The sequence below is a fragment of the Eulemur rufifrons genome, chromosome 6, assembly GCF_041146395.1.
Source record: "Eulemur rufifrons isolate Redbay chromosome 6, OSU_ERuf_1, whole genome shotgun sequence".
Taxonomy (NCBI): domain Eukaryota; kingdom Metazoa; phylum Chordata; class Mammalia; order Primates; family Lemuridae; genus Eulemur; species Eulemur rufifrons.
This window is the reverse complement of record NC_090988.1, coordinates 24399856-24544034: the sequence shown is the minus strand read 5'-3', so window position 1 is coordinate 24544034 and position 144179 is coordinate 24399856.

The window sequence follows — 144179 nt, the reverse complement described above, 5'->3', positions numbered from 1 at the left end:
GCTAAATCTCCCATTCCACATAGAAGGGAAGACCTAGTTAGTATCAGTTTCATCACTTCCACAAATATGGACAAGCATTGTTAATTTCAAAGTGTCTGGATGTCTCTTAGTCACCTCTCGAGCTTACTTCTTGCTTCCATTTAATTCTTCATCTCTAACATTTAAGAAGATGGCAGACTAGAAGCAGTCTGCACATGTTGCTCTTAAGGAGAGGATCAAAAGTTGCACGTAGACTCCCACCTGTGAATGGGCCTTCCTGGAGAAAGCATTGTAAATCATCAGAGAAGTAATGGGGGACACTCAGAGTGAAGGAGAGGGAGACAAGGTGATATACTTGGCAAGATTGGAAGGTACCTGGGGGAGGCATCCACATATTGGGAAGGACAGTAGGCCAGAAACGTGGAGCTCCATGTTTCCACTGCAAACACTGCTACCTGAGCTGCAAGGGGGCCCTCACCACTATTGCACACCTCAGAACTGATCAGGGAGCTGCTTGGAGACTATAGAGTGACATTTCACCAGGGAGCGGACATAGCAGGGATCCTGTGGCTTCCGTTTCTGCGTTGCTGCCACTGACACCATTCTGAACTCTTGAGTCCAGAGCACCTGGTCTACACGGGGCTCAGCTTTGCTGCAGCAGCCACCAAATCACCCCAGCTGGGCTGGGAAGAAGGCAGTGAGAGAGGGAGAGCAGACGTTTTCATGTGCCCCATGACTGGGAACCAAGAGCCGCTCTCCATCACAAGGAATTTGAACAGAAAAGGCACCACGGATGCTACCTGGGAAACTTCATGATATTACAAGCAGCATGTCCACCCCTCTCCTGCCAAGTCAGTCTTCTAGAGTAAGACACAAAAGCACTATCTAGGGACCTCTCCTTCTTGTCACTAAGTAGAAGAGTTCTCAACAAAGAAGAATAGCTGTGCTGCATACGTGTATACCATGAGCTGAGAAAAGAGGTTTCAGAAAAGAAATCAGCAAAAAAAAAAAAAAAAAAAAAAAAAAATTCTGGTAACATGAAAAATCAAGCTAGTTTAGTACCCTAAAGGGATCATAACAGAGCAGGAACAGAACCTTTTCAAAAGAAGATAGACAAATGGCCAAAAATCATGAAAAAATATTCCATATCACTAATCATCAGGGAAATGCAAATTAAAACCACAGTGACATACCACCTTATTCCTGTCAGAATGACCATTAATAAAAAGTCAAAAACAATAGATGCTGACGTGGATGCAGAGAAAGGAACATTTATACACTGCTGAGGGACTACAAATTAGTACAACCTCTATGGAAACAGTATGGAGATTCCTCAAAGAAATAAATGTAGACTTACCCAGCACTCCCACCACTGGGTATCTATCCAAAAGAAAAGAAGTCATTTTATCAAAAAGACAACTGCTTTCAAATGTTTATTGCAGCACAATTCACAATTGCAAAGATGTGTAATCAACCTAAGTGCCCAATGTGGTGTGTATATATACCATGGAGTACTACTCAGCCATAAAAAGGAATGAAATAATGTCTTTTGCAGCAACTTGGCTGGAGCTGGAGACCATTATCCCTAGTGAAGTATCTCAGGAATGGAAAAATAAACACTACGGGTTCTCACTAATAATTGGAAACCAAACTATGGGTGCACATTGGCACAAAGAAATGTAAGGGACGTTGGAAACTAAGGAGGAGGGATGATGGGAGGGGTGTGAGTGATAAAAACTTACCAATTGGGTACAATGAACACTATGCTGGTAATAGGAACACTAAAAGTCCTGACTCAAGCATTATATGAGCTATCCATGTAACAGAAACATTTGTACCCCCTTAACATTTTGAAATTAAAAAAAAACTCTTCATCTCCCTCACATATCACCTCCTTAAGGGGCTTCTCATCCTTGCCTACTATGACCAAAATGTGGATCCAACTCCTTTTCTTTGATTTCCCTAAATACCAAAGCACATATACATAGCAGAATCATTTTGGACTTTGGGAAAACTGGGATGATGATAAAACAGCACCATTAAATTTATTAGTCAAGAATGTTCTTCACAATCTAGAAGGCAGCCTTTCTCACTGGCCCATGCCTACTACCAGTGCAGCACTGAGCCCTACTGGAACCTGCAAGAAAAGGAAAAAGTCAGTAATATTCATCCAGTCTTATTTAAAATGTTGATATTTTGTTCATTATGAATTTTTTTGCATTAATCTTGATTTTTAAAGTATATTACATTAAAATATTATTTCTCTACATTAAAATATTATTTCTCTTGATTACTAAGTTTTTGACAACCCTTTAAAATCTGCACCCCAGGTAAGTGCTTCACTGGCTTCATCCTCGTCCTGCCCCTGCCCACCACCCTTCATCCCAGCCCCTCACTGTCTTCCTAGACCAGCATTCTTAAACTTTATAGTATAATAAAATCACATAGAAGACTGCATCAGAAATGGCAGGGGATCATTCAGTAGCTCCAAAATGGGCTTTAGGAATCTGAACTTTTAATAATCATTGCTGTAGGTTGCGTGGGTTGAAGTGCAAAAAATTATATTGAAATCTTAATCTCTGCTACCTGGGCGTGTCACCTTACTTGGAAATAGAGTTTTCGCAAATGTAAACTAAGATGAGTACTGGAGTAGGGTAGGCCCTTAATCCATATGACTGGTACCCTTAGAAGAAAAGAAGAGACGCAGAGGCAAATATAGAGAGAGAAGAACATCACAGACACACAGAGAAGAAGGCTGTGTCCTGATGGAGACAGAGATAAGACTTTGTGCAGCTGTGAGCCAAAGAAAGCTAAGAACTCTGGGCTATCACCAGCAGCTAGAAGAAAGAACGTGGCCTGACACCTTGATTTCAGATTTCTAGCCCCCAGACCTAGGAGAGAATACATTTCTGCTGTTTTAAGCCACCAGTCTGTGAAGCTTTGTTACAGCAGTCGTAGGAAACTAATATAATCACTTAGGCCCCTTAGTAATTCTGATGTGAATGGTCCACAGGCTAGAATTCAATCTTACTCCAATTTTTCATCCTGGTCTGTCTCTGGAAATGTATCATTCTCCTTGTTTTATTAATTACGCCAAACAATTTCCCTGTTTTGTTTTTTTATCTGTCAGAACCCAGGGCCTATTTTTCCCAATGAAATTACCTCAGGAAGATCTATTAATATACATTGGCTGTACGGAGATTTGAACGTTGGTCTTCCTGTCTCTGAGGTCTGTTTATTTGCCACTGCGCAAGGCTGTCTCTCGTTCCTGGTACGTACAAAGACCTCCCTGAAAGCATGCCAAATAAAAGTGTGTCCTTTTCAGAAAGAATTTTTGTAGCTTTTAATAATCTAGTCATACCTTTTCATAGTCTCTTTGTGTTGAACTGCCACAAGGTTAGAAAATTATTCTTTATCATAACTTTTTAAACACTTAATGTTGTGTTATGAATCTATTTTTTTGTCTGCTGATGACTTTATTGAACTAAAAAGGGCCAAAGAGTACGCTCTCTCAAAGCACATAAACATAATTTTATAGTCTCAGAGACTGACTGCTATAAAATTGTTCCACATAAACCACACAATTAAATCTTTCGTTTTCCAAACTTTCTAGGAAATGAAGTATCTGCAGAGGTTAATTGGTATTGTGTACGTAGGTGCCTTCCGCCTGCAAATCTATGTAAGTTGGGCTGCAGAGATTTGGACGAGGTGGCAGTTAAGACACATTGATAGAGGGGTGTGGGTTGAAGGTATAATTAGTGAGTACCATCAGCTCCACCTCCACATTCACCTGTCAGAGATCAAGGAAGAGTTACAGACAGCAATGAATTCAGGTCCCCTGAGCCCAGCACATCTTATGAACCCAGATTCATAGAGGTGTCAGAAAGATGGGCTTCTGCTTTTTCTCATTTTTCCATGGAGTACCATGACAGTGTTACACAACATTCTCTTTCCTCCTCTAGCGGAACGAAGAAGAAAAATAAAATTGAGGTCAGCGACCTTTGCATGCAATCCCAAACCATTCATTCATCCAAAAATCATTGCTATAATTCAGAAACTGTGACGAGAATATAAAGTCCCTTTTCTTGTGTTTCTAACATACGAGTGGGGGACATAGCCAAGTATACAACTCAAATAACAGAATTGATGTTGACTGTAACAGAAGTGTAAGAAAAATGCAATGGAGGTAGGTTATAGGGAGGTATCACAGAAGGCTTCACAAAGGGGTAACTTTGAACAGAAGCCTAAAAACAAGTAAGAATATGAAGGGCCAATAAGTTGAGGGTTAGGAGGAAATAGAGGCACTTTAAAGCAAGGATGTCCAATAGAACTTTTTGTGATGATGAAAATGTTCTGTATCTGAACTTTCATATACAGGTGGCTATTGAGCATTTGAAAAGTGGCTGATGTGACGGAGGAAACAAATGTTTCATTTTATATAGTTTAAAATTACATTTGTATCCTATTTAAGTAGCTAGTGGCTACCTTAGTAGATAGCATAGCTTTCCATAAAAGAAATAATACGTACAAAAGCACAGGAATCTGAAAGCAGAGCTCATTGTCACAGAGTAGCAGGTGTTGATGAGGTCCTGGACGCTGACAGAAACAGTGGAGAGTAGGATGTGACAGGGCTTAAAATGTTGGTTGGGGCCAGATTATAAATGGTCTTAAATATTAGTAACATACCAAAGAGGTTGGACTTTATCCTTCAAGCGTGTAGTGTTCAACTGACACAAGGTTAGAAAATTATTCTTTATCGTAACTATTTACAGGAAAAGTTGGTGTCCTGGAAACATTTTTGAACAAGAAAGTGATATGGTAAAGGGTCATGTTAGATAATTATGCTAGCTTTGGTTGGCATTTATAGTTATTTAATATTTGGAATCATGCTGACTCTATATTTAAGGTGAGGAGGCTGAGCTCACTTGGGTTGTGGGAGATTTTTCCTCCCTGACAACTCTGGATTTCCAGAAACGAGAATATATCAAAGTTTACAATAAGATTTTTGGTTCTTAATATTTCTTCCAATATTCTTTTAAGCTCTTAATTAAATTATGGAGCAAAAGCCCCATTTAAGTGTTTTCCTAGAACATAAACCCATCAAGAATATGGCACACATAGATTTCTTAATACGGGGAACTGAGGCACACTTGGTTTTATCTCTCACCCTTACATAGCACCTGGCACACAAGTGCTCCTCACATATTAATAGTGAATATTGTTCTATGAATTGTGAAAGGAAAACTTTGATTTAATAACTATTCTTCTCCTTTCCAAAATCAGTCTCTTACTTGCCTTCACTTGGACATATTTTCTAGCTCTGTTTTTAAAAGAACAAGTCATGGGTATGAAATGAGGTAACAACATGGTTTGGAATAAATTTGTCATTTATCAAAGCTTCATAACAGTGCTCAAGTAGAGACTGGAGCCAGACTGCTCCAGAATGATTCAGATCCCAGTCTGCCATTTCCTAGTGGTATGCACATTGGCAAGTTATATAACTATTCTCTGTCCCAGCTTTCTGAGATGCAGATAACTGTATTCATAAGATTGTTCCAAGAATTATACAAGCTAACATATGAAGAGTTAGCTCAGTTCCAAATTTGTGGTAAGTGCGCAATACGTGTTAACCATTGTTATAAATCCAAGCAGTCGTGGGTATCCTCTCTGATTATGGCTCCCAAGGCTCCTAAGAGACATGTTTATTAATAATAATACTTGCTAATATTTATTTAGACACAACTACATGCACGTGTTTTATCGGCATTACCTTATTTTCACATTGACTCTATAAGACAGATACTGTAATTCCCATTTCATAGATAAGGTAACTTTTTCTTAATCACTAAGGTAGTCAATGGCAGAATCATGATTCTAATCCTGCTGAGAAGCCATCAGTGCCCACGTGCTAAATGAAGCGATAGACATAGTAAAGATTGCCCAAGGGTAGCGTGTAGAATAAGAGAAGGGGGCAAGTATCTCAGAATGAATAATAGATTTCAAGGCGTGAGCAGGAGAAGAAGAGACTAAGCCAGCATTGAAGAAAGATTGCCTGTTTACTGGAATATGGCAGATAATTCACTATGTCCTCTATGCTTGCTACTTAACCATCCTAACTCAAGGTTCTAAAAGGCATTCTCTACATATCTAAATTGTACATATCCTTATTTGCAGCAAAAGTACAGTTTACCCATTGATTAAAATTTGGCCACACATCTTTGAAGGTGACAAGGTACACCTTTGCTTCAGAGAACCAACTGAGAACTACAGCTCCCCTCTGCCTGGTTTTCCACCTTGCAATTGGCATGTGGCTTCAGTTACTGCTGGCATGCTGCCAGGATGCAAACTCTAGGTGTGTATTTCCAGCCCATGACGACTTCACCACAGGCTGGGCACCCTGTCCCTTAGGCTCCCTAACAGTTCTATAGCACCAGTAAAGGGACTCGTGTTTTATAACTACTGTCTTTCTGCGCAGTTTTCCACAAGGAACAACTCAGTCATTCTTTCCAGTGATTTTCTTAGTCTATGCATTATTCTTCCTTGTAATTACAAAGGCATTGCTGTTATTTCGTATGATCTGTAAAGATATTCACTGCCAGATATAATCAGTCTTCGAAAAGCGCGTTATAAGCAGTTCTGTGCTGCTGTTGCCTCACCAGAGAACTGCAATGCGCCAAGTGAATATAAATAAGTTTCAGCTCTGATGGATTTCTTTGTGTAAGCAGGGATGCATACCAAGTGACAGCTCAAGAATTGCTGGAATGTTTCAGAATTCCAGTTTGGGCCTGCAAGAGCATGGTTGTAACAGGGGTGATTGATATTTTGACCTGAGAAGCAGCTTGGCACTGTCTCATGAAACATGCTCCAGAGACTGTCTAACAACGTTAAACCTTGTGACTTTGTGTTCTGTAGGAACGTGACCTGAAATGGCCTCATAAATCAGAAACGCTTTTTCCAATAGCTTCCAGAAAGAAAAAGATGTTTTGAGCATATTTATGTAAGGCTGTCCTATAAGTGTCTTAGAATAGTAGCAGTGTCTTTTTGAAACTTAAACATTCATATGCACAGACTACCAACACATAAAACTGAAGACTGGACCATTTTCTTTTCTTTTTTGCCTAATCCATATGAACTTTCTATTTCAGTGTGATCCGTCTCCTCTATTCCATTGTGATCGAGCACAGAAAAAGGTATCTTCTTCTTTAAGTTACTCCCACACGCTTAGTACTGTGACCTGCACGTAGTGAGTATTCAAGCCAGCGAGGAAATACCCTTGACAAAGATTCAGAAAGGCACAGGGTGTAGTCACCTTGGAGTGAGGCTGGGTCACAGCTGGTGATTCGGCTGAGGTTGCCATGCGTGTGAAATGGCAGGTGGCCATCATTTAAATGGGTTTGACTGATTGACATATTGAAAATATTTTAGGACAAAGTGGAGTTTATGACAAGATTGGTGTCTGATCGTGGTTTCACTTTATTGGTCCATCAAATTCAATACTACTAATGCAGATATATTTAACTTAGGAAAACTTTGAAGAGCCTCTCCCCTCTCTCTATTGATGTCAATTTAAACCTATTGCAGTGAGAAAGATGAAAAAATTGGATATGACTGAGTCTTCTACTCTAGACACCAGCTACCTGTTCTTCTCTGACCATTGATCACACCCAGGGACCCTTTGGGGATTCATTTTTGAACTTTCATATCTTAGTCCATCTGCTACCCATTCCTGAATACCAAACATCTTTAAGAAGTTTAAACTTTGTTTCCCTGTGGTTTGTTTCTACTTATATTGATGAACATAGTATTTTCAAGAGAAATCATATAGCAAATTGTGTTAATGGGCACATTTATGTATCTATAAAACACACATATATGTATATATAACACACACATATGCACTTACAGAGAAACATATTTAACTTAGACATTACAGCTTACTGACTGTTCTTTTTGCCACTGTAATTTTAGAATGATAACACTGTCTCACATTAGCTGGTTGGAAAGTGTTTGTGCTATGTCTATATGATATTAAAGTAGTCAATTCAGAGAGAAAAACATATAGCATATATATTTCAACTAGTTATTTTAAGCATATAAAATGAAAAACGTTTGATTACATTTCACATTTCAATTGATTGGGCAATATCATAAAGTAATTTAAAATACAAATCAGCTCATTTCTTTGGTCTATATTGTGGTTCAGAGCTCAGATAAACCTGTACAAGGAGAGCATGAGTTCTCAGAGGGCTGATGGTGCACCATGTACCCTTGCTTATTGTTAAGACATCTTTCTGAGAAGTTTGTTTCCCACAAAGACTATGAAAAGAGACAAAGTATGGATTTTCTTAGAATGGTCAGGACAAATAAAGGGGAAAAAACATAAAGGGGAAAAAACAGGTTGAACAATATTTTTTTAAATGCTAAATTATATTTATTTGTTTCATCCTTTATTTGATAACTATTTCTGGAGCTCCTACTATATGCTAGGTACTGCAGAATACAGAGATGAACAGGACATTGACTCTGCCTTCAAGAGCTACACTAGCAAACTATAGACATAACCAGCTGTGCACTAAATGGAAACATACAGGAGGACGCCAGCCCTCCAGGAACTCAAACTATGGTTGAGCAATATGACAAGGCCTGGAAAGAGCCAGTGTCAAAGGATGCTGGTGTGAACCATAGGGGTTACAGAAGGTCAGACAGCGTCTGGATTGATGAGGAATGGAACAACTGAGGAAGATCTACTGGGAAGATGAGGCTTGAGCTGGACTTTGAAGATGGGCATCATTGGAGCAAGAAAAGAGGGAAGACCATTTGAGACAAGGAGAAGGCAAGAGAAAGGACTCTGAGTCAGAAACAAACATTGCATGTTTGGAGGACAGGAAGGAGATTAATATGATTGCAATATGGGAGTGAAGTATGAGGTGAGGTTGAATGAAAAAGGCGTCACCAACAAAAGCCCTTCATGATGCACTCAGGAATTTGGACTTGATTTACAAGCAATGGAGAACTGCTCAGTTCTAATCTGAGTTGAGACTTTATGAGTGCTCTATAGTTTTCCATGCTTTGTGATGAGTGCATTGCTTTAAGTAATGGTTTCAGACTGAAGCAGAGAAAGCATTAAAAATTAAATCAACCATGTTTACTTTGTTATGAAAGATCTGAGAAGGAAAAAGTCTGACAACAATGGCTAAAGTGATGTAGATTTTAATGAACTTCTTTCTCCCTTGTGTTCATTTATATATAGGTGAGTACAATTTAACCAGAGAATGATTATGAGCTTCTGTAGAAATACTGTAGAGAACCATTTGATTAAATTCCACCCACCACAACTCCCCACTCTTCTAATAATGACTTTTGGACTCATCCATATTGGCATGTTGTTGCTTAGTTCAAAAAGAAAACAGAAATGAAACACCAGAGTTTGAACAAAAAAGATTTCAACTTCCTGAAATTAGACTGTTAGATGACTTTACCCCTTCTCCTTCTCCAGGCAAGTCCAAGGAAGTGAGTTTGAACATTCTATTGTAGCAATAAGATTGTCCTTGTTTTGGAGGCATTTGAGGGGGTGTAATTTCCTGATAGCTAGAAAAATATTTACTTTTTTACCAATTCACTGTAATGTTTTCTTACTTAATTCTGACATTTTGCACAAGCTATTTGGCTTAAGTAGTAAAAGTTTTATTATACTCAACCTGGTAGAATTATGCTATATTGCTTTTTTTAGTGGTTGATAATGATATTTATATTAATAATAGCTACTTTTTAAAGTTTACTGAGTTCCAGCTGCTCTAAGCACTTTATCTGCATTATCTAATTTAATTCTCACAGCCATCCTGTAAGTTATTATTAACTTCACAAATAGACAAACTAAAGCTTAGAAAAGTTAACAGGCAGTTCTTGCTTCGCAGGGTAATATGTGCTGTAAAAATGGCCATGCAAGCTAAAACACCAGGCAAAGCAATCATAATAATAAATAGGAAACATTACTATTATTCTGTGACCTTTAGAAATTGTTCTCAAAACATTAAAACTCAATAACTGTTATAAATGTATCGGGAAGTGAAAAATAGTAAAACTAATATTTATTGAGTATACTCTAAGAGAATTAAATTGCTTTATTTCTTTAAAAAACTTATCAAGAGTAGTTTGAACATTGCTTGCCTTCTTCTTGTCACATAACTTATGATATGAAGTGAGTGTCTTTTCTATGCTTTGCAAATTGTCATACTCTTTTCTATGTTTGGATGAACTTTAAACATTTTTTTTGTGTGTGTGAGAAAATCTGTTTGTATTTAATGTAGTTTTTAAATTAACCTTAATGAAAGCTTCTGAAAATTGTTATTCCAAGCATTTGAAATATGCAACAAGAACTGGTGGAAGACATAAACATGTTTTCCATATGTTATCAGATAGCCAAAAATTACTACAAAGAAGAATGTGGGACTATGTTAAATTAGAAAGATAAGCAAGCATTTAGTTAAAAGCAAAGGTCTTTAAGAGAGGAAAGCATCTAACACAGTTAACCCCAAACATCTTATAACAATCTTTAGTCAGAGGTATTTGAACATTTTTAAGTGGAAATAGTACTTACTGTACATGAAAACTAAGATTATTTGCACCAAACCCTAACATTTCAGGTCTTAATCTTAAACTTGCCAAATACTCACAGATAAACCCAAGATTCTCTGAGGTGCTGAGAAAGGTAGTTTTTTGTTGTTGTTTTAATTTTTTATTGATACATAATAATTGTACATATTCATGGAGTACATGTTATATTTTGATACAAGCATATAACATATAATGATCAAATATTTCACCCTTTGCTTTTTTAGTGCCGTGAAATATCATTAAGAGCTCCTTTAGGGTGAAGTTTATTGCTAGCATCACTTCCTCTGGGACATCATTTTTTTCATTGCAACCACTTTCCTCATTTATGTCCATGAGTTCACCTTTATGAAGTCCTTCAGACTACAGAACAGTAGTTTCTCTGAAACAGTAGCAGTGCCAACATTCCCACAATCAGCTATTCCTTCTATAACTTCATTTATGCTCAATTCACTTCCAGCAGCATCACTTTTGTTTCTTTGCTGCACTTTCATCTCTGTTGGCCAATTCCCTCTTTTGATTATCCATTTTTGTGAAAGGCATGCATGTGAGTTTTGCACTGGGAGACCAGGAAGTAACACAACTACACTGTCTTTGCCTGAACTGAATAACATACACACAGTGGCCAATCGCTAGTCGACTTGGAAAGAAGCAATGTGATTGGTCACTGATCATGATGCCCATCTCTTATTTACATAGTGATTTATGGACTGAGAAGCTAGCAATGAAGTTTGTACTTTACACAATTACTCGCAGTTAATATACGTGGTAACTGAAATTTGAACCATGCTGTTGGGAGGCAATATCATTTAACTAAATTGTAGTAACTGAAATTCCTGCAAACCAACATCTGAAAGTGAGGACTGCCTGGAATTGCAGATGTTGATATATCTATTTAATAATAATGATAAGGTCAAGATTTGCATTCAAGTCTGCTTAGCTGCTTTGATGAATGTCTTGGAATTGATTTAGAAATTCATGCCTTGAATTTCAGGCTTTGATGAATGTCTTGCAATTGGTTTAGAAATTCATGCCTTGCCAGAGGTAGGTAGTTTCTTTTTATTGGGGGTGGTATCTATGGAGAAGAGATGGGTGGGCAGGGAGTTGGACGAAGAAAGAAGCAGTGAAGAAAAGAGAAGACAGAAGAGTGAAAAGGGAGGAAAAGAAAGAAAAGTAGGAAAGAGAGAAAAGGAGAGGGGAGGAAGAGAAAGAGAAAACAAACCAAAAAGGCTGTAAGATCAGAACAAACAGAGCAGGCAAGAGCAAGTGAGAATGACAAAAAGAAAGGAGAAGGACACAGGAAAGGGAAGAGAACAGAGTTCAGTTTCACAGAATAGTGACTCAGAGGTTGGTGCCAAATGCTAAAATGTTGCCATTTACAAACTGTTCCCTGCCCTCCTTCCTTGCCTAAATTCTGAGCTCCTTAACTACTGAAATGGCACCATACTCATTTTTCATTTCCTTGTGCCTAGAACATTACCTGACTCAACAGTATGTATTATTGAATAAGCTTCAAAATCATAATATTGACGAGGAATTTAAAATGATCTTATGTTAGTAAATAATTGATGTAATGATAAAAGTACATATTGTAAAATATTCACTTCAATCCTTTAGTTAAATAAATTCCACATGATTAAAGAGGCAAATATAAAATTCTAATCAAAGAAAACCAACAGACCATAGGATTTTTAAAAATTACATCCATCTTGAGAAAAATGACAAAATTGTAAATCAGAAATAATCAACAGATTCAATTACATAAATATATAAAGCCCCAGCACAACACAGAGTAACATAACTAAAATACAGAAGAAAACAAAAAATGAAGAAAATACTTGCAGCAAACAGGAAGGCTCATAAAAATTGACAAGTATCTAGACCCAAAGACTAAACAATCAAAGAGTATGACAAGACAATTCACACAAAAATAAACACAACTATTCAGCAAACATTTGGGAAAATGGCCTCTAAAACTACCAAAAAACACAAACAAAAGTAGATTATTTTTCACACAAAACATTAACAAATATATTAAGTGAAAATCCCTAATCCTGGTCAAAATATTTTTAAACTGTCCTCTAATGTACTGATGGGGACAATTTAAATGTGTTCAACCCTCTAGAAAAGTAATTAATCAATGTATTTTATGAGATTAAAAAACGTTCCTACAATTTGACCAGGTAAAATTACTCATAGAAATAGTCTAAGGAAAAAATACGATATATGAAAAACACATGGATATTTCCATGTGGATATTTCCATTTTAGTATTATTTACAAAATAAAGTGACAATTATAGAACTGTATGAAATATTATGCATCCATTATAAAACTAATATAAAAACAAGAATATGTTTATGATAAAATTATAAAAGAATAAAACAAAATTTTGTGAATGCCATTCTAAATATGTATTCTAAGCACCTAAAACATTCTAAATATGTAGACATAAAAATGAAAATCAGAAGACAGTATGGCAAATTGAGAGCAGTTGGCTGGAGGTCATTAGAATTTAGATTTTTTTTCTTTTAAAAATTTCCATAATTTTTATAATTTTTTGTGTCAAGCACTAAAAAAATGGACTATTTTACATCATGCACTTGGTGAGATTAATCTTTCCAGAAGCTGACAATAACCTCTTATTGAGTAGGATGAACCAAGCAATAACTAAGCAAAAACTATCCCTCCAGGTAAATGTGTAGCCATAGAGTACAATCCTTAATAAAAAGTTCTCTTTCCCTATGTCTTATAGAAATAATCTAAATGTCAAAACACCAGAACCTAAATTAGACCACAGACAAAAACAAAGCAGGGTCTGTTTTGGAAACTTCCTAAGAGGACCTAATGTTAAAATACCCCCAAAGAATTTTATTTTTCACGACCACTTTTAAGCTATTTGAAGCCCCAGCTTCATGCCTTTTATCAGTGACTTAGTCATTTCAAACAGATTTTTTTTTTTCATTTTGCCTCAAATTAAACTCTGTTGGTAACAACCAATCAAACTATTTCCTCTGGATAATCATATAAGTACCAAATAAAAATGGTTATATAGCTTGATGATGCGATGCCCAAATCGCCTACTTGCTGGCTTAGTAATTAATGGAAATGAGATGCATGGAGCTACCACATAAAAATATTCCGAGACACGTTATGTTCGCAATCAATTGTTTTATTATCCCCAGTGCCTTAGAGAGTCGTGTTATTAATACCAATACATTTCCATCAGTTGAATCAATAAGGACGTGTTATAATGAATGTTTCATGCTCAGTCTTGAGGATAATAGAAAAACTGACAGACTAAAGAACGACTGGAGTTTCCTTCTGTTCTAATTCAAGTCATTATGGTAGCTGCGGGGTTGTTATCCAGGCAGCTCTTCCATCCTTTCACAGCACGCGGTGTGCTGCCCCCCACCACTTTGCAGGCTCGCAGGGTGGGTGCTGCAGGATGGCAGACAAAGCCGTGCTTTTCTGGGGATCAGAAGGCTGAGCCCTGTCAGGAAGTTCCTTTAAGGTGCTCTTCAGCTACAGCAGAAGGGTGCGGAGGCAGCTCTTCCTGCCCTACAGGAAGGGGAAGACAACATCTTCCAGCAGCAGAGATGGAGCTCTTCTCATCTCTTCCTGTGGGAATAGCTCGGAGATGAGCATAGCCAAGCACCAGAAACCTGGCTTATGGACTAGACAAACAGAAAATTGCTGTGCAATGTAGAAAGTGTCATAATAAGAATTGCAAAGGGTGTTTCATGAGTCCGTAGAAACAGTGCTTCACTTTGTCCTAGAGATTTCTCAAAGGAGGTGAGAAATAAACAGACATTAAGAATGAGAAGGAGTTAGCCAGAAGATTTGGAGGAAGGAAAGGTCCCAAGGAGAGATGACCCTGTGCAAATCCTTCCCGCAGTGGCGGATAAAGCCAACAAATTCTTACCCATGTGGATAATACCTAGGAGCATGTTGGGGAGACAAGTCATATATAGATATTTGATGAGGGTTGTGATAGAAAATAAAGCAGAGCAGTGGGAAAGAGAAGATGGGGACAGATATTTTGGATAAAACCTCTGAGGAGGTGACATTTAAAAAAAAAAAACATTTGAACGAAGTGAGGGGGTAAGATACGTGGATTGTCTTAGTAATTAATGGAAATGAAATGCAGGGAACTTCCATGTTAAAATATTCTGGGTGAAGAGTATTCCAGGATGAGGGAACAAAGCGTGCTGTTCTGAAGCAGCAGCATGCTTGCTGTGTTGAAGGAACGGCAGGAAGACCAAAGTGGCAGACGTGGAAGTAGAAAAGGTAGCCTGGATATGGATTATATGAGGTCTTGTAGACTTCAGTTAAAAACTTTTTTAAAAGATAGCTTTGGCTGCTGTGTGAAGAAAAGAATATGGGGTGTGGAGCATTCAGGAAAACAAGAAGACAGGCTTAGAAGTGATAGCAGCATCATGAAACAGAGGTGATGGTGGCTTGGATTAAGGTTGTAGCAGGGGAGGTCATATTCAGGACATATTTTCAAGGTGCAGATGACAGATTAGCTGAAAGCCCCTCTCTTTTTCTCTCGGGTTCTTTTTCCTGTCTTGGTCTGGTTTCATCTGCTTGCACGTGACCCCGTTTGGAGACACCTGACTCTACCTGATCTTTCACGAGTGTCTGCCATCATCCAACTGGCTCAATCTCAAACTGTCTCAGTTCCAAATTCCTCTGATAGAGAATCACATTGGCTCAGCCACCCTACCCAGGGATGCCCCTGAATAAGGTGGCAATGACCTTCACCCAGTTCGATTCTTCCTGGCCACAGGGCGGGGGGTCTCATGGCCTCAGACGTGGCTGGGAGGAGTGGGAGACAACTTCAAATCAAGGCCTGGGCAGAGACCTTAAAACAGGTTTCCTGCAGAAGAGAATCTCTACAGGGCCTTATGACAGAATTGCTAAAATATCCTAGAGGGTTAAGGGAGGAATTATGGATTACAGAGAGGAAAAGACAAAGTATAATTAGAAAGAAAAAGAATGTCAGGCCAGAAGAAGGAATTAATGCAGAAGAGAACCCCAAGTTGGAGCTGGATTCAAGAGGCAGGCCAACCAAATATCTGCAGAGGTGCCGCTCCACCATGGACATTAAAACATCATTGAAATATGTTGGAAATAAGGGGCCAGTTAATTCAGGTTTCCACACATGACATCTCACATAACCAGGGAAATGTAAATTGGTTCTACTGCCACTGATCTAGGCAGGGTTCTCAAATAAAATTTTAAAAATATTCTTCACCAGGGCATACATGTCTCTGTAGAACATTTCTGCAAGTTGCATAGAGCAGCTACAGCTCCACACCAGCCCACTGAGAGGAGCCTGTGGTTAACTCTCTGAGTCAGCAAAATTTGAAACTGGTATTATGCCTGACATAGAACTATTTAGCAAAAACAAAGGGTTTACTTTTACGTACATTTCAAATCCTTTAATATGGTTTCTCAAGGAAGACACTTCTGCTTCAGGAAATCACAAAGGAGGGCTGAAAAGAGAACAGAGCCATAGAAAAGTGTTTTTGTGGTATTGTTTTCACAGCATGGACTCTGCTTCTGCCAGTGGAAATGAGTTAGGAAGTGAATGTGTTTCAGGATAAAACATATGTTAATAGAAAATCAGTTTGTGGTCACCTGCATTAAGTGTTTTAGAGAATATCAATTTGAAGGGGTGCCAAATGATTAGCCTGTATGGGTAACCTTCCTGGTCCACCTGTGGTTGAGGCTGTACAAAACAGGAAATAATTCATGATCCAATCCTCAGCGATCACGCAGATAATGATGGGGAACCAAACTTACCCAGGAAAATGACAACAACAAAAAATGCTAGATTGTAATTGCTAAATTGCATGGTATAAAGTGTGAACCCCCAACTTACCCAGGAGACTCCTGAAAAAGAAAAGAAAGGGAACAGTATTATTGAAAGACTCTTTCTACACAGTTAACAACTTAATCCTGTAATCATACTTAATTTAGGCTTAAAGACAAATTTTATGAATGAGGAAAAAAATAACACCATTTCAAGAGACTGTGGCGTACTTTATATCTCTTAATCCTCACATGGTAAACACAGATCCAAAACCTTTTCCACACTACATGAACCAATAAACTTCCATAGACATTTAAGTGATGGTTTCATATTGATATGGTACATTAAAATGTGCTTGTTTTTTCTCTTCCTGTCTAGAATCTTCAACTCCCCATATCTGGTGTTATCTTGATACAGTGACTACCAGCTTCAATTCAATTTGCTGAGTATTTGTGAAATTAAATTGAACTATTTATGGAGAATCTTCTGTGTGCAAGACAGTATGCTAGATATTAAATACTATAGGGACCACAATGTCAAACAAGAGTTTAGCATCTAATACAGAAAATCACCTCTCAAGCACGGCTGGGAGGAGAACCATGACCTGAAACTAAACAAAGGCACAGAGTGGGAGACACAGATCTGTGGGCTCTGGGATGACGTCCAGTGACTCGGGAAGAAGATGGTACCCTAACGATAGACACCAGACCACTGATGCTGGCCAAGTCAGCCCCGAGATCAGGAAAGGCCAGCAGAATAACAAATATCCAGCTAGACAGGGGGAAGGGAGCACAAAGGAATTCCAGGGCAGGTGAAGGTCAGACATAGGGAAATTCAGGAGCAGGGGCTGGTAACTGGGGTCCTGACCCGCAGTGCAGAGGCCTAGGGAAGCCACAGGTAGCGTTTTCCAGGCTGTGGAAGCCAGAGAATGTGTCCAGAGAAGCCCCAGGATTCTGGGACAGAACCTTGGAGAATGTGCCATTAGGGGATGTGAGGACAAAGAAGTCATAATGAAGAGGCAATGAAGACCTCAGGATATTGCAGTGTCACAGAAACTAAACAGAGGACAGAATTTTAAGAAGGAGGCATTGTTCACCAGAAAGGACAGGGAGAACAGACAGAGAAAAAGCCACTGAGTACTGATTAGGAAGCTGTTAGAGACCTTCTGGAAAGTCCGGGTGAGGGACAGCTAAAACAATTGCCTAAGCAGTTCTCTGTTCCTTTGCTTGACAATTTTTTCAGGTTTGCAGGAAGGGCATCTTCATGGCAAATGCCACACTCATATACGATGAATCACGTTTTTGTTTTGAGAGTCAGCTCATGTGATTCCCAAGTGGTATGAATGTAAGTCATTTTTTAATTTCGACAGGTACTCAAATGTGTTTCCAAACAGAATGGGAATTTTTTTCTAACCTCACTATTGTGAGAACTCAAAGTCATTCAGTGAATTTAATTCTTTTTTGTAATCAATTATTTTATGACAGGGAGATGTCTAAATTTCCATTTGGATCGACTGCAGGAATAAGGCTTGCAAAACAATGACAGAGTAGCTGGGGACCTGCATGCAAAAAGAGACAGGGCAGTGTGGGCTGACGACCCTCGTGTGGGAGGGACACAGCCATGAGGTTATTCAGTCTCTGTGCATAATGCCAGTAGACACAGCTCCAAGGCAGCCTGTCTGGGTACAAAGTGGGGGGCGTAGAGCATACCAAAGTCCCAGGACACACCCACATGGTGGAGAGAGAACACTCCTCCTTCTTTTGTCTTTTGATGTGGGAGTTCTAAAGTATTTTCAAAAGGGCCAGTCCTTGTCAATCACACCGCATGTCATGCCTGTACTTTTTAAAGTTAGAGTTAGAAGCTCGGAGTTTGAAACCTTGCCCCATTACTTTCCAGCTGTGTGTTGAGGCATTGAGAGCTGGGTCCTCTCCAACAGGACTGTCCACAAACACCTGCTGCAGTGCCGCCAGTGCTGGGGTGTAGTGACCATGGAGTGGCTATTCCTGGCTTGTGTTAACCCTTCCCAGTAAATCTGGTGCTTTTCTTGGTTTCATCTAGCCCAAGTAAGTTTTTTCACTTGCAACCAAATCACAAGAACTAATGTCATTTATATTCTTTTTTTCTCTCTTCTCCAACATAGTTTGTTCTCAGATTTACCCTGAGATAATCTAATTTTTTTTTTTTTTGAGACAGAGTCTCACTCTGTTGCCAGGGCTAGAGTGCTATGGCGTCAGAGCTCACAGCAACCTCACACTCCTGGGCTCAAGTGATCCTCCTGCCTCAGCCTCCCGAGTAGCTGGGACTATAGGTGCATGTCACCGGGCTCAGCTAATGTTTTCTATTTTTAGCAGATATGGGGTCTCGCTCTTGCTCAGGTTGGTCTCGATCTCCTAAGCTCAAGCGATCCTCCTGCCTCGGCCTCCCAGAGTGCTAGGATTACAAGCCTGAGCCAGTGTGCCCAGCTATCCTGAGATAATCTGTTAACCTCTTCTTTGAGCCTCAGTTTCCTTATCTATACACAGAGATAAGAAAATCCCATCTTATGGGTAGGGCTTATGCTGTTGCATGTAAAATAATCTTATACAAGCAGATGCTCAATAAATGATAGTATTACCATTATTGTTGGCAGGCTGATCTTCACCCCTTCAGCCTTAATAAATACACCAGTTCAGTAAACGAGCTGGTAGAAATGGAGAATTTAATGCTAGGCTCTTTGACATATTTACCGCAAAAGAGCAGTTATATGAGTGGAGAAAGAGGCTGACCATGGAGCACAATACATCACTTACAGAAAATGCTGAGAGAGGATCAGAGCCCAGTGGTCCACAAGTTCAGTTCCCAAAGTGCCAAATCTGAGAGTTAGTCTTTGTTTTGATACATTCTTCCTAGGGATAAAAAAAAAATTTAAGGAAAGAAAGAACAAAAGCCTTAAACTACTAAACCATTAATGGGATACTGAGCAGGAGTTAGGGGAGATGAATCACACATCAGCTGAAGAAAGTTGAAATATAAGAAGCAGTTGAAGCATGAAATTCAGCCAACAGAAAAGAAAATGAAATCTCAAGAGACCTTTCAGGGTCGAACACATCCATTCACCTAAAGCATGAATTATGTTGGGTGTGCTCTACTTTTCTAGGTAAGATATGAACTTCAGAGGCATAACTTGCTGAAAAAGTAAGAGGAAAATTATGGTTTTTAAAAGCTGACCATGCACCCAGTCTGTTGACATTTGCTCCACGGTTTTGTATACCACTATCTGAGAACCAAGAGTATTTTTCATTATAAATGCCTGAGCGGATGTATTAATACTATGTCTGCTGGCTTTGGAAACCAGAGAGTCAACTTAAATTACCTAGGGCTTAGGTGGGAGCCAGTGTGGAGAACAGCAGTCAGCTGAATTTCAAAGTCTAGCTTCTAGTTTACAATCCCTTTCGCCTTAATGGATGCTAGCTGAAAGGTCCTGAGCAAACCTGGTAGATGCCTCAGAGGATAAATCTGAGAACAAAGTATGTCAGGGAAGAGAGAGAAAAAGATTACAGACAACATTAGCTCAGGTGATCTGGTTGCAAGTGAAAGAACCCAGTTGGGCTAGATGAAATCAAGAAAAGCACCAGATTTACTGGGAGGGGTTAACAAAAGCCAAGGAGTAGCCACTCCGGGGCTGCCTCACCCCCAGATGGGCAGCACTGCAGCAGGTGTCTGTGGATGTTCTGATGGACAGGACCCAACTCTCAATACCCAACATCTTCACACCTCTGTTTTGACAGAACAAAGTCAGGTCAAGTGTTGGTTTGGCTGGGGTGTAGGGAGGGTACCTTCTCTAAGAAGAACATGGTTTACCAGCGACCTCCCCTGAGGGTCTTTCCCAGAGAACAGGGGTCACACAATTACCTAATGCTTGTCTACCATGTGAAAGAATGGAGAAAGAGATGGGCCAGAGAGAGAGAAACCCTCCATTGACACAATGTCTCCAGAAACTTGTGGGTACTTACAGCATGGACTTTTACATAAAATGGTGTTTAAGAGACAAGGAAGTTGGAAGCAACCCAAATGTCCATTGATGGACGAATGGACGTACAAAATGTAGTATATACATACAATGGACTATTATTCAGCCTCAAAAAGGAAGGAAATTCTGACATATGCTACAACATGGAGGAACACTGAGGACATCATGCTAAGTGAAATAAATCAGTCACAAAAAGATAAATACTGTATGATTCCACTGTATGAGGTCGTTAGCATAGTCACATTCATAAACAGAGAAAGTAGAATGGTGTCTGCGGGAAGCTGAAGATAGGCAAGAACAGGAAGTTACTGTTTAATGGGTACAAATTTCAGTTTTGGAAGATGGGAAAGTTCTAGAAATGGATAAGTGTGATGGTTGCACAATTATGTGAATGTTCTTAATGTGTCTGAACTGTACCCCTAAAACTGGTTAAGATGGTAAATTTTATGTTATGTATATTTTACCACAATAAAAAAAGAGAGAGAGAGAAAGAGACCAGTATATATGTTATGAAGGAAGCAGGCAAATAAAGAGAAAGCAAATATTTTTTATATCTGAACTATTTCATAAGAACAGTTTCTGTAATGAGAGGGTGAATGCTCTCAGGTCTACTGTGACTGCACCCTGCAATCCAGGCACGAGTCATTTCAGCATTTGCATCTGCCATCCCTTTTTTTGTTTTCTTATGCTTTCTTTGGTCCCCCAAAAAGCCCACCAAAGCACCCCGCAAGAAAAAGCATCAGCACTCGGGTGTCAGTCACACAGAAAGCCCCAAAGCCAGATACCTACAGCACTAAGACCTTTCCCCTATTCCTTCTTTTGCCATCGCAATGCTAAAAATTTCAGAAGCCCAGAGCAATGCAGGAGAGGGCAGGACAGATTTTTAAAGAGTAGGTCAGCAAAGATCTGGAGGAAGGGCAAATTGTAGGAGAAATTGAAGTTTTGATGTAAGATGGACTGGACATCTTAAAATGAGACTGAATTTTACATGCCAGGATGTGGTAAGAATAGCTATAACATTTGCCTGAACTACTATTGAGGGGAGGGAAAGGGAATTTCAGCAGATTGGATTTGAAAGGCAATATTGAGAAATAATAAAGTTACTTACAACTTGCACCCCACTAAATTAACCTAGCACAATACCAGAATTAAGCTCACATTTAATCTTTACAACAATCCTAAAGAGAGAGAGATTATCCCCTTCCCATATAAGGAAACCAAGGTTCATAAAAGTAAATGAATATACCCAAGGTCCTGTTAGTAAGTTAAAGGACTAGTGTCTAAAGCTTGCACATTTCCCTTTATGCCATGATATCTATTTTAATATGTGTAATGTATACAAATGCTCTTAACGAGCCAGTAGATGAGTATGAAAGGACAGAAGGCCTCCACACTTCCTTTTGGGATGTTTGCTGGGAAGGAACCCTGGCAGTGACTGTGGGCAACACAGTGCTGCAAAGATCAGTTTGCCCTCCAAAATGAGGTTTTCTGGAATGCAAGCCCTGAGGATAAACCAGCATTCAGCCAGGGCTCCAAAGCAGTCCATTACAATTGCACTACAAGTATTTATAAGTTTTATCTTTGAATTCCATCCTCATTTAGTGGGTGAGATAAATAATGGCTGGTGCTTTGTGAGTATTTATGGCCGGAGTGATTGGAGTGATGGATGGCCTGAACAATCGGAGGCCTGCTCCATCCAGTCATTAACTCTGAACTACATATTTTCCAGGCTCAACTCTGGACTTAGGTATTTTAAATAGATGACAGATTCCCCTTGTTCTCCATGATACCGTATTTATAGTCCTTGCCTCCCAAATCCTCACTTTTCCCTCTTTAGATATCAATGATAGCTCCATCCTCTCCAGAAAACTGCTGTGGAGGAGGAAGAAAAAAATTGAGACCATTATGACAATTTTTTTTTTTTTTGTCCTTCAACTGCCTTCTCTGAATCATTCTGCCTGTGCACGGGGGTAGCATCCTATCCACCAATTCTCCTGTTAAATTCAGATTTCTTAAAGCCTAAGGTTTCAAACAGCCTGTAGGTGTTCCTTCTCCGACACATGTCACCTATCTCTTTCTTAGTAACTGTATTCAGTTCTATTTCTTTCCGTAAATGGCTAATAAAAGATCTAAGAAGCAAAAATTCTTTCAAAAGACATCTCCTCCACCTATGCCAGCTATACTTAGCTACTTAACTCTCAGTGCTTTCCCAAAGGTCGGCTTCAGGAATTCATGTCTGCTGGGCCTGATACAATTGATGCCAGTGGTTCTTAACCCTGACTGCACACTGGAATCACCTGGGAAAATGCTAAAACACACTGGACATCACCTTACACTCATTAAATCAAAATCCCTGGATAGGTCACTCAGGCATGGGTAGGTTGTAAAGCCCCCAGATGCTTCTAACATACAGCCAGCATTGCAAACCGGTTTCCAAGGCCATGGCTAATCAAAGTGCTACAGAAGACCAGTGCTGGTCAGTGAACTTTGAGACACTGATAAGAAGCTTGTGCGAGCATCAAGTATGTCACTTTTGTTCAGCTGACTTTTTTAATATAGCAAGAGTGTAGCAATGAAAGAAGCAGTGTATTGATTCACCCTCTGGCAAGAGCTTCTTAGCTTGTCACCGATATATAGCAAAGAATTTGAAGGCTACTTTCTTTGAGTAGCCTTTCTGTAAGCTTTTTTTGGCATGTCCCCAAATCTCCAGAATTCTTTGTTTTCTGTAGCCTTTTTTTGGGCCTGAGCATTTAATTCAAAGATTTATTGTCACAGTTCTGAGTATTATGTACCAAGGAGGTTATCAATGTCCAGTGAACTGCTCAGCATTCCTTTACTAGGGTTGAAATTCCTTTGCCATTGAATGCATATTGCTGTCAGATCATCACAATGTGCAGAAGACCAGATTACATAAACATTGGACCACAGGAGGAGTTGCAAGTGGGGAGGGGCTTTTAAGTGAAATATCAGGGATTCCAATGCAACGGCGATGGCATATTCTGCCTTCTCCTCCCCTCTCCCAATCTCTCCCTGTTCTCTCACCTCTATTCTCTTTTACTCATGGATGGTTTTAGGAGTAGACCAATATAGAAAAGTCATGAACAATACAGAAAATATAGGGAACCTCAGGACAGGCTCTTCCTCTACACTCCCAAACCAGAGCCATTGCTTTAAAAGATGTTTTCTTCTGGATCTTTAAAGTCTTGTTGGTGTGAAGGGGATGTGTGTTTCAAGTGTTACAGGTAGGGCCAAAAACATTCCTGGAATGTGCTAAACTTAATAATCCAACAATTTAAATAAAAGATAGATGGGAATAAAATACTGTAGGCATCAAAGTCAAGATAAGCATTTTGTGGGGAAAAGAAAGAGAATGCAAATAGACATTTAGGGGGTCTCTAGAAGGTGGCATGAGAAAAAAACTCTGTATTTGGAATAAGATCTCATTTTACACTGTAAATGTCTCTTTTTTACATTTCTAAATATTAAGGAGTACAAATGTTTTTCTTATGTGAATACCTTTTACAATGCTTAAGTCGGGGCTTTTAGTGTGCCCATCCTCAAATAATGTCCATTGTACACAATAGGTAAGTTTTTATCCTTCCCCTTCCCTTCCCCCTTTTTGATTTCCAATGATCTTTACATCTCTTTGTGCCCGAGTGACTATTGATTAGCTCCCAATTATTAGAAAGCACATGTAGTGTTTGTTTTTTCCGTTCCTGAGATACTTCACTTAGGATATTGGTTTCCAGTTCCATCCAAGTTGCTGCAAAAGACATTATTTCGTTTCTTTTTATGGAGGAGTAGTATTTCATGGTGTGTGTGTGTGGGTGTGTGTGTGTGTACTATATTTTCTTAATCCACTCATGAATTGATGGGCACTTAGGTTGATTCCACATCTTTGTGATTCCACATCTTTGTGATAAACATTTGAGTGCAGGTGTCAAAATGTAGGGGGCATAGTAGATGTGAGAAGACCAATTAGGCTCTTTCAAACTGAAGATGATGATAACTCAGACTAGGGCGGTAAAAACATAGATGTAAATATAGGGATAGATTAAAAATAGTTAAAATCATTAGTAAACATAAAAGAAGGTTAAATTAACAGTAGTTGAAGATGGACTGGACATCCAGAGAGTGGATGAGGGGAAAAAAGAACCAGTTTAGAGTGAAGAACATGAACATGATCTTGAACATGCTGAGGCTGGGTGCCTTGGAGATGCCCAAGTGGAAATGATGAATAGGGAGTTGGATACACATGTGTGGAGTTCATAGAAGCTATACAGGCTGGAGATGTAATTTTGGGAGATATTAGTCAATTGTTGGTCAAAGCCATGTGTGTAGATGAGATTGACTAGGAAAAAAGTGTAGAGTGAGAAGAGTTCTGTGATGGAGCTTAGAGGAAATGCAATGCAATAAATAAATGTTATTTACGTGGTTTTTGGATGTCAGACTGATCTTACTCATCTATTCAGATCCACATTTCTTCTTCTTAGTTGCACATCTTCCTTCTGTTCTATGCACTCACCCTACAGCATGCTTCCTAATTTGACCTGTCTAATGGGAATGTTTTCACAGATTATTTTAAATTGCTACATCAAATTATGAAGATTGAATATACAGGTAAAGAGTTTTTTGTTGTAATCCAACAAAGCTTGCAACAGAGTTAATCAGTTGCATATTTTAAGGCTATGCATAATTTTTATTATGCTGCATACAAATTATTCTCCAATGGTAAGCAGTTCACAAAAATGATTGTAATCAGTGTTACTGTTACACAGACAAACAAAATGAAATTTTCAGTTTTTCTTCTTTTACTAAATTTGTTCTCCAGTGTTGTTATTGTTGTTACTGTTGACTTATTTTTCCTGTGCATTATTTCATCTCACACATGCATGTGCTCACACATGTGCATGCACACTTGGATACCCTGAGTCTTATTCATCAATGGCTAGAACTACCTTGATCCTGGCACTTTCTCATAATAGAATAATAGGTTAAGCTAAGTTGAGGCAAGATAATAAATGACCCCCGAATCCTAATGGTTTATAACAACAGTAGTTGTTATAATATGATATGAATAATCTTCCTTTCTCTCTGCCTGATGTCTTTGCTCTGGGAGCCAGGCTGATGAAGTCGTCTCTGTTCTGGGTTATTATAGTCATTGTAGCAGACAGAATGAAGAAAGAACACGGATTGCCACATGCTCACTCTTAGAGCTTCTTCCCAGAAGTGACACCAACCACTTCCACTCATTTCATGGGCCAATGCAAGTTGTGTGACTAGGCAGCGGGGCAGGGAAGATAATGTTTCCCCAGGGAAAGCATCAAATATTCTGAAAATTATAATAGAATGTATTATTCTCACCCCTCTTCTGTAACTATTCCTTTGAGCCCAGGCTCTCAGGACTTTTTGCTCTTTCACTTACTGTCATCTTGTCAGTCCTCCCTAGTATCTTCGTACTAGCTGGGTTCTAAAACAACTACACCTACACCATGCTCCACAACTCTCTGTTGAGTGTCCTGGCTACCAGGTGGTCTGTGACAGCAAAAATCCTGGGCCATGAGGCTCTGGGCTGGCTGTCCAGTAATTGCCATACTATGGAGGTGATGGCAGTAATGAATCACAGAGAAAAATATAGAGAAGTGAGAACATAAATAATGGGAGAGGAAATATTGAGAGCAGGATCATGGCTAGTTTCTGGGGTCAGTGCAAAGTGAAAATAGGTAGACTATTCCTTTGGATAGCCTAAAATAACTAAAATATTTATTTTTAGAGCATCCCTAGATACAGATGAATGTAGGAATAAGTATAATATTTTCCATATTTTATAGAATGTGTGTGTGTGTGTGTGTCTGTATTCTAGCAAGTATTGGAACTAGTATTCAAACCCACATTAGTCTACACCTAGCTGTGGGCTTCCTTTCACTGTCCACTATGCACCTATTTAACCTCCCCACTCCTTACTATGCCTATTGGATTTAATGCCCTGCTTGACGAATTTCTATTTGCACTGCACCCCTTTTTCCTATGCCTGCCCTCCCCACAGAGAACATCCATTTATTCAGGTCTTGGCCTTCCCAGTTTGCTCTAATGGTCTGTAGATAACCATCCCATGGGATAAAAACATCCTTTGCAAAAAAAGGTGTGTTAGGTATGGGGAAGGTCATGGTTCTCATCTCTTCCCATAATAGTGAGTGAGTTTCTATCAAGGGGAATAGCGATAAAGATTGGTGTTTGCTTTTCTTGGGAGAACGCTCAGAAAGCAATGAGGTCTTGGGGGCCAAGAGTGGAAGAGAACACTCATAAAGATAAAAGGAGCCAGAAAGGGAGGTGAAGTAGGCAATTGTCTTGTTAACATGACCATTTTTTTGCCATTTTCTTGGTAGAGGTTATTCTTTCTCTCTCTCTCTCTCTCTCTTCCCTCCCCCCACCCCTTTGTGTGTGTGTGTGTGTGTGTGTGTGTGTGTGTGTGTAGGGGAATGAGGTGTGTATGAGTGGGGGGAAGCAGTGTAGCATATAATAGGTAAGGGCACAAGCAGGAGCTTTGAGCCTCATAGGGGGGATTAGCAGGACTTTGAACACTAGCTTGGCCATTTTCTCATAGGGTTGTCTGGTCAAGTTTCTGACTGGCCTTAACTCTAAAACCCCTCAGTAGTTTCTGTTCATGCCAGTGCAGCTTACTTGGGGTTCTTGCCTGACCCTTTTATGATTTTTTCCAGAGGTCTCTGCTCCCTGTAACCCTGATATGTTTGGCGGATACAGAATAATTATCGGAGGGCTTTCGACAGCCCAATGTGTGGCTGGTGTTGACAATTCTCAGACTTGTCTGACATTGCTGTCTGAAGCTGTTAGACCCCTGACCAATTAACTTTTTCATATACATAGTCAGAAGACCTGAATTTTCATGTCATTGAATCCCCGGGACAGTGACACCTTACAAATCAATTTTAGACATTTTAAACATCTGCTAAATATGTCTCCTCTAGGGATTAGCTTATAAAAAAATACAATTTAGTAAAAAAAAAAATGCAATTTAGCCACCTTCCAATTAGAAAACTTTGCAACTGCAGTGTCAAAATAGTCCTATCTGTTAAAGCAATTTCCATCAATATCAAGTCCTATTTCTCATCCTTTCTCTGATATTGTCTAATTAAGAATAATGTGAAGCAAGAAGTGCCCAGAGAGGCTGATTCTCATTTTCATTAGTAGCAAAGGTCAGTGCTCATTTCATCTAATTCCTCTTCTCTGGATCTGAATCCTGATGCTGCTGTGCAATTGAACAATCGAGTTATACAAATGTAGTTCCTTGCCCATAAAAATCTAAAATGATCGATGATGGATTTCCCATTAATTTTTAAAGTACTCTGGTTGTTGTACATTATTAGAACACTGTGTCAAGTCATCTTTCTTGAGACAGACATTACCCCTCTAATTTCCTAGTGATTCTTTAATTTGTTGGTCAGCTGATCTGTTGGTTCATTTTAGAAAATTACCAGGTAGAGCAGAGGCATTTTGTAATAAATTATCTGTCAATTTTATTTCATATTGTTATTCAAAAGGTCACACCTTTTTTTCCCCTCTGAATCTGACTGGATGAAAGTCTGTATTCAGAAGTGCTAGCAAAGTCCCCTGAATAACCAGAGGGGTGGAATGATGAGAAAAGCATACAAATACCCTCCTTAAAGAAAAAAAATTCACTCCAAAACAACCAGACTATGAAATTTTATATTAATAGTACCGTATTGCCAAAAAGTTAAGAACAAAACAGCAGGAATCTGGTCATTCTGTGTATAACTGTTTCTTATTTGGCCTATTACCTGGGCCAAACCAAGCAAATAATATGTTTGCCAAGGAAAATGCTCTTATCTTCCAGTAAATATGGTTGGACAATGGACCCATCCATGTGCTGGGTATAAGGGAATAAGGTGTCCATTTCCACTCTGTGGAATCAACTTTATCCCCAGCCCTTGACAAGCCTAGAAACTATACACCATTTCTGACACCCCTCATCACACCCATGCCTCAGCATTTTGTAGGACGTGGGGAGGGCTCCAAACTAGAGCTGATCCTTTTGGGATTGAGCAGATTGTTTTGTCCCATCCTGTCTGACTCGTGTCTCCCTTCCAGTGTACCTGGCACACCTGTGAAACAGACATAGGAACCTTGGGAAAAGCAGCCATGGATACCAGCCTTTGGCTCAGGGACTGTTGTCCATTTACCCACCTCCTTATTCCATATCCTGATGATCTGCATCCACATGTCATTCATGGACTTCTCTCTAGCTCCTGGACCCTCAGATTGGTTGTACTCTTTTCCATTGAATCCATTAAATTTGACAGCTGGCTTTGAGACTGCCTAACCAACTCATATTCTGGCCCTATCCAACTGCCTGCTGGAATGTCCTTGTTGGTTTCAGCACTAAAATGTTGACTTATTTCCCACTCCTATTTCCTTACCCGCAACATGAACAATAATTCAGCTAGGTCCTCTGAGCTCAGGCCAATGAGAGAAGTACACTAGACACAGCACCCCAAGACAAGCACCTGCCCAGCTCTGGGCTTTCCACTTGGATTCTCTTCTGCTTCCAAATATTCATATAGATTAATTTTTTTCAGATTCATATAGATTTACATACTTTATGCAATCATGACATCATCTGAAGTTTCTATGCAGATAGCACCTCCTCAGAAAGGCCGTCCCTGGCAGCCTTTTTAAAAACAGCACACCCTTTCTTCACACCCTGTTCCTTTACTCTGATTCATTTCCCTCAAATCACTTATCGTGACCTGGAAATATATAACATATGTCTGTGTTTCCTTGTTTCTTATCATAAGGACTAGAAAGTAAGTTCTTTGAGAACAGCTACTTTGTTCATTCTATTCATCATCTAGCTGGCACCTAGGACAGCTTGTCATACAATAGGCATCAAATAACCATTTGTTCAATAAATAAATGAAAAAACCTCAAGCCCATGTAGAAGTGATCCAGGAATATGCACTTGGAGAAGTCAGACAGTGAGTTCACTCACTTGATTTAATGAAGGCCAGAGTAGACTAGGTGATTGTACAACTTGAGGACAGATAATAAACCTCATCATAAATAAAGATACCGTAGGCTGTTTTTAATTATTCTTATAAACAAATATTAGAAAAATATTCTAGTATCCAATTTTTCCAATTTATGCTTCCTCAGTGGAGAAACCCTGGTGACAAAATTAATTAAATCAGCTTTTTTCCTACTACTTACTTAGCATAAATCATCATTTGCTACAGGCAAGTAGAAGCCTGACTACTTTCCAAGGTGTATTAAATGTTATTCTGACTCATCTGTTCAAATGAGTAATAATAAACATATACACTTGTTGCATAAAATATCAAGATTCATAGTTTCTGAGAGTCAATATTGATTTCTACTTTACTTGAATAAAATTTTGTGTCTTTAGTCAGTGTATTTGGAGAGTTGTGTTACCAGTCATTGACATCTGCTTTCACTGGGAGTCCAAATTAAGAGCTATGTTTCTGTCTTCCTACGGCTCCTGAACATCATAGTGGAATGCATCCCAACTGGTGCATGCTCCTACCCCGGAGAAAAGCATTGATCTGGCATGTGCACTTGGAAAGGCTCCTCAGGACCCATATACAGGTGTAAATCCTTCCCCTTCGTGGGCATTTACTTCTTTACACGAATGTTCTTAACCTGCTCGAAAAAAATATACAATTCGGCTAATCATTCAAATTGGAGAACAAATAACACATATAAATTGTAAGTGTCAGGGCTAAAGACACAACATGATAAAACAAGTAGTAAATCTATAAATCAGGACTCTTGATGTTAATCTTTTGGGAAAAAAAACCTGTGATTGATTTAAGTAAGATATATATAAATTAAAAGTGTCAGCATTCAAATGAAGGCTAAATCCAGTTCTCTGTTTGGGTAATTCAGTCTCATTTATTCCCTGTAATGACTTCTATTTAGATAACTTCCAAGTTGAAACAACTGATTAGTTATAGCCATCAGAAATGCAACATAAAATTAACTGGACACTGCTCCACGAAAAACAGAAGTTATTTAGTGAAATATGGCATTCCTAATAGTTATTGCATACATTAACAACAGAACCATCACAGCCAGGATTCTGGAAGATACATATGGCAAGGGAAAAATAGCAACAACCTTTCAGAAGGGAATCTGGCATTTTCTGGCAAAGACACAGGACAGGCTCAAGGACTTGGAAGAAAGCTCCCCTATCTTCTTTCTTTGGTCCACACTTCTCAGGCCTTGGTGGAAAAATGTCCTTTAAAGGGATCATTTGCTCTGGGGAAGAGTCTTTACAACATTTCAGCAGGCAATCGGTTTAGGGAGTCATTCTGGGAGGCTTGAGACTCATACAAATCATCTTGAAGTGAATATTTAAATCGTATATTGACAAGAATTAAATATTCATGTACAGAAAGGTTAATAAATTATGAGTTTCCTGTACTGTTGCATTTGCTGTTGGAAATGTGCAAAGGCAGGAAGAATCTATTTTATTGGTTATGAGAGGGAGTAATGTGTAAAATGTGTAAAAGTGGTTGCCTCTCTCTGTGGCCCATGTGAAGACTTTGTCCCTGAAGGATCGAGTGTCACTTATCCCACAGACTCCACACAAGAGCATATTTTGTCCTGAAGTGGGGAGAGGGAACCTTCAAAACAGCTTTGCATTCCAAGGATGGTCACTGAGAGGCACTTCTACTGGTAGGACCACCATCTCCTCACTTGAATGCGGAAAACACAGGATCTGGAGAGATCTCAACTGTGGGCACCGGAGTTCCCCATTCTCTACTTGCTGGGCTGCCATCATCAGGAAAGTAAAAACATGTTATGCGATGTGTTGTGCTAAAACACTCCACACCTGCCTTGAAGGTTTGGGACTTGGGACTGGTGGGAGTCCTCCCTCCACCATGTGAATCTGGTGTAGACATCCTATCCAGATCTCCTTTAGCTGCCATTGTACTCACCCCGGCTGTGACTTCTGGAGACTCCTGAAAGGTCAGCCCCCCTCAGGGTGAAGGAACCAATTTGGGAATATATAATCCTGGCCTCCTTGCCTTAGGGTGGGACAACTCTGCATGCGATTTATACTCCAGAACCCTCAGGGGTCAGGCTAGGGGGCTCAATTTGACCGGAGACCACACCCTTGCTGGGCTCCTACCTCTTTCTGATCCTGTTTGCTTGCCTCCCTCCCTTGGGTGTTCCCCAAAGAGCACTTTGTCCCAGGGCCTGTTTCCAGAGAACCTAATCTAAGACAGTGCCTGGACAAGCAAGAGCAGAAGGACAGGGTTCAACTGAGAGGATAAATGTGATAAATGTACCTGCATCATTCCCCTTGAAAGAATTCCTAAAAAGGTCCTGGAGTGAAGGAGCCCACCAAGTTGACTGCATGATTCTCTAGTCAAATTCACTGAGATTCAGCCTCCCTGGAACCCAAATAAGCAATGGCACCCAGATCTGCACCCCCACCCTCTGCCTCCAGCTCTTCTCAAAGGAGAAAGTCACAGTCAGGTGAAAAAGAATGGGAATCAGAATTTTAGCTGTTCCTCTGTCCTCTTGCCACATCTAAGAAGCTCCAAATGGCACAGAGGTCAAGTACATAAATCAATTTTAAAAAATAGGCTTTTTATCCTATAGGCAATTAAAGCAACAGAAGATAACATGCAGAGTGCTAATGTATTTCTTTTTTTAATGTCAGAATATTATGGGGGTACACAGGTTTTAGTTACATAATTTGCTTTTGTACAGTTTGAGTCAAAGTTATAAGTGTGCCCTTCACCCAGATGATGTGCATTGTACTCATTAGGTGTGAATTTACCCATCCCCTCCCACCTGCTTGATTTCCCTTGAGTTTTACTTCCACATGTGCACATAAGTGTTGATCAATTAGTTCTAATTTAGTAGTGAGTACACATTGTGTTTGGTTTGCCATTCTTGCGATACTTCACTGAGAATGTTCTCCAGTTCCATCCAAGTTGTTACAAAAGATACTAGATCACCATTTTTTATGGCTGAATAGTACTCCATGGTGTACATATACCACATTTTATTAATTCACTTATATATTGATGGGCACTTGGGTTTTTCCACATCTTTTCAATTGTGAATTGTGAATTTTGCTACTATAAAAATTCAAGTAAAGTGTCTGTCTTATAAAATGTCTTTTTTTTCCTTTGGGTAAATACAGAAAAATGGGATTGTTGGATCAAATGGTAGGTCTACTTTTAGTTCTTTGATGTTATCTCCACACTACTTTCCATAAAGGTTGTACTAGCTTGCAGTCCCACCAACAGTGTAAAAGTGTTGCTTTCTTTCCACATCCATGCCAGCATCTATTGTTTTGGGATTTTTTGATAAAACCCATTCTCACTACAGTAAGGTGATATATCATTGTGGTTTTGATTTGCATTTCCCTGATTATTAGCAATGTTGAGCATTTTTTCATGAGTTTTTTGGCCATTAGTCTATCTTCTTTCAAAAAGTTTCTGTTCATGTCTTTTGCCCATTTTTTTTTTTTTTTTTTTTTTTTTTTGAGGAGAAGGAATGAGAAGTTTCATTACTTTGCCGGCAAAGGAGGAGGATGGAGACTCCTGTCTGAAATACTACTGTGCTCATAATAGCGGAAATACAGAGCTTTTAAAGGAAGGCCACTCAGCTTCAGGCAATTGCTGTTCAACCACATTTGATGATTCTGATATGTCCCATCTTCTATAGCACAAGTAACAAAAGACTTACCCTGCCCCTCCCAACCACTAGCCTGAGGTAGGGATGCAGGTTTTAGTTCTCAAAAAGGAGCAGAGGATGTTTTAAAGAGACAGAAAATATTTTTGCCGTTTTTTAGACCATTCCCTCTGTTACATATTCCCCACTCTCCATTTTATGCTTCCATGTCTACGAGAGGAGGGAAAACGTAGTCATTGAGCTACTTCCTGCTGATTTGGGGGTGACATTTTAGATGGAAGGCTTATATTTATGTCATTGCAAAGCTTAGGTAGTATATTTACAACAACAGATTACCAGCTGAAAAAACAGTCATAAGCAACAACTACAACAGTGAGGACTGACAAGGCAAAATGGACTATCATCTTGTACACAGTGTCTGATACAGGGCTGGGCTACAAACAAGCATGGGACCTCTGAGTGCAGAGCTATTAGTTGCACTCTGTAGATGATGTGAGATACCAGCTTATGTAAATTCAGAAATCATATACAGCACTTAAAAAGGTTTAGGATGACAAAGACAGATCAACAGAAGAGACAATAACCTGGGAAAATCCTCACTAAGGAGTTGTTTCTCCATCCTGTAGACAGAACAAATAATCAAAGAAAGATTAGCAAAAAATATCAACATTTTCACGTTTCCCCTTCCTTAAACAATTACTTTACATCACCTAAATGCTGGCCCTTCCACTGGGGCTTAGCTCCTCTTCTTTCATGGGACACCTCTTTACTTTGGTATGATGGACCCAAGGTTTTCATCTCTGATAATTTCAATGAGGTGTGAGCTGTTAGAGACACTTTATAGGGTCTCTTTCCCTTCTTTGTTTCCAGCTGGGACAAAGAACTGAAAGAGGCAAACTTATACACAGTGGTTAGCACCTAACCCACTTATTTGGCATATTGTTTTACTCTGCTTTCTTACTCGTGATTATATTACCATATTTACCTAAGGTGTTGGGAAGGGTCTCTCATAAATTATTTCTTAGGGGCTTAACTTAAGCCTGCTTCTGAAATCTATCCTTATCCAGAGAAGGGCAAGTGGTAATACCCTATCTCATTTTCCTGCATTAATTCCAGGATGTATGTAATTTCTATTCTAGATGTAGGACTTTGCTTACTTGTTGGGTTACTTCTGATTCAAAAGTGTCTATTACCACTTTGTATGGAGGAGGGGAGCCTAGGAACATCTTGCCAACCTGTGGGATCATTGAGTTCATGGTGTAGAAAAGGCTCACTAGGTTCCCACTGAGGCTCCACTTGAAGAAGTTCATGGGTGACCCCAGGACACTGTGTAGTAGATCCAGATGTAGACCACGGGAAGCAATACATGCACAGGAACTCAGCAAAGGCTTTGTCCCAGGTCAGCAGCTTCTGGTAGGAGCCCATCTTGGAACTTTAGGCATCTTCATTCAGGTAGGACAAGTCTTTACCTAGCCTGAAAAGATATCTACTAATATCAAGTGAAACTGTCAATCATTGAAAGTGTTGGGTCCTCCATGTTGGGCTCCCTGTGTGGAGGTTGCCTTTCTGTCCTTGGATCACCTTGAGCACATAAACAGTTTTTTGATGGGGTTGTTTGATTTTTTTCTTGTTGATTTGCTTGAGTTCTTTGTAGATTCTGGTTATCAGCCCTTTATCGAATGTATAGCATGCAAATATTTTCTCCCATTCTATAGGTAGTCTGTCTATTTGCTCTACTGATTGTGTCCTTGGCTGTGCAGAAGCTTTTTAATTTGATCAGGTCCCCTTTATTTATTTTTGTTGTTGCTGTGATTGCTTTTGAGGTCTTCATCATAAATTCTTTGCCCAGGCCAATATCTACAATAGTTTTTCCAATGTTTTCTTCAAGAATTCTTAGTTTCATGCCTTAGGTTTAAGTCTATTATCCATTGTGAATTAATTTTTGTGAGTGATGAGAGGTGCGGATTCTGTTTTGGTCTTCTACAGTTTCTTCTTTTAGAACACACAATCAGTGTAAGCTCTAAAATCTGATTTGGGATGGGAGGTAAGAACCTGAATTTCCTGACTAATTATACTATGTGGGTGTGTGTAGGCTGGCCTTGACAGCTGTGGACAGAAGCAGAGCAATGTAGGAGACAGAGTATGGGTTTGGTCAGGGACAGAAAATGCCCCTGCATCCCCCTGCACTGCTGCTTCCCTGACCCACGTACTCCTGAAAACATCTAATTATTTGAAGTGCTTTGTGTCGTTCCTTTCCTGACTATAAGTTCCATGATTTCAAGAAACATGTGCTCTGCTCATTAAAACCTGTTTTACCTCCTCACCCCAAATAGTATGACTCATGATCAGTGGTTAACAGCTCCCATCATTGAACTCAGAAGACCAAGCTCTACTGCTAAGTGGCTGTGTGACCGTGAGTGAGTGAGTGAGTGAACCTTTCTGAGCCTCTGTTTCCAAATAAGTAAAATAAGGATTATGTGTCTATTTATTGTGACCATTAAATGAAATAAAGTCCATGAGGCCCTTAGCACAGTGCCTGCCACATCATCAGCGCCCAAAAAGTAGTCACTATTATTATAGTTTTAATTATCATAATATTACTGCATCAAGACTCTATTATTCACAGCACTGAACAAAGAAATATCGAGCTTGAGTTCCTACTTACAATCAAGTCCCATGTCTATGTGAATATTCTGCCCCACACTCCTCCCTCACTTCTTCCTTCCCCTTCAATAACGCTCATATTGCATCAGACCAGCAGATCCTTCCCACTTAGTTTGGATGATTAATTTTTCTTTCCAAATACAACACTTACTTCTCCAGGGCACGTACCTCTGAGTAGCAGGATTTGTAGAGGTCATCTGATTGGGCAGCTTTCAGTGCAATATATGAGAGCACTTTAGCAAACCCAGTGGCCCTGAAGCTATCCTGGCCTGAGATTTACAAGGTGCAGTGTGGAAGGCAGCGACTGAAGCTCCAGGCTGGACACAGGGCTTGGAGCAAAGCCTGGCTCTCCTAGCAGATCATACCACCTTGTGCCTCTGAATGGCATCTCCTCCCTCCTTCTGCCCACATTCATTCATCTGCCAACTAAGCCTCTGCAGCTCTGCCCAATGTTCAAGGTGCCTGCGACTACTGTGGAAATAGCAGATCCAAAAGCTGTTTGCTGACTTTAACACGTCTGAACACCTTTAACACTGGCAGCCTGAGAGTGAGCACGTTCCTCTTTAGATCCTGCTTGCCAAGGCTAGTTGCAATATTTTCACCTATGAGCTTGCTGCACTGAAGGCTCCATTGTCTTTTTCATTATTGGGGAAGATTTCCTGAGAAGATTTATTAAATATTGAGCTAGAAGCCTGCTATCAATTTGGTGCCACAAAAATACAAACAAAGCAGAAGAATTTCTAGGCTGACTTGGTTATTAGTGGCCTGAAAACATATGTAATTGAGTATATTTACCTAGCATACATGGTGAGAATTATATAGCCATTAATCCTACATTATTCAGGATATGCTTTCTGAGGCAGAACTTCTTTATCACATCTCTGATTGGAAATGTGCTATACTACCACTGTAAAAGATTACTGGAGAATGAATATATTAACTATGTCATTGCACAAAGCATAGGCACTATTTTTGTTTTTCTACAGAGTTTTTGAGAATGTCATGACCTTTGAAATTTAAGCCTCCTGAAACACAAAGTAGCATATAGTATGTCAATCATTAGATAGTTTTCATTTTCATTTAGTACCTTCTGTTTGGAAAACTCTTCCATGAATCAGCTTATATTTCATTATCATGACTTAAAGGACTACTTGGAAACATTAAGGAAGACAGGGTGACCTACAGCAATGTTGGCCACAGGCCTGGAGGTATTTTTTTAAATTTATGATTAACATGTAATAATTGTACATATTTGTGGGGTACAATGTGGTGCTTTGATACATGTATAAATTGTGTAATGACAAAATCAGGGAAATTAGCATATCTATCATCTTAAATATGTATCATTTCTTTGTGATAAGAACATTCATAAACCTCTCTTCTAGCTATTTAAATATACATTATTTTTAACTCTAGTCATCCTACTATGCATTAGACGACCAGAACTTATTCCTTCTATCTAGCTGTAGCTTTGTACCCCTTGACAAACCTCTCACCATCCCCACTTCTCCTCTGTCATCCCCAATCTCTGGTAACCACTATTCTATTCTCTTTTATGAGAACAACTCTTTGTTAGATTCCACATATGAGTGGTATCATGTAGTATTCCTCTTTCTGTGTCTGGCTTATTTCACTTAACATAATGTCCTCCAAGCTCATCCATGTTGATTTAAATGACAGAATTTCATTCTTTTTATAGCTGATTAGTATTCCATTGTGCATATATACCACATTTTCTTTATCCATTCATCCACTGATGGATGCTTCGGCTGGTTCTGTATCTTGGCTATTGTGAATAATACTGCAACAAACATAAGAGTGCAGATACCTCTTTGACATACTGATTTGATTGGGAAATGCAAATCAAAACTATAATGAGATAGCACCTCACTCAGTCAGAATGGCTACTATTAAAAAATCAAAAGTAATAAGTGTTGACAAGGATGTGGAGAAAAGGGAACCCTTACACACTGCTGGTAGGAATGTAAATTAGAGCAACCATTATAGAAAACAATATGGAGGTCCTTTGGAAAATTAAAAATAGAATTTCTGTATGATCTAGCAATCCCACTAGTGGGTATGTATCCAAAGAAAAGGCATGGAGGTTTTGATGAGGAAATTCAAACCTAGGGTATTTTGCACATAGAAAAAGTACAAGTGAAGAAGTTTTCATGATCTTAACACATTAACTGCCATGTGAGTTGTATTGAACTCACTCTAGCTTTGAGCCCGGAGCCTTGTGAAGTATATGTAACTTACACATCTCTTCACCTTGGGAGCCTGGAGACCTATTTTTCAAGTTGCATATAATTCATGCACAGAAAATAATGAAAAGTAACAAATTTTGACCAGGCGCGGTGGCTCACGCCTGTAATCCTAGCACTCTGGGAGGCCAAGGCGAGTGGACCATTTGAGCTCAGGAGTTCGAGACCAGCCTGAGCAAGAGCGAGACCCCGTCTCTACTAAAAAGAGAAAGAAATTATATGGACATCTAAAACTATACATAGAAAAAAATAAGTTAGGCATGGTGGCACATGCCTGTAGTCCCAGCTACTCAGGAGGCTGAGGCAGGAGGATCGCTTGAGCCCAGGAGTTTGCAGTTGCTGTGAGCTAGGCTGATGCCATGGCACTGTAGCCCAGGCAACAAAGTGAGGCTCTATCTCAAAAAAAAAAAAACACAAAAAACCAACAACAACAAATTTTTCATTAAATTAGAAAGGATCACTTTGTTTTCAAAGTTTTTATTCTATTTTCATAATAAAACACCATGACCCCAAAGAAAAAATTTTTTTCTAGTGTGGCAATGTGTTAAATAGAGCAGTTAAATCCCACTCATTTTTTTAAATGAAACGTCCCAACAATTTTTATAGTGCTAAATTGTTTGATTTTTGTCACTGGCTCTCCATCTAAATTATTCCTAAAGGGCTCCAGAGCAGCCTTTTCCAAAGAGAGTTCTGCAAAACATTAGTCTAAAATATACCTATGACTCCTTCAGCCAAATACTCCAGATAAGAAAAGCACTCCTTAGCCAAATAAGTTTTGGGAATACTATATTTTATATGTTGTATTTAGGTATTTGTAATTCATAACAAATTAAAAACTGTAAAGTCCTTTAATGAAGAAACCTATTTAATTCTGGATTGTCCAGATATATTTGATAAGGAATATTTTATTGAGTTATATTATACAACCAACTTTAGAGAAAATTCTATTAGAACATATACTCATCACTTACTTTAATGTGAAATAATAGCATCTCTCTTCTCAACATTCACGGAAAACACCTAAAGAGTCACTGAACTAAGATCAACAAGTGAGTACTTAATCTTTCTTCAACAAAGGAATAAAAAGAAAGTTGGTCTTTTTTTTTTTTTAATTCAGTCTTTTGTGATGAAGGTAAAGTATCCATATCCACATTGCCTGCACAGACCTCAGGAACCATATGCTGGGCTTACTGGTACCTCCTCCCATCCTCATGTTTACTTTCCTAAGCAATGTGTGGTCCAGGGTTTGACTTCTCAGAGCACATCTACAGTTACTATGGCTACTGTTGAGCAGGTACTGCCTGAATGCACCTGGTGCTGCTCGGTGGCTCCTCAGCCAGCCCCATAGATCACAGTGTCTCAGATGGCTCTCCCCTTCCAGTGATATAATTGGATCCATTGCTCATCTGTCACACCCAAAGTAGAAACAGACACCAGGCCATCTGTTCCACCTCTCTGAGTTCTTCTTTCTCTGCAGGAGGCCTCATCTCTGCTGTTCATTGTTACCATGGTAAGGGGCACCCATGGTAACAATGAACTGTGTGGCCTTGGAGCTGCCCACTTAACTGCCTGAGTGACACTGACTCAGCATCAATTCCTTCGTTCGTTAGAGGGGCTGCTCTTACTGGGATCTGAGAAGGCAGAGCTAATGCAAATGCTTTGCATTTCCTGGAGGTACTTTTCTGGGCTCATTTAATCCATTTTATGGCCCATGTGTCCTCTGCAAATGGCTGGGTCTGTTTTGACCAGCTGTGAAGAATAATTAAGATCATTCTAAGCCAAATGAAGTATTGAAACACATGGGAAAAGGACCTCAAACACTGTAAATGTCTCATTACCTCTGGCGTATAATAGGGTGTATTTTACCTCTGTTTAGTTCCACTGAAATGTCCGTGCTCAGGCTTTCCTTACCCACACCACCTCCCCCTATGTGTCTCTCAAGAACCACCCCCACTCCACCACCTGTGATCCAGGTATCATAAAACTCTACCAAACTGATGAGGAAGAGACTTATGCTTGGATGGTACTCAGCAAAATTTTGAAGTGCCTTCTGCCATCTCCTCCATGGGGCAATAGTGAAGTGTTGGCAGCTGTTGAGAGATGACTCACCTTCCACAGAAGCAAGACAAAAAGGAATTGTGTCTCCTCCATCCAGCCTAGGAAAAGTCAATCTTCAAATGGAAGCAGGTGGAATGCAGGTGTGGCTGAGCACTCTTCCTCCTTCTCCCCATATGCCTGGTTCCTAAGCTGTGCAAGGCCCCTCTTCACACAGCTGAAACTAATTGATTCTGATTTGAAAATAACCCCCCAGCAGCCCAAATATGTCTGAACTAACAGTTAACAAGCACGTACTCTTTGTCACGCATTGTGTTAATGCCTTACATATATTGTTGAAGTTCATCAAGTAGTTTCTATTATCCCATTTTTCATTTGAGAAAATTTAGCCTTAGAGAGAGACTCTTATTTACCCCAAACCATATACCCTTGATTGGTAAAGCTAGGATTCAAATCCATGGTGACCCCACCATCCATGTTCATAACCTCTTCACTATACTGCATGTTCCTATACTCCTGTTCCCATAGTCTACATATTTCCAGATACCCCAGATACTCAGTTGCTATTCCCAATTGCGGGTTCTATCCACAAAATATTTTCCTGTTAATCCCCTCACTTCTGTGGCTTCCCTACCCTCTTGGACACGTCTTTTTCCAGCTTCAGCCCTTCCAGTCTGCTCCAACCTGCTCTAGTCAACAAGACCATACCCAGTCAAACCCCAGGGTATGACACCTCCATTACCAAAAAGTACGCATGGAATGGAAAAATCTTGATGCACAAGAATAACATGCTCCACCGCCCATGAGAATAATTAATAATGCTTACCTTTATATAATACTTTATAGATAGCAAAGTAATTTAACATATTACCTTATATAATATGAGCAAATAGTTCAAAGTTCAAATAGCAAAATTACTCTCCGCAAGAGAGCCAGTCCATGTACAAACTGAGACTGAGACATTCTCCCATCAAAGATGGATATGTTTGAGTCAATAATAAAATGCATTTAAATAAATCTTTAAGAGTAATTAGGTTTTTTTCTTCTTTTAATTCAAAGTTTACCTTTGCACTTTCACAAGCATGACGTATTTGTATTTCACAAGACTCCTTCTGTTTTATAACCTGGAACAAGTCTCCTTGAACATGTTTTTATTGAACAAAATCATTAGAAAATGCAGTGATTTGTCAAATAAAGTAAATGATAACCTTGGGTTAAAAGTATTACTTTAGGCCCATATTTTGAAGATATGCTGTTATGTTTTCCTATAGACATGAACCTCCAAATAACCTTCGGCTACATTATTAGTAAACTATGTGTACTGTTTATCTATGCATAAATTAATGTTTATCCAATTGTCCTCTGTCACATCCCAGACCAGGATGGTCTGGCCTCTACAAGTTGTATCAGGTTGATGTTCATTCAATTGCCCTCACTCACATCATGTTTCCAGCATCTTTTTTGTTTTCCTTTTTTGGTTATCTCTTCTTACTGCTTGGACACTTTGTTTGGGGTTCCAAAACCACCTTCTTCAGGTTCAACGATTTGTTAGAAAGATTCATACAAGTCAGAAAAACTGTTATATTCATGTTTGTGGTTTATAATAGTGAAAGGGTATAGATTAAAATCAGCAGGCAGGCATGAGTTTCCAGGTGCTTCTCCCAGTGGAGTCATCGGATAGCACTTAATTGTCCCAGAAATGATGTGTGACAACACATGTGAAATATTGCCAGCCAGAAAACGCCACCCAAGCCTTTGTGCTCAGGGGTTTGATGTGGAGTCAGTCACATAGGCACATGGAGTTCCCATGTGCCTGACCTTAGCTACTCAGTCGCCAGAACCCTTAGAGATCAGACTGATACCTGAGCATTGCTTGGGAATCCAAGCAAACAAAAACAGGCATTTATCATGAATCACATTGTTAACATAAACTATCTGGTGTGGCCTAAGGTCTCAGGCAAAGACACTCTTCTCAAGCAGGATAGTCCAAGGTCTTAGAGGTTATCTTTCAGGAGCTGGCCAAGGGCCAGTCCATTCTTTGCAATGTACAGGGATTGAGTACCCCAAGCCTGCTGAGTTAACTCTTCACTGCATAGAAACCTATTGAACAATTTTTTTAAAAAATATTGATTTAAACTTCTTTAGTTAGGTTTATGCTGATTATCTTCATTACTTCAAAAATGCAGCGGGCCTACAGAAGCCCTAGAAGCTATGGGTACAAAGTAGATAAAAATATGGTAGATCTAGAACTTTTAAAATATCCCTAAATAGTGCTTTTAAGGAGAGGGTAGGAGGCACTAGAGAATTACTGTTAGACGGCTGTTAAATTATAGAACACACTGACACATTTATTACAGATAAATCTCACTATTTTACAACCACGAATGATTTTATGTGTTTCATGTACACTTTTGAGAACAGTGAGGCACTTTGTATAAGCAATGTGTTCCATACCGTTATGTTTGATTTGATGGAACTCTTGTGAAGGAGACAGCAGGACACAGCACAAAGAGCATCAAGGTTTCTGGATGTGCCACTTAAAAGCTGTCACTTGGCTGGGAAAATTCACATCTCTGGTTTCCTAATGCATAAAACAAATATCTGGGCTGTGTAGTCCTTAAGCTTCTGTACAGATGTCAGCGCTGTTCACCAAATGATCTTGGCTTTCTGCTCCTGGGCATCTGTAGGGACTGCTAGCACCTCCTTGAAGTCTTCCTTTGGTCAATGAAATGTCAGTGAAAGTGACACATGCCACTTTTAGGCAGGCACCTGAGGAGCTAGTATGTTATTTGCTATGTGTCATAGCCCCTGCTGTGGTGGCCACCGAAACATCTTTTGAAATGGAGAACCCATCATCCTGATGCCCTTACCAAGCCACATTGGACAGAAGGCCTGAACAAAAAAATAAACCTATGTTTTTATAAACCACTAAAAACTTAGTGGGCTGTTTGTTGCCACAACATAATATAAATTTTAATTTATCCTCATTGATATATCCCTTCAGTCCCCAATGCAATCTCAGCTGTTCATAATAGGCAAACAATCATCTGAAGTCAGGCCTATTATCCACTCTCACTCCAACCCTCCAAAACCCAGTAGAATCTTGCCAAAAAGTTTATGCCATAGATGGTTTTTATCCCTGCTATATAGTCTTGACTCTATTATCCTTAAGGGCTGAAGTCCTCAGGAGCTGCCTCATATGCATCAGCCCACCAGGTTTCCATCCTCACATTCTTTTCAGATATCTTGGCCTCCCCATCCCTTACTCCATGACACACTGATTCTTAGGATGAAAAATCTCAACTTGCACTCCATCCAGTTCATCCTCATTGCTGCATGCTCTACTGTGTTAGTTTTCTAGAGCTGCTGCAACAAAGTACCACAAGCTGAGTGGCTCCAACAACAGAAATTTCTTTTCTTACAGTTATGAAAACTGGAAGTCCAAGATCAAGGTGTCAGCAAGGGTGGTACCTCTTGAAGACTGTGAGAGGAAGAATCTGTTCCAGGCCTCTCTCCTTGCTTCTGTTTATGTGGTAAATCACATTTATTGATTTCCATATGTTGAACCATCCTTGCATCCCTGGATTGAAGCCCCCTTGGTCATGATGGATTATTTTTTTGATGTGCTGTTGAATTCAGTTTGCTAGTATTTTATTGAGGATTTTTGCATCTATATTCATAAAGGATATTGGTCTGTAGTTTTCTTTTTTGTTGTCTTTTTGTTGTTGTCATATCCTGGCTGTGGTATCAATGTGATACTGGCTTCATAGAATGATTTGGGGAGGATTTCCTCTTTCTTAATGTTATAGAATAATTTCTGCAATATGGGTACAAATTCTTCTATGAAGATCTGGTAAAATTCAGGTGTGAAACCATTTGGTCCGGGACTTTTTTGTATTGGAGGATTTTCTTATAGCTGCTTCAATTTTAATACTTGATATTGGTCTGTTCAGGAATTCTATGTCTTCCTGATTAAGCCTAGGGAGGCTGTGTGCTTCCATAAATTCATCCATTTCCTCCACGTTTTCAACCTTATGTGCATAGAGATTTTTGCAGTATTCTGAGATGATATTTTGTAATTCAGTGGTATCAACTGTGATTTCTCATTTTTAATTTCTGATTGAGCTTATTAGAGTCATTTCTTTTCTGCTTCTGGTTAATCTAGAAAAAGGTTTGTCAATTTTGTTTATCTTTACAAAGAACCAACTTTTGTTTTATTAATCTTCCATATAATTCTTTTATTACCAATTTTATTTATCTCTGCTCTGCTCTTGGTTATTTCTTTTCTTCTGCTGGGTTTGGCATTGGTTTGCTCATCCTTTTCTATTTCTTTGAGATGATTCATTTAATTGTTGACTTGAGATCTTTCTGTCTTTTGGATGTAGGCATTTAGGGCTATGGATTTTCCTCTCAGGACTGCTTTAGCTGTATCCCACAGATTTTGATAACTTGTGCTCCCTTTATCACTTGGTTCAAAGAATCTTTTGACTTCCATCTTAATTTCCTCCTTGACCCAGCTATTCTTCCGCAGTTGGTTATTTAGTTTCCATGACTTTGGGTGTAGATTGAGTGTTTCTGTTAGAGTTGATTTCTAATTTTATTCCACTGTGGTCTAAGAAGATACATGGTATAATTTCTATTTTTTAATTGTTGAGACATGTTTTGTGGACTAGGATGTGATTAGTCTCAGAGAATGTTCCATGGGCTGATAAGAGGAAAGTATATTAAGTAGCTTTCGAATATAATGTTCTGCAAATGTCTGCTAGGCCCATTTGTTCTAGAGTCCCATTTAAGTCCATTGTTTCTTTGTTTATGCTTGGGGGATCTGTCCTATTGTGTCAGTGGGGTGTTGAAGTCCCTGGCTATTACAGTGCTACTGTTTATTATTTTGTTCAGATCAAGTAGGATTTGCTTTATGAATCTGGACACTCTTCTGTTGGGCACATAAATATTTAGAATTGTTATATCTTCTCATTGAATGGTTCCTTTTACCATTATATAATGACCATCTTTGTCTTTCTTTACTTTTGTTGATTTGAAGTCCATGTTTTCTGATATGAGAATGGCTACAGCAGTTTCCTTTTGGTTTCTCTTTGCATGGAATATTGTTTTCCATCCCTTCACCTTGAGTCTGAATGAGTCCTTGAGGGTTAGATGTGTTTCTGGGAGTCAACAGATAGTTGGTTGTATTTTTTTAACCATTCAGCCAGCCCATGTGTCTTGAGTGCGGGGTTCAAGCCATTCACATGTATTGAGAGAAGTGATAAGTTGGATGCAGTTCTGTTCATCCTGTTGGGTAGAACCTTATTGCTTTGTTTAATTGAGCCCTTATGTATATGGTCTCTGGGCTTTAGTTTTTGGGTTATTTTACACTGGTGGGTGTCTATTATGCTGATCAATGTATAATGCAAATCTGAGTACTTCCTGCATGGCAGGTCTGGTCTTGACAAATTCTTCAGTGTTTGCTTGCCTGAGAAGGTCTTTATATCTCCCTCATATAAGAAACTTAGTTTTTCAGGATACAAATTTCTAGGTTGGCCATTATTCTGTTTGAGAAGACTGAGGGTGGGGCCCCAACCCTTTCTGGTTTTTAAGGTCTTACTTGCGATGTCTGATAGGTTTTCCTTTGTAAGTTACCTGCTATTTTCACCTTTGGGCTCACAGGAGTGCCTGTTTATGTTTACTTTGGCAAGTCTAATGACTGTGTGTTGTGATGATTGCCTCTTTGTGATGAATCTCCCAAGAGTCCTCTGAGCTTCTTGTATCTGGATATCCAAATTGCTAGCAAGGCCAGGGAAATTTTCTTCAATTATTCCTTCAAACAGACTTTCTAAACCTTGTGTATTTTTTTCTTCACCCTCAGGGATGCCTATGATTCTTGTGTTTCACCTCTTTACATAATCCCACATTTCTTGTAGGCTTCGTTCATTCCTCCTACTTCTCTGTTCTTTCTCTTTGAGTAACTTATTTAGGTCAAAGTTGTTATCTTCAAGCTCTAAGATTCTTTCTTCTACCTGATGTAGCCTATTCTTAAGGCTTTCCACTGTGTTTTTTAAATCCTTGAATGAATTTTTCATTTCCAGAAGTTCTGTTTGGTTTTTCTTTAATAATTTGATTTCTTTAGAGAATTTTTTCATTCATTTTCTGCATTGTTTTTGTGACTTCTTTGTGTTGGGTTTCTATTTTCCCTTGTAGTTCATTGAGCTTTCTTACAATGCATATTCAAAATTCTTCATTCGTCACCTTAATCTTTTCATTTAGGTTGGTATTCCTTGGTAAGGAGTTATTGTTTTCTTTTGGGGTGTCCTTTCACTTTGATTTTTCATATTTCTGGAGTTCTTTTACTGGTTCTTTCTCATCAGGCCTCTCAGTTGAGAGCTTAGTGTACTAGGGCTGGCTTATGGACCTGTTGTCCCCAAAGATCAGTTCTTGACCCTGCCAGGGAGAGGAGTGCTGGTCCTGAGTTGCCTTTGGGGTGCTTTAACAGATTTGATGAACCTCTTGGATTATGCCACTGAAGTGGCTCTGCTTTCAGTGGCAGGCTCGGCCAGGAATGCACCCTCATCACAGAGAAATAGGCTTCTTAGCACTGAGTACTCTTGCAGTTGCCATAGGCGGTGGGGGACCCTGGTCTCCCTGTACTTCTCTCGTGTCTGAGGGCCACTGGATCCTGCCCAACCATCCAAGCTGCTAGCAGGTAATTCCATGAAACACCACTGCAGCAGCTCCATTATCAGTGGTGGCCTTCACTGGGAATGTATCCCCATTGCACAGAAACAGGTTTCTCAACACAGAACACTCTTGCAGTTGCTGGGGTTAGGGAGTGGCCGTGGCTACAAGCTGGCTTGAGCCAAAATTACTTTTTGTGATGCCAGGAATGGAGGAGGTGCAGAGGAGGAGGTGTCTAGGTGTAAGAATATTGGTTCTCTGGTCTCTCTTGTGGCACTCTCCTGAGGGGTGAGAGTTTTGTGTACTATTGCTCACCGGAGTCACCTATGTTGGGGAGGGAAGCCTGCTTTATCCTTTCACTGGGCTCTGGGTCTCTCTGGATTTGGTCCATGCTGCTGTCATCTCTTCTCTCTCTTCCACATCCTCAGTTTCACAGCCCTTTTCAGTGTTGTCCCCAGACACCTCGGCTATCTCTCCCTGTGATCCACACCCAAGCCACAGTTGTTCTCCACTCTCCTCAGTCCAACTTTCTACCCTCCAGCTGGGACAGTCCAATAAGCTATCTCTCTAGTCAGCCATCTTGGCTCCTCCCTTAGCAGGAAATCTTGCTGCATGCAGCCACAGGAACAATCTGTGTCCCTGTAGACATCAACTGAGATGATCTTTTTCAGTATTTTCACATGAGAATCGACCATTATCAAATTTCAAAAAGGGAAAAATTGAGTTCTCATTTTTTAGGTTTTAATTCAGTTTCCATTCTAAACACTTTTTCCCCTGCTTTGGAATTATGTTACAGATATCACAGAGATATTGCTCATTTTAAGCAACAGGCCCCAATATTTAGCCTTTGTTCATGGGTGGGGAAGGGGGACTAATTGCTACTCAGACCATGTACGAAAACAGGAAATATTCATTGATGTGATGATGGCCACTTCTGGACCGTATTTATAGCCAAGCTTGGGCATCCATTTGCTGTGAGCCTGCCAACACCCAGAGTAACATAAACCACAAAAAACAACAAATGCCAAGTAGGGGTACAGCTTCAGAAGACCTATTGGAGAAGAGATGCTGGTAGAAACTGAGGTAGAGCTGCTGGGGCCTTATTTCTAGACCTTACAAGTTCTGGATGCCTTTGCCTACAGACTCTTTACTGGAAAAAATTTATCTACCAACCTGAGATGAAGGTGGCCTGGAGTCCAGGGAAGTTCCAGCCTTTGGAGAAATGACTTCCTCATTGTTCTCTAAGACTGTAATAACAACAGCTAAGAATTGAGTGTTTTGCTATGTGCCAGTTAAAAAAACAAACTTCTTAATACCCATTATCATATTTATTCCTCACAACAATCCCATGAGATAACTATTATTACCGTAACCATTTTAAAGAGTAAGTCTTGGAGAATTTGAGCATTTTCTCTAAAATGATATGCATAAGAAGGGACAGAGCCAAGAACTGAAACCAGATCTGTGTGACTCCAAAGCCCAAGCTTTTAACCCCTGAACTACCCTGCCCATACTCTCCTGTGACGCCCTTGGCTGTCCTCTACACTGCAGCTGGTTTTCTGCCGAAAGCCCAGCTCCAAATATGTCATTCATCAGCATATGATATTTTGATGGCCACCCACTGCCTACCAAGTGCCTGAGCTTGGCCTTCAAGGCACTCCAATTTGCCTTTCCAAAGTCACCTTCAAGGCACCTGGGCTCCAACCATACCACATTTGCTGCTCTCATTCATAATACACAATCCCTGCCTCTGCCTTTGTTCTCATTGCCCTTTCATCCTGGAATCTCTCCTCCATCATCCCCACTGTTGAACAACCATCACTACCACCAATGGCTATAACAATAACAATGGCTGCCATTTATTGAGTCCTTACTCTGCCAACTCTGCTACCATCCTTCTACCCTATGACGTAGATAGTATTACTATTTCAGTTTTATGAATGGGGAAGTATTTTGAGGCTCAGCAATTTGGGGCCAAGGTCCCACAGCTAGTAAGTGGACAGGGGAGGATTTGAATCCAATTGGCTAAAGCCAGAATTTGAGTTCCCAGCCAATATTAGATAAAGGTGGGCGGTGCCATGCCCAGCCTTTGAAGTCTCATGCACTGCATGTGCAAATCATTTTGCTCTGCCTTCCTGATCCCCTAGCAAAAATCAGCCATCAGCCACTGCTTCCCACAGGGTCCCACATAGTGTGCCTCTGTTGCAAAAATTGCTCCACTCTGTTTCATTTTAGCTGTGTCTCTCGCCCACGAGATGCACTCTGCTTGAGGCCATGCAATTCATCTTTGTGTCCTTCCTGAACCTATTGCCATATCTGAAGCTCAGCAGGAGCTTCCTTCATATGTGCTGGATTCATTCAATGACTGTTTATTGAACTCCTACAAAAATGATCTCACCCCTGCCTGTAAGCTCCCTGGTGTAACTGTTCTTATCCTTTTTTGGTTCACACCCCCTTTGAGAATATGATGAAAGTCATGCATCTTTACAACAGAAAAATGCAACAACCAATAAAATTTTACATTCTTCTTTAGAGTGTTCATGGATTCTGGGTTCAGAATCTAATTGATATGAATTCAATCATTAGTGAATTGAATGTTTCTTGTTATTTCTATTAATCAATTTTTTCAAGTTATAGAAATCCAACTCAGGCTAGCTAAGACAAAAGGAGTTTCTTTTGTTTGTTTTGTTTTGTAGCATAGAGATTCCGGGAAAGCATTAAGTAAAAATAACAACAAAAAAATTGATGTGTGAGCTTGGTCTCTGAAACAAATGGAACCAGAGGCTCAAATATAATAAGGATATGCTTCTCTCTGCAGCTCAAACTAGCTTCCTTGGGAGCTTGGAAGATAAGCTTGCTGACAATTAATGCGCTTCACACCTCACCACCAGAGAGGGTTGCCCCTCCTCCATTAGTCACAATTTTTTAAAATATCCCAAGGAAGGATTTTTTTTTTTTTTTTTTTTTTTGAGACAGAGTCTCACTCTGTTGCCTGGGCTAGAGTGCCGTGGCATCAGCCTCGCTCACAGCAACCTCAAACTCCTGGGCTCAAGACATCCTTCTGCCTCAGCCTCCCAAGTAGCTGGGACTTTAGGCATGCGCCACCATGCCCGGCTAATTTTTTCTGTATATATTTTTACTTGTCCATATAATTTCTTTCTCTTTTTAGTAGAGACGGGGTCTTGCTCTTGCTCAGGCTGGTCTTGAACTCCTGAGCTCAAACGATTCGCCCGCCTCGGCCTCCAAGAGCAAGGAAGGATTCTGATTGGCCAACTTGAATGACATGTCAACTCCCAGACAATTGGTTGTTAGAGGAAAAAAAGCACTATAGAAAGGGGATGTTCTTCCCAAAAGAAGTGAGGAGTGGAAGGTCACAACAATGTTTCTCCTCTTTGACCCTTGGACATTTATTTCTCAGATACTCACATACCTGTTGTCCCCTGCAGCCCTGCCAGGCACACGCAGAGCAGTCACACTTCTGTGTATTCCCCACCTTCATTTCAGCACCATCAAAACCCACCTGCACTATGTCACATTCTTTCAGGACATGGCTGTTTGCTTTTTAAGGGAATAGCCAACTAATCCAGGGGATTGATCTGGGCCAGGCTATTAAGGGAAAAACAAGCAAACAAACAAACAATAAGGAAAACAGTCACCCAGGTCCCCTCTTTCTGGGAAAGGAATAAACTGTTTGATCAGTGGCCATCTATAATAAATAATCACCATGAGAGAGCTACTTTTCGAGGTCACCCAGCAAACTAGTGTCAGGCCCCAAGCCAGAGTTTACACCCCCTAACTCCTGGTCCAGTTACCTTCTTGCTTCCTGATGCACTGAGGAAAAGGTTTGTCACAGGCCGAGGGAGCTCATCAGTCACTGCACCTGGCTTGTTTCTTCACTGGGACAAGACCTGATTTTAATGCTGTCCATAAAAAAATATAGAATTAGTCAATGTTGTGGGAGGCATGTGTTATAGGTGTCAGGAACATGGGCTTAAGAGTCAGGCTGCTCGTGTTCATACCTTAGCTTTACTACTTATGTGTTTGGATAAGTTAGTTAACATTTCTGTGCCTCAGTGTTCTTATCTGTGAAATGGGTCCTCCTAGAGGCCTTCTAAATCAATAGCCTCCTTAGCATTTGCTATTCTTTGTGGTTTATGTTACTCTGGGTGTTGGCAGGCACACATCAAATAGATGCCCAATAGTTGTACCCACACATTGGATTTTGGAGGAATAAATTAATTCGTGAAGGTCACTTAGAATGGTATCTGATGCAAAATAAGCATTTAATGAATGTAAGCAACTATAATTAAAGGGAAGTTACCAGGAAAAAAAATGGGAGTGTTTTAAGGGCAAAGGCAATAAAATTTAATTTTCTAGAAGTAATTCAAATCCTTAATTAGCTAGAATTTTCTTTCTGCCACGCCCTCTTATGAGAACAACACAAACTGTGTTACCGGGAATTTAGTTTAAAAGCAAGAAAACAAACAATCCAATATATAGGTACCTAAGATATTCCTAGATTCAGCCCCATCTATTAATATAAGCAGCCTGTCTTCACCTCCTGCCCTTTGCAATTGAAACTGACATTCAGAATAATGATTTGTGTCTCCTGAAATCCCAAGTTCTCAAAGACAAAATAATCATAATAATTGCTATCATTTGAGGACTGTTTGCCAAACAGGCATTGTGCTAAATACTTAGCATGCATTATATGCTATGCACATGCACACACACACACTTTCTCTCATCTATTTAATCAATCCTCTAACAACTTGGAGGGGGTGTATTTTTATTCCTATTTTACAGTTAGAAGTACATTTTATGGACAAGGAAGTTGAAGTCTGGAGAAGAGAAGTAACTTGCCAAGCTTATACAATTAATAAGTGTAGCTAGGACTTGAACACAGATCTTTCTAATTCCAAATTCAGCACTCTTAACAACTCTGTATATATTCTTAATGCTCCAGTTACCAAGCAAGGAGAATATAGTGATTCATTTTTTATTTTTAACCACAAAACAACAAACATTTCTCCTTTGCTCCTAACTAGAAACTGCAGTAAATTAGAGAACTTCATCTTAGGTCTAAGAATCCACTTACAAAGAGTCTATTTCCCAATGTTTTAAATTATTCCTCCCCCTGCCATCGGCAATGAAAAACCAAGAATTAACTGTAGACGTTGGGTTGTAACTTTATAAGCACAGAGATTTTGTATTATTCATTTCTATTTCCTCAACAGAACCAAAAACAGTGACAGTGTTGATGGAACAAATGTATACTGAATAAACAAAGGAGTAAATAAATGTGCATATCAGTCTCTCCATGGTGTGACTGTGTTTGAAAGAGGAAAAATGTTCTGTCTGGAAAGACAGATGACATAATGAAAAGAAACAGTAACTCTAGTGCTTACTAGCTGAGTGATCTTAAATAAGCTACTTAAACTCTCTGACCTTCGGTTTTCACATGTGGAAATTGAGGGATTGCGTATCATTTCATTCACATTGTTAGGAGAATAATATGTGCCAAAAAATTCTAAAATGACTGTTATATAGAGGTCACTCAAAAATCCACTTCATTTTTCCTACTTCCTTATATATTCATTTTCACCATAAACCTACTATTTCCTCACGCTTATACCATCAAACCTATCATTCACTGATAGTAAATTTCAGAACTTATACAATTGGCAAATGTGGCTAGGACACAGATCTTCTTGATTCCAAAATGTATTTATGTATCTATCAATACATAGAATTTATCATTCACAAAATCCTTTGCAATTTACATTGAATATCTCATATTATCTTTTTTGAACATTATGATAACCCTGAAATATAAGAATAGAATAGCTCATTTTATCTCAAGTCACAGATGACAAAACATATTCTGCTCTAGTTTATACAGTAAGTAAATCATAGTGCCAAAATTCGAAACTGGATCCACTGGAACAAATTCTAAGCTTTTGCAATACTCCAAATTGCTTTTAGAGAGAGTGAGAAAACCAAATCTTACTATCTTTCAGATTAACTAGCATATATATTCTAAATGCAGAATTACATATCATAATAGTTATAAAGACATATTGTATTCATCAAGTATAACCTATAATACCTCTCCTTGTAAATGTAACTTCAATTGGTTCAGGTAACCGATTATAGCAATTTTTGCCAGGGATCACTCTAATGTTAACATTTGACAATGACAGGACCACAGCTTATAATAAGAACTGTGAGTCAAATTCAGAGCTCATCAACTCTAGATATAGCCTCCAGCTTTTTTTCTGTAAACTGGTCAGATACATGTAATTAATTAGGACTCTTTAATAAAACTCTAGTTTTTACACATTGAACAAAAGATTTCTGCTTTTCTTTCTGACCTTTGAAAGTGCAAGAAAAAAATGGGAAAAATTGACTGTAAGATAAAGTGTAACTAAAAGGTTATTCCATTTTTTATGTGCCATGTTGTAGGGAAAATGCTTTTTGTACAGTTATTAAATTATTTGCCACTCCAGATCTTTCTGGGGTGCTATTATGTAGCCAAATACATGTCACTGTGCAATAATAAAAACAAGCCAACTCTGAGTCAGTTCTGGAAACTAACATTTTTACATAACAGCATATTACCATTATTTGACATCTATTAAATATCAAGAGATGTTTGAGAGTATCAATTACTTAGTGGGATTTTCAAAGAACCCTGAGTTATGTCAATCATATTTTAAAGATCACTCTGCATCTAAATTTGATGAAAAGAACAGAAATTAGAAAAAGAGGAGGAGGAAAGAAAGCAAAGATGACAGCCATCATCTTGGCTCTGGCACCCAGTGTGCCTTCATACTCATACAGTGCTTCTCTTTCAACTTTATTAATCTTAAGAGAAAATCCTCCTTTAGGATGAGAAAACCAAGGCACAGAATGACTAGGAATCTGATTTTGCTTCACTTGGTTGGGGGGACCATCTCAGGGGGAAATAGCCCCCCAAAGTAAATTCAACTTCCTTATATCCATCTTGCCCACCCCACCCTCAGAAGTAATTCATCTGGAGAAAGTCCTGTGACCTACCCATTCAGATCCAGATTTTCTTATGCCTTTGAAAAGTACATGTTCCCCCTGCTGTCTTCAGCTCAAAACAATTGTTATGTGCCTCCAAATGTTCAGGCACACATAAATAGAAGTAAAAGCTGATAGGGGACTTATCATTAATTTTTGCCATGGGCTCCTAGGGTGAGTAGAATTGCAGCAATTTCATGTATCAGAAAAGTTATTTTTCAAATAAATTGAGTCAGACTTCCCTCACTCGTCTCTCTGTAGGCCACAGAATCCTGTAGCTATTATGCTGAGGCTTTGATAGCAATATGTTGCCCAGTGCTCAGAGCTTACCTAAAGTGATTAAAACAGACTACAAAATCATCTGCAAAAGCTGATGAGCAGGAAAATGGAAGCCGATGGAGGAAGGTCACAAAGTCATATTTCCAGACAAATCATACCAGATCTCATTCATTAGGGGATGGATCTATGAAGTGTGCTTTATGGTCAACCACTAGCTGAGATTTATGACATCGGCCTAATTTAGCTTCCACCCCAGCTCATAAGAATAATAAAGTTAATAGACAAAATGCTATGTATCTAATGCAAGTTGCCTGAATTGTAAGTAGAGTAAGTAGTCACCCAAGTGATATGGCTAGAGACTTCTTCTGCCCTTAAGTATTTCTCTAGAAAAGGCAGGTGCTATTGTGCCCAAAATTCCATGATTTGAGACTCATTCCCACAGTTTAAGCGTTGTCCTCACAAACATTCTCTTTTCAAATGCAAGAGCTCCTGGAGGTGGGAAGCATGAAGTCAGTAAAACAGTAGTGTGAATCAATATAGGGCATTTGTTTTGTTTGTTGAGAGAGGGATTCCAACACCCTTATGGAGCACTGCCACCTTGGAGAGTAGAGCACCTGAAAAAAGTGAGACAGAAGAGAACAGAAGTGGGGTAATAATTTTTCACATAAACAGTGTGAAATCAGAGCTTATTGACAGGGTGCAAAAGATGAGGTTAACAATAAATAGCACAGGTGCTCATACACAAGTAACAAGACACTAATTTGCAAAAAAAAAAAAAAAGTCAAAAATATGGTAGTATTTATAATCTGTTACAACAATAAAAAAATTCTCTTTGCCATGGCATTTTATGACAAGAAATATTTATTTTTTTCAGGTAAATGGAGGTGCTTTTATGACATTCCTTTGTTTCATAAACCTATAGAGGAATTGCTGCAAAATTCTCATTTTTTTTTTTTGCCTTCTGTAAAACAGTTTCAATCTCATTTGTATAATTCCACTTAAAAGCACTGCAGAAAATATCTGACAGTGCCTCATAGCCCTCTCTGGAATCATCCATTTTCCTTTTTCTTGTTCTGTGAGCTTTTATTGTTAGTGCTTCAGAGCCTGCAGTCTTGTAGCTAAGTAAAGCTCTTGTCACTCCAATCCCCATCACTCACACTTCCCCACCTCAAATGCTGCTGCTGCTCGTGCCAACTTCAGAGATGGCTCCACGAGCGGTTCCAAGGCAGCCAGTCTGAGGGAAGCCCAGGCTGAGCCATTGTCAAGGTATTTGTGTCAGCCTCTTTGTTATCAGAGTTTATTTAGATGGAAGAGATCAAATCGTTCATCTGTTTTTTTTCAGCTTTGAATGCTGAGCATCTGGTGTTTGATTGTGTATTGCCATGTAAGAACACAATAATCCTCAAACATTTTGATCACAAGTAGATCTGTCTGTGAGGAAAAATGTCTTCCTGCTGGTAAATGCCTCCTTAGCTTTGATAAAAGGTGTGGAAGACATCACATGGCGCCTCAAATTGCTGAGGAAAGCGGAGGCTCACAGATTATTTGGAGTTTTGAGAAACCTGCAAGATAATCTAATTCAGTTCCCAATCTAATTCACTTCTTTCAATTGAAAAAAGCTTATACTCAAAGAAGTGAGTGTCCCTGGTCATTTCCTTAGTTGCAGGGGGTGAGTGGCACCAAGACCAGAATCAGAATTCTGACTCTAGTTGATGACTGGAAAACCAGGGTAACCTTGCCTCTGGCTGCTCAAGTGGACAGAAGAGCTTTGAACTCCCCCACAGGCCAGTATGGAGATGAGGGACAGGGCAGATTAAAGGGGAATGAGGATCAATTTTCTCTGAAAGCATTACCATTTGCTCTGACATCAACATTCTAGAGGACTAGTGAGTCAGCCTTTCAGATGGGTATCAAGTGTTACTCTTTATTGTTTACATCAGCATAGGCAGTCTGAAATAATAAGAAACAAAGTGAGATGTAAATCTGAAAACTATTCAAGTAGAAGAAGCAATACTAATTAAAACCTTAAAGTAAGAAAACTTATGAAGAATGACTTAGCCATTGCGTTGTTGAGTAGATTTTCCCTAGAGACCTAGCACCTAATTAAGAAGAGAATTTATCTCACGGTACAATATAAGGGGTGGAGCTGAAGGCTTTCCTGTTCAAGAATCTCTTCCCCACATGCCAGCCATGGAAATGCTAATCATCTGGGAACTCACACTCCTCCCCTTGAAAGAACTGTATCCCAGATTTGGTATGCTTGAAATGGATAATCCATTAATCCACAAGTACCTAATTTTCACCAACTAAACCTCTGAGGGAACTGAATGCAAGAAAAGAAAGTCATAAATATGCTGGGTGTGAGGAAATGAGGGGAAAGAAAAAAAAACAAACACTAACACTTTAATTACATATTATATGTCCATCGCCATGTGACGGGCTTCACACACATCATCTCATTTGATCCCCACAATAACCCTGTGAAGTAGGTATTAGCTCTATTTTCTAACTAAGGAAAGTGAGACTCAGGGAAGTTAAATAAGTTGCACAAGGTCACAGAGAGAATATACAGCAGAGTGGTGTTGCAGAGGTAGTTACCTATTTATCAAAAATTGTGCTCCCCCAATATAAAAAGTTATAGCCACCGTGGAAAACACAGTGACATGGAAAACACACTGATATGAGAAACAGTATGGTGGCTCCTCAAAAAATTAAAAATAGAATTGTATTTACTATATTGTCTAGCAATTCCCATTCTGGGCATATACCCGAAAGAATTGAGAGCAAGGACTCAAACAAATATTTGTACTCCCATATTCATAGTAGCATTATTCACAACAACCAAAAGGTAGAAGCAACCTGAGTGTCCATCAACAGATGAATGGATAAACAAAATATAGTACAGGTTGAACATCCCAATTCTAAAAATCCAAAACGTGAAAAGCTCCAAAATTCAATGCCACAAGTGCAAAATTCCATACCTGACCTCGTGACAGGCTGCAGTAAAGACATAGGAACACAATACATATTTTGAAGGAGAAGAAGGTCCTCCTAACCCCCTTCAGTTGCAGTAGACTTTTTCATAAATATCCAGATTTGCGCCCTATGCAAACACACTCACAAAGCACAATAAAATAGTAATAGCATATGTACAAGGGCAAGTTCCCCACAATGCCCCACATGGGGCCAAAACACCTACATGTATTATTCACTGTGGTTTTTTGCATTTTCTCTGCTCTACAGTATAATGATATCATTGAAAATGTCAACAAACCCTCCGATACCACTGAGTAACAGTGATAAGAAAAAGAGGAAGCATTTATGTTTATCTATAGCACAGAAATTCAAGCTGTTGGAGAAACTGGACAGTGGTGTAAAGGTGAAACATCTTACAGAAGAACATGGTGTTATAATGACCAGAAGTAAACACTGTTCAAGTTCTACGCTGGAAGTGATGAACAGAAGTTAATGAAAAACAGAAAAACACTATCAAAGCTAAAAAAAGAAAAGGAAGAAGAAGAAGAAGAAGAAGAAGATATTGATCATGTATCAAAAGAGTGGATCTGTCAGCATTGCAGTGAACACATGCCACTTAATGGTATGCTGATCATAAGACAAGCAAAGATATAAAACAATGAACTGAAAATTGAAAGTAACTGTGAATATTCAACAAGCCAGTTGTATAAATTTAAGAAAAGACATGGTATTAAATTTTTTTTAATTTGTGGTGATAAAGCATCTGCTGATCATGAAGCAACCATCCTCATATTGTTATCTGATCTTTGATAAAGCAGACAAAAACATATACTGGGGAAAAGAATTCCTATTCAACAAATGGTGCTGGGAAAATTGGATAGGCACATGTACAAGACTGAAACAGGATCCACACTTCTCACCTCTCACAAAAATCAGCTCATGATGGATAACAGACTTAAATCTAAGGCATGAAATCATAAGAAGTTTAGAAGAAAATGTTGGAAAACCTCTTATAGACATTGGCCTAGGCAAAGAATTTATGAAGAAGACCCCAAAAGCAATCACAGCAATAAAAAATAAATAAATAAATGCCACCTGATCAAATTAAAAAGTTTCTAAACAGCCAATGAAACTATCATCGGAGTGAACAGAGTACCTACAGAATGGGAGAAAATATTTACATGCTATATATCTGATAAAGGGCTGATAACTAGAATCTGTATAGAACTCAAGAAAATTAATGAGAAAAAAATCAAACAACCCAATTAAAAAGTAGGCAAAGAACATGAAAGAAGAAAGACTAATGGCCAATAAACATATGAAAAATTGCTCAACCATTCTAATCCTGAATGTAAATCAAAACCACAATGAGATATCACTTAACTCCAGTGAGAATGGCTTTTATCAAAAAGTCCCAAAACAATAAATGCTGTAGTGGATGTGGAGAGATTGGAACACTCTTACACTGCTGGTGAGACTGCAAATTTGTACAGCCTCTATGGAAAGGAGTATGGAAATACCTCAAAGAACTAAAAGTAGAACTACCATTTGATCCAGCAATCACAGTACTGGGCATCTACCCACAGGAAAAAAGGCATTCTATAATAAAGACATCTGCACTTGAATGTTTATAGCAGCACAACTCACAATTGCAAAGATGTGGAAACAACCCAAGTGCTCATCAATACATGAGTGGATTAATAAAATGTGGTATATGTATACCATGGAGTACTACTCAGCCATAAAAAACAATGGTGAACTAATACCTCTTGTATTATCCTAGATTTAGCTGGAGCCCATTCTTCAAAGTGAAGTATCACAAGAATGGAAAAACAAGTATCACATGTACTCACCATTAACTCGGCACTAACTGATCAACACTTATGTGAACATATGGAAGTAACATTCATCACGTATCAGGGAGGTGAGAAGGAGGAGGAGGGAATGTGTAAATTTACACCTAATGAGTGTGGTGTGCACTTTCTGGGAGATGAGCACACTTGTAACTCTAACTTGGGTGGTGCAAAGGCAATATATGTAATCAAAGTGTTTGTACCCCTGTAATATTCTGAAATAAAAAATAAAATAAAGTAAAGTAAAATAAAAATTGAGCACCCCAAAGAAAGTTTATGTGGATTACAGCCATTGATATTTGCTATGTTAGAAAACAAAATTGGTAATTTAAGCATATTTATTTATTCACTTAAAATAATAAATCCATTATAACATTTTTATGAAAAATAGCTACATTGTTCCAGATAAAAATAATTTTGAGAAAAATGTTTTACATTTTTGCAATTCTCTTTAATGACTGACTTAAAAGAAGATATCTGGATTCTCATATCCGCTTCTAAATTCAATTTCTAGGATGTATTGTTTCAGTTGAAGGATATGAAGAAAATCTGTCTTTTATAGATATGTAGTTGGAAAAGGGAAGAGTACTTCAGGAGCCTTTTCTGAGAACTGTGGATAGTCTTCTTTGATACTACACAAAATTTCAGTAAGTAGTGGTTCTTCCAGGTTAATTGCAGTGTGGAATCTCAAAACATATCATTGAACTTATCATATTCTGATACATTCAAATCTATTAGTTTATCTTGTACATTGAATGGACCTTTTTCTCATGCATTATTTTCTAATATCATATATTGTTCATTCAAAACATGTTGATTTGTTGAGTTATGCAGACCTTCCAAATGTTGACAATATGTCATTACCTACAATCAAAAAATCATTTTTAATATATCCAGTGGTCCTTTCAGAAATGTCTTTAAGTATGAGGAAGCAGCCAAGCTCACAGTGGCAGATGCAAGTTTTAATTTTCACTTCAAGCTGAAATTTTATCATTGGCAACAAACACAATTGTCAGTTGTTTTCTCTGAAGGGAAAGGCTTACTTTGTTCATTTTTGAGGAAATATCTGCCAAATATCCAAGTTTAAATAACCATAATTTGCCTGGCAGTCATACTTTCAAGTAAAAATAGTTCCAGGAAAAAAAATCTAGTCTAGTTTAGCTCACAACTCAACCGCATAAGTGTTTTCCCCTAAGACAAGCATTGTACTTCAACGTGCAACAGAATATTTAGGTATATTTCCCATTTCATCATTCAGAATATTAAAATGATGCATGCTCAAGGTTCACAATTTAATACAATTAATACTTCTTACTGCTTCACTTAGGGAATTCTTCAGTAAAATGGATTTTTAAAAAAATAAATAAATGTAGAACCAATGCAGTTAGAACAAAAGTGGTATGACATGAAGCCTGGCTTCATCACTTATTGTGTTCATTTGCGTTAAGGTACTTAAACTTTCTGAGTCTCAGACTTAACCATAAAATGTGGATTGTGGAGTCAATGAAATATGCATATAAAATATTGGTACATGGTGGATGATCAATAAATTTTAGCTTTTAACGTTTTTTAATCATCTAAGGTAAGTCACTATCCTCTTTGGGCTTAAGATTGCAAAGTATAAAGTGGGAATGATGATTTCCATTAAACCTATTTCAGACGGTGGATATGCTAAGCCACGTCTCGGACATATGTGATACAGAAACAGGAAGGAACGTGTGCTACAGGTGTTCGGTGTTCTTACAGACCTTTCCCTGCCACTGGCCCACTGCAAGGCCTAACAACATCACCATTTAAGACACTGTTCTGCCTTGAAGCAATGTGCTTCCAGAGGTGCTTGTCAAAATTTCCATGGAAGGGATGCTGTATAAATCTCAGCTTTTGGTTATAATGATGATGCCCTAATAAATGATGATCTAATGAATTCAGGTTTTAGAAGTTCTGTGGTATTTCCTAATTGAATGAGTACAGATGAAAACCTGTAGTAAAAAGGAGGAAGAGAAGAAGTAAGAAATATGCTAATATGTTATTTCCTTATTGTGTCCAAGGCTATTTTACTTGGAGCTATTATTATTATTATCATTATTATTACCATATTATTAACATCATTACCATTGTTTTTGTATGCTTATTACTTCCATTTCATAGATGAGGAAATGAAAGTTTTGAGGAGTTAATTTGACTTGCCCAACATAATACCTGGTAAAACTGGGATTCAAATCAGATCTGATTCCAAAGACATGCTCTTACAAGCTGCAGTCTATGATAAAGCCAATAGGGCAGGGGGCAGGGTGAAGGTCAGGGGAGGCACAGAATCCCCTAACCACAGGACTGAACAGATGGAGGAAGATACTCACAAGAATGATGAGGGACTTTCAAAATGCTTTGACAGGAAGGGCCCAGCAATAGCATTGAAGTTCTGCTTTAAAACAACCCAGAACAGGATGAAAAAATCAAATTCACTTGCTGTAGTTATTGAAGATTTTAGAAAATACTTTGACTCTGAATTCTCCATATAATTTTATCTTCCACCACTACACACAGCCAGCCCACCAAATCAGACCTTCCTTTCTTACTAACATTGCCATCTCTGCCTAAATGCTTCTTGTCTCTCTCCCTATCCAATGTCTAAGCTCAGGTCAAGTTCTCTCTCCTCTGTAAAACTCACATGTATTTTCCTTTGTTTTGACTCTTGAAACTGAATTCTTACAGGGCATAGATTCTCTTAATTAGTCTTCAAAATGGAAACAGCCTAATTGTACAATTTGTTAGCAAAATTTAGAAATAAAGTATAAAGAAGAGAGTATATTTATACAAAGTCTCATCAACCAGAGAAGCAACTAGAGTGCAGTGGCATGATCATAGCTCACTGCAACCTCAAACTCCTGGGCTCAAGCAAGACTGCAGGTACTCACCACGATGCTGGCTAATTTTTCTATTTTTAGTAGAGATGGGTCTCGCTCTTGCTCAGGCTGGTCTCAAACTCCTGAGCTCAAGCAATACTCCCACTTCAGCCTCCCAGAGTGCTAGGATTACAGGTGTGAGCCACCGCACCCAGCCATACTAATGTTTTGATGAATAAGCTTGCAGACAATTCTCTCTTTACCTAGGTACACACCCCTACATAAAATTTTAAATAAATTTGTTCACATATTAAAAGCTGTTTTTAATCTTTTTTATTTAATAATTCTTTATGGGTAAACTTTCATATCGATAAATATAGAATTATATCACTGTAATGACTGTAAAGTTTGTAATTGTATGGACATGCAAAGATGTATTTAGTCAATCTCCCACTGATGGGCATTTAAGTTTTTTCTAATTTTTGTTATTTGAAACAATCTTAAGACAAACAACTTCATACACACGGCTCTTCATATTTTTCTAATAATCTCATCAGAACAAATTACTAAAATTATTTGATTTACAATTATTTGAATTATATGAATTATAATTATTTCATGGGATTGCTTGGAAGGGATGCAAGTTTTCTTCATTTCTATTCCCTGTAACACTTGATACAGAACTAAACACAAAGAAAATGCAAGTCAGAAAGCCTAGGGGTAAATTCAGCCTGACAGATAAATTCTCTAACATGCAAACATTGAATATCAAATATAAACGTAGATAAATTTCTCTGAAAAGAGCCTACTGAGTCTAAATCCAAAAACCCTGTCTTTGAAAAAAAATCCTTTGTTTTCACTTGAGGAGAGAGTTTTTAATGTTAATAAACAAATAGAGCTAGCTAACAATTTGCTGGTAAGGAAATGTGCTTGAATAGTGCTCCTGTCAACTAAAACTGCTGGCAGAAACCTACAGAAACCAAGAAGGGAATATGATTTCTTTGCTCTCTGATTCAGAACCTGAATGCATTTTTCCCCCTGAGAAGTCCTAGTGATTGGTTCAAATGTCAGTTTATAAAAATCTGTTTAACCTAAAATGTACGTGACTATGTTCCTAATACGGTGTCAATAATATAGATTCAAATTCATTGCATTGTTTCTACAGAAAATATATCCTGCATTACAACCACCTAAATTAAAATTTAACTGTGGGATAGGAAAAACTTTGTTTTTTCCTTATTTACTCTCAACACCACAGAACATTTGTGACCAAATGTCGGGGAAGGGGTTTTCCCAACTAGCAATTCTCTGACACCAAATAGATGTCCTACAGTTCAATTCACTTCTGACACTACCTGGAGTTAAAGGCTCAGTCCCACACGACGGTCTCCCCCCCTCCCCAGAAGTCAATTGCAAGTCCAGGCATCTGGTACTTCGGACTTGCCAGCCATAAACTGGGTGTCCACACAATCCCCTCCTTAGCTTTGATCATTTGCTAGAATGGCTCCCAGAACTCAGGGAAAACAGTTTACTTCAGTTTGCTCATCTATTATAAAAGGATACAACTCAGGAACAGCCAGATGGAAAAGAATTGTAGGACAAGGCATGGGGAAAGGGGTGTGGTGCCTCCATGCACTCCCTGGGAGTGTAGCCTTGCCAGCACCTCCACATTCAGCAACCAGGAAGCTCTCAAATGGACCTTCCAATAATAAAATTCTATGACATTGTGAATCCTTAGCAGATTTCCTAGAGACGACTGCACAGTGAAGAATATTTACTCTGTGCTGGGACCAAATTAGACTAAGTGAAAACAGATACTAAATGGCTTGGGAGGAACCCTGTGTAACGTTAATGGTTAAGTAAATTTTTATACTAATCATAATTATTGCAATGTAAGAAGGAAGAATCACATACCTAAAATGATGAAGAAGCAATGTTTGTAAATATTTTTAAAATAAAATTATTTGACAAGATTTCCACATCAACCAAAATGGAGAAACAGACACCAAATTTACCCTACCACATAAAATAAACAACTGGACAAAATATATGAAAAGACAGTTTTCAAGATATTGAACATCAAGGAACAAAGGATAGTTATTCCTGAGAGTCAGAAAACCAAAGAAGTAAGCCCTATAATTATATCAGCTATTTCCTAGAGAGAATCCCCATGCAGTGGCACAGGGAGGGAGAAACTAAGAAGATTCCAGAAGGCTCTCTCAGTTAATAAGATGGAGCCGGGAGAATAAGGAAATAATGAAGGCTAGACTTCACATAGCAGAGTACTGGAAAGGAGAGAGTTTAAGGGGGAGAGAGAGAGAGATATTGAGAGGCCTGCAGAGAATCCCCCAGAGTCTTCAGCTGTATACTAATCAGCACATGTGTGAGAAGACACTACCCAAAGCTAGGGAATAAAACACTCAAAATAATTAGAGCAAACAATCTCTTGTAGATCACATGGGGTCAGAAGTACTTGCTGTCCTCACTATCCAGAGTGGAAAACCTCATAAGTAACAAAGAACTGAACAGAGTAAGCAAAAATATTTTGCATCAGTAGTGGAGGAAAATTAGCCCTATCTTAAGTGTGCTCTGCTCCATATTAAAAAGCAATTATTATCAGAAAGGACTGAACCGTTTCAAAGAAAATTTGCTGCATCATAGAACTGCAGCAAGACTATATATAGAAACAAAAAGTATTTACCACATAACAGGCTAAAATTCACAATGTCTAGCATTAAATCAAGGGTTATCTAGTTATGAAAGCAGAAAAATACAATTCACAATGAGAAGAAATATCAATGACTTGATACGGAGCCAGAAATGACAAAGATGATAGAATTAGTGTACAAGAACAGTAAAACACTTATTAAAACTGTACTACATATATTCAGGAAGCTAGAAGAAAGATTGAATATGTTAATTTGATATTGAGAAAATTAAAACCACAATGATATATTGCTACAAAACTTTCATAATGGCTAAAATGAAAAATAGTTATAACACTAAATTCTGCCAAGTATGCAGAGGAACTGAATCATTCATGCATTGCTGGTGGAAATGTAAGACGGTTTAGCCACTCTGGAATATAGTTTGGCAAAAATTGTACTCTTAGGATTTATCCCAGTGAAATGAAAACTTATGTTTATATAAAAATCTGTAAATGAATGGTCATAGTAGCTCTATTCTTAATAGCCAAAAGAGGAAACAACCCAAATGGCTTTCAACAGGTGAATGATTACAGTAATTATGGTATATACATGTTATAGAATATTATTCAGCAAAGAAAAGAAATCAAGTATTGATATTGTGGGGATGAGGGGAAATTTAGCCTTCACCCTAGAAGGTTCGCTGAAAGATCAACTCACAATAAGGCAGATCAATAAGAGAAAGAGACTTATTTACTGTGTGCACAGGGAGAATCACAGAGTGATCACCTAATATCCCAATGGGGTCCAGAAATTTATATACCTTCATTTTAGAGGGAAGGGGGATATGAGGAATATAGGTAATTCCATTTAGGGGCAATAAATATTAATAGTTCCAGGGAAGATGGATAAATACTTGGGAGAATGAATGGATGAGGGGAAACAGATTGACTTGTAAATGATTCTCTTTGGAAATTAAATTATCCTGAGAGACAGGTATGATATTTAAAATGATTTGGGCCAGCTCTGGTTGCATTCTTGATCTTCTTTGCTGCAATATATTTAGATAACAGGGAGAGGAAGGAAATTCAATTGTTCTTTTTGGTGAGTCTGGTTTTTTGGTGAAGAAAGAGGAAAAACCCCTTACTATGCCTGTTGATCTCTAAAGTTCTTAATTCAAATACTCTTTATACCAAGGAGTCATACTTTGAGATGAAATTTCCTGAGCTCCTTCGCTACATACAACAATTTGGTTGGACCTCAAAGAAATTATGGTAAGTGAAAAAAGACATTCTCAGGTCCCGATGGTTTAGCGGTGAATTCTTCCAAACTTTCGCAAAACAAATAATAAAATTTACACAAATTCTTCCGGAGAATGATAAATTTGTTCCCAACTTTTTTTAATCATTTAAGAATAATATTAAAACCAAAAGCAAAACCTATGCCTTTATAAAAATGGACTATTATATAGGCTAATATCTCTTATCATATGCAAAAACCATAACCAAAAAACTAACAAAACAAATCAATGATATAGAAAAAAGGGAAGCACATCATGACCAAATTAGGTTTATGTCAAGACTTACTGAACATACAAAATCAATCAAATAACCACATTTTCAGAAGAATGATAAAGATCATGGGATCATCTTAATAGACATGCTGTAATCCCAGTACTTTGGGAGGCTGAGGCAGGAAGATCACGTGAGGCTAGGAGGACAAAACCAGCCTGGGAAACATAGTGAGACCTGGACTCTACAGAAAATTTAAAAAATTAGCTGGACATGGTGGCACACATTGTAGTCCCAGCTACTTGGGAGATCGAGGCAGAAGGATCTCTTGAAACCCAGGAGTTTAAGGCTGCAATGAGCTATGATCACACCACTGCACTCCAGACTGGGCAACAGAATGAGACGCTGTCTAAATAAAATAAAATAAAATATTCTTTGTATCTCTATATAATAGAAAAGAATTGGAATATAAAATATGAAAGTTTCACCATATCTGATAGCACCAAAAAATCAAATACCTCAGAGTACATATTATTTAAAAGTGCAAGACCCCTACACTAAAAAATAACATACTGCTATAAGGAAGAACAAAAAAATGAAGTAAATAAATATACCATGTTTGTGGATTAGAAACTCAATAATAGGATGTCAATTATCCCCCAATAATTGAATTGGAAACCCCAATCAAAATCCCGGTGCATCTTTTTCATTACCAAACTGATTCTAACATGTTATGGAAATACAAAAGATCAAGAATAGAAAAGGTAAACAAAGAAGAAAAAAGCTGGAGAAGTGTATCTCTTGATTTTAAAACTTATAGTTAATAATCCAGCTTCAGTTACAAATTATAGTGATTAAGTATGATATTGGCAGAAAGACAGACAAATAGATCAATGGAACAGGGTATGATCCCAGAAATAAGCCCACATGTAATAGTCACCTGATTTAATGACAAGTCTCCACTACAATTCAGTGGGGGGAAAATGGTCTTTTTGATAAACTGTACTGTATCCATTGGATATCCAAGTGGATTCCCTTTACCCTTCACACTATAATAAAAAAATTACTGTGAGATGGACCATACATCTAAAAGTGAATGATAAAATAACCAAATTTCTTAAAGAAAACTTAGAAAAATACCTTAACGACCTGGGAATACATAAAGAATTCTTAAACAGAATACCAAAAGCATTAACCATAAAATAAGATTAAAAATTACACTTCATTGAAATTATATACTTCTCATCATCAAAAGACATCATTTTGAGAATAAAAAGGCAAACTACAGGGAGAAACTATCTGTAAGACATACATCCAAAAAGGACTTGTATCTAAAATATTAATAATTAACTTCCACAGATCTGTAAAAAATTATACTACCCAATTTAAAAATAGACAAAATATCTGAACATGCACTTTATGAAGAAGATATGCAAATTATCAAGAAACTAATGAGAAAGTATTCAACATTATTATCAGAAAAATGCAAACTAAAACCACATGAGATATCACTACATAGCCCACCAGCAAGGCTTAAATTAAATAGTCTGCCTGGTAGAGTTGTAAATTGACACAAACACTTGGAATATGGTTTGTCAGTATCTACTAAAGCTAAGCATACACTTACTTTACGGCCCAGAATTTACTCTCCTCAATGTATACTCAGAGAAATGAGTGCTTATGTTCACAAAAGAAACAAGCAAGAATATTCACAGCAGTGCTATTCATCAATACCCCAAAACTGGTACACCCAAAATTAGAATCAATAAACCACAGTGCCATTGCCCAATGGAATAATATTTAATAATCCACAGAAATAAAAAATAATGCATTAATTATATATCCTTGAAGATGAAAAAATCACAAAAACATTATTCTAAGTGAAAGTAGCCAGATAAGAAAGAGTATATAATTACATTTATATGAGGGTCAACAACTGGTTTATGATGATGGAGATGAGAGTAGTATTAAACCCTGTACTGAGTTCTGACTGGCACGAGACCTGAGAGAGCCATCTGCAATGCTAAAAATGTTCTGTAGCTTGATCTGGCAGGTGGGGATATGTATACATATGTAAAATTGCATTAAGTTATACATTTACAATTTCTGCACTTTACTATTTGTAAATTACAGCTTAATGTTTTTAAAAAGACAATATAATTGCTGTTTCTGAAGCTCCATTGACCTAGGAAAGAACATAAGAACATGGTCCCTTGCTAAGTAAGGGGCAATAGGAGATGTGCTTTTAAAACATGGTTGCAAATTATTTGACATTGTTCCCATCCAAAGGTGAAGTCTAATTCCCTTCCCTTTGAAGAAGATGCTGTATGACTTCCAAAAACAAGTTAGAAAATGTGACACAGCTCCCACCTGGCATGGTATTCTCATTCTCTCTCCCTCTTCCGCTCCTCCTTCCTTCCCTCCCTCCCTCCCTCTCTCCTTCCATATTACCTATTAGCATCCCATGGGAAACAGAATTGAGATCACATCAATAATGGGTTGGTGATAAGCTATAGTTGTGTGTACTATGAGCTTCGGTTTTAATTTACTGGAAACAAAAATTATTTTTCTTTTGCTGCATAACTAATTACAAACTTAGTGCCTTAAAACACCACCTATTTCTTATCTTACAGTATCTTTAGGTCAGAAGTCCATAGCATAATTGGGTTCTTTGCTCATAGTCTGCCATGGCTGAAGTCAAGGTGTAAAATAGGTTACATTCCCATCTAGAGCTCAAAGTTTTCTTTCCAATATGGTCAGGTTTGGCAGAATTCAGTTCCTTGTAGTTTTAGGACTGAGGCTCCCTTTCCTTGATCACTATTAGCCTGAGTTTTCTTTCAGCATATGTGGGCCCCTTAATAAGCAGTTTGGAAAGCTATTCGCTTTCTTCCCTGGGGCTAGCAGGGCACTCTGACACTTCATTTTATTTTAAAGTACTCGTCTAATTAGGTGAAACTCACTCAGGATAACACCACTTTCAATTAGCTCAAAAATAACTGATTACTAACCTAATCATGAACATGAAATCCCATCATTTTCACAGATCCCATGCATACTTGATGGGGGAACTTATACAGGGCATGTACACCAGGGGGTGGGAATTTTAGGGGCTGTCTTGGAATTCTATCTACCACAGTTTCCTTTTCTCTGAATCCAGGGTCTGTCATTGTTAACGTAAACACTGATGTGCAGATGAAGACTGATAAGATGGTTTTTGTGACTAACACATATATTCATTTGTTCATTTAGGAATTATTTTCTAGAAGTTAAAAAAGATACTTGAGACAGATTATAATTAGATTAGTATCATTAAAAATGAAAAGACAAAAGGAATGTAACAAGAGGGAGAAAGATGGTATCAATAAACTTCTGTGTTTGAACATAAAACTCAGCTCTATACTTCTTAGCTTCTAAAACAGAGATGGAAATAATATGAGCTCTTATGCATGTCTGTCTTACTTGCTAGAAGAGGAAACATGGGATTTCATAGAAAAGACAAGTTCTTTTCTAGTTTTGAAATCTGAAAGACTTTCCTTTTTCTTTTTTTCCTGAAAGATTCTTTAGAAGAGCGACATTTGAATAATAATGCCCTCAATAGCAGTCTCTGTGTTACAAAAATTTAGATTTTTCAAATGCAACTTTCAACTCTTTATGAAAGCCTAGGGCATCGAGAATAGTAGTCCCATAAATGTTAATCTATTCCAGGCATTCAAACACTTTGTGTAGGATAGCTCATTTAACCTTCACAATAACCATATGAGGTAGGCATTACTATAATTATCCTTTCTGACAGAAAAGGAAACTGAGTTGTAGAGAGGCTAGGAAGCTTGCCCCTGGTCTGATTGGATAAAGGAATGAATTTTGGAAAATAACGAGGAGCTAATAGTTATTCAATCTCTTGGGCACTGTCAAATATTGGCTGCCTCCACCCGGCTTTTGACAGAAGCTGAAAGTCAGTCAGTTCCTAATTGAGACCAACAGCAGTTCTTGAAGACTTGATAGTCTCTGCAGTTGGTTGACTAGATATCCATGTGCTCCACAACGTAGAGGCAAGATGCAAGGCACCTGTATAAGCAAAGATGATGTTTCATAGGAAAAACTGAAAAGCTGAACGTATATTCTTGCCTCCTTGGAAGGGAACCCCATTTCCATCTAGAGGTGAGGAGATGGGCAAACTGCCAAATGAGAGCAGGGTTGAAGGGAAAAGCAAATTTATGGACATTCATGAGCATTAAGGTGTGAATGAGGCATAGAAATACACCTGGGCCTCTTTTCAGAGAAAGTGATTTGATAGAAAAGAAAGAGAAATAAAAAAGAAGACCTCTGAATGGAAATGAAGCAAAAGCAACAAAAAATCATAAAAGTTGTGGTGCTGTTTTGTCTCACTGGATTAGGAGACAAACAGCCAGGTCCTGACTTGTTACTAAGCTGTTAGGATCCTGAACAAACCCATTTAACCAGCTCAAGCTTCGCTTTCCTCTTTGCTAAAATGGTGGTTTTATTAATTCCTGGCTGTCACTTCACAGAGTTTTATTGATGTCATTCATTCATTCATAAAACCCGTGCCCGACACATTTTATGTGTCAGAAACTGTTCTAAGTAGTGGGCATACAAAGATAAAACACCCAATATTTACCCTTATAGCCTTAAATCCCTTTCAAAAGAAGGCAGGGATGGATAGGGAGAGGAGAGAAAAATGATATACACAGTCTCCATCCTCATGGTATTCACAGTCTCGGAGGGTAATAGGGGAGGTAACGAATGCCTAAAATAGGCCCATAAAATAAATTGTGATGTGTTGAATGTGTATTTGAAAAGGGTGTCTTAGAGGAGCTGACTCCTAACTTCGGTACTGAAAGTGCACAGAAACTGACGACGCACAAGCAGATAAATAGGGGGCAGGATGGATGGATGGGTAAGGGAGTAGAGAGCAGGCTGGAAGGAGAATGGTGAAGAGCACCGCTGTGGAATGAAGAAACCCTGGATCCCCGATGTAGGGTATATTGTCTACCGCCTGAGTGATGACAAGGACCTGCACGATTATTATGAGGATTGTAGACAGTTTATGGAAAATAGTGAAAGCTCAGCAAATGAGAGTTGGTGCAACGATGCTTATTTCAGTTACTGAGAACATGTGCAAAGGTATGAGGTCACGACAAAGTATAGCATGGATTGGGGGCGTGGAACTAGAGGTGAGATTGCTAGGCTTCTGGGTAAGAAACAGTGAGGGCTTACCTTAAGTAGTAGCAAAAAATTAGTGACATGGGAAAGGGCATGAAAGGGTAAAGTTTCCAGGGCTTGGTGAGGGTGACATCTGCTTAGGCATGGCCTTCTAGTTGTATGTTGGTGCTCTTCATAGACGGGCAGAAATAATGCAGAAGAAACAGCATTGCCTGGGAGGTGTGGGGTACAGGACAGGATCAGGGGAGAGAAATCAAGAGTTTGCTTTTTACCTGCTGAATTTGAGGTGTTTCTGGGACATCCAAAGGAGATAGATGTTTAGGAATGAGCTCCAAACTGGGGATTAAGTTTTGAGAGTCATCAACACACAAGTAGTAATGGAAGCCACGGGAGTGGACAAGATCACCGTGGGAGAGCATTTAGAGGGAGGTGAGAAGAGGGACAAAGACGGAACACTGAATAACACTAGCCAGTGGATGGGTTGAGGAAGAGACGCTTCCTGAGGAGGAAAAACAGTGGTCCTGGGAGCTGATGACTGGCATCTTCCTCCTCCCCCTTTCTAGATCCCTGTCTCCTGTCTTAGAGTATCAGTCTTCTTGGAGTGTTCTATCACAGCCCCTTTCCAAGGGCATCATCTCATTATCATCTCTCCGTCCTCACTCCCTTCTCCCCTTCAACACTGCCATTTCCTTCATGCAGAGACTTTTGCCAAGTGCTAAGTTAAATCACATGCAAACCCAAAGGAACACTAACAGTGTAATACAGGCACCCATGGTAAACAGGCTGGTAGCAATCTGTGCTTGGCAGACAATCCTTCCCAGGACACCTAAAATCACATCATTTAGTTAGTTCTCCCATGTGCATCTCCAGTCCTTGATAAAGGCATATGCAAAATCAGAGATGATAAGAACAGAAGGTAGCAAATGGAATATAAAATATTGCTACAACCTCTATTCCACCCCCTCTTCCAGCAGGAGGAATGAAACTGCAGGGAAGCTGAGGAGGTGGGAAGGCACTTTGGGGCAGACACAGGGAGCCTGGTATTTCATTGTTCCCACCTGGTATCCCTGGATAGGCTGTTTTTCAAGCAAAGCAGTAAGATTTTTTAAAAAAATTATCCCCATCAGGACCTACCAAACCATCTGTATGTGTGGGACACTCAAGATTCTCAGGTAGAAATACATTGATATAAAAAAATCTAAATATTCATAAATATGAGAATTTGAAAAGTAGACTCTAGGATGCACCTGGTGTTCTGGCTATTGAATCAGAAAATTAGTTCATTGTCTTATTCTGAAAATATATGTGTAGAACCTAACCTCTAGAAGTCCCAGGAGACAACTTGCTCTCCTACTCAAATGGGGCACATAATCTTTCTTGCAGCTCACTTTCATACCTCAGGATGGTCTAGTATAACATAAGCAAGACAGGACTGACTCTGCAACCAGCACTGTGCACACGTGACCTTTGGGCTATTTCATCTATGAGCCTCTCTTATCTATAGCAGCTTTTAATCTGTTGGCCCTCCTTGTGGATGTGATTGAGAACCACTGCCCAGGAGAGATAAGAAATCCCGCCCTTGGTTTGTGCAGCCTGAGTTGTGTAGGCTTTTCTTTTTCCAAGTCCTTCCCTGTGCAACTTAATATAGACTCTAAGCCTTAGACTGTATGTTAACAAGCTTTCCTGGTGCTGGCAGGTACTAACACACTTGATAGATGTTAACTGTTATGTTTATGTATATCTGTAGCATTAATTCCACACATAGATTTCTCTTTGTTCCTAAACTCTTATTTCAGAAACCTTGCATGCATTTTGAGCATATAGGTCTCAGTAGCCAACATGGACTGAAAAGTCCATTATTTGACCTAGTTTCTGCTACCAGGTCTGATGTTTGAACTTGACCAAAGCTTGCTGGTGGTTACTGCTTTCCCTGATCCTCACAGGAATCTCTACTTCACCCAGGGAGGCTGCTGCTAAAGCTGTCATGAGATTGGTCAGGTATCAGCTCTAGGAAAGGAGTAATTAAGACTACAGAGATACTGGTGCACATCTCACCCTGATTCTGTTGGTTCCGGGGATGAACAAGGTAGATTGCACATGCAGATAGCTGAGTACATATTTGGAAAGCTGGGGATGAGAAGAGATTATCAACAACTCATTACCTTCCTAGAAGTTCTCCTTTCTTTCCTTCCTTTCTCCCTGCTTCCCTTCTTCCCTCCCTCCTTCTTCCTTTCCTTTCTTCCTCTCTCTCTCTCTCTCTCCCTCTTTCCTTCCCTCTTTCCCTCCCTTCTGTCCAACAGTAATTACTGTGTGCCTAATATGTACCAGGCACTCACTATTCTAGGCATTGGGGATACAAGAATGAACACCACAAACCAGGGTCCTGGGCTCCAGGAGCTGACATCTGGGTTGTGGAGGTACACAGACAACAAACAAATGTTCTAGTACATGAGTCAATTTCAGATAGCAGAATAGATGGGACAGAGAGGACAAACCTCTCTGAAGATTTGACATATGCACTGAGACCTGAATAACAAGACAGGAACTTGGATATTTGAGGGAATGAGCTTTCCAAAGGAAACAGCAAGTACAAAGGCTCTGAGGTGAAAATACATTTGGCGAGTTCAAAGAATAGAAAGGAGCCGTGTGTGGCTGGGTGAATTGAAAGGAAGAGCAACAGGAGGGGAGGTCACTGTGACAGGAAGGAGCCAGAGTCCAGTGCAGGGCCCAGAGGCCAGAGACCTTGATAGGAATCCGGATCTCATTCTGATGTGAAACCATCTGAAGGTCTCAAAGAGAGGAGTGATGTGATCTGATTTACATTTTTTAAGATAGCAAATGGGCGGAGAAGAGAGTGGTATGACCCAGTCTCATCTCTTCATAATCATTTCTATTATTGGATTTAAAAATAATTCAGTGAAACCTCTACCCTAATCACTTGGCTATTGCCAAGGCTCTTCTTCAACTTCAAAGCACAAAGTTCGGTCCCCACATAGAGGTTTAAGAGAATGTGGAGTAGGCCCTAAAGACAATGTGTGCGAATGTGCACATTGCAGCACACTATTCTTTTTAAAGTTCTTCTATTTTAGCTCCATCTATGTGTACACTCCCACAATACAGACAGTCTCAACCGTATGCCTCCCTGTGTCTCCACCTTGGCTGAATGTTAGAATGACCCGGGGAGCCTTTCAAGATCTACAGCCAGGCTGCACCACTGACCTTGAAACCAGAATCTTGGGATGGGGCCCAGGTTTCTGTGTTTCGTAAAGCTTCCCCATGGGATTCCCATGGGCAGCCAAAGCAACCACTGCCTCACAAAATGGACTTTTCAGAACTTCAGATGGTGATGCCAAGTGGCATGGGACCCCAGGACATGTGTGTTTCCGCTGTTGTGCCCCTGGAGGGCCCTAAGAAAAGGCAGTGATGCGCTCTCGATTGGTGGGCACATCCTGAAGCCTGAGCAACCACAAGCGCACGCAAGGCCGCTCTGCAGTCAGCAGCACGTTGCTCTGCAGTGGGGTGCCCAGAATTGCAAATGAAGAGCAGAGGACATAGTGCCTCTTTAGAAGGAACTTTGGAGACCTTGAAAAACTCTATTTCTTTAAAAAAATGAAACAAAGGATGATTTCATCCAAATAGGATTCCTGTGCATCTAGCACCATAAAGATAGATGCCACCCCTGCTCTGAAGTGCCTGACATCCTACGGAGCTCAAAATGTAAAAGCTAACACATCTTGTCAAGCTCTAAAATAGGAGAGGCAGCTTTCCCACTTTCCTATTTAGTTTTTCTACATTTGTTATGCTTAGCTGCTAGGTTAAAACAAAAAAAAAAAAGAAAAGAAAAGAAAAGAGAGAAGATAGTAAAATAAGCCCTAACAAAGTGAGGGATGGCATTTTAGTAAAGTGGCATAACCCAATTGACCAAGTTTTTATTATTTTGTGTGGTGGTGGTTTGTTTGGGGTTACTTTTTTATAACAGGGACATAGACCCAGGGCAGACCATAAAACACTTTTTGTAGTCTTTTCCACATACGTTAGCACTCAATAACATTCTTCCTTATATGACTTTTGCTATTCTAGATGTGTTAATATTGCCAAATCTGGTAAAGTTCAACAGCACCTGTTCACAGGTATACATTGCTCAGTGATCAAAGATTCCACATTAAGCATCCCCGACCATACTTGTATTCTATTTTTATATTACTTATTTCCTCCCTGCCCCTAACTCACAACCCTTTACCTTTTTATCTCTCTCTGTGTGTGTGTGTGTGTGTGTGTGTGTAACTCTCCAAAGGAAGCACAAAGCTCTACAGACTTGCCCTAGTAACTATGAAATTTCAGGGCAGGTTGTCAGGAGTCTTAGTAAATAAGGCTTGAGGGCATGCCTACAAGCTAGGTTCCCTGCATCAAGGCACAGACACCTGCAGGGAGGGGAATGGACCTTGTATCAACAGTAGCTTGGTGAGTCAGTATTCTAACCAATAACGGGCCCAAGGAGAAAAAAGTCATTGAAGTCAAGGGCGAATTACACAGTCTTTGAATGCTGACCTAGATCCCCTGATAAGAGTCAATTGTAACCTTAAGACCAAGGCAACCTTCAGAGGTCAAAAAAACTTGTGGAATACTTAGCCGCCTGGGAGTAGAACGTGAGAGCCACAAGCATCATTCATTACCACAGAGAAGAGATTCTTTAAAGCTCTCAAGAGACAGCACTCTTAGTGACACAGGGTAGTGCCAGCTGGAACTGTCTGCCATGGAAGCTAGGACCTCCTTGGAAGGATGGGACCCTGAAGTTACCTCTTCCTGGTTGTACACACATTTACGCAAGACACGTAAACATCCATCATGGACAGTGAGTCTCATTCGACCCAAAAACCTTGAATCCCGCTGAGCCTTGGAGCTTGGGCATCTGTAAGCCTACGTTTTCCACTATCACTATTGTCTAAGAAGCAGGAATCATAGTCACTATTCTGACTGGAAGTTAAAGAAGGAGAGAATTTAAAGAATGTGTGGATTTAATTTCTCAAGAGTGACAGTGTTTGCAAGAAAGACTCTCTACACTAGTTACTCCCTGGTCAGGCTGATAGTCAAAATCATCTGAGGTGCTTATTAAAAACAACACAGAGTTTCTGGATCTACTCTGTAAACATCAGAATCTCCCAAAGGGGAAGGGATGCCTGATTCCTTGTTTATAAAAGGTTTCCCAGATGTCTTGCTGACATGTGACTGGTTTGGATAGTTTTACATTTACCAAAAAATAAGTTTTACACAACAGATTAGCAGACACTTGCCCCTGACTATTTTATAACTAAAAAGAAAGTCCTGAACAGTTTCCTCTTAGAAAGTCTTGGTATCATCTTCAGGGAAAACAAAGACTAATAATTAATAATCTCCAATTTTTCTGTAAAACCAGCGTTCCTTGGTGAGGAAGGAGTAGAGTTGATGATTTGCTTTCTTCCCAGTTGAATTTGCCATCAGACTCATAGTATGTCTGAGATCTAGATTAATATAATAAAAACAATCTACACTTCAGACAGGTAATAAGAGAATAGGCTCTTTTAGCTACTTCTAAATGAGTTTTCTTTAAATCTTTTCAGTATAGGACAAAATTCCATTGCAATCTTTCAAAAGTTTGGCAAACTTTATGTAGGGGAATCTCAACCTCTGTGAACCTCCTGGAAAGAGCAATCAGGGTTGAGGCTGAAATGTAAGGATGAAGACTGATGGAGGATCTTCTACCAAGAGGGCCCCACAAGTTGGAAATAATTTATTAAAAAGGAGGTGGGTTATGAGGGAGTGGAAAGACTGTGATGACAGTATATAGGTTGGGAAAAAGCAGGAAATGAGACTAAAAAGGTATGCTGTGTAGGATGTAGCATGGTTTGGTAGAGTGGGGAGACAGGATACTGGGTTGAAGCCTAGCTGGATGTCATTCCTCTCTCATTAGGTAGCACCTTGTCCATAGCCCAGCACTTCTATTCATAAAGTGGAGGTATGTGTCCTCTCTCTCTTCCTCAACTAGATTGTGAACCCGAGCACAGGAAACTTGTGTATTAGTCTTTGGATCCCTGGTCTTTAAAGAAATTCCTGGCACATAGTCAGTTAATAAATGTTGACTGAATGAGTGAAGCAGCTGTGGTCATGGGGGCATTATCTGTGAAATGGTTTTGCCGATGTTCTCTGAGTTAATAAAATGTAAAAAAAGTACCAAAAATGTGTCCCTAAAAAAGGGATCTTGAACAGTCCCTATAACAAAATGTTTGGAATGTAGGCATCAGAGTTTATTAAGCTAATATTTTGTTTTCTTTTTAAAGTAAAGCTGTCCTTTTTGCTAAGCATTTAAAAAACTGTATCAAAGCCTCTCCACTGCCGTCCTATTTCCTATGTTTTGGCTCTGCTTATAATCTCGCTGCACTGCATTTACAAGGTGTGGGGCAAAAGGATGCACCCATGGGTGTCTGTGATGGGTTCTGTTAATAATTATTTCCCTTTCCTCATTACAGTTTGCATTTTAGAAGCCAAATGCTGTTCTACATCCTATCAGCCTCTTGCACTGTACCAGGACTGAAGTCTAGAACAAAAAGAAAGCAAAAATGGAAAAACATGTAAGACCAAAATGACATAACTAAGATAATAACTTTAGCTCACTCACTTCATGACACCTGGAAATTAAGGGGCAATCGCTTACCCAGACTGATCAAAGCAATGGTGCAGAGGCAGAGACAGAGCATCCTGCCCCAGATGCCCTGTGTGTTCCACAACTGGTCACTTGTCCTTTCTCACAGGTGTTGTCAGTTACCAGTGTATCAGTCAGCTATTGTTGCAAAATAAACAACCACTAAATTTGAGTGACATACAACATTGAGGTGGTGATCTCACTCACATGTGGCTGATAGAGGCAGGGCTTGGCTGGGCAGCTCTGAGCTGCTGATTGGCCCCACGTCTCATCCTCCTTGAACTAAATGCTCTTCAGCAGAAGCCTTACTCATGGCGATGTCAGAGGAAGAAGAAAGCCTGAGTGATCAGGCAAACCCCGATCACATGGCCAAACCCAAACTCAAGGAGTGGTGTAGTATACTCTTTCCTTGGAAGTGGTAGATGAGGAAGTAAATATTTTGGAATGACAAATGTCCATAGGCAGAGGTCTAGTCTGATGCATTTCAAGAGCAATGGAAATAATTGTGTCAAAGAGGTCAAAGGTAGGTGATTCTTATATTTCTAAGTCCCTGATCTCTTTACTCTGATGCATTGCTGTTAGCACAATGAATTGATACTATCTTTCTGGGGTATGATTGCAACACATGTCAGCAGTTTCTTACTTGTTGACTTCTAAGAATTTGTCTGAGATGTGTAGTAAGATTTTTATATAGAGTCATCCATCTCACTTCTATATTAGTGAAATACTAGAAACAATTAAGGTGATTGGTTGAATAAAGTGTGTCACATCCAGATGATGGAACACTTGTGCCATATTTCAGTGATGTTATAGCAGAATATTTAATGATGTGAGACAATATTGCCAGTATGCTTGCTTAATGAACAAAAAAAGCATGTTACACAATGGTAGGTATAATATGATTCTAATTGTGTTTTTAAATCACGTAAGTATAGGTATTCATATCAAGATTCTGTAGGAATATACAATAAAATATAAGTTTGTGGATGGAGATGGTTTCCCTCTGAAATCCATCCTACCTGCTATGGTCTGAATGTTGGTGTTCCCCTCAAAATTCACATGTTGTGAAAATTCACATGTGATAGTATTAAAATGTGGGGGCTTTATGGATGGGATTAGTGCCCTTATAAAAGAAGTTGAAGGGAGCTGCCTTGTCCTTCTGCCACATGGGGACACAGCAAAAAGGTGCCATCTTAGAAGCAGAGAGCAAGCTCTCACCAGACACTGAATCTGCTGTTGCCTTGACTTTAGACTTCCCAGCCACCCAAACTGTGAATAGTACATTTCTCTTGTTTATAAAATTACCCAGTCTAAGCCATTTTGTTATGGGAGCCCAAATGGACTAAGACAGTACCCTTCCTCCTTGGCACTAGAGAAAGAATAGGTTATCTGGGGACTAATACTTCCCTCTGTCTAGGATTGAGACTCAATTTCAACAGATTAGGCAACTTATCCAAGTCTCAAAAGGAAATTGAAACCCAGTTTGGTCTGAGTGTCTCAAATTCTACAATCTACTTCCAAACCTTCTTGGTTAAAAAAAAGGATCTCAAAATATGGGGAAGTTATCAGAAATGGCAGTGTTCAGAAATCAATGTTGCTTTCCTGACCCATAAATTTAATCAGGATGAAAGAGGAAAACAAAAAAGGTACCTGTTCAAAGCATTTGTAATTCATTATTTTGAGGAAGTCTTGGAGTATGATGTCCATGTTTGAAAAAACAATATTTGCTATTGCTTGTGTTAATTACATATTGCTATTTAGCTAAAAATGAAATTTTGGAAAATGTAGAAAATTATGGAAAAGAGAATAAAAATCATTAGTAAGCCCACTGTATTAGAGTTTATGCTAGCTGCTACAGTAAGCCCATTGTATTAGATAGAGTTTATGCTAGCTGCTATAATAAATTCATCCCAAAATTGAATGAATTAAAGGTTACAAAAATTAATTTCCCTTTCATATAAGAGTTCTGAGGACATTTCAGGTAGGGTAGTAGTTTTTTCATCTTCAATGTGGCTTCCAAATTTATTCTAGCAAACACCATTCCAGCCAGCAGGAAGAGAGGAAAGAAGTCTTGTGTAAAAATTTATGGGCAAATATCTCTTCCACTCATCACTTATATTGTCAAAAATTAAATCATATAACCCATCTCATTTGCAAACCTTGCAAAATTATTGTGATGGTCAAATGAATGTATGAGGGAACAAAAACTACCCCAGGGTGTAGTACATAATTATGAATGCTTCTATGAGAAGTATGTTTCCTTTATTTCTTTATTTACAAAAATTTGATCCCTGAGACCAAACACTTAATATTGAGAAATGTGTGAAACATAAAATTTTGTCTTCTTAATCTTGCATTTTGACCTCTCTTCCAAATATTTCACATTCTCCTGGACAGGAGAATTATAGCATTACATGACTAAATATGCCACTGAATTCTTCTTCCCTGTTCGTTTCCCCATTAGGCAGCTGGCCAGTTGAGTTAGGGAGAGAATATGCTGACAGGATTTTCAAGATTAGCACAATATCCCTCCGCCCCGTCTCTAGTTTATATTTTGCAAAATATAGCTGAGGCAGAGAATTGTGTCTCTCTAGGCAGAAATTAGAGCCTACTTTGTGTAAACATAATTAAAAAGTAAGGAGGAGGGGGAGATGCAAACAGAAAAAAGCCACAGTCTGCAAAAGCACTGTATGGGAATTTCACTGCATATGTTTTCTGAAAAGACTAGAAATAACAGCATACATGCATAATCATGAAGCTCAAATTAAACTCAGTAACTCCTACAGCCACCTTTTCTTTATTCTGTACTTCTCCTCTTTCATTAAATTAGAATATTAAATCTACTTTAAATCTTATATTTTATATCCATGGGCAAAGCACACACACACACACACACACACACACACAAAAATACTTTAGGTGGTGAACCTGTAATGAAATATTTAGAAACTTGAGCTCTCTTGTCCCTGTTTTTGTCCTTCCCTTTCAGAATTTCAGGATATTTGGGGTCTCTCTGTCTCTCTCGCACGGTCCCCTTAAACTGCTACATTGTATTTTAATAGTCACTTGTATGAATGTAAGATTTTTAAATAAACTCTCCAGGAATAGGTCTCACTGAAAAAACAAAATAGGGATTTAAAGAGCAGAAAGTTTTTATGTGTGCATACTTGCTAGATTTATATGTGCGTACTTGCTGTACTTGCTGGTTTGAGACAGTAATTCTGCATGGGATGTTTTTTGCTCAGAGAGCATTTGCTTTCTTAGGCCAGATAGGACTGAAACTGCTCTGGTGAGTGTCTGTAACCATACCCTCTGTTTCGTGGTTTCTGACTCCATTTGATTCATGGTCCTACTTTCAAAGCTGAGATTTCTTGGAGCAAATAGTGTATTCAGACATGAAATCTGGCAACAAGGTGCAAGGTCAGGCGGTCACCAAGGTTCAAGGCAAAGAACTATAAAGACATTCATACAAAGACACATCAATTATTCTTCCAAGGTGAGATGGCTGGAAGAGAAACCAGAGCACTGGCCAGTTACGAGAGAGAGGAGCAGGCAGTGGGAGAGAGGCAACTCACGTGCATGTTGAAGATCCCTGATGCCGCAGTAGGTTCTGACGAAGGTTGTGAGGAGCAGCCTGCATGAACCTGCGAGAGAACTGCAGGAGTTGTGTGAATTCTGCCATTTGCAGAGAAGTGCCAGCAAAGAATCAGGGGAATAAGGCTGTTCCAGAAAGGTAGCAAAACCCTGCAAAATGAATGGAAATGATGATGACCAATATACCTGCCATTTATGTAGCACTTACCTCAGACTGTGCACTATCCTAAATGTGGTTCATGCTTCATCTCATTAAGTACAGGAAGGATGGCCTGCTCATTAAAAAGAAAAAAGCACAGAGGGCTAAAAATTAGAATTTGAGAATCCTGGGAGAAATGGGCCCAAAGAGGTCTCAGCCAGAAATTAAAGAAAAGCACGTTTAGTAGCTAAGAGTAAACCATTCGATAAACCGATGCTTTTCCTTTGGGCCAATTCTTTCTTGAATAAATGCATATGCAGAGTTGCACACTTACTGTATCAGCACTGGGCTAAGCCGTGTACACGCCATTATCTCTTTTAGTCTTCACAAGAAGTCTGAAATGTATATATTTTGCAAAGAAATGGAGGTTTTGAGAATTTTCGTAATTTCTCCAGTATTACATATGTAGGAAATTACCAGAGCCAGAATTTGAACCCAGAATAATTTTTTGCTGGGGCTCAAACCTTTAACCACCACAATAAACCATCTCTGGTCTTTTCTCTTCTTTTTTTTTCCCCCCCTATTTTTCTCTTCTCACGTGGATTCTCACTGTTAGAAATAATTCTCCTCTCACCCTCATCAACAAATCTGACCATGTGCCTAATTATTACTGCTTAAAAAAAAACACAAAATAAAGATTCAAGTATATCAACCAGGACAGAACTCCCTAAAATCTTCTCCTGAGGCACAATTCGATGCCATCTAAACTTAGCCTAAGCACACAACACTCCTCTACCAAACTTATTCATGCTTCAGATCAGATCAAACTCCCCTGATGCCACATGCTTAATGCAACATCATATCACTCATCTATACCTCATAATATCAGCTTGCATTGCTTTAGCACCTGCCATCCCCATTAATACCAAGGCAAATGACAGCCATGGACCAATATGCATCTATATATAGTGCCTCTTCACTACCCTGGGGACACAGTTTCTCAGACTCTTGAAGAATTTTTTGACAGTTCTAAAGAAAAATGAAGAAAACTTTTGCTATATATCCATTTAAGACTGAATAAATTTAAAGCTAGAAAATATAACTATACAGAATTTTTTAATGCCATAGGGGTTAAATGTAGCATTTACCTTTACATTCTGGAGCCCCCAAAATATTTTCCTTTGAAAAATAGCACTGCGCCAACAGACCCCTTAATTCTATTTTCTTTTTTAAAAAAATTTAAATGGATTTAGGAGGTAGAGTGGATTTTGGTTACATAGCTGAATTGCATAGTGGAGAAGACTAGGCATTTAATATACCTATCACATAAATAGTGTACATTGTACACACTAGGTTTTTCATCCAGCACCACTGCTCCACCTTCTCCTTTCTGAGTCTTCAGTGTCCATTAAGGCACTCCGCATGACCATGCATACCACTGCTTAGCTCCCACTTATAAGTGAGAACATGGTATCTGGTTTCTTGTTCCTGGGTTACTTCACTTAGAATAGTGGCCTCAAGTTCCATCCAAGTTGCTACAAAAGACATTATTTCATTCTTTTTTGATGGCTGAGTTGTATTCCATGGTGTATATATGCCACATTTTCTTTATCCACTCATCTGTTGGTGGGCACTTAGGTTGGTCCCATATCTTGACTATTGTGAATTGTGCTGTGATAAATATAGGGGTGCAGGTGTCTTTTTAATAGAATGACTTCTTTTCAAGTAGATACACATTACTTGGACTGCTGCATCAGATGGTAGATTTACTTTTAGTACTTTGAGAAATCTCCACACTGCTTCCAAAGAGGTTGTTCTAATTTGCATTCCTATCGACAGTGTCGTTCCTTTTTCACTGCATCCACACCAGCATCTATTGTTTTTTGGACTTTTTAACAAAAGCCATTCTTATGGGGGTTAGGCGGCATTTCACTGTGGTTTTAATTTGCATTTCCCTGATGATTAGTGACATTGAGAATTTTTTTTTTGTGTGTGTGTGTTTTCTTTTTTTTTTTTATTTCATCTTGTTATGGGGGATACAGAATTGCAGGTTACATACGTTGCTCCTGTACCGCCTTTCCCCCCAAGTCAGAGCTCCAGGCGTGTCTGTTCCCCAGGTCGTGCACATTGCACCCATCATGAGGTATATATCCCTCCCTTCCCCACCCCGCCTTCCCGAGTCAGCACCTTCAAGCGTTACCATTCCCCAAATGGTGCGCAATGCACTCATTGTGTAGGCATACCCCCATCCCCTCCCCCACCCCCACCTCAGTCTGATATCCAATTGGTGTCGTTCCCAGATTTGTATTTAGGTGATGATCAGGGAAACCAATTTTCTGGTGAGTACATGTGATGCTTGTTTTTCCATTCTTGGGATACTTCACTTAATATAATGGGTTCCAACTCTCTCCAGGAGAACCATAGAGATGTCGTATCTTCATCATTCCTTATAGCTGAGTAATATTCCATGGTATACATATACCACAGCTTACTAATCCAATCATGTATTGATGGGCATTTGGGTTGTTTCCACATCTTTGCTATTGTGAATTGTGCTGCTATAAACATTCGGGTACATGTGTCTTTGTTAAAGAATGACCTTTTTTCCTTTGGGTATATGCCCAGTAATGGGATTGCTGGGTCAAATGGCAGGTCTACTTGAATCTGTTTAAGATACCTCCATAATGCTTTCCACAGGGGTTGCACTAGTTTGCAGTCCCACCAGCAGTGTATTAGTGTTCCTGTCTCTCCACACCCACGCCAACATGTGTTGTTTTGGGTTTTTTTGATAAAGGCCATTCTTATTGGAGTTAAGTGATATCTCATTGTGGTTTTGATTTGCATTTCACATTGAGAATTTTTTCATATGTTTGTTGACCAATTGTGTATCTTTTTTGAAAAACTTCTCTTCATGTCTTTTTGTCCACTTTTTAATGGGATTATTTATTTGTTTCTTGCTGATTTGATTGAGTTCTTTGTAGATTCTGGATATTAGCCCTTTATCAGATGTACAGTTTGCAAATATTTCCCCCATCCTGTACATTCTCTGTTAACTCTGTTGATTATTTCCTTTGCTGTGCAGAAGCTTTTTAATGTAACTAAGTCTTATTTATTTATTTATTTATTTTTGTGGCTCTATTTGTCTTTGGGGTCTTAGTCATAAATTCTTTTCCTAGGCCAATGTCCAGAAGAGTTTTTCCTATGTTTTCTGCTAGAATTTTTAAGGGTTCATGCCTTACATTTAAGTCTTCTATCCCTTTTGAATTAATTTTTGTATAGGATGAGAGAGAGATAGGGATCCTGTTTCATTCTTCTGAATATGGCTATCCAATTTTTCAGGCACTATTTATTGAATAGGGCTTCCTTTTGGTAATATATGTTCTTGTCTGCTTTATCAAAGATCATCTGGTTGTAGGTAGATAGTTTTATTTCTGGGTCTTCTACTCTGTTCCATTGGCCTATGTCTCTACTCTTATTATACCAATACCATGCTGTATGGTTACTATATGGTGAGGACTGCTAGCCCTGTCCTCCCTCAATGGAGGTGATAGCTTTAGTCATTGGGGAGCACAAAAGCGCTTGCTGTGGTATTTTAGAGAAAAAGGAGTGTACTCCAAGCTCCGTAGAATCCTGGTTGTGATACGTGCTCTGTCAGAGGCAGGGTAGACACTCCGAAATGCCTTGGCTTAATTGTCCTCTGTGGAACACTCACAGGTCCCAAGCTGAAACAGCTGTAGGTGCCTTGGCAGCAGTAAGTGTGGGAGGGGAGTAGGAGGGGAAGACCCCGAATGGTGGGGAGCTAGTGCCTTGGTCCCCATTTGTCCTAAGGGCCCCTATGGGGTGTACTGCACACTCCTCTTAGCTGGAAGTGGCCTGTCTTGAATGTCCAGTCTCTGGGAGACCCACTGGTTCCTTCAATGCTAGTGTGATCTGAGTGGATGCTGGGGAGCATTGCTTGTATATCCAGTGATGTACAGATCCAGGGGCTGTGATTCCCAGGTTGAGAAAGCTTCAAAAACACTGCCTGTCTGTTACAGAAGGGAAATGAGCTTCACCTTCCATGCAGAGCCTGGGCATGGTGAGCAGAGTGCTACTGGAGGTGTCTTCCCCACTGCAAGCCTAGAACTGATTGTTCTGCAGTTCACCCACACCAAAAACTTGTGCTTGGGAGCAGAGGTGGCTATGTCAGCAGCACTTGGTGGTTGGAAGAGTGGAGGCCCCCATCTCCACATCCCTTCCCAGGCTGCCCAGCTTTAAACTCCCAAAATGGTGTCCTGGGCTTGTGGCCAGAGAGGACAGGACTCTCCTCAGACAGACTCCACTGGCAGGATACTGTAGGGAGTGAAGTTTGTTTGAGACTCAGTCCATAGCAGCAGGCTGCAGGATGATGGGCACTGTCCCAGATGCATGCTGGAAAGCTTGATTTCCCTGCTCCCTTCCAGCCAGGCAGGGGCTGCAGCTGTGTCAAGTTCAAACTCAGCCCAAAGGCAAGGCACTTCCTGGTGTCAAACTCACAAAATGGTGCCTTGGACCTGTGACCAGAAAGGCTGGGGCCCCACTTAGGCAGGCAGCGTGGGCAAGAAACTATGGAAAATGTTGTCTGCCCACATCTCAGTCTCACCTGCAGCCCACAGCAGGGCGGTGGAGACCTTACCAGGGGTGTGTGGGATTTTCTGAGCTCTTCTATCCCTCCTTAGAGCTGCGCAGTGGCTGCAGGTGCACCTGAAGTTGCTCTGTACCTGAGCTCTCAGAATGGTGCTCAGCTCAAGCTACTCTAGACTCAGATGCCTGCAGGATTCCATGTGAGTTCCCTTTCTAGAACAATGTCTCTGTGAAATCTCCAAGCAGCTCGCTATGTTAGACCTAAGAACGTGTCATTAGGGGGTCCTCTTGTAGCCAAGATGGTAAAAGCTTGCTTCAGACAGTGGAGTCCTGGGGGCTTCTCTCTTACTTTTTCACCACTTTCAGGAGGTTCTCCCAGTTCTAAGCCAGCCCTCAGCCAGGCAAATTGCCCTGAGATTTCTCTTTATCCACTTTTGGTGCTTCCCATTACTTTCCTAGTGAATCCTAGCACTCTTTGTTAGATTATCTGTTCAAAATGTGAGAATCTCCTTAATATTCTGGTTCCTCTCCATAGAGAAGGCACAGACTATCTGTGTTGAGTTGGCCATCTTGATTCTATCCTCTGTCTAATTCTATTTTCTACATTTAAAAAAAATCAAATGTTTATTTGCTTAATAAGCATCATGTCTCTCTACTGCCCTGAATGCTACATGTTCCTTTCAAATAAGGACAATGTTTTTTATCACAGCCTCAGGAAAAAAAAGTTTTCCCAGCTGTGGTACTCATGAATTTTTCAATTACAAATAATTCAACCTATAGGGAGAACCAACTATTTTGGTACTCATCTAGGTGCTGGGATGCAAATGGATACGGGCAAGAATACAGATGAATAAACTATAATACCTGCTCTCAAGAATCTCACAAAATAGCTGGAATTTCTCCAGAAATAAAAACAAACTTTATACCATAGTAGACAAGACATATTTGCATTATACACAAACTATCATGGGACACAGAGGAAGAAAAATGAATTCTCTCTGGAGAAATAGGTAATATCCAGCAGAGGCGGTTGCACAATATTTACTGACAATAATAATGTTGAGAGAAAGTTCCCCATGGGTCTCTCATGTTTCTTCACATTTTGTGAGTAAGGCACTGCCTTTCTGTTCCAGACTATCTTTTCAAGAATGTTTGTATAGCTAGCAGTCTTGGAAGATGGACTAGTGCCTCATTCCAAGCAAAGGGCAGATTTTCTTACTTTCCACTATAACAAAGGTAATGGTTCTTTTTGGAACAAAGAACTGGTTATGCTTGCAGCCCATTGTAAAAGAGTCCAACCTCTCAGGCTTGGGGTTCTTCATCTGTGATGTAACAGCTGAGTAACACCCACCTGGGCTCCTCAACATCAGTCCCAAAAGACTTGGGGGGGAAAGAGGAGGTGATACAAGCATGACACTCATGGTCTTTGCTCTGCCATGAGTATTAAAATTTTTTTATCTCTGACCCAGGAGTCTTTTATCTTCTGCCAATACCCATAAACAATAACATGTTAACTCTATGTAAGGTATTTAATAAAATCTCAGACCCTTCACCATTCCTTTACTACAGGCTAGATACTTATCTAAGTACTTTGTGCTATTAACTCACCCTCAAAACAGTGCTATGATGTAGGTACTATTCCATAATCCCTGTATTGTAAGTGAGGAAACTGAGGCACTGGGAGATTGCTTAAGCAGCAGAGATACAATGTAGATCTGGGCAATTTGATCCAGAGTCTGCACACTTCATGACTTGACCTTGCCACCTCCATGGTTGAGAGCTCAAAGTACTTCTGGACGTTGCAAAGATCCACTATTGATGGGACCGGATGTTGTGTCATGTCTTGCATTTTGGCTCCTCATAAAAAGACTCTGCTAATATTGCAAAGAACTATGAAAGAGTGCCTTGGGACACGGTAGGAACTAGGGCCCAAAATGTTCACATGGACATGGAGAGGGATGGGATTATCTAGGAAGAGAGTTCAGGTGGAGAAGGGATGCTAATAAAGGAAACTGACAAAGTATAGACTACAGGTATGAGAAACACAAGAATGTGATGCTAAAATATCCAATTAGGAAAATGTTTCAAAGCAAAGTTGTTTATTAGTCTAGAAAAGCATCCTTTTGCATTTGGCAACACAAAGTTTGCGGCGATATTCGCTTAAGTAGTTTTGGTGGAATGATAAAGACAGAAGCTAGATTAGAAAAGAGAAAGGGAAATTAGTTGTACAGATAACTATTTCTAGAAGTTTGGATGGAGGAATGTTGATAGAGGGACATGAGGATATGGTAGGGTTTGATTTTATTCTTTAATTAAGGTTGGAAATATCAGAACATATAGGAATGACCCCATGAAGACATAGAGATTGATTGTGTTTGAAAGAAAAGATAATCAAAGTACAAAAATTCTGGAAAAACTGAGCATATGATAAAAAGGATAAAAGAGGGGAAACGACTAAAGAGGAGATTCATCCAGTATCTCTAGCTAGTTAATGAGAGTAAAGGGATTAGAACTTAGGCCAGTACTTTATTTTCCCCTCAACCACAGTTATTTTTGAATGCCATTTGGTGTTGATTTTTCATCCCAACATTCTACAACATGGAGGCAAAGAGAAAGAAGCAGTAATTGTTTAGTGACAATTAGATTGCTCAAATTAGATTTCACTAAGACATAAACAGCTTTTCAAAGAATACTCTTTGAAATATAAATCTAATTAAGGAAAGAGATGTGATACATGTTAGGGATCACTATAGTTGAACAATGGCATTTTTATTCCTGTATTTGCATGGTTTAATGATTGAAGTGAACTTAGCCAAGCTTTACAGTATACTGAGGCCTCTTTTGCCTGTTATAATTTCCCAATACATCAATCCCCCTGGAAACTGAAAACCTCAATTATTTTGCATTATTTTCCCAAATTACCCTTTTTCATTTATGAGACCAAAACAAGGATAAGGAGAAGGTGGAATACAGTATCTCATTATCATCCAAGACCATCGATAAAACATCAGGCATATTGGGGGGGGGTTGTTCTATTTTATTTATCAAGTATATTTTCATATAACAAACAATTATTGAGTATAAATTTTGTGCCACAAACTAAGCTGGGTTATCTTCACTCTAGGTTGTGAAGTTGTGTTTGAATGAAAGTGCAAAAAACAACAACAAAAAAAAATTAAAAACAAAGGATCTTACATAAGGGAGAATAAGCTCTGTTTACTTATTCTGACAAGTGTGATGGAGTTTTAATTACAAAAATACTTAACAGTAAACAAATAAACTTACTGTTGTACATCATGTAAAATTAATGAAATAATTATAAGGAAGGCTTTCACTGCAACAGCTGGCAGCTTAATCCTTATAATTTTTGCAAAGAGAAAGATATCCTCAGGAGTGTACGTGTGTGTGTGTGTGTGTGTACATGTAATATTATAAAATTTTATTCTGGTATTTAAAATGGAGATTGCTGTCCATCATATTCAGCTATACATACTCATTTAGGTTTTCAATGTATGTGTGTACGCATGCATGCGTGTGTGTGTGTGTGTGTGTGTGTGTGTGTGGTTCTGTAGGTAGTGAGTATATTCTATTTATATTTTTTCTCCTTAAGATAGGAATTTCTTGATGGCAAAAAATCTGGCTTTATTACTGATGTATTCCTCTCACAGCCATCACTTGTAGAGTGTTCTGTATATACCATTCATTCAAATGCAGCCACCGCTACTGCTGGAGTTGGAGACCTAGTCTGAGATGGGGATAATGGGAGAAATAGGAAGGTGGGGAAATAAGTGGTGACATATAGATAAATCAGCAGTTTACAAGAAAGCATTGACATTTACAGCATTTTTTAGAGATTGTCAAAAAAAAAAAAAAAAAAAAAGAAAGAAAACCCTAACAAAATTAAACATGTCTTCTTGGATTTTTTTTTTTTTTCCCTACAGGCTCCAGGAAAGTTTTTAGAAGGTAAAATGAATTCTGAAATATATTTTTCAGACTAGTTATTCAATTAAATGATAGTCTTTACTCATTTGCTAAGTGTGACTTTTACAAGAGACATAAGGAATTGGAATAATCAATCCACAAGAACAAATATAACCCTGGCAAAGTTCCTAAAAGGAAGAGATATTTTATACTATCTCATACCAATACAAAGCTTTATCCAGAGTTAAATAAAAATATGATAAGATCGTGGTGATCCTAGAATTTGAATCAGATCTGAATTATATTACAAGTTTAAGAGGTTGATAGTTTTGATTCCCTACTGTCTGTATTTCTAGAATAGCATCTGTTCAACCATTGGAACCCAGAATAATTGTATTGAGGTAGTCATCACTCAGAATAAAATCCTACATTTTTAATTGTCAAGTATTGAACTTGAGGGAAAAATTGAACATGATCAGCACCTTACCATACTATTTTAATAGAATCAGATCCAATTATGGCACTTAGCAATATAATCTCCATTTCATAGAAGATGACCATGCATGCTCTCCATTACTGATTTCTACATGCTACTTTGTCTAGTAATGATTTTATTAATTCATTGACTCCAATGAGGAACAATAAACAGACACAAGTCATCTGGGTTTAAAATGAGCCTCACCACATTACCCCAGAGATAATTTTTCTAGTCTAGTAACTGAGCAGAGATGAAACTTCAGGTTCTCCTTGGGTGTTGGCTTTACACCTGACCCAGTGGTTTTCCAAGTATTTTTAAATGTGAAGGAGAAACAAAGCAGATATAATTAGATATGTCTGCCAGTTTGCACATTATTGGTCACACATTATTTATCAAAAGGCCTCTGGGAAAGCTTGCCAGAATCCTTGACCTCCTGGAGTTATTTCTGATGCAATACTCAGATTTTATTCTTTCAACAGGAAGAAAAGGTATTGTTTGCTGTTAAGTTTAAGTCAATTTTTCAAAAGTTGCTAAAATGTCAGCAAATGAGTGTCTGTTCACAAATCTCTTTGACATGTTCTAATTGATTTGACACCCCATAACACATAAGCACTGCATTGGCATTCTGCAAGGAGGTCATTCATAAAATTGAAAAATGGTAAGTGTCTAGGCATTGATCATAATACAGCCCATGAGGGGCAATTTGAAGCAAGATCTTACTTCCTCTCACACAAGATAAGTGGATAACTTGTAGACTGCCATTTGCTCACAACTGTATCATAAATAATTAAATATTCAAGGAACCTTAGCTTAAATAAAAATACATGACATTTTGTGCTTTGCCTGAGAGGGCAAGTAATTTTCATCTTATATACAAATGCTAATCAACTGACAGTGGCAGACTCAAGTGTTATGTTGAGGAAGATTGTGAGGTCACATCTAGGCTCAGTAGGAAAAATATGCTTTGATGGAATGGTACTATTTACAATGAAGGGTTGAATGTCAGGGATTTACTATCCCTGGAATAGATCCTTATGGGAGATGACAATGGCATGTGTTAACCAACTGTGGGAAGTTTCCATGTCAGAAAGAGACACTATTGACAGTTTTCTTAATATCCAGTCAAGTGAATGTTGATTATCAATATCAATATTGACTGTTAAACTAAATCCAAATTTACCTGAGGATATACAAACCTCCAAGTTTCTGCTTAAGCAAGTAATAAAAAAATGAATATATCACCATAATGTTTGTGTTCTTTTGTCCTTGGGATTTATGTGATATTTACTTAGTCCATCAGTTGTGTTTGGTCTAAAAATTAAACAAATCTTGTCTTCAAAAATGTGCTATAAGGTCTATGAGGCAGGATTATATGTGGTGTGAATGTATATTCATATAAGAGAGAAAGAATAGCTACACCAGCTCCAAATGGAGAAATCACTACATTTGTTTTTGTTTTTGTACCCCAAGCAAGACATAAAAGAAATCATCCTGGAGTTTATTAAATTAATATTATTTCTTAAATTTTGTATTTCTTGAGAAAAATCCAGAGATTTGGACAGACCTGAGTGGCCAGCCTCAAGTTTGGTAATACTATTATTAATAAATGTAATATATTTCTTAAAAATGTGTAAGACAGGTTTCCATTGATATATGCTATCTCTCATTACTCAGAATAATGTATCTGCATATTTTAGTTTCTACCATCCTTCCAGAGACTATTATATACCTACTACTATAAACGACTTGTTGAAAGATTCCAGAATGAGGCATTTTACTACTCTTGTTCTAGGTGCTGGGCTTCATTCTTTTTTAAATTGTGCACCCTGATTGATTCTCAAGTACAACTTCTCCTGTATGGGTGCGGTATTTATAAACTCATTAGATTACCAGATACTCCATCAAAAATATGGACTGTCTTTTGCTTAATAAGTCGAAGTTTCTGATCTCCCCATATAGTATACTACATCAAGAACATTCAAGTATGGCCATACTTTTGCATCTTGCTTAGGAAACAGCTAGAGATAAACATGACTTTTTAATACTAAACATTACTAACCATCAGGTAAGTATTAATACAAATAAAAAGCACAATGTATTATCATCTCATCCCAGTTAAGATAGCTATTATCAAAAAGACAAAAGGTAACACATGCTGGCAAAGATGTGGAGAAAAGGGAACTCTTATATACACTGTTGGTGGGAATGTAAACTAGTACAGCCACTATGTAAAACAGCATGGTGGCCCTCAAAAAACTACAAATAGAACTGCAAAACGATACAGCATCCCACTACTGTGAATTTATCCAAAGGAAAGGAAATCATTATATTGGAGAGACATCTGTACCCCCATGTTTACTGCAGCACTATTCACAATAGCCAAGATTATGGAATCAATCTAGGTGTCTCACAAGAGATGAATGGATAAAGAAAATGTATATATACAGTGTGGAATACTACTCAGCCATAAAAAGAGTGAAATCCTGTCATTCACAGCAGCATGGAAGGAACTAGAAGACATTATGTAAAGTGAAATAGATCAGGAACAATGTTAAACACTGCGTGTTCTCATTCATATGTGGAAGCTAAAAAACAGCTGATCTCATATAAGTAAAAAGTAGAACAGAGGATACTAGAGACTGGGAATGGTTGGGGGAAGGGAGGGTAGGAAGAGATTTGTTAAAGAATATGAAATTACAGCTAGATAGTAGGAATAAATTCTAGTGTTCTATACCACCATAGGTTGATTATAGTTAATAATAATATATACTTTCAAATAGCTAGAAGGAGGATATTGAATGCTCCCAACACAAAGAAATGATAAATGTTTGAGATGATGGATATGCTAATTACCCTGCTCTGATCACCATACATTATACATATCAAAACATCGCTATGTTCCCCATGCATATATACATTTATTATTTGTTAAATTTAAAAATAATGATAAAATAAAAGTGAAAAAAAGGTAAATAGGATTTTCAGACATTAACAATCTGTCATCAGCATTTGATTCCATGAACTCTGCCAGAATCAAAATGTACATTCAGGATCTCCTAATTTATCACACTCCAATCCCAATTGCTAAGAATTTGAACCATGATTTAGTCTCTCTTTTTTTTGATTAATTGAAATTTTAATATGGCATGTGACACAGATGATTAGTAAAATAAAGCCAGTTGTCTATTGTCAAAAGTCTCATAAAATGCCGTTTATTGATAGAGTTTGGTGAAGCCAGGTTTTGTTGGCTTGGTGAGAATGGACTCATTAACCATTGATTTGCATGTATATGTATCTTTTTAAAGTCTTTCTCCAAATAAGATAAACATAATATATTAGGATTCTACTCACTAAATTATAACCTCAGACCCTTTACACCTCTACAGAGGATTTCTCCTTCAAATGGATAGTTCTGTCCATTGTGTATGAACATGCTATTACTAATCTGATTTTCAAAGGATATTATATTTCTCACCTTCAAATATCTAAACAGCTTTGTCATAATCTTTCTTGGATTAACTAGATTCATACTATTGTGCTTTGGCAAACAAGAAGAAAAATACCCTTTTCTGTACAGACAATATGTTTTATCCTCCCAAAGCTACTCCTAATAAGATAAAAATAGCCAACAAATGAGAATTATCTTTCAGGCAGCCAAATAGAATCCCAGGGTGCTCCTCCCTGCCAGACACTTTAACCTTGAATTGACTGCTCTCCGGTGCCTGTCAAAGGCCTGACTGACAGATGTAATATCCTACAAGCAAGTGGACTGTATACATCTTTGCACTGAGCAGAGCGTTCTTGCCCCACAGGCAAGGTTGCATTGGCTCTAACTGGGAACTCGAGACCCACTGGCTCAGCCGTAAAACTAAGTCGAAGTAAAGATAATACACATTTCTTTCCTAGGATTCTGACACTAAAACAGTCCTGGAAGCTAGTGGGGAAGTGCAGAGGAAAGGGGAAATTTGAGCCCACCTTTAATCCACACAGTGTTTTTCCCACCTGGGGCCATGTTAATATAGAGGTATAAGGGAGATCACCAAAGAACAGAATAAAATCTGATCCAGTTCCCTGTTTTCAGCATCCATTTGAAAATAAGCCACCTGAGGCCCAGAGAGGCTATAATTTGCCAATGTACACTGGTTAAAACGATGGCAGAGGAAGGACTAGAACTCAGTGGCTAGAAGCCTGGTTCATGCCTCAGGCATCCCTTAAGAGCATGGCAATGAAGCCTGAGGTACTTCAGTAATTATTCAAACAAGTTCTCACTGAGGACCTACTCAGGACGAGTCTCCATGAGACTCCATGACTTTTTAATGCTCAACATTACTAACCATCAGGTAAATATTAATACAAATAAAAAGCACAATGTATTATCATCTCATCCCAGTTAAGCTAGCTATTATCAAAAAGACAAAAGGTAACACATGCTGGCAAGGATGTAGAGAAAAGGGAATTCTTATATACACTGTTGGAGGGAATGTAAACTAGTACAACTCAGGGGATCAGATGAAGTATAAGACACGGTCTCTTCCTCCGTGTAACTCATTGAATATTTAACAAGAGATTGACACATGAAACAATCAGCAAAGAAGACTCCTTCCTATCTTGTTAAATGATGATAACCTTAGCTCAACCCACCTGTCTCCAGAAGTTCACTGAAGTTACGTGGTGCCCAGAGATAGGGTGGGGAAGCACGGACGCCTCAGACAAACACTCCCCCTTCCTCCTTTCCTGAGGTGTTCTCAAAGTATTGTTTTATTCATATTCTTGTGTGGGTTGAATGCCAACCGTATGTTTTGTATCCAGTAACCTATTTGATCCTCACAGGAAAGCTGTAAAATAGGCCATACTCTATTTCCCCATGTGGAAATGGAAAGTTTAAGTCTTTGGCTGGAAAGTTTAATTAAATTGCCATGGTCACACAGCTAGGAAGTACCAAAGTCAGGACTCAATTTCACGTGTCCCTGACCCCAAAGCCCACACCCTTCTACCTTTCACACTGTCTTCTCAACTATGATCACATTTTATCCTCACAGCCACTCTGCCATAGAGGAAGGACAGGACGGATCATCTTTCCTCTCCTGTGAGGAAATACCCTGCATCCTTGGTTCTGGTTCAATCGCATCTAGTTTTGTTTCTAGATCCCACTGACACAATAGTAGTATCTGTGCAGCCTATTAGGTTGCACAAAGGGCTTTCATGTGTTTAGCTCATTCGTGTACAACACCAAAGTTGAAACGCTTTGTCATTTATATCAGCATTTATAGAGAAACCATCTGCTATAGACTTCTTGTAATTTGAGTCTGAAAGTAGCTGAATAGAGCAGCATGTCTTTGGATAATTTCCAATAATTAATGGAATCTGATATTCTTTGTGCATTTAAAATGAGAATCCCCTTAAGACAGGTGATAGCCACATGCCCACTTGTTAATATGGCCATTGTGTGTGTTCATGTGTTTGTGTATTTGTGCGTGTATGTGAATGGTTGTGTACGTGTGAGTGTGTGTATGGGTGTTACTCAAAATGTACTCAGATGCTTCGGCCATGAGGCTACAGTTTCATGGGAAAGTTAATACATTATTTTTGTGATTCTCAGCAGGGTCACTTAAACTTTCTTAGCCTCAGTTACTCTGTGATAAATTGAGGGTAAAAATAACTCACTGGATTTTCATGAGAATTAAGTGAGCTAAGGTATATAAACATCTCTCAAATGGTGTCTTGCAAATAATAGGCATTCATTAAACATTTGCTCTTTTTTTCTACAAATATTAAGCACCTATGTCTATAGTGTGCGGACTCTGGGTTATAAAGATGAATAAGACATATAAACTATTAATTGTTGGATGAATGCCCAACTATTTAATGTTGGCTCTTTATAACAAAGAATTCCACGCTGAGAGAGGCCTTAAGACTCCTGTCCACACACTGTTTTCCACTATGATTTTGCTCTTTATTATTGAGGTTATACCTTTGTACATTTACATTGTTTTAGAAATTCCTGTTTCTAATTTATTCTCCTTTAATTCTCTTTGTAATTTCTTGCCTTTTGACTTTATCTAATTTTTATTTTATGTTATGACCTATTTTTATGTTTTTTATTTTTATTTTAACTGGTTTTAATCTTTATATGCCATACTTTTAAATCTGATTAAAGTTATCTTTTAAATATTTTTCTTATTTCTATAGCATTGATCATTTAAAATTTTACTTTTATTTAGTTTTTTTAATTTTGAATGTGTATCTTAATATATTTTTATTTCTTGTTCATCTTATATTTTAATTTTTATTATTTCATTTTAAACTTCTTCTTTTCTTAAAGTGCAATTACATTGAGTTTCATGATTTGCTTTCCTAACAACAGGGAGGAATGGTAGCAGTAGTGGGGGAAGCCCATGATACAAATTTGAGCAGTTGGAAGACTTTCTCCCACCAGTTTTCTCTAATAAAAAAAAAAATCTTTTCCAGCCTTCCTTTTCAGTAGAGGTTCTGGAAAGCTAAAAGACTTGCCCAAGAACAGCACCGTCCTGGGCAAGTTAGTAGAACCACAGAGAGCTGGTGAGTGCAAGAGCTGGGAGACATTCAGATCTCTCTGACCTCAAACTCTTCCCCACTCTACACTTAATTCACCCCCACTGCACTTCACTGCTCAGCCTCCCAGATGCTTAGCCCCTATAACTGACTGATAACTGAACATATTCCATGAATATATCAGTCATTGTTATCTAAAGGTAAGTTATATAATTATTGTAACCTGAAGTTTACCACTAGGACACTCTATTGCGGAGAATGTTCTCGAGCTTTTTTTCTCCATGGTAGAAAATTAGTAATGCCTCCTTTGTAATTTTTCTCAGCTGAGTTTGTTATGACATGAAACTTTCAGGCCCTTGTCCACATTTGGAGGCAGATCTAGACTCTCTGAGGGAAATCTTGGCTTTGTTTGCAGGTATTCCCTCAGCCACTTCCCTTAGCTGAGAGTGATCCGTTGTTCAGCAATGCGTTAGGTCTCTTAATATTCATAACTACACATCAACTAAAACTTCCAGGTGATCATTAAAATGTTAACCAGTAATATTGAGAGTTTTTAAAAATTATTTTGCTTGCAAGTGACAGAAGCCTAATTTGAACTAACGTAAGGTAAAGGGAGATTCACAGAAGAATATTATGAGAAATTGTATGTTACAAAGATGGCCAGCCACACTGATATATTAGAATTTGAATATATAAGCTGTCTCTGAAGACTGCTGGTTATTTCTAACACTGGCATAAGGGTCATAGGAGCCACAAATCCTTGCCTCTGCTCTTCCCCTGAGGTTCCCCATCCCCCTACCTCGCCCTGGCTCCATCACATCCATACTCCACAGAAGTCAGACCATGCTACTCCCCACCTAACGCCAGCAAACAATCTTTCTTTGGGCTTAAAATCACATTCAAATTCTAGACAGGCCTGGTTTCCTTCCCATCTCCCACTCCTTTTATTCTCTTATCCTCTTTGCTGTTTCTCAAACTTGCCAACAGTCTTCTGCCTCAGGACATTTGCACCTGCTTTTTCCTCTATCCAGAACATATTCCCATGACTTACTTCCTCACTTCATTCTCTGCTAGAATAGTGTCTCACCAAAAGGGCCTTTTCTGTTTGAAATCACACACACCTCTTAACCCTCCTGTTACCCACTTTCCTGTCGTTCTGTTATTTTTCTTCATAGTACTGTTCAGTACCCTAGTGCCTGGCATGTGGAAGGGACTCTGAATAGTTCTTGAATGAATGAAGGGATAAATAAATGAATGCATGAATTAATAAGTTAATGGTCAGTTCACTTTGTTCTTCAGAATTCTTACAATTTTATGATTTTTTAAAGCACCGAATATGTTATCTTAGTGCTAAAATAATCTCCTTCAAGAGGAGAAGTTGATGTTATGTAAATTTAGTTTCCAAATGGTCTTGGAAAGTATGGTTAGTGTAACACGTGAAATTTCATAGTATTTCTACAAATCAAATTTTTTACACCTGTGTTCACTAATTAAATATGGGATATTCCCCTAAGGAAAATACTGTATGAAAGACTTTGGCTTTGAAACTGTAGGTGTTACTTTGTGTATGCAACAGATTATAAGGCAAACACGTTCACTTTCAAAACTGTAAGATGAAGGTGAATTATGCAGCATGGCTATTCAGACACTGTCACTTACATATTGGAGTCTGCCTAGTCATTAAGCCAAACTTTACTGTTCTAAATTTCCCAACATGTGCATATCCTTCGTTAATAATGCATCTGGCATCAGCGTTGGTGATGATTATTGGGAAATATGGCAACAACTTCCAGGAAGGACTTGGAGTTTTTATCTCAGGAGGATATTTCTAACAATATTTGCTGCCTACAAACAGTTCATAGATTTTCAAGGGCAGAGAGATAATTCACTTTGTTATGCCCTGGTTCCCAGTGGATGACTAAATAGGGTGAAGCCTTGCCATTTGCACACTTTAAATATTTCCTGATAGGGTAGAAATCGAATTAGGCTACAGAAGCTAATGGGAAGACAGGTGGTGCTAACGGTCATTTGCACAGCACACTGTGTCCAAGGCTAGCTCTAACCAAAACCAAAATTTCATAAACCATATGACTAAAAAAGAGGTGCACATAAGCGATTGAGTTAAACCCACATAATTCACTTCTCAGGAGAGACTGTTGACCCTTATTTCAGTTCAGTGACCCCAGCATTGTGAATATCACACCCGAGGTCCGCAAGTTCAGGTCCAATTATAATCCAGACATTGTTAGCAAAGTGCAAGCCAGTGGCTTGATGCTAGTTGACAGATGAGATCATAACATATTGTGGCTAGTATGTAGTGTCAGAGAAAAATCCAGGATAACAAAACTTTAGTGTGCCCTGACAGGTCAATAATGATGAAGATATTATCATAGTTACAACCAAGAACTGCTTCTTAAATGAGATGTGTTTGATACGCCCAGCAAGCTCAGTTGGTAGAGCATAAGACTCTTAAATGAGATGTGCTTAAAGACTATTATTACCAAACTGCAGAAGACCAGTTGGATTAGAGTGACCCACAGAGCATTTTAAACAATATATTCTCTAAGGGTCCAGTCTAGAGATTCAAGTTCAATAGATCTAGGTTAGAACCCACAAGTATATAATCTTATAATGTTTTCTAAGTGATCTGATGCACCTGCGGGTTTGATTTTAAACTCTCCAGAAAAATATTATTTAAAATGAAAATTTTAATTTTGTTACACTCTGTGGCTTCACTGTAAAGAGTACTTATGGGGGTTATATTAATATAAAACTTGTTTGATATTGAAGCCAAATTATGACATATTATTAGAAGATTGGGGTGGGAAGGAGAAGTATGTGGATATGGAAATATCACTGGCAGGGTGGGGAATAGAAAGCCAAAGGCTAAAATCAAAAAATTTTAAAAAAGGAGCAATATAAACCATGCAAGTAGAAATACGGAGTGAAGTCCCAGAAGAAACAGCTTTAAAAGTTTAGAGTAATTGATTCTAGTGGACAAGTATTGGGGATGTAGAAGGTAGTAACTGCTTGTTTTCAATGTAAACATTGTACCACTATCTGACTGATGTACATACAACCACTCTATTAAGAATTTGGCCAGGTGCGGTGGCTCACACCTGTAATCCTAGCACTCTGGGAGGCTGCGGTGTGTGGATCATTTGAGCCCAGGGGTTCAAGACCAGCCTGAGCAAGAGTGAGACCCCATCTCTACTAAAAATAGAAAAAAATTATATGGACAACTAAAAATATATATAGAAAAAATTAGCCAGGCGTGGTGGCGCATGCCTGTAGTCCCAGCTACTCAGGAGGCTGAGGCAGGAGGATCGCTTGAGCCCAGGAGTTTGAGGTTGCTGTGAGCTAGGCTGACGCCACGGCACTTCCAGCCCAGGCAACAGAGTGAGACTCTTGTCTCCAAAAAAAAAAAAAAAAAGAATTAACAGAAGCCAGATTTAGCCTCCTGCTTGAAAGAGTAAAAATAAGAAACAATATATGAAACAACAGGCAAGACAGTGTACGTACATCAGGCAATTCAGGGCAGCAATCTTTGAGAAATTGGAAACAAACGAGGTAAGCCGCAGACCCGCGCAAGCTTACTGCCTTGAGAGAACTTACAGGGGGCAGTGTAGGAAGGTGAGCCCGAGCTGAATTTGGCAGAATCCTTAAGGTGAGGAGGCAGAGTTGAGAGCCAGGGAAGACCAGAGCTGGAGTTCTCAAGACAAAGTACCGGAAGTGAGAGCTGTGCAGAAAGCAAACCCGGATGTCTAGAGGGAACGCCCTGTGAGTACGCTGCTGAATACCGACCGCCACATCCATGTGAAGAAACTGGCCAAGTCAGGGGGAAGAACCACCTGAAGAATTAGAGGAAACAATGCTCTCACCACTTCTATTCAGCATTATCCTGGAGGTTCTTACAGATACACTACGGCAAAAAATTAAAGAGAGAGAGAGAAGAAAAGGTTGGAGAAAGGAAGGGAAGAAGGAAAAAAGGCATCCAAACTGAAAAGGAAGAATTAATACTGTCTTTATTCACAGACAACATGATAGTCTACCTAGAAAATCCAATGGACTCTGCAAAGAAGCCACTAGAACTAACAAAAAATAATTAAAAACTGAATTTTTTAAAGTACCATTTGTAGCATCAAAAACATGAAATTCTTAGGGATAAATCTAACAAAAGATGTGACATACCTATCAACTGAAAATGCAAGACACTGCTGAGAGAAATTAAAGAAATCCTAAATAAATGAAAAGATACATTGAGTTCATGGATCAGAATACACAATTATTAAATGCCAAAATTCCAGCACACTTCTTTTGTAGAAGTTACAAACTCATTCAAAAGTTCATATTGAAATGTCAAGGACATAGATTAGTCAAAAAAATTGAAAAAGGAAAGTTTTCAGAGCTAACACTAACACTGCTATACTGCTTCTTATAATAAAGCAACAGTAATTCAAACAGTGTGATATTGGCATTTAGGCTAATGTAAGAGAATAAAGAATCCAGAAATAGATCCCCACATATATGGACAACTGATTTTCAACAAAAGTGCAAAGGTAATTCAATGGAGAAAGGATAATCTTTTCAACAAATGGTATTGGAACAAAGCTTTTATACAAAAGCTCTTATACAAAAAAAGAGCTTTGATCCATAACACATACGATTCACAAATATCAACTCAAAATTGAGCACAAAACCTAAAAAATACAAATCTTCTGGAAGAAAATAGAATCTTGGGTTAGGCAAATATTTCCTTGACACAAGAACAAAATCATAATCCATAAAAAAGCAAATTGATAATGGACTTCATCACATCAAAAGCTTCTGCTCTTGAAAAGACACTGTTAAGATAATGAGCAGACAAGCCATAGACTGTGAGAAAATATTTGAAAATCACATACCTGAAAGAATAATTGTACCAGAATATGAGCTCTCAAAAATCAATAAAGCAAAATAAACCATCCAATAAAAATGGCCAAAATATTTGAATAGACATTTTTACTAGAGAAGATACATGAATGACAAATAAGCACATGAAAAGATGCTCAATATCGTCAGTCATTAGGAAAATGCAAAATAAAACTAAAATGAGAGACTACTCCACACCTATTAGAATAAATAAACTTAAAGACGGACCATACCAAGTTCTGGCAAGGTTTTGGAGGAAATGGAACTCTCATACCCTGCTGGTAGGAATGTAAAACGGTATATCTACTTTGGAAAAGGATGTGGGCATTTTATGAAAAGTTAAACATACACCTACTATCTTAGTCCATTAGGCTTCTATAACAAAAACACCATAAAGTATGTAGCTTATAAACAGTAGAAATTTATTTCTCACAGTTCTAGAGGTTGAGAAGTTGAAGCTCAAGGCAGATTCAGTGACTGGTGAGGGTCTGCTTTGTGGCTCCCAGGGGATGCCTTTTTGCTGCGTCTTCACACAGTGGGTGGGGTGAGCGGCCCTTCTTGGGCCTCTTTTGTAAAGGACTGATTCCATTCATGAAGGTTCCTCCCCCATGACCTAATCGCCTCCCAAAGGCCCCACTTCCTAATACCACCACCGTGGGCATGAGGATTTCAACATATAAATTAGGGGGGTGGGGACAAAAACATTCAGACCGTAGCACCCGCCAAACATATGATCCATCCATTCCACTCCTGGTTATTTACTCTAGAGAAATAAAAGTGTATGCCCACACAATGACTTCTACATGAATATTCATAGCAGCTTTATTTATAATAGTTAAAAACCAGAAGCAACTCAAAGTCCATCAAGAGATAAATAAATAAACTAGTATATCCATACAGTGAGAAACTACTCAGTAAAAAAAGGGAATGAACTATTGATATGTGCAACAACATAAGTGAAACTCAAATTAATTATGCTGAATGAAAGAAATCAGACAAAAAAGAGAACATACTCTGTGATTTCATTTATATAAGATTCTAAGAAATGCAAACTAAGAAAGCAGATCAGTAGTTGCCTGGGAACTGGGGCAGGGAGGAGGGGTAAGATGTTTAATTTTATGTATCAGTTTGACTGGACCTCAGGGTACCATACATTTGGACGAACATTATTCTACATATATGTCTGTGAGGGTGTTTCTTTATGTGATTGACATTCAATCAGTAGACTGAGAAAAGCACATTGCCCTTCCTAATATGGGTGGGCCTCATCCAATCCATTGAAGACATGAATAGGTTAAGAGGAAACATCTGCCTGAGTGCTTGAGCTGGACATTGGTCTTTTCCTGCCTTTGGACTCAAACTGAAAAACTGGCTTTTCCCAGGTCTCTAACCTGCTTTTCTCAGGTCTCTAGCCTGCCAACCATCAAATTGGAACTTACACCATCAGCTCTCCCGGTTCTCAGGTCTTTGGATGTGGACTATAACTTCACATTAGATCTGGGTCTCCAGCTTGCCAACTGCAGAACTGGGGACTTCCCGGCCTTCATAACCATGTGTGTTAATTCCTTATGTACCTTGCCTTTTTGTTTCAAATGGTCCAATAGTGTTGGACCATTAAATATGAAATGTCTGATTTTGAATCAAAAGTGTAGATTACTGTATCTCAAACAAGAAGCAGTATAGTTAGTCAAAGTATGCATCTAAACTATCAACACAGTTTTGCCATCTTAACAGTTGCTTGTTTATGTCAGCAGCGAAGAAGCTTGAAGAGCCAGTGGTGATGAAATCAGGAAAGCCGTTTTCCACAGCTTGTGAGAATTAAATATTTTTCTTTGCAGGAAGTGGTCCAAAGCCTGGAAGAAGTGGTAGTCAGTCTGCTGGTGCAAGGTCTGGTGAATGCAGTGGATGATGGAGAGTCTCCAAGTCCAGCTGCTGTAGTTTGAGCAGTGTTGTTTGTGCAACATGTGGTGGAGCACTGCCTTGCAAGAGGATTGACCTGTCTCTATTGACCATTCTCAGCTACTTAATCACAAGCATCCTCATCATTTCATCTAATTGGTTGCAGTAGACATCTGCTGTAATCGACTGACCAGGTTTCATGAAGCTGTAGTGGATAATGCTAGCACTGGAGCACCAAACACCACTAGCTTTTTTTGATGAATATTAGGTTTTGGACTATGTTTCGGCATTTCATCCTTGTCCAACTATTGTGTTGAATGCTTGCAATTGTCAAAAAGAATCCATTTTTCATCACACATAACAATACAGTGTAGAAATGGTTTGCCTTTATGTTGTGACAGCAAAGATAGGCAAGCTTCCAGACGATTTCTCTTCTGATGCTCATTTAATTCAGGTGGAACCCATCCATCCACCTTCTTTAACTTGCCAATTTGTTTCAAATGGCCCAATACTGTTGGAATAGTAATGTCAAACCTTGCTACTAATTGATAAGTAGGTTGAGATGGACTTGCTTCCACTACAGCTTTCAGCTCATCATTATCCACCTTGGTCACAGGTCACCCACATGGCTCATTTTCAAGATTAAAACCACTAGAATGGAACTTCTCAAACCATCAATGTACTGTGTGTTCATTAGCCATATCTTGCCAAACACTTCATTGATATTTTGAGCTGTCTGCCCAGCATTGGTTCCATGACAGAACTCATATTCAAAAATAACATGAATTTTTACTTACAATTTCACAAAAATTGCTCTAAAAAAAATTTGAAAGATAATTACAAGCCACAATGTGCATTTGAAAGACTGAGGATGAACCCTCACAATAAAAATAAAACAAGAAATGTCAAAGTGAAATGTCAGAGATATCAACTTTCAAACTTAGTACTTAAGGAAATTGGACATTTCCTACTTAATAACCTATATATAGATAGATAGATCCGGTTATTGGTTCTGCTTCTCTGGCGAACTCTAACATATGGGATAAAAGAAAGGATTATAAAGGGGTACTAACAAACTTTTGGAGATGAAGAATATGTTCACTATCTTGATTGTAGTGATGGCTTCAAAGGCATTCATATATGTCAAACTTATCGAGTTGTACATTTTAAATACATAAAGTTTATTGTATGTTAATTATACTGCATTATACCTCAATAAAGGTTTTCATTAAATTTTTTAAAAAGTCAGTATATAGTGAGGAACAAACCAACCTAAGAAAGGATGTCACAGAGTTACGTGTCCAGCGCTGTGGGAGCCCAGGGGAGACGAGGTTGATTCTGTCAGTCCCAAGAATGCCTCAGAGAGGGTGGAGCTGCAGTGTGTGCTGCTAATCTCAACAATTCATACCTCAAGAGCCTCATCTCATTTGCATTTTCTTCCTCTTGCCTTTATCTTCATCTCTTGAGTACAACAAAGTGGTTTCAAATTTGGGCTCTAAAGTCATATGGCAACTGTGTGGTTAGATAGCCATCATCTGACAGGTTAGATGAGGTTTCTACTCTCTAGCCCTGTGAATAGGCATGTTACCTGACATCTCTCAACAACAATTTCCTTATTATGCAATCAGGATTATAAAGATACCTATTTTCCAGGTTTATGTAATGATTCAATGAGATAATGCACGTAAGGAAAGGAGTTAGCACAGTCCTCAGAACATGGCACTAATTTGATAATGTTAGCTGTTTTTATTCCAGCCTCTAGCCTTCCTCCAATCATCAGATCAACTTTTTCACCTAAATTAGGATGATCAACTATCCTCCTAACTCACCATTTACCTTGTTATTGGCCACTTGCAATCATTTATTTACTTCTAGCTCTTGCTCATTTTTTCTTTTTTTTAATGTTTTTGCTGGGCTCTATAATACTTTCTCTTCTAAGTCTACTCCTCATCCTCAACATTTGCAGTGAAACTTGGTTAAGGCCACCTGAATTATTCAGTATTTGACAACACATAAAATTTGGAATCTTAATCTGGATTTAAAATAAAAATTTCCCATGAGTAATTTAATACTAAACTCAACACTGTCCAGAGCTTGAATAGATAAACGTAAAATTACCCTTGGAGATTCTTATGAAGACATATGTAAATATGTGGTTGGGCATCACACAGTTATTGAATATTTAAAATCACTTTGTCTATTACTAATGAATGACTGGCCAGAATTTCAGTTGCATACTCAAAATCAGTAAAACGAGGATATTTCACTCTGAATTCTGAAATAGACAAGGGATTTATTTCCTCATATTTTATGGTAGGCCATCACGAAATCATTAAAGGATTTAGAAATACTGAATCTGAAAACTAACCGTCAAGGACAGGGAGAGAGCAGCATTGTGTCAGGGTTAGCCTTGAGCCCTGCCCAGCTGGGGAGGCCAACTCCTGCACAAGTGTGAAGTTGACAAAGTTTAATATGGTGGTTTCCAGCCTCTTTTTTTTATATGTTCTCCTCATCTCTGTAGTTCTTTCTCATTCCCTTGCTTAACCCTCTAAAGCTCAGGGGTTTATAAGCTATTTAACTTTTCCTCAGGGGAAAAAAAATCTCTTATTAGCCACTTAAATTTTACTGTGAACAAGATTTAATGTCTAATGCCTCCTAAGGGAATTTGAATTTTAACAAGAAATTTTTTACATGTGAAATTTCAGAAAAGGACTCATTGGCTAGAAGATCATTTGGGAAGAGACAAGGAGACTATCTTTCCTTCCCCAGATCATATTACTTATTCTATCATTTACACTTAGTGTTGCTGTTTCTGAGTTTTAACCCAATCTTAAAATTGCCTGTTTTCACAGGCTTGTTTGCCTGAAAAATTATAGTTTCTTCTAGCGTCAAAGGAGAATAGTTGAAAAAGTCACGCAAAGAGGTTTTTTTTTTTTTTTTTTTTAAGGACAGATGTACATAAATGACAGGGAAAAACATTAAACAGAAGTAAATATCAAATAGACAAATATAAAATAGATAAGTAAATATTAAGTAAATAAACTTTGGTTTCCTAACCTGAACATCAAAGCTTTATTGCCAAATGTTTAAGGTAGAACAAAATATCCACCAGAAGTGAATTGGAAATATATAAATCTTATACCACAAACCCCTGTTGAATTTTATATTGTCTGTTAAGACTGGTTGCCCCAAGCCATTTTAAATAGGTGGAATTACATTTAAATTGCAAAATGTACCATGACTTTTAACAAAGTGAAAAAATATAGCCACATGAAACCACTTTTGGTAGTTAATACCAGCAGAAAAAAATATATTAGAAGTATAATACATGGCAGCATGACCCAGCCAAATGAGGAAAAGTTAAAAATATGAATCTGAAATAACTTTGAAACTTCTTATCCACTCATCTCAAGTGTCTAGGTGCCTAGCATGTGTCAGAGATTGCTCTAAATGACAGAATTGTCAACTAGAGACTTAGTCCTTGCCTTCGGAAAGTTTACTGTTTGGAGGTGATTACAGCCACGTAAATGATGGCAATATAGCACGATCAGTTCTAGGAGAAAGGGAAACATGGCAGACTTTGGGGACACAAAGCAAAAGCTCCTGGATTCTAAGCAGAAGAGCAAGACCAGGGGTGTGCTGCTTTAAAGGGGAGGACTTGAAGATAAGAGTTTTAAAGGAGATCTTAAGCCAGGAATTAAATCCACAAGGCATGGGCAAGAGAGAATTTGCAAATACCATTAATAAAATGTCCAAACCAAGTACAAGATCTAAGGTGTCCATTGAAAATGAGGAAGGCAGACACCTGTCTGGGGTCCAAGCACATTAGGAGAACTTGGTGCGGGGTGGGGTGGAGAATCTAGAAAAAGGGTCTGGGACTCAGAGAAATTTAGATAGTGGAGGATGAAACTTCCCATTCCCCTTCCCAGGGGTATTCTTACCTCAGAACTGACAACACTGGCTTCTTCTCACGGGTCAGATATGAAGAAGCATGTCCTCATATCACTTACAGCTTGCCAGGGTTGATTTCCTTTGCAGCATTTGTCAATAACTGAAATTATCTCATTTATTTGCTGATGCACTTCTTTATTTTCTGTTTTTCCCCACTAGCATGTAGTTTTGTGACGGCCTGTTTCTTAAGAGGCATCTCATAAATATTTGTTGAACGGTTGTTGAATGGCATGCTAGGGCCCAGGGGCAGGGCAGGACGATGCCAGTGAACTGGGAAACACAGCAGGTTGGTAGGAGCCCATGGGACAAAGCAGACTCCAACGTCATTGAAAATTGAATAAAGGGCTCAAATAGTCAAGGCAATGGTCATTTTTAAACATTTTTATTCCAATCTTCCTTACATAAGGCTGAATTTTTAAAATGTTCATCTGAATTTACTTTAGATCCTGAGCTTGGCTTAATCGATGATGGATCAATTCTATGAGCCACTAATACAAAATAGGTCAGAAGTCAGGGTCATTCTTAATACTATCCTACACCATTGGTCTGAGATATTGCTCTGTGCATTGTACCTGAGGAGTCTGTGTATCTCCCTCCAATGTACAAGCCTTAGAAGGTCACATTTGCTCTTTGATTAAATGAACTTCTCAGGGAAAAAAAAAATCTTGCTGTGTTGTTATCCTTTCTGATAAATTCAAGAGAAAGCTTGTGTTCTCACAATGTCTGGGATAATTCTTCAGTCTAGAGAGTGACAGACTAGATTGAATTAGCTTTGGCTCTTTCATCACTAATTAGGTGACAAAGCAAGCCTGCTTCAGGGCATGCAGACATGGACTCAGTTCCCATAATTAGACTAATGAAGGGATTGTAGCCCTGGTAAGAGATGTCCTTGCATGATCTCGAGATGGAGAATTCTCATTAGAGAGTGGGCTTCTCAGGGACAGTAAGGTGTCTCATCCTCTCCATGTTCCAGGTGTCTAACTCTGGGTAATTTCCAACACATGACAGGTTCTGAGGAAACATTTGTAGAACCTAATGCATTCCTATGGAGGAAGATTCTAGAAGTATATTACTACACTCTGCCCTTAACCTTGTTTTATTTGCTATTTTTACCAGTGTCTTAAATAAAGAAAGACATGCTCATCCATTTTTCAAAAGATACAAGCTGGAAGAGATAACTAATGTGATAGTTGAGGAAATAAAGCTGCAAAATTATCCCCACAGAGTAGAAAGATTGGCTCCAACTACCAGGATAAAGTTTAATAACGATATGTGTATATTCTCATATATAGGTGCCAAATATCCATTGCACAACTGTGAGAAGAAGCAAACCTGATTAGCAATAGTTTATGTGAAAAAGATCTGGATTTTATCCTTCTTCATAAACTTAGTAGGTGTTAACTGTGTAAGGCATCAGCTGAAAAATAAATAAACCAATGATAGGAGATTCTAATACAAATACAATGTATATAATATACAGAGCAAAGTAAATAATCTCACTATATTTTGTGGTCCTGGGACCAAGTCTGAAGGATTTACATTGTTTTAGTTGCTGTATTTTAAGAGATGACTATCTCTCAAACAACTACTGGAACTTAAACTAGAACAATTGTTCTCAAACTTTATCATTCATGTAAATCATTATGTTAATAGGTCTGGCATGAAGCCTGACAGTCTGCATTTATAACAGGCTCCCAGGTGATGCTGACACTTCTGGGGCACAGAGCATCTTTTTCAATAGTGAGGAACTCGTATCTGTCTCGAGACAGGCGCATGTTTGGAAGAGCACGTCTGGAAGACTTAGAAACCTGGAAATCAAGCCATGATGATTGTTGTAAGAACTGGAATATTTAGCACGGAGAAGATTTGCATGGTGGGGACATATTTCCAGTCCTTAAATTTTGAATAACTCTCATATAAATAAACAACAGACTTGTGCATTCTTGTCATCAAAAGCAAACACAGAAGAGGAAGAAGTTACAACATGCAAATTTTGGCTAAATATAACAAAGTCCATCTTAGCAGATGGAGACACTCAATGATAGACAGTGTGGCCTGGTACCCTGGACATGTCCCTGAATTAGACACGTTTAAGCAGGGGCGAGTCAATTACCCGTTAGGCATGCAAAGATGATCTTACGTGGGGGAGAGAACAGACTTGACAAAATTTAAGATTCCTTTCAACTCCTAGATGCTGCGAATCTGCACCTCATTTGTTATCTTTCACGTCTCTTCCTTAACGGTTTTCCCTCAGCCTGTTGTTCCAGGCCCATGAACTTCACTGCAGATTCCCTCTTATGAGAAACTGGATGTGAAAATGCTCTGCAAAATATATAGCTCCTATAAAATACGAGTTTATATTGAAGATTACATAGTACCCCATTAATTTTCTTTCATTTCTACATATCTGGTTGCTAACTGAACATGGAAATTCCTCGGATCAAAACAATATGCAGTAAATAGGTGACAGTCGATTACGAATAAAAGTCATATTTCCTACTAATGAAGATAGTGAAAATTGTTAGACAGTTGGATGTGTTACAAAACATTTACAGCATTACCAGCATTTAGAAACTTAGAATAGATTCTGACCCCTAAGATGGTTCCGTCACAATCCACCGTGGAATCTGAGGGATAAATTAGTTGATACCTCAAGGTCACTTTCAAACCAAGGGATGGAGAAAATGTAAGCATATTCTTTTAAATATCAATGTAACTTTTCCTTGTATTCTGTGTGTCTGCAAATTGATTGTGTAGCTCCGATATTCCTTAAGCTTTACATTTCAGGGCAATTTTTAAAGAATTGGCCTCCTGAAACATGGTGAAGGCACTTCATTAGGCTTATTACAGGCACTGAATCGATGCCTTTGTGCCCGGAGGCAGGCCTGCTGCCACCATCTAATTAGTGATGCAAGAACCAAAGCTAATTCAATCTAGACTGTCGCTCCAGGGACTGACAGATTGCCCTGGACATCTTGGGAGCACAAACCTTCTCAGAGGATTATAGCTTCAGTACCAGCCCAAGAAAAGCACTGATGTCAAACTATTAAATCTCCTCTGGTTCTCCCCCATAAGCAATTTTAAATACAGCAGATTTGATGGGAATGATTGTCACACCCAGGAGGTTTCAAAAGAAAAAAAAAAAAAAAAACAATGGAAACAGTGTCTTTAAAAGAATCTGCCACGTTTATTGTTTATTGTGACATGAAGTATCAACCAGACACTATTCTCCTGGATTTGAGACTCAAAAAAGTGGCAAAGGAGACACCATTGCCTCACATGTGTCCCCAGGAAACAACGCTATGTATGGATGGATTTATATAATAATACAGTGCAGAAAGAAAACAAGGCTCCTTTCACATTCAGAAACTAATTTGTCTTCAAATAACCACATAGATAGGAGGTATCAAGAGTAGATAATCCCATTTTTCGTTGATGAGGACACTGAATTTCAAGAAATCCAAGTGGCTTCCTCAGTGTAACAGATGCTAAATGACAGAGCCAGGACTCCGTTTGACTCCTAACTTAATTCTCTTTCCATGATGGAAGGAACAATTAAATGTTATATTTTCTTTGAGAACTACAATACGCCATTAGATTATGCCTGTGTATTGCTACAATATATGTTTAAATAGCTCTATCATTAATGTTTTTAATGGAGTTTTAATGTTTTAATGGAGTTTTAATGTTTTTAATGGAGTTTTTGGCTTCCTCTTTAAAACAAAATTCAGACAATTCAAAAACTCATTTATATGTTTTATAAATTCCATGTTTACTGAGTTCTGACTGTACACAATGTACTTCACAAAGTTCTTCACGTGTTATTATTTATTCCTCCTGAAAGCCCCATGAAATAGGCTGAGTAAAGATGATCACCCTCAACAATGTTGAAGGGCTTCATCCAACCTGCTGAGGGCCTGCATAGAACAAAAAGGTGCAGGAAAAGCAAATTCTCTCTCTCTCTTCTTCAGCTAGGACATCCACCTTCTCCTGCCCTCCAACACCGGGCCAGGCCCCGGACTAACACCAGTGGCCTACCCTAGTTCTCAGGCACTTGAACTCCGACTGAATTACACCATGGGCTTTCCTGGTTGTCCAGCTTGCAGATGGCGGATCATGGAACTTCTCAGCCTCCATAATTGCACGAGCCAATTCCTATAATAAATCTCCTCTTATACCTATCTATCTATATATCTATATCCCATTGGTTCTGTCTTTCTGGAGGGCCCTGACTTATACAATGTGGATATAAATGAAGCAGTGGGAAGGACGAGGATTTGGAGCCAGTCATACCGGGTCCACATTTTAATAGAAATGTGATCTTAAGCAAGTGACTTAAATACCTTACCCCACTCCATTCCGTAATTAGGAAAATAACACCTGCTTTTTCAAAAGCAGGTTATATATTTACAGCACTTAACCAAATTTATAATTCTTAAGATATTTACCAATTGTTAGTTCCTTTCCCATAACTATCCAATAAATCAAGCAATTTTTTAAACCTATTGTGACTTGATTCTTAGTTCTCCTTTTCCCAGACACAGGGTAAGTTGCTCTTTTAAAACATATCTAAATTTGTTTTTGGTGTTAGCATAAAAAATTAATGTGTAAAAAAAATATTGTATGCTATTTCCAACTCCAGCCCTTATGCCCAAAGAGGCCATGGGTGATTCTGAGACAAACCAATTCTCATCTCTGTTTCTAAACCAAGGGGCTGATAACATATTAATCCATATTTTTATTAGGGATTAGAAGGAAAAGAGACATGAAAGCTACCAAGACTGATATATACTAACTGCAATGAAAATTAAAGTGTAGCCAGTACTCTTATATTTTTATATGAGTCATGTGTGTGAATGATGTGTATCCACGGAAAATTATGAAATTTCTTTCTGTTATATTCTTCCAACCACAGCCCCCACCCCTTGAATAGACGTTAATTCAAGAAGTGCAACACCCCTTAATTGAAATAGTATTGATGCTTTCCAATCTTGTTTCTAATGGTACATGTGGGGAAACTCTATGGGGAAGAAATCGATGTATCTTAAGTAATTCACTGAAATAAGGAAACTACATATTTTTATTGTTCTTGTTTTTGGGGTTTTATTTTTTCCTGTTTCCTATAATTAGCTGAATGATTTTATGGCCAATGTAATCATAATTCTACCCAAGTGGCCCTTGGGAATTTATGGTAATTCCATTATCTCCCACCAGGAGGAGACAAAGGTCTAGAAATCAACAAGTTGTCCAGCAAAGACACCCACTTTAAGTGGCTTCCTACATGAACAGTTCCTGTACTTAGTTATGGGTGTTTTCAGTCCCTCAAGTAGAACAATGAAAATGTACATCTATAGAAAGAAAATCTGGCAATATGTGTGTCTTGAAGAGGCTCAGACTACTTGGTCACCACTGTGGTGATTTAAGACTTAATAGAAGTTTCTGTACCTCAGGGTCTTTCTTAATTTTTATCATCCTTGTCTTCCAAGGCTCCAAATATTGCTATTTATAGAATGGTTGTGTCTCCTTAGAGAAAATACAGCATATAAATAAATTCTTGCCCTTTATTCTCCTTTCTATCTATCTAAATCTTACCTTTATTTAGAGTCAAAATAAATCTTACTTCCATAAAATCTTCCCTGCTTACATTCACCACATTTGTTCTCTCCCAATTTGGGTGTTTCATCAAGGGTCTGCTTATGTAGGAGGTGACATAGAAGAATGATTAAAAATTCATCTTTGAAGTAAGACATACTTAGATTTGAACCCTGACTCTGACGGTTACTAATCATGTGACTTGAGGCAAATTATTTGCCCCAATATAAGCCTATAATATCCCCATCTAAACAGTGAAGATAAAGATATCTACTTAATGAGATTGTTGTGAAACTTTAAAAACAATGCAGGTGAAGCATTTTGTAGGGTGCCAAGAAAAAACATTAACACTAAGCAAATGGAAATTAGTATTATACAATACCAGTTTTATTTCATAACACATATTGCACCTTTTCGCTGCATTTGATGTGTCTGATAATTATTACTTAATGTATGACTGCTACAAAGCTATCTAATAAATTAGATAATAGCTGGAAAGATTTAGAATGATAGGCCTGAACTAACATAATGTAAACTCCTCTTATTAGGTTCTAAAGAGCAGTGGAATGATTCTAGAATGAGGGGGAAAACTGACTTAGCATTGATTTGAAAATAAATAAAAATATACAGTCGGCTATTACTTCAATATGAGTGGACAGTATGGCATAGCTACTCAAAAATATTATTAGCATATGCTATAAACATTTCCTTCAAGTCTATATTTTTCATTTAATTATGTTTATTGTGTCTTTTGTCATCCAGACAGTTTAAATCCTTATGACTTTATTAATAGGTGGCACTTATAATATCAGAAGTAGTCAGGTCATATACACAACAGCAGTAGAGACTGGCTAGCTGTCTCCTAAATCCAATATCCCTTCTCCTTACATCTCCCAGGCATCTTTGCAGTTAGTGTAAGCCATGTGGCTTTATGAGCTGAAATAAGACACAATACTTCAGGACAGGCACACTAAAATAAAAAATACCCATATGTTGCATGCTCTTTTTTCCCCCCACCTTGGAACGGCTGAGCACAATTACCCTGAGGTTATGTTTTAGAGTTAGCAGAACCACAGAACACAATAAATCAGGTACTCTAACACAGTGCTTGGATGAAGGACACCCACTAGCCAGGAAAGTCCATTTTAAACTCATATAAGCAAGAAATAAACTTCTATTATGTATGAGCCATCATCATTTTTTTATTTGTTTGTTACAATATCTAACATACTCTAGTTCAACTGGTCCACATTTATTCTTAGTATTTGTTTGGATTAGTGAGTCATATTTTAAGAGGAATATAGGTAAGTTTCAAAAGTTTCAGAGACAATTCAAGATATTTAAGATACTTAAGAATTTAAGAGTCACTTGGAGAGCTTTTTCAAAATACACACTTTAAAAAAAAACTCCTGCGTGATCCTGATGTGAATCCTACATTAAAAATCACTAGTTTAGAACCATGGCATGGGGAGAATGATGGAATGAATTGGTGATAGTTTTCCTGGAAAACAGAACATGACGATAGCTGCCTTCAAACATCTGAAGGACCATCATGAGAAAGAGAGATTTATACTGAAACTGACTGGAATCAAAGGGTAGAAGTTAGAGTAAGGGAAAATATTATATCAATTACAGTTTCTCAAAAATGAACCACCTACCTTTAAAGTAAGGGAGTCTCCCTTTCTTGCAATATCCCAGCAGGGATTAGGTAGTAGTATCATTGTTATGCTACTCTTGACAATCATTATTACATCTAAACCTCATAGCCACCTTGTAAGACAAGTCTACTTTTTCATATATGAGGAAACTAAGACCCATCGTCATTGAACTGCCTGCCCATTGTCAGAGCTAAAAATAACACAGGTGAAACTTTAATCCCCATCTTCAGACTCAGAGACCAGTTCTTTTTTCCACTGACCATACACATGTGAATAGTCCCTCCCAGACATAAGAATCTGTGAAAAAGTTCAGGACTCCTCAATGGCAGGGATGTTACCTTACCCTATGGTTTAAATCATATAGTTACATTGCTAAGCACATACTATGAGCTTATTAAATACACAATTAACCAAATTTAAATGACATCATTCTTTTAAAACAAAAATGTCACAAGCCTTTACTCTCTACTTCATTTCCATGCAAAACCACTGCCATCGTAAATAACATTGTGAACTACAGGAGCAATACAAGGAACACAGCCCATGCCTTCCAAGCAGGGGGCACTCAAGAGCAAGAATCAGACACTTGAGTCAATACGAAGTAAAAAATATGTGAATTATACTTTGAAATTACAGCTTGGTGTTTATTGCTACTTTGTAGTGTAAAGTGCACCGGACTAGACTCTAGGAGACTTTGTCTCTAGTTTGAGTTCGCCCACTCGCCTTCAAATCATCCAGGAGGGTTGGAATCAACTTCTTCCAAACTCCTGCTACAGTTTATATTTTGACCTTCTCCCATGAATCATGAATATTTTTAATGGCATCTAGAATGGTCAATCCCTTGCAGAAGGTTTTCGATATACTTTGCCCTGATCCATCAGAGGAATCACTATGCCAATTATAGCCTTACAAAATGTATTACTTAAATAATAAGTTTTGAAAAACAAAATTACTCCTTGATTCATGGAATGCAGATGAGTGTTGTGTTAGCAGGCATGAAATAACATTAACCTCCTTGTACATCTCCATCAGAGCTTTGGGTGGCCAGGTGCATTGTCAATAAGCAGTAATACTTTGAATGGAATATTTTTTTCTGAGTAATATGTATCAACAGTGGGCTTAAAATATTCAGTAAATCATGCTGTAAACAGATATACTGTCATCAGGCTTTGTGGTTCCACTGATAGAGCATAGGTAGTATAGACTTAGCATAATCTTTAAGGGCCCTAGGATTTTCAGAGCGGTAAAAGAGCATTAGCTTCAACTTAAAGTCACCGGCTGTATTACCTCTAACAAAAGAATCAGTCTGTCCTTTGAAGCTTTGAAGCCAGGCATTGACTTCTCCTCTCTAGCTATGAAAGTCCCAGATGGCATTTTCTTCTACTAGAAGGCTGTTTTGTCCACACTGAAAATCTGTTGTTTACTGGAGCCGCCTTCATCAATTATCTTAGTTAGATCTTCTGGATAACTTGCTGCAGCTTCTACAACAGCACTCGCCCCTTCAAGTTGCATTTTTATGTTATAGAGAAGCCTTCTTTCCCTAAACCTCATGAGCCGATCTCTGCTGGTTTCAAGCTTCTGCAGTTTCCTCATCTTTCTCAGGCCTTGCAGAATTGAATATAGTTAGGCCTTTGCTTAGGATTGTGGCCAGTTTGATCTTCTATCCAGACCACTAAAACTTTTTCCATATCAGCAAATAAGACTATTTTTCTTTCTTACCATTTGTGTGTTCACTGGAGTAGCACTTTTAATTTTCTTCAAGAATTTTTTCTTTGCGTCCATGACTTGGCTAACAGTTTGGCACAAGAAACCTAGCTTTCCTCCTATCTAGGCTTTCGACATGCCTTCCTCGCTAAGCTTACTCATTTCTAGCTTTTCATTTAAAGTGAGAGACACTCAATTCTTCCTTTCACCTGAACATTTAGAGGCCATTGAGGGTTATTTATTTGTCTATTTTCAACATCATCGTGTCTCAGGGACCAGGGAGGACCAAAGAGAGGGAGAGAAACAGGGGAACGGCCAGTCAATGGAGCAGTCAGAACACACACAACATTGATCAATTAAGGTCACTGTTTTATGGGGGTGTGACTTGTGCCACCCCAAAACAATCACAATAGTAACATCAAAGATCATTGATCACAGATAACCATAACAGATATAATAATAAGGAAAATATTTGAGATATTGTAAGAATTACCAAAATACGACACAAAGATACAGAGTGAGCACATGCTGTTAGAAAAATGGTGCCAGTAGACTTGCTACGTACAGGTTTGCCACAAACCTTCAATCTGCAAAAAAAAAAAAAAAAAAAAAAACCCAAATATCTGCAAGGTATAATAAGGTGAAGTACAATAAAACAAGGTATGACTGTTCAAAAGGCCTAGATTTTATAGCATAGATGAAAGCAGACATAAATGCCAGAAAGTTGGAAAAACAAAGAAAGGTAAATTTTCTAGGCATTATATGTATTGAGAAGAGAGGAATCAAAAATATCATCTGTATCAGCCTGGAAACTGGAGGCAAAAAAATAAAATAAAATAATCTATACTCATATCTCTAACTGTACAAGCGTTATGCTAACCAGGCCTACTTTACATGGGCACCATGCCTGCTGTGGGCATCACCTCTATTTTAGAGATATGGTGACGTGATGGCTATCGCAAGGACATTGGATAGAATGCAGTGTTAAACAACTGTGGTCTCTGTCTCTGTGTTTGTTTCATAAACTGGGCTAGTTGGGATGAACAACGTCTGACCATCCACATCCAGAGGAATATCTGGGAAAGGGCAATTGGAGCAGAGGCCCTGAAGTCTGTCAGTCACCCTCTACATGCTCATTATGTATATGGGTGGATTACTTTTAGGACTTCTGGCCAGATTGTTTCATTTTAACTCTACCCATTGTTGACTATGGATGACACTGGAGTTTTCAGCCCAGAATATAGGCATTCTCCCTCACTGAGCAAGTCAGCACACAGTTTATGGCAAACAATAAATACAGCAGTTTCCCTTTGTCATTGTACTTTCTTTGACGCAAGTAGAGCTGGTGACTCAGAATTCTGGGCCCACGTCATGGGAAGGTGGCTGCAACAGAAGAAAAATGAACAAGCCCCGAAGATAGGAAAGATCTGCAAAAGGGCTGACTCAGACAGGGCAGGCCATCTGTTACCAGAGACCTTTCTGACTGTGGGTCTGCTGATAGCAGGTAGGAAGTCAAGGACCAAGAAGGTCACAGGGCCAGGGCTACTCTGAATAAAATAAGTATAGAAGTACAGAATTTGCAAAGGCCCATATAACAGAAGTTTTCAGACTAGTCCTCAAGAGTTGAAATGGGCAAGTATTCACCTTGGAAGAAAACGTATTTAGACTAGGATGGATGGCAAGTTATTGCTAAATGGGTAGAGAGTTTCAGTGTGGGATGATGAAAAAATTCTGCCCATGAATGGCAGTGACGGTTGCATAATAATGTGAATGTATTTAATGCCAGTGAACTTAAATGGTACACTTAAAAATAGTTAAAATTGTAAATTTCACTGTGTATTTAACCACAATTTTAAAAAAGTATTTATAAAAAAAACTTTTGGTAGCAAACAGTTGTAAAACAAAAAATTAGAAGGTGGTCAGGCAATGTCCTGCCCATTTAATGCTTATTTTTAAGAACTTTAAGGGTCCAGGCTCTAGAATCAAAGTACTAGTTTCAAATTAGGGCTTCTAAGCTCCACTTCTTATTAGATCTGTGACATTAGACAAACTAAGTAATTGTTCCAAGGCTCAATTTCCTAGTCTATAAAATGCCTTAATTATGGTATGTAATTTCTAGGATTGTTGAGAGGGGTAAATCAGATAATCCACATAAACTGCTTGGTACTAAGTAAGTGCTCAGAAAAGCGAACCCTGCTATTATTATCATTATCGTTATTGTTGACAACTAAATTCAGACGTGACTGCCTAGCACTAACATGAAAGACTTCAAAAAAGCCCTCAGGAGGAGAGACAGCTAAGTGTACACAGTTAAATCAACAGGAAATGTATTAAATGCCTATTATAATTCAATGTTCTGCTAAGTACAAGGAAAAAGAAAACAAATGAAAACTTGCCATAGGCTCTGAAGAAGTTTATGATCTCACCAGGGAGACGAAGTAGAGACATGAAACATTTCAGCAGCACTGAGTGTATAACAATATTCAAGCCTTTCACTGGCACCACTGGGAGAAGAAAAAGCCTTTCGCTGAATTCCATGCCGTGGTACTCATGGGCACATGTTTTGGTGTCGTGACTGTGAGACTCAAATCCCCTACAACCCTTGCAGGTAACTTAATCTCCCTGAGACTCAGTTTCATCCACACAACAGAGATAATATCGGTAATACCTCAGAGAGCTGTTTTGAGGTTTAAAAAAGATTAATGCATGTAAAAATTTAGAACGGAACCTAGCACAGATTAAGGCTTCAGGAAGAATCATCTGATTTAATCAACAATCCAACATGATGAGCTCTGCCCATTCTTAACTTATGTAAGAAAATCAGGGCTCATAAGGGTTAAGTAATATACAAAGTTTCTAGCTAATATATAGCAGAGCCAGGAATCCAACACAGGTCATGGGACTCCGAATCCAGTGTCCTTTCTACCATACCAAAGCCACCTATGTGCTATTAGTGTCAAATGAGTATTAGGAATAATTCCTATGGCAGCTGAGAAGACAGTTAAAGCAATGTCAGTAAAGCAGTAGAAAAAAACTACATGAATGAAGTGAAACAGAAAAAAAGGTAGGATATTATTCAAAACAACATGTTATTGAGGACTTCCCTGTCATACACTATCTCATTTAATCTCTATACAACCCTTTGAGATATGTTATTAAACTCATTTTACAGATGAGAAAACTGAAGCTTGGAGTGATTTAAAAAAAAAAAACTTATAGAATGTGACAAGGTCAGTGAGAAGTGAAGCTGGGATTTGAACCCAGTTCTATCTGATTTCAAAATCATTGTCCTTAACCAAAGAGAGGAGCCCTCCAAAAGAAAGGAAGAACACGAGCTCCTTATGTATTTGGGGGGGGGGGGGCGGTGAACAGCAAATTTCTCCAATTGAATTTGAGAATTGAATGTGAAATAAACAAAGCAAACTCAGGGAGACGGAGTGCAGGTGGGGAGGAGGCCAGGCAAGCAGGAAAACAATAGGAAGTAAAAATATAAGGTGGACAGAGACAGGAGGGATGGCCTAGAGATGAGAGGTTTCTTTTGTTGTGTTTAAACAAGGAGATTTTCACTGTCACATTCCCTTTATCCCCACAAGTTTGAACAGTAATGTTCCTCGTTTTAGATCCCTTTTTTTCCCTAAGAATTCAATTTTCATTTCTATGACTAACTCCTGCCAGATAATTGATATCCAAGGGGATGCAGGAAGAGTTCATTTATCTCCTCAAAGGAAATGGCTTAATCCTAAATCATAATGGAACCTTACTCACTACAGAATCAATAGCGGTGATGGCCAAGGCCGGCCATAATGGTCTCATTGAAGGCCAGAATCCCTGACGTTACCCCTTAACAACACACTAAGATAAAAGTTCGGGGAGGTTACTAAGAGCCACTCTGAGAATATGTTTAAATAAAAGGCTCTATGGATCTATGAATTCATCTTTATGGACATCTTTAAAAGCCTTTGAGGGAAAGGAACTGGCCTTTGAATATCTTGAATTTTAATTAAATTGAATGACCTAAAAATAATTTATTGTAGCATACAGAAGATACATTTATTTGGAAATAATTACAGATTTCTATGTTTGGTAGAGACAAGTCGTTAACCACTGATCTGTGAGTCCTTCAAAGAACAATCTTTCATCTGACCCAGCTGTCTTGAAGACTGGTCTCTAAACACGGGAGAGAAGGAAGCCAAGCCCAGTCTTCACACCCATGACCCTGAGGAATAAGACGAGGCTCCCTCCAGGAGCTCTTGTGCACTGACCTCAGAAGTAGCCTACATTCTTCATGAGAATTCAAAAGGGAGTGCTGAGCACCAGATTCCAGTCTTACTTTTTCCCAGCTTTGGTTCCATTCTCCTGCAATGTACAGCCCCAGAAACACCCCAAAATTCCAGAAGTCCTGCACCTTCCAAAAGTTTGATCCATAGATGCCAAAATAGCTGCCTGGGCAGAATCTTGAGTCTTATTGAGAAACAATGATGAGGATAGATATGAATTGGAGTTGCCTTCTGAGCATATGCAAGCTGACAAATTACTTCTCAACAATCCCAGTGTTTTAAGTATAATCAGACAACCAACCCTTTCCCTGCTGGTATATAGAACACTGTTCCCTGTAGAGAAGACAAATGACCCAGATGCAATTACTCATGCTGATTAAAGTCAAAGTTTCCATTGCCCGCTTGTGGGTAAGTATTATGATTGCCTCCAAAGCAATAAAATAGTATTTCTACCTCTGTTTCTTAATTATGTCTTCTGACCATTAAATTAGAATAATCGACTTCCTAATAAAGACACAAATCCTGAGGATTTGAAATGCAGATCCAGAGCTTTCTAACTCCATTTAATGTGATAACCACAGGCCTTTAGGTACATAGAACCAGGCAAAAGCAATCTAGGTTCTAGGTTCTGGATCTAGACTTCCTTGGGAAGAGACTTACAATCTAATCAGTTCCACATTATGATCACAAATCAAACCATTGTAAGCTAATGTAACCCTTTTTTCTTAGCAATGTGAACTTATGTTATATGTTATATAAATTGAGTTTCTGCTCATGAAAACTTGAATATACTTCTTTATACATATTTAATAAGCACATAAAGCTAGATAACATAAAACTACAACACAAATATTACTTTTAGAAGATTTTTCTGCATAGGATGAATAGGCTTAGGCATATCTAAATGCAATCTTAGTGATGTTTTGACTAAAGATGGTTTCTTCTCTTGGTTAATATCCCTGAGAAAAACATGAACATTCTTCACATGTCTAAGAACCTCCTAACTGTGTTCAAAATTGTATCATCTTAAATTTTGTAAAGAATAACTACAATCTGCTGTATCCCGAACCTAGTCTGTACTTACTTAACAGCTCCCCAATAAGAAACCACACTTTACAGGACATGAAATGTGCATAACAGAGTATGGGGATGTTTGCGCAGTTAGTCCCTAAGACCCAAACACAAACACTGACCAGTTAGGTTAAGAATATGAATTTGGGCTTCAGTATTGTCCTAATCAATGTCATCAACATTCAAAAATATATGTGGAATATATATACATATGTATGTATATTGGATGTATGTATACCATGGGACCCAAATGAGGAACAAAACTGTCAGTACAACTTATTTTTTATAATGATTTGGATCCTAGATGCCTTAAAAAAAAAAAAACAAACCTTTTCAAAATTAAAGTGTTTTGTTTAAAATGTGTTTTAAAATCACGACAAGAAAAAAAAATTGATAAAATCAGGAATACTAGTTTGAGAGTTTGTTCATTCATTGTACGCCCATTATGTGCCAAGAATTGTACCATATGCTGAGGATATAAGACAAAATGTGCCATCCCTATTTTTGAAGAATCCCAAGACTAGACACACACACACACACATGCACACACACACACTCTGCATAGGTTCTCAATGCTAACATATAGGTATAAATGAGACATTCATTGGGAGCATGAAGAAAGGAGGAAGAGGAGCACATGAACTACAGTGGGTTAGGAAGACATCACAGACTTGTCTAGAGTCATCAAAGTATTGAAATCAGAGGATGGACCTGAAAACCACAGAACATAAATAGTTCATAGGCCAGAATGGTGGAGAGAGCCTTGAAAATGTCTAAGGCCAACACCTCATGTTAGGGCTCAGGCATGCAGAGGTTCACTGACTTGCTAAGGCTACATGAGGTAGGAATTGGAGCACACAGATGAAATTAATTGAGAAGTACATGCAAATGCATTTAATTGAGTTTATAAGAGCCTTCACATTGATGAAGATATTTTGTAAACAGGTCTATTCCACTACTAAGGAATCAAAGGCAAAAGGGTAGTCCTGTATGACTTTTTGCAACCAAAGAGAACTTGAGTACAAAAGTAGCAAAATCAAGGACTGACATCTGGCTCAGAGTCCTCTATGTCTGTATCAGTTCAAGGTCTTTACTGCCCTCATAGAGAAAACTAGGAATAATGATTAATAGCAGGATATTTAACCAGGAAATTGTATGTCGATCATTGTATTTTGCACCAAATTATATAATCTCAAATATATATCCCCAAAGGTTAGGAATTAGTGGTTAGCTGGTTTTTTATACTATTTAATTATACAACTTATGTTCATTTATAACTTGTATTACATTGTTTTTAAAAGAAGTTGTCTTGTACCAAAAACAGTCAATTGAATAATGTGTTATTCCCTCTCCATTGGCTACACTTGGGAAAAGTTTGGATTATTGGTTCATGTAACCAACGTCAGACACTATTGTTCCCCTGGTGATAACTGTTTGAGGTGAAGAGACAATATCTAAGATAAAACAAAACAGGCTACGAAAGTCCAGGCCAAGGGTACAAGAGCTTTCTCATGCAAATCTGGATTTATAGCTTCTCTTAAAGAGGTGAAAGCTCTAACAAGGCCAGGTCCATATTTCCAAATGATAGCACCTGGCAAGAACTAAGGAGCGGCTGCCTCTTTTAGATGCTATGAGAACTCTCCAGTTCACCTCCATTCTCAGAAGCCAAAATTAATATTACTGACCTGGCCCTGCAGACATTTGAGTTTATGATCCCTGGTATATTCTTATAGACTTAAATCCAGAGTTCCAGCAAGTACCGCAGATGCTTAATGTTCTTATTCTTTAGAGAAAGGATTTATTTTTATCACTTTGGGATAGACTCCGTTGCCTTTTTGAAATGTTTTCGTCCTTTGAATTTTAGCCAGAAGTTGCAATCCTGACAGTCCTCATTTGTATTAGTGAGCTACCTTGTTCCATCAATTTTACTTTGAGCATACTGAAGAAAGTGGACTTGAGAATCTCTAGACTCTAAATTCTAATTCCTAAAAATAAATCCATAACTTTCCGCTTTACCTCTTCTAGTATAATCAAAAAGGAAAGTTAGCATTGTCTTATTAAAGACATTGAAGAATAGCTACTTAGAAATGATAATAAACACCTGATGTGTCTAGTTTATCACCAAAGCACGACATCCCATGGCATTCAGTAATTAATGATATGACCTACACTTACTGAGAAAATTAATGGAGTACATATTTCAAGTAAGATCCATTTAGTAAATGAAAAATGTTTTAGTTCTACACCATTGTCCTCAAAAAGTGGTAAGAGAAATAAGAATCACATAGCTAAGTGTGGAGGCTGTTAGAGTCATTGTCATGACATTAATGACCCTGCCTATGTGAACTGAAGCTCTGAATGCCTTTAGGGTTCAGTAAAAGTGAGGTAAGTGGGCAAAAGTAACCTTGTAGGTAGAAGATTTCAGGATTAAGAACTTCAGAATCTCCATCATTTGTTTTTCTACTTCCAGTTTCAGAAAATAAAACAAAACAAAAATCTTTGCAAATTCTAGCTTAAAGTTTAAGACATTTTGTTTAGTTCTCCTCATTTAGGGATTTACCCACCTCCCTGTGGTGTGCTGTAAGACATCGAAAGTACACATATGTAATCAAGTAATTCCTATGTAGAAATACTCATGGCCAATCAAAAAACCATGTCAAAATACAAGAGGATTTGAAATCCTTGAATGTGCCCATATGAAAGCATTGCAAAATGGCAATGTTTCTCTTTTGTGATAATTCCTGCAGCATTTTGATACTTGACCCAGACACACCTCCTACATAAGTTTCCTTCTCCCTCTCCATTCAGTGTCATCACTGTTCAACAGACAGAACTTGGAACTTCACTCAAGCATTTTAATGACCTCAAGTTGGGCAGAAAGAGCCTGGGGGCTTTTTCTGAGTCATATGGAAACCGCTACAGGGTGGCAGTCAGAACCTTACAGAATTATCAAGCGTGAGATGAAGGCAACACCAAACAGAGAAATTCTCACTATTTTCCAAAGTAGTGGCCTTTTATCTTCTCTATTACAGAAGTTCATTTTGTGACTACATTGCCTATCAATTACAGGGGTCATTTAAACTCTAATGAGAAAGAAAGACTAGTACCTTGCTAAATAATCCCTAGGCTTCAGAGCTTTGATCATACCTCAAATGACAACATCTCACACCAAGATCACCCTCACTTTTATTGGAAGCACAAGACTGACCTGCCAATGAGAACAATTGCATGACTCCAAGACATCTCAGAGGGTCTTCCAGGTGGCAGATTTCTCCCTTCTCTCCTTCATCTGGAATATGAAGAAGCTGATCAGAAAACTCACGCCACTCTAAAAAAATGAGTTGAAATAAGAAGGTTACAGACAGGAAAAGAGATCTAACACACTCCCAGAATCAAAAGGATGGGACCATTTAGTATGGTAGGTAAATGGTTCCCTTAGCAACCAGGAGGCTGGGAACAACCAGTAATGTATGTATCCCTCAACAGTCATAAACCCAAGACACTCCACAATTAGTCACTAAGGAGAAAGTGTAGTACACTGGAAAGATTCCAAGCTTTAGGGTCTGAAAGACCAAGTTTAAATCCTGGCTCTGTTGCATATGGCTTTGTGACTTGAGTTATTTTACTTATTTGAGTCTCGGATTTCTCATCTCTACATTCCTTTTAATAATATCTGCCTTTCAGGATTGTTATAAGGGTTGAATTAGATAATATACCTAAAAATGCCAGACACATGAGTTGCCTAATGGACAGTAATGATTATCATGATGACTTGTGTTGTTAATAAGTAAATAAGTGAACTATCAGAGTCCCCTTGCTCTTTCTTTGGTGCCCTAATAAAATTGGCCCTATAGTTAAAATATTCCCGTTGGACTCCCTTTTCCATCAAAGTCGAGCTTTGTCATATCTTATGACTGAGTCAGGAAAAAAAGAGGTAAATAAAATAGGCAGAACAGGAAGTTTTGGGTAATCTAAAAAGTCTACATATCCAATTAGGTGAGGCAAGTACCCGTAACATGGGCCTAACAGTATGTGTAATATGATGGAATTTTTCTCTAGAAGAAATGTCATTTATCCTGAAATACAAAATGAGTTAGGCTTTAGACCAAGGACAGGGAAGGATTTCTTTTTTTTTTTTGAGACAGAGTCTCACTCTGTTGCCCAGGCTAGAGTGAGTGCCGTGGCGTCAGCCTAGCTCACAGCAACCTCAAACTCCTAAGCTTAAGTGATCCTCCTGTCTCAGCCTCCCGAGTAGCTGGGACTACAGGCATGCGCCACCATGCCCGGCTAATTTTTTCTATATATATTTTTAGCTGTCCATATAATTTCTTTCTATTTTTAGTAGAGATGGGGTCTCGCTCTTGCTCAGGCTGGTCTCGAACTTCTGAGCTCAAACGATCCGCCCACCTCGGCCTCCCAGAGTGCTAGGATTACAGGCGTGAGCCACCGCGCCCGGCCTAGGGAAGGATTTCTTATACTCTCAGGACCAAAACTCAGAGGTTAGGGGAGAGGCTGGTTCCAGGCAGTGCAGGAGGCTGCTGAAAACAACTTAGGAATCTGAAACTCATTTCTGATGGGAAGTGTGTACAGATGTGTACATGTGCATGTTCATGAAATAACAATCAGGCCCAAGTTGGCTGAAGCTAACTCTTGAAGAGCAGGACCTCCTCATCCAGCTCTTCACCCAGAGCTGGTAGCCACAGCCCCAGGTTCTCAAAGCATCTTTGCTCAGAGGATGGGATCACTTCAGGCTTCCAAATTCCTACATGAGTGGTAGCATGTCACCTACTAAGCAACAGGTAACTGCATCCTTCCTGACAGCAGACAAGGGCAACACCAACATGTCCAGATGCCACCATTTCAACAGTGTCACCATGTGGCAGTGACAACAACACAGGACTCCTCAATTGACGAAGTAGATTTCTGTTTTTCTTTCCTTGACCTGAATCTTTGGATTGAGTAAGACCCTGAGATATTTGTTATCATGGGACCAAATTCCCCCAAGATGAAAGAAACTTTTCACAAAGGTGAGATGGAAACTCAATTAGTTAATTAGAATGGAAGAAGGAAATGTGACTGCATGTACTTCACACTGCAGAGGTGACGAGCGCGTCACAGTGCTGGAGAGCAATGCCTGGAAAGCCTGGTGACAGAGGACAGGCCCTGCGTCCCACAGGCATTGAGACAGTGCAGTGAACAGTCATAGGAGCACTATGCCAGTCAGCAGAGAAGGATGACACAGAAAGGCTAAGGACAGACCAGATAAAGTGACCTTGGCAGGCAGACCAGCAGTCAGACTCAGAGAATGCTGGCAGGAAGCCATAGCCCTGCTTCATAAGACGGAGGCTCAAGAAGAGACTTCACTGTTGGATGGAGTAGAAGGCAACAATGACAAGAGAAAACGAGCCCAAGTCCTTAAGAGTTGGGGGCAGGTTCAGCTATTATGACAAGGACCTCAAACACAGAGTCTGAGGCAGGAACGCACTTATTAGCATGAGGCCAGATCTTGGTCTCAGGAGTGAGCAATAAGATACATTTATTCATTTACTCAGCAAGTATACGTAGATTACTACAATATTCCAGGTACTATTCTAGGCATTAGGGGTACAGCAGCAAACAAAAATCCCTGCTCCCAAGGAGTTTGCATTCTGTGAGGGGAGACAGACAATAAATTAATAATAAAATCAATAGCAGATGGTGTTTAATGCAATGGGGAATGATGACGCAGGGAAGAGAGCAGGACATGATGGGGGCAAGGGGTGGATGTTAAGTAGGATGGACAGGGAAAGCCTTTCCAAGAAGGTGGCATGTGAGCAAAGACACTAAGGAGGGGAGGAAGGGAGCCATGTGGCCACGTGGGGACCAATAGAGGGAGCAAGAGCACAGAGGTGAGAGCAAGCGCATACGCCCGCATGACTGCAATAAAGGCAGGTGGCTAGAGTAGAAGGAATGGAGGAGTGAAGAGTAGGAGACAAGACCCAGAGTTGTGAAGCTGAATTGTGTGGAGCCTAGAGACCATATTAAGGGATTCATTTGGAGTGGTACAGGGCCATTGGAGGACTTTGGACAGAGATTGGAGACAAGCCTGTTGAGCACAGGGCAGACAGATTAGATAGAAAGCTGTAAGAGCAACACAGGCAAGAAGTGATGGTGACTAGAAGCAGCATGTTCACCACAATGGTGGTAAGAAGTGGCTGGATTTGGGATGTATGTTGAAGATAGAGCTGACACAGTTTCCTGACAGATTGGTTATGGGGTATGAGAGAAAGAGATGAGACAGAAGCACGACCCCATGGTTTTTTACCTGAGACATTACCTAAATCTCAAGCAGGTCCAATTAGACTAGGCAGCAATATTGTACGGTTCTGAGTTCCTTGAGTCCCTTAAACCCCTCCCAAACCCGCCAAGATTCCTGGTGCCTACAAGCAGGTGGTTGAGTTCGGTCACAAGCTGTGAGGGTGAAAAGGAGAAGAAAAGTCAAATCATCACAAAGCCTCTATTTTAGATCCTGTAAGGCCTGTCCCCTCGGTCACAGCTGCTACACAGGGTGGCACCATTGTCCTCTGAGACAAACAGTACACATGAAGTTAGGTTAAATTGTTCTGCTTCCCCTTTCCCTGTCACCAGAGAAGTAAATGAATTCTAAACACTTAGTATCAAGACATGCCTTGTGAGAGGGCATGATCTTATGACAAGAGCAACCTTTCCTTATTTACCTTCTCCAATGAGCCATCGCTCAGCAATCTTAAGCTGTCACTAAACTGATTCCTTTCATATTGAATAATGTTTTGCTCACCTTCAGATGCACTTAAATAACTGATGAATTTGACTTAACACAAGTGTTTGTGGAAGGTCCACTCAGAACCTTTGTCCTATACCCCATACGACAGGCAAGCCCTTCTGAGAGTGTTTGTCTTGCGGGGCTTTCCCCCACTCTCAGCCCCACTCTTCCCTCCCACCCTCTCAGCCTCCCCTAAAATGAAATGACCAATACAACCCACATGTCTGCTACAAAGTTAGCCTCTTTTGCAAGGTCCCACTGCTTGCTTTTCCTTTCATGCTTTTTAAGACCCATTACGATCTTCATTCCTTTCTGTCCATTGATATTCCCATTAATGGATGCCCTTTTCAAAAGAGCCCAACAGTATAACTCCTGTCTGGTGCCATTGTAGGTGACACCTCACCAGTTTTCAGAATAGAGCAGCTCTCTTAAAAAAACTCTTCTTCCATGACCCCAACATACATAAACGTACACACACACACACACATACACACATTTCATATACCCTTCGTGTCTGTTAGCTTGTGAAATCAGAGGTCCGACTTACCAATGCAGTTTGACAGCTATGTTATAGCCACAATCCCTCATAGGAGTGGTCACTTCTGAGAAATTTAAGAGTTGCCTTACTGTGCTTTTGCAGATGCTGAAAAGGTGAATCAATCCATAAAGATGTTTTTCTCTTGAACTCTCTGGGGACATCCTTGCAAATATATTGGTGTTCTCTTAGCTTTGGGGTATGCTAAGTAGTCACCTTGTTATCTCTAGCAGTGTATTTTTAATGAAATGCTGACATCTTAGCATCTCCTTGCATAACTGCATTCTAGGGTATCTGTCAATAGTGACAGTTATTCAAGAAAGCATGAAAAATAATCCACTCATCAGTCCTGTCTTGAGTTTTCCTACAATTGCTATACCCTTGAAACTAATTCTAGTTGGCAATGGAAAATCAATACAAATAACAAGAGATGGTTTAATCTCTTTAGGTATGCTATAACTCACGTCACTGCACACGTATTCATTCCCCTACAAACACACTTGGAGATGTTTGAAGTTCCAGAAAGAAATTCAAAGCATGACAAAAACAATATCAGTGTGCAGTAATTCCTCTGGCAAAAAAACAAAATGTCCTTCGGGGACATATGTGCCAGTCATATCTGTGTGGTAAAGTAAGATTTGGGTGAGTTTTCCTATTAAATTGTGCCCACAGCAACCATATCTTTCTCAGTGATGAAAGAAGTAAACACTGAGTCAGGCTGAGTTTTGAAGCTGGGTCCCTGACACTGTTTCAATGTCAGTAATCTTGCAGCAGTGGTATTTGAAAGGCATCAGATTTCACATGACTTTCTTCTCCATTCTAACAAACTGTGCTTCCCTGCGGTAACAACCTAGTAACCGAAGGCTTTGCTACAGTTACCAGTCATGGGTTCTGGAAAATTCAGCAGCCATTGTTCCTTTTAGATATAATACATATTTTTTCCTGGTCTCACCAAGGTTTGATATGCAGTAAAATATTTTAAATTCACATTTTTCCATGACTTTCAGATCTTGCTATTGGCCTAAGAAGGCTTTAGAAAATTGTCAAATGAGAGCCTGAAGACAAGTGAAATAAACCAAACACAAAAGGACAAATATCGCATAATTTCACTAACATGAAATACCTAGAACAGGCAAATTCATAAAGATAGATGGTAGAATAGAGGTTACCAGGGGCTGGGTATACAGAGGTTCTGTTTGGAATGATGGAAAATTTTGGAGATAGTGGTGATGGTTGCACAACATTGTGAATGTAATTAATACTGCTGAATTTTACACTTAAAAATGGTTAAAATGGTAAGTTTTGTGCTAATATATAGTTACCACAATTTAAAAAAGAAAAGCAGAAAAAAAAATAGCCTGAAGAAACTGAGGTGGAATTTTCCTCTCCATGTTAATAAACAAAGGTTTTCACTACAGCCCCCAAAACTAAATTAGTAAAGGGTTTGTATCATGGTACAGAAAAGACTCCTCTCTCCATGCCAGCAAATGATGGAGGCATCTGTGCTCCTCCTTACAGGATAGAAGGAAAGATGGCTCAGAAATTTCCTCAGGATACAAAATATGGTTATACATAAATAAATTATTTAGTACCACAGGCTTATAATGGAAAATATCAGTAGTTTTGTCCGCTCATCCCCATCTGTGATCTCTCTCCCTGGAGGGAACTGATTTTAAATGAGTCTTCTTGTGGTTACCTACAAATCTCTAAATAGTAAGATTAAATCGCTGTTTCATGCTGTATCATCTTTACAGATTACTTGTAACTTCCTGCTGTAAGAGATGATAGCTCATTTGTACCACCTCCCACGGCCTCTACCCTCTGCCTCCCAATATAGTTGCATCACTGTTCTCAGTTCCTCCCACTAATTGCTTCTACAACTTCAGACTTAAACCACCATTTCTTATTCAAACAGACAATTTCTCTTGGCTCCCCATTTTGGAGCTGGGGTATTAGTGATTCTCTCTTCCTTTTGCCTTCTATTCTCTCTCTCCTTCATTTTTTATTTCAGAATATTACTAGGGTACAAATGTTTTGGTTACATGGATTGCTTCTGTGCTGCTTGAGTCCAAGTTATAAGTGTGCCCATCACCCAGATAATGTACATTGTAACCGTTAGGTATGATTTCACCCATTCCCTCCTCCCCCCACCACCTGCATGATGTCTGCTGAGTCTTACTTCCACCTGTGCACATGAATGCTGAATGGTTGGTTCCAATTTAATATTGAGTACATGTGATGTTTCTGTTTCAATTCTTGTGATATTTCACTTAGGAGAATCGTCTCCAGTTCCATTCAGATAATTGCAAAAGGTATTAATTCATTTTTTATGGCTGAGTAATACTCCATAGTATACATATACCACATTTCATTAATCCACTCATGAATTGAAGGGAACTTGGGATGATTCCCCATCTTTGTAATTGTGCAATGTACTAAAATAAACATTCCAGTGCAAGTGTCTTTTGTATAAGATGACTTTTTTCCCTTTGGATAAATACCCAGTAGTGGAATTGCTGGATTAAATGGTAGGTCTACTTTTAGTTCTTTGAGGGATCTCCATACCATTTTTCACAGAGATTGTACTAGTTCATAGTCCCACCAACAGTGTGTAAGTGTTCTTTCTCTCTGCACTCATGCCAGCATCGATTGTATGGGAACTTTTTGATGAAAGCCATTCTCACTGGGATTAGGTGATATTTCATTGTGGTTTTGATTTGCATTTCCCTGATGATTAGTGACAATAGGCATTTTTTCATACGTGTATTGGCCATTAGTCTATCTTCTTTTGATAAGCTCCTGTTCATGACTTTTGTACACTTTTTATGGGGTGGTTTGATTTTTTTTTTTTTTTGCTGATTTGCTTGAATTCTTTGTAGATTCTGGTTATTAGCCCTTTATCAGATGTATAGCATGAAAATATTTTCTACGATTATGTAGGTTGTCTATTCTGTATGTTAATTGCTTCCTTGGCTATGCAAGAGCTTTTTAATTTAATCCAGTCACATTTATTAATTTTTGTTGTTGCTATGATTGCATTTGGGGTCTACATATATTCTTTGCCTAGGTTGATATCTACAAGAGATATCTTCTTCTAGAATTCTTATGGTTTCATGTCTTAGGTTTAAGTCTGTTATCCATTTTGAATTAATTTTTGTGAGTGACTAGGGATATGGATCCTGTTTCAATCTTCTATATATGGCTATCCAATTTTTCCAACACCATTTACTGAATAGGGATTCTTTTCCCCAGCATGTATTGTTGACTGCTTTGTCAAAGATCAGATGGCAATATGTGAATCATTTTATATCTGGATTCTCTGTTCTGTTCTATTGGTCTATGTCTCTATTTTTGTGCCAGTACTATGCTGTTTTAGTTACTGTAGCCATGTTGTATAGCTTAAAGTCTAATAAAGTGATGCCTTTAGATTTGTTCTTTTTGTTTAAGGTTGCTTTGGCTATTCAGGCTCTTTTCTGGTTCCAAATGAAGCATAGGATTATTTTTTCTAGATCTGGGGAAAATGACATTAGTGTTTTGATGGAGATTGCATTGAATCTGTAAATCACTTTGGATAGTATGGACATTTTAACAATGTTGATTCTGCCAATCCATGAGCATGATATGTTTTTTCATTTGTTTACAACATCTGCAATTTCCTTCCTCAGTGATTCGTAGTTCTCTTTATAGAGATCTTTTACCTCCTTGGTTAAATATATTCCTAGTTATTTTATTTTCTTTGTTGCTATCATGAAAGGTATTGAGTCTTTGATTTGATTCTTACCTTGACTGTTTTTGGTGCATAGGAATGCTACTGCTTTGTGTACATTGCTTCTGTAACCTGACACTTTGTTGAATTTATTTATCAATTCCAGGAGTCTCTAAGCAGAATCTTTGGGGTTTTCTAGATATAAGATCATATCATCAGCAAAGAGCAATAGTTTGACCTCCTCCTTCCACATTTGGATATCCTTAATTTCCTTCTCTTGCCTGATTGCTCTGGCAAGGAGATCAGCACTATGTTGAATAGAAGTGGTGACAGTGGGCATCCTTGTCTTTTTCCAGTTCTGAGTGGGAATGCTTTCAACTTTCCCCCATTTAGTATGATGTTGGCTGTGGGCTTGTCATATATGGCTTTTATAATTTTACAATATGTTCTCTGCCTATATCTATGCCTATTTTGTTAAGAGTTTTTAATCATAAAAGGTGCTGAATTTTGTTGAATGCTTTTTCTGCATGCATTGAGATGATCACATGATCTTTGTTTTTGCTTCTGTTTATGTGGTGAGTCACATTTATGGATTTACATATGTTGAACCATTCTTGCATCCCTTGGATGAAGCCCACTTAGTTGTGATGGATTTTTTTGTTTGTTTTCTTGATGTGCCATTGAATTCGGTTTGCTAGAATTGTATCGGGAATTTTTGCATCTATATTCATAAGGAATATCAGTCTATAATTTTTCTTTTCTGTTATGCCCTTTCCTGGCTTTGGTATCAAGGTGATATTGGTTTCACAGAACTAGTTCAGGGGTATTCCTTCCTTCTGGATATTATGAAATAATTTCTGCAGTATGGGTACCAATTCTTTGTAGGTGTGATAAAATTTGGCTATGAAATCATCTGGTCTGGGACTTGTTTTTTTGGAAGATTTTATTGCTGCTTCAATTTTGTTGCTCATTATTGGTCTGTTCAGGAGTTCTAATTCTTCCTTATTGACCCTTGGAAGGTTGTGTGTTTACAAGGATTTGTCCATTTCCTCAATGTTTCCAAGTTTATGTCCACATAGATTTTTATGGTATTCACAGATGATACTTTATATTTATATGGTATCATTTGTAATATCTCCTTTTTCACTTCTGATTGATCTTATTAGGGTCCTTTCTTTTCTATTTCTGGTTAATCTAGCAAGAGGTCTTTCAATTTTATTTATCTTTTCAAAGAACCAACTTTTTTTTTATTAACCTTCTGTATTTTTTTGTTTGTTTGTTTTGTTTTGGATTTCATTTAGTTCTGCTCTGACCTTATTTCTTTTCTTCTGCTGGGTCTGGGTTTGGTTTTCTCTTCCTTTTCTAGTTCCTTGAGGTGATTCATTAGATTGTTGATTCGTGATTTTTCTGTCTTTTTGATGTAGGCATTTAAGGCTATGAATTTTCCCCTGAGGACTGATTTTGTCGAATCCCATAGATTTTAATAACTTTTGTCCCCTTTGTCATTTAGTTTGAGGAATCTTTTGATTTCCATCTTGACTTCCTCCTTGACCCAATAATCATTCAACAGTAGGTTGTTTAATTTCCATGACTCTGTGTAGAATTGAGTGTTTCTGTTGGAGTTGATTTCTAATTTTACTCCACTGTGGTCTGAGAAAATACATGGTATAATTTCTATTTTTTTGAATTTTGAGACATGTTTTGTGGCCTAAGAGGTGATCAATCTTAAAAAACATTCCATGTGCTGATGAGAAGAATGTACATTCAGTAGTTTTGGGGTAAAATGTTCTGTAAATGTCTGTTAGGCCCATTTGCTGTAGAGTCTCATTTAAGTCCAGTATTTCTTTGCTTATTTTCTGCTTGGAGGATCTGTCCAGTTCTATCAGTGGGGTGTTGAAGTCACTGGCTATTACGATGCTACTGTTTATCACTTTGTTTAGATCTAACAGGGTTTGCTTTATGAATCTTGGCACACCTGTGTTAGGGGCACAAATATTTAAGATTGTTATGTTTTCTTGTTGAATTTTCCCTTCACCATTATATAATGACCATCTTTGTCTTTCTTTACTATTGTAGATTTGAAGTCTATATTATCTGATGTGAGAATGGCTATACCAGCTTTCTTTTGGTTTCCATTTGCATGGAATATGTTTTACCATCCCTTCACCTTGAGTCTAAATGAGTCCTTGTGGGTTAGATGTGTTCCCTGAAACAGCAGATACTTGACTTGTATTTTTTTAACCATTCTGCCAGCCCATGTCACTTGAATGGGAAATTCAACCCATTCATGTTTATTGAAAGATTTGATAAGTGGCATGCATTTCTGTTCATGCTGTTGGGTAAAACCTTATTACTTTGTTTTACTTCTTGAGCCATTATTTTATATGGACTTTGAGCTTTGGCTTTTGGATGATGTTATACTGGTAGGTGTCTATTGTGTTGATCCAAGTATAATGCAAAGTACTTCCTGCAGAGTAGGTCTGGTCTTGACAAATCCCCTCAGTACCTGAGAAAGGTCTTTATTTCTCCCTCATATAAGAAACTTAGTTTGGCAGGATACAAAATTCTAGGCTGGCCATTGTTCTATTTAAGAAGACTAAGGATAGGGCCCTAATCCCTTCTGGCTTGTCTCAGTTGAGAAGCCTGTGCTTAGCCTGATGGGTTTTGCTTTATAACTTATCTGATGTTTTCACCTTATAGCACACAGGAGTTGCTTCTTTGTGTTGACTTTGGGCAGTCTGATGACTATGTGTCATGGTGATTGCCTCGTTGGGATGAATCTCCTCGGTGTTTGTTGACTTTCTTGTACATTCATATCTAAATCTCTAGGAAGACCAGGGAATTTTTCCTCAATTACTCTCTCAAATAGGTTTTCCAACCCTTGTGTGTTTTCTTCTTCACTCTCAGGGATGCCTAAATTTCTTATGTTTGGCCTCTTTACATAATCTCATACTTCTTGTAGGCTTTGTTCATTCCTCTTATTTCTCTGTTCTTTATCTTTGACTGACTTGTTTCATCCAAAGGGTGTTGTCTTCAAGCTATGATATTCTTTCTTCTGTCTGGTTTAGTCTATTCTTTAAGCTTTCCACTGTGTTTTGTATCTCTTTTAATGAATTTTTCATTTCCAAAAGTTCTATTTAATTTTTTTAATAATTCAATTTCTTTAGTGAATTTTTCATTCATTTTCTCTATTGTTTTTATGGTTTCTTTGTATTGGTTTTCTATTTTCTCTTCTATTTCATTGAGCTTCTTTATAATGCATATTTGGAATTCTTTATCTGTCATATCAGTATTTTTGTTTTGGTTAGTATCCATTGGTAAAGAGGTGTTGTTTCCTCTTGGGGGTGTCCTTTTGCTCTGATTTTTCCTACTTGTGGAGTTCTTTCACTAATTCCTTCTCATATGGCCTCTTGATTGAGTCCTGGGGGTACTATGCCTGGCTTGCAGGCCTGTAGCCAGGTTCCTGAAGATGGATCCCTGACCATGCCAGGAAGAAGAGTGTTGGTCCTGAGTTGTCTACGGGGTGTTCAAGCAGGTTTGATATCCTCTCCGGTTGCCTCTGATCTGTTGTCCTTACCTCTTCTTAGCAAAGTGAATTATGTTGGGTCTCCCACCTTAATCTCTGAGATGGCAGGTGGTACTTGTGAGTATAAATCAATCATGCCTTTTCTGCTTGAGTTGGGAGATGCTATAATAAGCTATAGAGTTGTTATCCCTGTCATTGGTTGATGTTTTTGTGAAAGAGATAGCTGCCAAGATATTCTTTTGTGCCCATGATAGGCTCTAGTTCCCCAGATGGAGTACTTGAGTGCCCCAAGCTTTAGGCAGGACCCTGTAGCTCCCAGGGGTTGCTTGACCTCTACTACCACTGAAGTGGGGGAGGAGCAAAGCAGTTTGTGGCTAGGTTGCAGGAGCCTGAAAGGCTTTGCAAAGACTTGGCAGCTCAGAAGTTGCTTTTCCAGCCACTACAGGGAGCTACTGGTAAGAGGGCCAGGACAAGCTCTCCAAACTGGGAAGGCTGTTCATGGTGAAGGAGCCTGAATGCTTGAGTGCTAAGGCAGGCCTGCACTGAGTTCTTTCTGCCCTTATCCAGTAGTGTAGTTTCTCTGTGGGAAGGGGTGGGCACTCTCCCAAATCACTGCTCCTTGGACCCCCACAGCACACTCCTGTCAGATCAGTCCACGTGTGCTCCCTCATCACCTGAGTCCAGCTTTCAAACCTCCCCCCTGTCTGTGTGTCTGACCCACTAGCATGCGTCTCCATGAAATGCCAGTGGGCAGGGAATTTCCAGATTATGCACCCTGTTCCACTGCAAGTCCTCAAAGGAAGAGGTGTGGGCCCCTCTATCTGTGGGGACCTCAACCAGGAGCACATGCCCACTGGAGAGAAGCGACTGCTCACGAACTTCTCAGTGCAAACTTCTCTCCCTATTGTAATGAGTTGGGGGAGAGGCCCCAGCACCAGATCAGCCAGTGCACCTGAGTGTTAGCTGTTTGGTTGCCATGGAGCCAGGGACTAGGCTATTCCTCTTTGAATGGCACACCCTTATCCAATATGGCATTTCTCTAGTGAGGGAATGGGTGCACTCCCAGCTCCCCATTCCTCAGCACCCCACCATACTCTCCCATTGGATATGTCCATGTACGCTTCCTTGTCACTCAAGTCCATCTCCCAGACTTCTCCCGTATGTCCCCCTTCACCCCTCTCATTTCCGGGGGACACCAGGACCAGCTTGCTTATCTGAGCTGCCAGTGTGTGAACCCACTGAAGAGAAGCTGCCATTAGTAAACTTCTTAGCTCAAACTACTCTTGCAGTTGTAATGGGTGAGAGAGGGGCCGCAGCTCCCAATCAGCCCAAGCTCAAACTGCTTTCTCGGTCGCAGCAGTTAGGGGAGGAGCAAGGGAGGTAGCATCTGCATGGACAAAAGCTGGCCTTCCAGCATCTCGTGGCACTCTCCGATGGAAAGGGGGAGGGCGAAAACCCCTCATGGACTGCCCAAACTCCTGGGGCTCGCTAGTTCACCCCACTATTCCTTACTTGCTGTCATGCCTGGGCTCATGGAGTGTGGAAAAAGCCTTCCATAAGCTTAGTGACCCACGGTCCACCAAAGGCATGTAGCAGGGGGAGGGGAATTTACCTTTTCACTGGGGGTGGAGCCTTTCTGAGTTTGATCCTCACTAATATTTTCTCCTCTTTATCTTCTTCCTTCTCAGCATCACAGTTTTTCTCTGCGGAGTCCCCAGCCATCTCTGTCATCACTCTCTCTGATCCACACCTGAACTGCAGCTTTTCTCTCTCTCCTCAATCCAATATCCTACCTTCCAGCCAGGATGGTCCAACAACCGATGTCTCTAATCAGCCATCTTCTCTACTCTCTTTTACCTCCTAATGTCTGTCAGCTCTAGCTTCACTTGTATGTTGTCCAAGCTAAAAGCGGTTGTGATGGTAAAACCTTTTATGGTTTTTTTAAAGGTTTATTACCAAAGTTGAACATGAGTTTATGAAATATTGGTGAAACAGTGTTTATGTTATTGTAATCACATGAGTACTGTTATCTACAGAGCCACTGGACATGCTATAAGTATTCTTTCTTCTCCCAGATCCTAATGCCATAATCTTTCTGACACTTGGAGAATAATCCTAACATTTAGTTCAAGAAGATCTTCCTGCTTTATTCTCACCAATTACTAGAAGTCACATTTAGTTTGCTGCAGTTATGGATCATAACTGTCTTATTTAGATTGGTTGGTTGATTGGTTTTTATTGGAGTTTCTGACAGCCTTACTTTATATTCTTGCATTCTGTGCTTTAATCATTTCCTAAAACTTCTTGAGCTTTCAGTCTATTATCTATTCCATCCTACACTCTTTATCCTAAGGACCTACCTTGCAGAGCCCTTCATATTTCTGCTCCTATATGGACTAGTTGTTTTCTCAGCCTACTATACAAATGCCTTTTCACTGAGCTCTATAGTATGTGCTGCCATTTGGTTATGTGAAGTTTTCATGTGTTCTCAAATTTAACTCTAATACCTCTGAGATTATTTGTTTCTGGTTTTATTTTTCTCCTTCAGGAGATAAGGAGACATTTTTTTATTTTATGTTTTTATATTTCCTAAATATCTCCAGGCTCTTGATGGTCTATTCTTACTTAAGAATGAAACATACTTAAAAAAAAAAAAAAAAAAAAAACTCTCAACAAATTAGGTATAGAAAGTATGTATCTCAGTGTTATAAAGGCCATATAGGATAAGCCCACAGCTGGCATCATACTCAATGGTGAAAGCTGAAAGCTTTTTCTCTTAGGCTAGGAATAATACTAGAATGTCCACTCTCACCACTTCTGTTTACTATAATACTGGAAGTCCTAATCAGAGCAACTAGGCAAGAAAAATAAAAAGAAATAAAAGACATTCAAATCATAAAATAAGAAGTATATTTTTCTCTGTTTATGGAAAACCCTAAAAACTGCACCAAAAAATTGTTAGAACTAAAAAAAAAGTAAAGTTGCAGGATGCAGAAGCAGTGTACAAAAATAATTTGTGGGTCTATCAACTAACAATGAACTATGCAAAAAAGAAATCAAGAAAACAATCACATTTACAATGACATCTAAAGAGATAAAATATTTAGAAATATATTTAACCAAGGAGGCAAAAGATTCAGGGGTGGGGAACCTGTAGCTTTGGGGCCACATGTGGCCTTCTGGATCCTTGAGTGGGGCTTTTTGACTGAATCCAAATTTTACAGAACAAATCCTTTTAATAAAGGGATTTGTCCTGTGAAGTTTGGATTTGGTTGAGGGGCCATACCTGGGGATCTGGAAGTCCACGTATGGCCTTGAAGCTACAGGTTCACTGAAAACTATAAAACATTGATGAAAGAAATTGAAGAAGACACAAATAAATCAAAAGATATCCCTGTTCATGAGTTGGAAGAACTAACATTGTTATAATCTCTATACTACCCAAAGCAATCCACAGATTCAATGCAATCCCTATCAAAATTCCAACGGCATTTTCCACAGAAATAGAAAAAACAATCCTAAAATTCATATGGAACCACAAAAGATCCTGAATAGTCAAAGAAATCTGGAGCAAGAAGAAACAAAGCTGGAGGTATTACATTACCTTATTATAAATTATATTACAAAGTTATAGTCATCAAAACAGTACGGTTCTGGCATAAATACAGATAGACCAATAGAACAGAATATAGAGCCCAGTAATAAATTCATTCCTCTACAGTCAATTGATCTTTGACAAAGATGCCAAGAACACACAATGGGGTAAAGATAATCGTCAATAAATGATTTAGGAAAAACTGGACATCCATATGCAATAGAATTTAATTGGACTCATCTCACACTACATATAAAAATCAAAATGTATTAAAGACTTAAGTCAACAGATTAATGAATTTAAAAAATGTGGTATGATACACACACACACACAAAACCACAATGTAGCATTATTCACCCTTTAAAAAGAAGGAAATCCTATCCAACAACATGGATGAACCTGGAGGACATTATGCTAAGTGAAATAATCCAGGCAAAGAAAGACAAATACTGCACAATGTCACTTATATGTAGAGTGTAAAATAGTTGAACTCACAGAAGCAGAGAGTAAACGGTAGTGACCAGGTGCTGATCAGGGGCAGGATGGAGAGATGTTCATCAGAGGATACAAAGGTTCAGTTAGACAAGATGAATAAATTCTGGATGTCTATTGTACAGCACCATTATTATAGTTAATACTAATGTATTGTATATTTGAAAATTGCTATGAAATCTTAAATATGCTCACCACAGAAAAATAAGTATGTGAGGTGATGGATATGTTACCGGTTGTGGTAACATTTTATAATGAATACATATATCAAAACATCATGTTGTGTACCATAAAGATATACACTTTTTAATTGTCATTTAAAAATAAAAATAAAAGAATGAAGGAATTAGGGCCATTATGTACATCAATGGACTTGTTGCTTGGCAAGTTTCAATTTGGTGTAAACAAGTGGGAGAATTCCTAAAAGCCAGAATTAGGAATGGGGACATATAATATATCCAGAGTGGTACCCTGTCTCCTCACAAAGTTCATTGAATTTTTCTTTCAACTGTTGTCTAGGGTGGTAACTTCCTTCTCCAACCACCTTATATGAAACCGTACCCACACCCAGTGACTCTTTTTTTTAGCCTGTCGCATTTTTTTCAAAACTCTTACCACCCTCACAATTATCTAATTTATCTACCTGCTCCTAGTTTGTATCTCCCACTACAGTGTAGTCTTTATAGAAAGACAGTATAAGGTTCATACAGAAGGGCTCCTTTCTGTCTGGCTTACTATTGTGTCTGTCTCTAGTGCCTAGAACACTATCTGACACATAGTAGGTGCTCAGAAGCATTGCTTGAATCAATGAATTAATTATTTAATGGATAAATGAATAGAAATGCTATGTCTAGACTACTATACTCCCAAGAAATCATTCATATAAGTTACAAAAATGGGAAAAAACAAAAATTCTTTGATGTCACAGAAAATTGAGTACACTTACTACTTTGTGACATTTCTTTTTGGGACCAGAGAAAGCCCAGTTCTCAGCTTCCAAATAAAAAATGAAAACTTCTAATTGGTTGTCATCTCTCCTAATCATCTCAAAAGGGGCAGGTCATCCTACCTCTGCGGAATTGGAGACCACAAGCAGTGGCCAGGTCACATTCTTAGAGCTTGACCTTGAAAGAACCTCTCTTTGTCTTCCCCACTTAAGATGCTATTTGCACTTTTCAAACAATACAGGGAGCAAAATTTCACCAGCAGAAGGGCTGAGAAATAGGTACAGATATAATAATATTAGATTATTGTGTAATATTCTTATTTAAAAAATAAAAGGAATTTTATACAAAGACTCTTTTGACCTAAGAGTGCCTTTGAGAACTTGAATTTTTCACTAACTGGCTTATGAGAATAATTATTCAATTAAAGACCAAGCATGAAGGAAAAGCTTTCCTCTGACCTCATGCCAAGTGTTTCCCTAAAACACTGGCTGGCCAATTTAATGATCTAAGATCGAGTCTTGAGAACACTCTGTCACTACAAGGCAATTGTCTTCTGATATATGACATAATAACTAATATGGTTAAATGTGGTCCACATTTCTTTTACTACCTGCATGCAAGTCTTATTCCAGGAAACAGGCCTCTTTATGTTCAGTTCAACAAACATTTATTGCTTGATGACTCTGTGTTGCTATGAAATTATGCAATCTCTTTCCATTCCCAATACTAGGTATTTTAGGACTTCCATTTCCTATTTCTACTTCAAGTGGCTTATTCTATACTCAGTTATCCCCCAATGACCTCCAAAGAGTGTCATTTTTTTAAAAAATCCCCATTTAAACTGCGATACAACCATAAAATGGAATGTTGCTCAGCACTAGGAAGAAATGTGTTATCAAGCCATGCAAAGACATAGAGGAACCTTGAACATATATTATTAAGCGAAAGAAGCCAATCTAAAAAGGCTACCTACTATATGATTCCAACTATACAACAAGACAAGAATATGGAAAAGATAAGAATATGGAAACAGTAGAAAGATCAATAGTTGCCAGGGGTTAGAGATGAGTGTAGGATGAACAAGTGGACATAGAGGATATTTAGAGCTGTGAAATTATTCAATATGATACTATGGTGAGGGATACATGTCATTATACATTGTCAATGCCTATAGGATGCAAACCACCAAGAGTGAACCCTAATGTAAACTCTAGACTTTGGGTGATAATGATGTGTCAATGTAGGTTCATCCATTGTAACAAATGTACCACTACGGTGCTAGATACTCTTGGTGCTAGATACCATAGCACCACTATGGTGCTGATAGTGGGAGGAATTGTATGTATGTGAGATCAAAGGATAAATGGGAACTCCTATACTCTCCACTCAATTTTGCTGTGGACCTAAAACTGCACTAAAAATTAAATTCTATTAAAAAAAATCTCCAGTTTTCTCTAAGTAAATAATCCCACAGTATGAGTCTATGTGGCTGTTTAGAACACAGGAGTGAAGGAAAATGTGTATAATTCAATCTTGACCCCTTTGTAATTCATCTTCTTTCTGCATACACGAATGCATTGCAAATGTGCACCTGTGCACGCACGGGCATGTACCGCTCAGTGTCTTGCTGATGGCCAGAACAAGCAATGTATGTTTGTGCTTAAATTTGTAATTCTAAACTCCCGGCCAATGAATCTACAAGTACCAAAAGTACTCATAAATCACTAACCCATGGTTAGTTAATATGCAAAGAGAACACAACCTTTCAAATATGAAAAGCCTTTGAACTATTCTCCCGACTAGAAAAAAAATTAGTTGCTTAAGACAGTGACTAATCAATAAGCCAACTAACCCCAAAGGCTACTGTATTACTAGGTAAATAAATAAGCACTGTAAATTGGAAAATGGTGTCGCTATTTTCACCTTGTGAACCTGAAACACAGCCAAAAATCAATAGTTAAAAAGATCACTAGGTGTCCAAACACTCTTCTTGGCAAGCACTAAAAGCAGAAGCCATATTTGTACTGTACAGTACAGTATGATATTTGCTTAATAGAGGAAGAAACGTCCCCAGATTCCACATACCCAGAATCCAGAAATTGGTACTGTAGATTGGATATTGCTGGGTTTCCATAATTAATTCTGCTTGTGGAGCATGGTATGGGGCTCCCACATCTTTTTCCTCTACTTCTCTGATTTAACATCTGATTGGCTCCTGAATCAGCCACTTGGAGCACATCACCAAGCTGAGGAGCACAAGCCAGGGTTTGTTGTGTTTGCAACAAAAGAATCCCACAAGGTCCTGTGAGAACACTGGAAGGTGAACTTCTTTCTTCTGTTTGAAGGTGGAATTGGAGGTTGTGTAACTAATTAAGGAAAAACCTCTAGATTTCTAATCTGGCATAACATCCACTGTGTCCACAAGGAGATTTTTTTAGGTTCTCTTAGTTATAAGAAATTAAGATTCAATCATTAC